The sequence below is a fragment of the Botryllus schlosseri genome, chromosome 16 (assembly GCF_051294905.1).
Source record: "Botryllus schlosseri isolate E-star chromosome 16, Bs_hap1, whole genome shotgun sequence".
In the NCBI taxonomy this organism is placed as follows: Eukaryota; Metazoa; Chordata; class Ascidiacea; order Stolidobranchia; family Styelidae; genus Botryllus; species Botryllus schlosseri.
The window spans coordinates 156722-293784 of NC_137251.1; the positions used below are offsets into that span (position 1 = coordinate 156722).

General features: G+C 40.5%; 3 protein-coding genes and 5 long non-coding RNA genes across 11 annotated transcripts; 4 read left to right on the forward strand and 4 right to left on the reverse strand.

Moving 5' to 3' along the window:
• Positions 1 to 2661: 2661 nt before the first annotated feature.
• LOC145458991 (uncharacterized) lies at positions 2662 to 6759 on the forward strand. The gene is made up of 3 exons (XR_013921249.1): positions 2662 to 2802; positions 2873 to 3051; positions 5908 to 6759. It is a non-coding gene; the product is annotated as an uncharacterized LOC145458991 (long non-coding RNA).
• LOC145458992 (uncharacterized) lies at positions 5426 to 6389 on the reverse strand. Its single transcript, XR_013921250.1, has 2 exons — positions 6250 to 6389; positions 5426 to 5874 (listed from the first exon to the last, which is right to left on the reverse strand). It is a non-coding gene; the product is annotated as an uncharacterized LOC145458992 (long non-coding RNA).
• Positions 6760 to 55377: 48618 nt separating the features above from the next.
• Positions 55378 to 58409, forward strand: LOC145458510 (uncharacterized). Its single transcript, XM_080336903.1, has 6 exons — positions 55378 to 56039; positions 56234 to 56365; positions 56426 to 56639; positions 56705 to 57092; positions 57152 to 57425; positions 57487 to 58409. Exons 4-6 carry the CDS (start codon positions 56887 to 56889, stop codon positions 57616 to 57618), a joined length of 612 nt encoding a protein of 203 aa, XP_080193029.1. The 5' UTR covers positions 55378 to 56039; positions 56234 to 56365; positions 56426 to 56639; positions 56705 to 56886; the 3' UTR covers positions 57619 to 58409.
• On the forward strand, positions 57651 to 58409 carry LOC145458512 (uncharacterized). Of its 3 annotated transcripts, XM_080336906.1 has the most exons (3): positions 57651 to 57867; positions 57926 to 58087; positions 58145 to 58409. In XM_080336906.1, exons 1-3 carry the CDS (start codon positions 57651 to 57653, stop codon positions 58192 to 58194), a joined length of 429 nt encoding a protein of 142 aa, XP_080193032.1. In that variant the 3' UTR covers positions 58195 to 58409. The 3 variants fall into 3 exon arrangements, with proteins under 3 accessions (XP_080193032.1, XP_080193030.1, XP_080193031.1); XM_080336904.1 differs by having other exon boundaries at positions 57926 to 58409; XM_080336905.1 differs by having other exon boundaries at positions 57962 to 58409.
• A 642-nt stretch (positions 58410 to 59051) lies between these two features.
• LOC145458503 (long-chain-fatty-acid--CoA ligase 1-like) lies at positions 59052 to 121214 on the reverse strand. 2 transcript variants are annotated; one of them, XM_080336885.1, is made up of 16 exons: positions 121104 to 121214; positions 119871 to 119993; positions 87833 to 87947; positions 87237 to 87304; positions 86944 to 87145; positions 86178 to 86377; positions 80313 to 80441; positions 75396 to 75499; positions 74074 to 74182; positions 69977 to 70104; positions 69455 to 69570; positions 68887 to 69050; positions 67105 to 67209; positions 65242 to 65358; positions 62054 to 62254; positions 59052 to 59484 (listed from the first exon to the last, which is right to left on the reverse strand). In XM_080336885.1, exons 1-16 carry the CDS (start codon positions 121152 to 121154, stop codon positions 59347 to 59349), a joined length of 2070 nt encoding a protein of 689 aa, XP_080193011.1. In that variant the 5' UTR covers positions 121155 to 121214; the 3' UTR covers positions 59052 to 59346. The 2 variants fall into 2 exon arrangements, with proteins under 2 accessions (XP_080193011.1, XP_080193012.1); XM_080336886.1 differs by lacking the exons at positions 119871 to 119993; positions 121104 to 121214 and adding an exon at positions 98608 to 98901.
• LOC145458516 (uncharacterized) lies at positions 63491 to 65243 on the reverse strand. Its single transcript, XR_013921154.1, has 2 exons — positions 65170 to 65243; positions 63491 to 65116 (listed from the first exon to the last, which is right to left on the reverse strand). It is a non-coding gene; the product is annotated as an uncharacterized LOC145458516 (long non-coding RNA).
• On the reverse strand, positions 90906 to 98431 carry LOC145458514 (uncharacterized). Its single transcript, XR_013921152.1, has 2 exons — positions 98305 to 98431; positions 90906 to 98013 (listed from the first exon to the last, which is right to left on the reverse strand). It is a non-coding gene; the product is annotated as an uncharacterized LOC145458514 (long non-coding RNA).
• On the forward strand, positions 99951 to 101344 carry LOC145458515 (uncharacterized). The gene is made up of 2 exons (XR_013921153.1): positions 99951 to 100485; positions 100952 to 101344. It is a non-coding gene; the product is annotated as an uncharacterized LOC145458515 (long non-coding RNA).
• Positions 121215 to 137063: the final 15849 nt, after the last annotated feature.

The following is a 137063-nucleotide window of genomic DNA, read 5'->3' on the forward strand; positions in this document are numbered from 1 at the left end:
AGTTTGATACGATCGGCTGAAGCTCTAGGACCATTTTCAAAACCGTCCGATCGCTTAAGCACGTTGAATTAGGGTATCAGACTGTTCATTCTGAATATGCTACTTTTTTAGGGTGTATAATAAATAAACTCGATTTCAATTGGAATTTTGCGACTCTTTAAGCGTCGCGTCGGAGAAATCTCACGTCTTTTAGAGTTTGATACGATCGGCTGAAGCTCTAGGACCATTTTCAAAACCGTCCGATCGCTTAAGCACGTTGAATTAGGGTATCAGACTGTTCATTCTGAATATGCTACTTTTTTAGGGTGTATAATAAATAAACTCGATTTCAATTGGAATTTTGCGCCTCTTTAAGCGTCGCGTCGGAGAAATCTCACGTCTTTGAAAGTTTGATACGATCGGCTGAAGCTCTAGGACCATTTTCAAAACCGTCCGATCGCTTAAGCACGTTGAATTAGGGTATCAGACTGTTCATTCTGAATATGCTACTTTTTTAGGGTGTATAATAAATAAACTCGATTTCAATTGGAATTTTGCGCCTCTTTAAGCGTCGCGTCGGAGAAATCTCACGTCTTTTAGAGTTTGATACGATCGGCTGAAGCTCTAGGACCATTTTCAAAACCGTCCGATCGCTTAAGCACGTTGAATTGGGGTATCGGACTGTTCATTCTGAATATGCTACTTTTTTAGGGTGTATAATAAATTTATAAATGAACTCGACTACAATTTGACTTTTGCGCCTCTTTAAGCGTCGCGTCGGAGAAATCTCACGTCTTTGAAAGTTTGATACGATCGGCTGAAGCTCTAGGACCATTTTCAAAACCGTCCGATCGCTTAAGCACGTTGAATTAGGGTATCAGACTGTTCATTCTGAATATGCTACTTTTTTAGGGTGTATAATAAATAAACTCGATTTCAATTGGAATTTTGCGCCTCTTTAAGCGTCGCGTCGGAGAAATCTCACGTCTTTTAGAGTTTGATACGATCGGCTGAAGCTCTAGGACCATTTTCAAAACCGTCCGCCCGCTTGAACACGTTGAAATAGGGTATCGGATTGTTCATTCTGAATATGCTACTTTTTTAGGGTGTATAATAAATAAACTCGATTTCAATTGGAATTTTGCGACTCTTTAAGCGTCGCGTCGGAGAAATCTCACGTCTTTTAGAGTTTGATACGATCGGCTGAAGCTCTAGGACCATTTTCAAAACCGTCCGATCGCTTAAGCACGTTGAATTAGGGTATCAGACTGTTCATTCTGAATATGCTACTTTTTTAGGGTGTATAATAAATAAACTCGATTTCAATTGGAATTTTGCGCCTCTTTAAGCGTCGCGTCGGAGAAATCTCACGTCTTTGAAAGTTTGATACGATCGGCTGAAGCTCTAGGACCATTTTCAAAACCGTCCGATCGCTTAAGCACGTTGAATTAGGGTATCAGACTGTTCATTCTGAATATGCTACTTTTTTAGGGTGTATAATAAATAAACTCGATTTCAATTGGAATTTTGCGCCTCTTTAAGCGTCGCGTCGGAGAAATCTCACGTCTTTTAGAGTTTGATACGATCGGCTGAAGCTCTAGGACCATTTTCAAAACCGTCCGATCGCTTAAGCACGTTGAATTGGGGTATCGGACTGTTCATTCTGAATATGCTACTTTTTTAGGGTGTATAATAAATTTATAAATGAACTCGACTACAATTTGACTTTTGCGCCTCTTTAAGCGTCGCGTCGGAGAAATCTCACGTCTTTGAAAGTTTGATACGATCGGCTGAAGCTCTAGGACCATTTTCAAAACCGTCCGATCGCTTAAGCACGTTGAATTAGGGTATCAGACTGTTCATTCTGAATATGCTACTTTTTTAGGGTGTATAATAAATAAACTCGATTTCAATTGGAATTTTGCGCCTCTTTAAGCGTCGCGTCGGAGAAATCTCACGTCTTTTAGAGTTTGATACGATCGGCTGAAGCTCTAGGACCATTTTCAAAACCGTCCGCCCGCTTGAACACGTTGAAATAGGGTATCGGATTGTTCATTCTGAATATGCTACTTTTTTAGGGTGTATAATAAATAAACTCGATTTCAATAGACACTTACGTGACCTTTGACACGAACCAATCAGGTTGCTGCAGGATGTAAACAAACATCAAGCCCGGGCAAGCTTACTATGAGCTCTTATGGAAAAGGGTTGAAAAATGAAGGTTTTTAGCAAAATTACATTGAATTGGGGATGGCTGGACCTGATGAATAGTAATAGCGCAGAGCTAGTATGTAGATGCAGCGTTTTAATCTAGAATGAACAATTTGAACATGAATGGTGGCAAGTACGCATCAGCATGGTGTGTCCAAATGCATGGAGTTTTGACAACTTTTAGGATTAAGCAACGATTGATGTATACTATACTATCGGATTGTGGTAATGCATACTTGACGATTTCATAGGCTCAGGGCACGAGTAAAATCTCCAAGCATAATATCTCCTGTTCAGAAATATATGTTAAATATAGCCGCTGCCACACAGTACAATTTTGGTATATATTGATTGAAAGCTATGGATATTCTATCGGATTTTCGGATTTGAGTGGGACAGTATTTTCTTCTAACACCGCGGAGAAAGCTACGAAGCTACGTACACGACTTAGGGATAAAGATTGAGGAGACAATCCACTCTTATTGTGGAAGCAATATTCTCGTGAACAGCCAATGTTATCGCAGAAAAAACTTGCAGAAAAGTGAGATACCACACCTGATGGAAATATCTCGGAAAATCTAATATTGATTCGTCTTGCACTTGTAAGACAGGGTAAGTAAGGAAAAAGGCATTTCTTCAGAGACTCATGCAATAGATATTGTAACCATGGTTTTATTTTCAGATTAGGTTCTGATATGCTCTCATGCATATGCAGTTATGCAAGGATCAAGACAATCCAACACCTGAAGCTACAAGGGCTGAAAGACATACATTGTGATTTGCGTCAGCATCAGTGAGCTCGATCGTGATTGCCAAGCCATCTCTTGACCGTACTCGCAACCCATCAACTCCTGCCTCTAGGTAGATTTTGGTGTGTCTGGTGTCTTCGATTTTATAACATTACACCAAACACAAATAATCCTACAACATCTGTACCTGGAGAACTGTTTATTCAACAAATTGGGCATCTACATGAGATTCAATGCACACCACACCACTGGAATATAGTATGTATAGACCAGTGTTGGGATGACTCGAGTCATGACTTGACTCGAGTCACCTTTTTCGCATGACTTGACTTGACTCGAGTCACTTTGCCAAAATGACTTGACTTGACTTGACTCGGCGTATCAGAAATGTGGATTGACTCGTGACTCGGAGCAAAATTCACGAGTCAATTTCAAGTCATCAAGTAGCCTAATCGGTGTCAATAAAAATCACTTTATCTTGGATATGTTCGGATTGTTCGCGAAACGCTTGTGTAACCCCTGTGACTGAGAGCGACCAATCATTCAATAAGCGTGCATTTCACCGAGCCTCGATTGTTCTTTCACAAATAGATTGACTGCAAACGAAGTGATCGAAGCTTAAAGCTTACGTTGTCGTAACTCTAGTGGTAAAGTAATAGAATAGCAAAATGTCTGTTTCTGTTCTCATCTTACCTTAACCAAACCGATTGTTTTATTGAAATTGAAGTCGAATATAGTTTATATAGTCCTCAACCATGGGCACAGGCTCGAATGGTATCATATCTATTTGTAAATGGGTAACGTATTGCATCTTATCAATTCGTTTCCCTATTCTCTATTTTGGCTGGTAACTATAAACTGAGGCTATGCAATTACGTAGTTTCACAGTTCTACGTATATGTGAGCGATAAAGCGCCTTCTTGCGTGTATATTTAACTCTATATTCGTTCATCGGTTCGAAATCAATGACCAATGACCACTCAAACTGTATTTCAGACAGCTAGCAAATTGCAGTGACGTAATCATTCCTCATACATACATCGAAAAGGCAACTTGACTTGAAATGTGACTTGACTCGTGACTTGACTTGACTCGACTTGACTCGAGTCACCTCCAAAAATCGAGTGACTTGACCTGACTCGAGTCACCTTTGAAAATCGATTGACTTGACTTGACTCGAGTCAAAATGTGCAATGACTCGAAGGTAGTGACTTGATCCCAACACTGGTATAGACATGCACTGTTGGCACACACTGACCATGGCACCATGCAATTAGGATCTGTAGCATGCTATTAGTCATTAAAATATTCACAATGGAACTGAATTTGCACAAATGCTGAATATGTTGCGTCATTCATTTCTAATCTTGAATTAGAGTAAGCAATTAGTCCATATTCGGTTAGTTGATAGACAATGCTGCATATTATGACACCGGACAAAATTTCACACTCCTTGATTCTTCCGATCAGTTGTTTAATATGAATATGATGTCTCGTCATCTTTCTTGTTGCGGAACAGTTTGGCCCCGACATTTGACGATGTGCCAAATCATGTGCAGGAATATAAAATCTAGATTTAATTTCTTGATTTCAGGCTCAATTGCGAATCCCTTTTCTGCCATGATAGCATCTCTTAGTGCACCATAGCTCCATGTGAATAGTTCTCGCCAGTGTTGGGATCAAGTCACTACCTTCGAGTCACAAGTCATTTCGAGTCATTGCACATTTTGACTCGAGTCAAGTCGAGCCACGAGTCAAGTCACACACACCAATGAACGAATACAGAGTTATACACACAAGAAGGCGCTGTGTCGCTCACGTATACGTAGAACTGCTAAACTACGTGATTGCATAGCCTCAGTTTATAGTTAACATCCAAAATAGAGTATAGAGAAATGAATTGATAAGATGCAATACATTACCCATTTACAAATTGATATGATACAATTCGAGCCTTCGTCAATGGTTAAGGACTATATAAACTAGCCTATATTCCAATCAATTTCAATAAAACAAGACATTTGGTTACGGTAAAAATGTAGAACAGAAATAGACATTTTGCTATTAAATTACTTTACTACGGTATACTAGTTTACGACAACGTAAGCTGTAAGATTCGTTTGCGATAAAAATATATTTGTGAGAGAACAATGAAGGCTCAGTAAAACGCTCGATCATTGAATGGTTGGTCACTCTCACGGGTTGGTTGGTCACTCTCACCAGCGTTTCGTGAACAGTCCGAACATACAGTGTGCAAGATACAGTGGTTTTTATTGACACCGATGACTTGAGGACTTGAAATTGACTCATGAATTTTGCTCCGAGTCACTAGTCAATCCACATTTCTGACATGCCAAGTCAAGTCATTTTAGCAAAGTGTCATGACTCGAGTCATACCAACACTGGTTCTCGCACAAAAGTTAGTACACCACAATCCATCAATCCTTTCAAAGTTGTATGTGATTTATAGACAAAGATATTGTGAGCACGGCGGGGTTTGTCTTCATCAGTTCAGTACAGTCAATAATCATTCTAGATTTGAGAATTCGCGAATGGATGCAAATGCTGCATTTTTAAGAACCACATCTCTACATAGCCAAATCGAAATTTAATGAAGCAGTTACATACGATTCACCTAATGGTTTAATACTATGCTTACTACAATAATAGGAATTTGACGTCAGTAGGATAAGTCGGGCAATTCAGAAAGAATTTAATGTAGTCCAGTATAAAATTTCATCAGCTTCTCCACATCTTTTGACACTATGGTGCTCTGAGAGCTGAACTTCACTAGCAATAATTGTCCGTCAATTTGTAATTTTCCTGGAAGAGTTTCCTGTTTTGTGCTTCTATACTTCTTCCAGAAATTTGATTTTCTTGCGTTTTATCCCTCTACTTCCTCTTTCTGCAGCGTCATAAAGGATATCCATCAAGCCTGCATAAAATATATAATATGTTTATTTTACAGAGCAACAACACTGCTGTACAGGCACCCATCAAGGCGTGCTCGTGCGACTCATGTCGACCCCTACCAATGTCATCAACTATCCATCTTATCATTGAATATATTGCTTTCAACAATTTCAATCCATTTTACACCATCAAGCAACAACACTGGAGCGGAATAATATGAGACACACACCAAGTCGATTGTGGCATCAACAACGAAAGCGGTGTGACTGCATATCAGTTTGGACTCATTGTTCTATCTACTAAATTATGTGACGATTCAATATTTTTGGTACAATAATACATACGTCATTTTATCAATAAAATGAGAATTCAGATGACTATAAGGAAGTCCACATGCCTTTATCCAGATTTTACATTCTTCCATGCATGTTATTGGCTCTGGGAAAGGTAGAAGCGCACACCAGGAACGTTCTGGGTAGCAATCTCCAAGTTTCACCCGTAGGTAGGCTATTAGCAGTTTAGCTGCTGTGTTTATCCGGCATTTATCCTGATGGATTCAATACATGAGCTAGAACAAAAAATGGCAATTTCAGCTGTGGTCGGATCATGTTGCCTAACACATATATTATAGTAACATGTTGATTATAGAATATGCAGACAAGTGTCCAGTGTAACCAGGGTTGTAACCAAGTCACAAGTCAATCACACGTTTATAGTTTTGACTCGAGTCATTTTCAATTCACCACCGAGTCAAGTCCAAGTCAGCGATCAGAGGGCCGAGTCCACCATGACTCGAGTCGAGTCCAAGTTATTGTGTCGACTGATCAGTTGCTAAATCTTGCTGAATCCACTTTTTATAACTCAGTTTGGTGATATCGAATGGTTCGCATTTATAATACTAATTTTCCTCATTTTTAGCAGTTTCTGGTCGCGTTTTCAAGTATCAGTACCAATAGACGAAATCCCAATAGTGTGGTTACTTTACTATTCTTCGAAATTACAATGAAATGTCGGTCTTGGCCGTCAGAGTCTCGAGTCATGCACAATGACTCGAGTCCAAGTCAAGTCAATACACAGATTGATTCGAGTCGAGTCATTTCCGTATTTTAAGAAAATGAGTCGAGTCATCATAAAATCGTGACTCGAGTCGAGTCATGACTCGAGTCATTACAACCCTGAGTGTAACAGTATAATTTGCTAGATAGTGATACAGACTGTTCCGTATATGATTCCCTAAATAGAACGCATATAACACCGAGCACACATAATGAATACCCCACCTATCCTGACTCAAGATTCCTCTAATACATGCTATTCGGTACGACAATCCTATAGTATTGTTTACGACTAATGATAACACCGCAACAGTTGTTTCATCCGAAAAGTTGTCAGAAATCCATTCATTTGGACATACCGTGCTGATGGTTGCTTGCCACCATTCAGGTTTATTCTAGGTTATAACACTGCAAATACGTACTAGCTCAACGTTATTACCATTCACCAAAGCCAGCTATCCCCAATTAAATGTCATTTTGCTAAAAACCTTCATTTTTCAACCCTTTTCCATAAGAGCTCATAGTAAGTTTGCCCGGGCTTGATGTTTGTTTACATCCTGCTGCAACCTGATTTGTTCGTGTCAAAGGTCACGTAAGTGTCTATTGGAATTTTGCGCCTCTTTAAGCGTCGCGTCGGAGAAATCTCACGTCTTTGAAAGTTTGATACGATTGGCTGAAGCTCTAGGACCATTTTCAAAACCGTCCGATCGCTTAAGCACGTTGAATTAGGGTATCAGACTGTTCATTCTGAATATGCTACTTTTTTAGGGTGTATAATAAATTTATAAATGAACTCGACTACAATTGGACTTTTGCGCCTCTTTAAGCGTCGCGTCGGAGAAATCTCACGTCTTTGAAAGTTTGATACGATCGGCTGAAGCTCTAGGACCATTTTCAAAACCGTCCGATCGCTTAAGCACGTTGAATTAGGGTATCAGACTGTTCATTCTGAATATGCTACTTTTTTAGGGTGTATAATAAATTTATAAATGAACTCGACTACAATTGGACTTTTGCGCCTCTTTAAGCGTCGCGTCGGAGAAATCTCACGTCTTTGAAAGTTTGATACGATCGGCTGAAGCTCTAGGATCATTTTCAAAACCGTCCGATCGCTTAAGCACGTTGAATTGGGGTATCGGACTGTTCATTCTGAATATGCTACTTTTTTAGGGTGTATAATAAATTTATAAATGAACTCGACTACAATTGGACTTTTGCGCCTCTTTAAGCGTCGCGTCGGAGAAATCTCACGTCTTTGAAAGTTTGATACGATCGGCTGAAGCTCTAGGACCATTTTCAAAACCGTCCGATCGCTTAAGCACGTTGAATTAGGGTATCAGACTGTTCATTCTGAATATGCTACTTTTTTAGGGTGTATAATAAATTTATAAATGAACTCGACTACAATTGGACTTTTGCGCCTCTTTAAGCGTCGCGTCGGAGAAATCTCACGTCTTTGAAAGTTTGATACGATCGGCTGAAGCTCTAGGACCATTTTCAAAACCGTCCGATCGCTTAAGCACGTTGAATTAGGGTATCAGACTGTTCATTCTGAATATGCTACTTTTTTAGGGTGTATAATAAATAAACTCGATTTCAATTGGAATTTTGCGCCTCTTTAAGCGTCGCGTCGGAGAAATCTCACGTCTTTGAAAGTTTGATACGATCGGCTGAAGCTCTAGGACCATTTTCAAAACCGTCCGATCGCTTAAGCACGTTGAATTAGGGTATCAGACTGTTCATTCTGAATATGCTACTTTTTAGGGTGTATAATAAATTTATAAATGAACTCGACTACAATTGGACTTTTGCGCCTCTTTAAGCGTCGCGTCGGAGAAATCTCACGTCTTTGAAAGTTTGATACGATCGGCTGAAGCTCTAGGACCATTTTCAAAACCGTCCGATCGCTTAAGCACGTTGAATTAGGGTATCAGACTGTTCATTCTGAATATGCTACTTTTTTAGGGTGTATAATAAATTTATAAATGAACTCGACTACAATTGGACTTTTGCGCCTCTTTAAGCGTCGCGTCGGAGAAATCTCACGTCTTTGAAAGTTTGATACGATCGGCTGAAGCTCTAGGATCATTTTCAAAACCGTCCGATCGCTTAAGCACGTTGAATTTGGGTATCGGACTGTTCATTCTGAATATGCTACTTTTTTAGGGTGTATAATAAATTTATAAATGAACTCGACTACAATTGGACTTTTGCGCCTCTTTAAGCGTCGCGTCGGAGAAATCTCACGTCTTTGAAAGTTTGATACGATCGGCTGAAGCTCTAGGACCATTTTCAAAACCGTCCGATCGCTTAAGCACGTTGAATTAGGGTATCAGACTGTTCATTCTGAATATGCTACTTTTTTAGGGTGTATAATAAATTTATAAATGAACTCGACTACAATTTGACTTTTGCGCCTCTTTAAGCGTCGCGTCGGAGAAATCTCACGTCTTTGAAAGTTTGATACGATCGGCTGAAGCTCTAGGACCATTTTCAAAACCGTCCGATCGCTTAAGCACGTTGAATTAGGGTATCAGACTGTTCATTCTGAATATGCTACTTTTTTAGGGTGTATAATAAATAAACTCGATTTCAATTGGAATTTTGCGCCTCTTTAAGCGTCGCGTCGGAGAAATCTCACGTCTTTTAGAGTTTGATACGATCGGCTGAAGCTCTAGGACCATTTTCAAAACCGTCCGCCCGCTTGAACACGTTGAAATAGGGTATCGGATTGTTCATTCTGAATATGCTACTTTTTTAGGGTGTATAATAAATAAACTCGATTTCAATTGGAATTTTGCGCCTCTTTAAGCGTCGCGTCGGAGAAATCTCACGTCTTTTAGAGTTTGATACGATCGGCTGAAGCTCTAGGACCATTTTCAAAACCGTCCGCCCGCTTGAACACGTTGAAATAGGGTATCGGATTGTTCATTCTGAATATGCTACTTTTTTAGGGTGTATAATAAATAAACTCGATTTCAATTGGAATTTTGCGCCTTTTTAAGCGTCGCGTCGGAGAAATCTCACGTCTTTTAGAGTTTGATACGATCGGCTGAAGCTCTAGGACCATTTTCAAAACCGTCCGATCGCTTAAGCACGTTGAATTGGGGTATCGGACTGTTCATTCTGAATATGCTACTTTTTTAGGGTGTATAATAAATTTATAAATGAACTCGACTACAATTGGACTTTTGCGCCTCTTTAAGCGTCGCGTCGGAGAAATCTCACGTCTTTGAAAGTTTGATACGATCGGCTGAAGCTCTAGGACCATTTTCAAAACCGTCCGATCGCTTAAGCACGTTGAATTAGGGTATCAGACTGTTCATTCTGAATATGCTACTTTTTTAGGGTGTATAATAAATAAACTCGATTTCAATTGGAATTTTGCGCCTCTTTAAGCGTCGCGTCGGAGAAATCTCACGTCTTTTAGAGTTTGATACGATCGGCTGAAGCTCTAGGACCATTTTCAAAACCGTCCGCCCGCTTGAACACATTGAAATAGGGTATCGGATTGTTCATTCTGAATATGCTACTTTTTTAGGGTGTATAATAAATAAACTCGATTTCAATTGGAATTTTGCGCCTCTTTAAGCGTCGCGTCGGAGAAATCTCACGTCTTTGAAAGTTTGATACGATCGGCTGAAGCTCTAGGACCATTTTCAAAACCGTCCGATCGCTTAAGCACGTTGAATTAGGGTATCAGACTGTTCATTCTGAATATGCTACTTTTTTAGGGTGTATAATAAATTTATAAATGAACTCGACTACAATTGGACTTTTGTGCCTCTTTAAGCGTCGCGTCGGAGAAATCTCACGTCTTTGAAAGTTTGATACGATCGGCTGAAGCTCTAGGACCATTTTCAAAACCGTCCGATCGCTTAAGCACGTTGAATTAGGGTATCAGACTGTTCATTCTGAATATGCTACTTTTTTAGGGTGTATAATAAATTTATAAATGAACTCGACTACAATTGGACTTTTGCGCCTCTTTAAGCGTCGCGTCGGAGAAATCTCACGTCTTTGAAAGTTTGATACGATCGGCTGAAGCTCTAGGATCATTTTCAAAACCGTCCGATCGCTTAAGCACGTTGAATTGGGGTATCGGACTGTTCATTCTGAATATGCTACTTTTTTAGGGTGTATAATAAATTTATAAATGAACTCGACTACAATTGGACTTTTGCGCCTCTTTAAGCGTCGCGTCGGAGAAATCTCACGTCTTTGAAAGTTTGATACGATCGGCTGAAGCTCTAGGACCATTTTCAAAACCGTCCGATCGCTTAAGCACGTTGAATTAGGGTATCAGACTGTTCATTCTGAATATGCTACTTTTTTAGGGTGTATAATAAATTTATAAATGAACTCGACTACAATTGGACTTTTGCGCCTCTTTAAGCGTCGCGTCGGAGAAATCTCACGTCTTTGAAAGTTTGATACGATCGGCTGAAGCTCTAGGACCATTTTCAAAACCGTCCGATCGCTTAAGCACGTTGAATTAGGGTATCAGACTGTTCATTCTGAATATGCTACTTTTTTAGGGTGTATAATGAATAAACTCGATTTCAATTGGAATTTTGCGCCTCTTTAAGCGTCGCGTCGGAGAAATCTCACGTCTTTTAGAGTTTGATACGATCGGCTGAAGCTCTAGGACCATTTTCAAAACCGTCCGCCCGCTTGAACACGTTGAAATAGGGTATCGGATTGTTCATTCTGAATATGCTACTTTTTTAGGGTGTATAATAAATAAACTCGATTTCAATTGGAATTTTGCGACTCTTTAAGCGTCGCGTCGGAGAAATCTCACGTCTTTGAAAGTTTGATACGATCGGCTGAAGCTCTAGGACCATTTTCAAAACCGTCCGATCGCTTAAGCACGTTGAATTAGGGTATCAGACTGTTCATTCTGAATATGCTACTTTTTTAGGGTGTATAATAAATTTATAAATGAACTCGACTACAATTGGACTTTTGTGCCTCTTTAAGCGTCGCGTCGGAGAAATCTCACGTCTTTGAAAGTTTGATACGATCGGCTGAAGCTCTAGGACCATTTTCAAAACCGTCCGATCGCTTAAGCACGTTGAATTAGGGTATCAGACTGTTCATTCTGAATATGCTACTTTTTTAGGGTGTATAATAAATTTATAAATGAACTCGACTACAATTGGACTTTTGCGCCTCTTTAAGCGTCGCGTCGGAGAAATCTCACGTCTTTGAAAGTTTGATACGATCGGCTGAAGCTCTAGGATCATTTTCAAAACCGTCCGATCGCTTAAGCACGTTGAATTGGGGTATCGGACTGTTCATTCTGAATATGCTACTTTTTTAGGGTGTATAATAAATTTATAAATGAACTCGACTACAATTGGACTTTTGCGCCTCTTTAAGCGTCGCGTCGGAGAAATCTCACGTCTTTGAAAGTTTGATACGATCGGCTGAAGCTCTAGGACCATTTTCAAAACCGTCCGATCGCTTAAGCACGTTGAATTAGGGTATCAGACTGTTCATTCTGAATATGCTACTTTTTTAGGGTGTATAATAAATTTATAAATGAACTCGACTACAATTTGACTTTTGCGCCTCTTTAAGCGTCGCGTCGGAGAAATCTCACGTCTTTGAAAGTTTGATACGATCGGCTAAAGCTCTAGGACCATTTTCAAAACCGTCCGATCGCTTAAGCACGTTGAATTAGGGTATCAGACTGTTCATTCTGAATATGCTACTTTTTTAGGGTGTATAATGAATAAACTCGATTTCAATTGGAATTTTGCGCCTCTTTAAGCGTCGCGTCGGAGAAATCTCACGTCTTTTAGAGTTTGATACGATCGGCTGAAGCTCTAGGACCATTTTCAAAACCGTCCGCCCGCTTGAACACGTTGAAATAGGGTATCGGATTGTTCATTCTGAATATGCTACTTTTTTAGGGTGTATAATAAATAAACTCGATTTCAATTGGAATTTTGCGACTCTTTAAGCGTCGCGTCGGAGAAATCTCACGTCTTTTAGAGTTTGATACGATCGGCTGAAGCTCTAGGACCATTTTCAAAACCGTCCGATCGCTTAAGCACGTTGAATTAGGGTATCAGACTGTTCATTCTGAATATGCTACTTTTTTAGGGTGTATAATAAATAAACTCGATTTCAATTGGAATTTTGCGCCTCTTTAAGCGTCGCGTCGGAGAAATCTCACGTCTTTGAAAGTTTGATACGATCGGCTGAAGCTCTAGGACCATTTTCAAAACCGTCCGATCGCTTAAGCACGTTGAATTAGGGTATCAGACTGTTCATTCTGAATATGCTACTTTTTTAGGGTGTATAATAAATAAACTCGATTTCAATTGGAATTTTGCGCCTCTTTAAGCGTCGCGTCGGAGAAATCTCACGTCTTTTAGAGTTTGATACGATCGGCTGAAGCTCTAGGACCATTTTCAAAACCGTCCGATCGCTTAAGCACGTTGAATTGGGGTATCGGACTGTTCATTCTGAATATGCTACTTTTTTAGGGTGTATAATAAATTTATAAATGAACTCGACTACAATTTGACTTTTGCGCCTCTTTAAGCGTCGCGTCGGAGAAATCTCACGTCTTTGAAAGTTTGATACGATCGGCTGAAGCTCTAGGACCATTTTCAAAACCGTCCGATCGCTTAAGCACGTTGAATTAGGGTATCAGACTGTTCATTCTGAATATGCTACTTTTTTAGGGTGTATAATAAATAAACTCGATTTCAATTGGAATTTTGCGCCTCTTTAAGCGTCGCGTCGGAGAAATCTCACGTCATTTAGAGTTTGATACGATCGGCTGAAGCTCTAGGACCATTTTCAAAACCGTCCGCCCGCTTGAACACGTTGAAATAGGGTATCGGATTGTTCATTCTGAATATGCTACTTTTTTAGGGTGTATAATAAATAAACTCGATTTCAATTGGAATTTTGCGCCTCTTTAAGCGTCGCGTTTGAGAAATCTCACGTCTTTGAAAGTTTGATACGATCGGCTGAAGCTCTAGGACCATTTTCAAAACCGTCCGATCGCTTAAGCACGTTGAATTAGGGTATCAGACTGTTCATTCTGAATATGCTACTTTTTTAGGGTGTATAATAAATTTATAAATGAACTCGACTACAATTGGACTTTTGCGCCTCTTTAAGCGTCGCGTCGGAGAAATCTCACGTCTTTGAAAGTTTGATACGATCGGCTGAAGCTCTAGGACCATTTTCAAAACCGTCCGATCGCTTAAGCACGTTGAATTAGGGTATCAGACTGTTCATTCTGAATATGCTACTTTTTTAGGGTGTATAATAAATTTATAAATGAACTCGACTACAATTGGACTTTTGCGCCTCTTTAAGCGTCGCGTCGGAGAAATCTCACGTCTTTGAAAGTTTGATACGATCGGCTGAAGCTCTAGGATCATTTTCAAAACCGTCCGATCGCTTAAGCACGTTGAATTGGGGTATCGGACTGTTCATTCTGAATATGCTACGTTTTTAGGGTGTATAATAAATTTATAAATGAACTCGACTACAATTGGACTTTTGCGCCTCTTTAAGCGTCGCGTCGGAGAAATCTCACGTCTTTGAAAGTTTGATACGATCGGCTGAAGCTCTAGGACCATTTTCAAAACCGTCCGATCGCTTAAGCACGTTGAATTAGGGTATCAGACTGTTCATTCTGAATATGCTACTTTTTTAGGGTGTATAATAAATTTATAAATGAACTCGACTACAATTGGACTTTTGCGCCTCTTTAAGCGTCGCGTCGGAGAAATCTCACGTCTTTGAAAGTTTGATACGATCGGCTGAAGCTCTAGGACCATTTTCAAAACCGTCCGATCGCTTAAGCACGTTGAATTAGGGTATCAGACTGTTCATTCTGAATATGCTACTTTTTTAGGGTGTATAATAAATAAACTCGATTTCAATTGGAATTTTGCGCCTCTTTAAGCGTCGCGTCGGAGAAATCTCACGTCTTTGAAAGTTTGATACGATCGGCTGAAGCTCTAGGACCATTTTCAAAACCGTCCGATCGCTTAAGCACGTTGAATTAGGGTATCAGACTGTTCATTCTGAATATGCTACTTTTTTAGGGTGTATAATAAATAAACTCGATTTCAATTGGAATTTTGCGCCTCTTTAAGCGTCGCGTCGGAGAAATCTCACGTCTTTTAGAGTTTGATACGATCGGCTGAAGCTCTAGGACCATTTTCAAAACCGTCCGATCGCTTAAGCACGTTGAATTGGGGTATCGGACTGTTCATTCTGAATATGCTACTTTTTTAGGGTGTATAATAAATTTATAAATGAACTCGACTACAATTTGACTTTTGCGCCTCTTTAAGCGTCGCGTCGGAGAAATCTCACGTCTTTGAAAGTTTGATACGATCGGCTGAAGCTCTAGGACCATTTTCAAAACCGTCCGATCGCTTAAGCACGTTGAATTAGGGTATCAGACTGTTCATTCTGAATATGCTACTTTTTTAGGGTGTATAATAAATAAACTCGATTTCAATTGGAATTTTGCGCCTCTTTAAGCGTCGCGTCGGAGAAATCTCACGTCTTTTAGAGTTTGATACGATCGGCTGAAGCTCTAGGACCATTTTCAAAACCGTCCGCCCGCTTGAACACGTTGAAATAGGGTATCGGATTGTTCATTCTGAATATGCTACTTTTTTAGGGTGTATAATAAATAAACTCGATTTCAATTGGAATTTTGCGCCTCTTTAAGCGTCGCGTCGGAGAAATCTCACGTCTTTGAAAGTTTGATACGATCGGCTGAAGCTCTAGGACCATTTTCAAAACCGTCCGATCGCTTAAGCACGTTGAATTAGGGTATCAGACTGTTCATTCTGAATATGCTACTTTTTTAGGGTGTATAATAAATTTATAAATGAACTCGACTACAATTGGACTTTTGCGCCTCTTTAAGCGTCGCGTCGGAGAAATCTCACGTCTTTGAAAGTTTGATACGATCGGCTGAAGCTCTAGGATCATTTTCAAAACCGTCCGATCGCTTAAGCACGTTGAATTGGGGTATCGGACTGTTCATTCTGAATATGCTACTTTTTTAGGGTGTATAATAAATTTATAAATGAACTCGACTACAATTGGACTTTTGCGCCTCTTTAAGCGTCGCGTCGGAGAAATCTCACGTCTTTGAAAGTTTGATACGATCGGCTGAAGCTCTAGGACCATTTTCAAAACCGTCCGATCGCTTAAGCACGTTGAATTAGGGTATCAGACTGTTCATTCTGAATATGCTACTTTTTTAGGGTGTATAATAAATAAACTCGATTTCAATTGGAATTTTGCGCCTCTTTAAGCGTCGCGTCGGAGAAATCTCACGTCTTTGAAAGTTTGATACGATCGGCTGAAGCTCTAGGACCATTTTCAAAACCGTCCGATCGCTTAAGCACGTTGAATTAGGGTATCAGACTGTTCATTCTGAATATGCTACTTTTTTAGGGTGTATAATAAATTTATAAATGAACTCGACTACAATTGGACTTTTGCGCCTCTTTAAGCGTCGCGTCGGAGAAATCTCACGTCTTTGAAAGTTTGATACGATCGGCTGAAGCTCTAGGACCATTTTCAAAACCGTCCGATCGCTTAAGCACGTTGAATTAGGGTATCAGACTGTTCATTCTGAATATGCTACTTTTTTAGGGTGTATAATAAATTTATAAATGAACTCGACTACAATTGGACTTTTGCGCCTCTTTAAGCGTCGCGTCGGAGAAATCTCACGTCTTTGAAAGTTTGATACGATCGGCTGAAGCTCTAGGATCATTTTCAAAACCGTCCGATCGCTTAAGCACGTTGAATTGGGGTATCGGACTGTTCATTCTGAATATGCTACTTTTTTAGGGTGTATAATAAATTTATAAATGAACTCGACTACAATTTGACTTTTGCGCCTCTTTAAGCGTCGCGTCGGAGAAATCTCACGTCTTTGAAAGTTTGATACGATCGGCTGAAGCTCTAGGACCATTTTCAAAACCGTCCGATCGCTTAAGCACGTTGAATTAGGGTATCAGACTGTTCATTCTGAATATGCTACTTTTTTAGGGTGTATAATAAATTTATAAATGAACTCGACTACAATTGGACTTTTGCGCCTCTTTAAGCGTCGCGTCGGAGAAATCTCACGTCTTTGAAAGTTTGATACGATCGGCTGAAGCTCTAGGACCATTTTCAAAACCGTCCGATCGCTTAAGCACGTTGAATTAGGGTATCAGACTGTTCATTCTGAATATGCTACTTTTTTAGGGTGTATAATAAATAAACTCGATTTCAATTGGAATTTTGCGCCTCTTTAAGCGTCGCGTCGGAGAAATCTCACGTCTTTGAAAGTTTGATACGATCGGCTGAAGCTCTAGGACCATTTTCAAAACCGTCCGATCGCTTAAGCACGTTGAATTAGGGTATCAGACTGTTCATTCTGAATATGCTACTTTTTTAGGGTGTATAATAAATTTATAAATGAACTCGACTACAATTGGACTTTTGCGCCTCTTTAAGCGTCGCGTCGGAGAAATCTCACGTCTTTGAAAGTTTGATACGATCGGCTGAAGCTCTAGGACCATTTTCAAAACCGTCCGATCGCTTAAGCACGTTGAATTAGGGTATCAGACTGTTCATTCTGAATATGCTACTTTTTTAGGGTGTATAATAAATTTATAAATGAACTCGACTACAATTGGACTTTTGCGCCTCTTTAAGCGTCGCGTCGGAGAAATCTCACGTCTTTGAAAGTTTGATACGATCGGCTGAAGCTCTAGGATCATTTTCAAAACCGTCCGATCGCTTAAGCACGTTGAATTGGGGTATCGGACTGTTCATTCTGAATATGCTACTTTTTTAGGGTGTATAATAAATTTATAAATGAACTCGACTACAATTGGACTTTTGCGCCTCTTTAAGCGTCGCGTCGGAGAAATCTCACGTCTTTGAAAGTTTGATACGATCGGCTGAAGCTCTAGGACCATTTTCAAAACCGTCCGATCGCTTAAGCACGTTGAATTAGGGTATCAGACTGTTCATTCTGAATATGCTACTTTTTTAGGGTGTATAATAAATTTATAAATGAACTCGACTACAATTTGACTTTTGCGCCTCTTTAAGCGTCGCGTCGGAGAAATCTCACGTCTTTGAAAGTTTGATACGATCGGCTGAAGCTCTAGGACCATTTTCAAAACCGTCCGATCGCTTAAGCACGTTGAATTAGGGTATCAGACTGTTCATTCTGAATATGCTACTTTTTTAGGGTGTATAATAAATAAACTCGATTTCAATTGGAATTTTGCGCCTCTTTAAGCGTCGCGTCGGAGAAATCTCACGTCTTTTAGAGTTTGATACGATCGGCTGAAGCTCTAGGACCATTTTCAAAACCGTCCGCCCGCTTGAACACGTTGAAATAGGGTATCGGATTGTTCATTCTGAATATGCTACTTTTTTAGGGTGTATAATAAATAAACTCGATTTCAATTGGAATTTTGCGACTCTTTAAGCGTCGCGTCGGAGAAATCTCACGTCTTTTAGAGTTTGATACGATCGGCTGAAGCTCTAGGACCATTTTCAAAACCGTCCGATCGCTTAAGCACGTTGAATTAGGGTATCAGACTGTTCATTCTGAATATGCTACTTTTTTATGGTGTATAATAAATAAACTCGATTTCAATTGGAATTTTGCGCCTCTTTAAGCGTCGCGTCGGAGAAATCTCACGTCTTTGAAAGTTTGATACGATCGGCTGAAGCTCTAGGACCATTTTCAAAACCGTCCGATCGCTTAAGCACGTTGAATTAGGGTATCAGACTGTTCATTCTGAATATGCTACTTTTTTAGGGTGTATAATAAATAAACTCGATTTCAATTGGAATTTTGCGCCTCTTTAAGCGTCGCGTCGGAGAAATCTCACGTCTTTTAGAGTTTGATACGATCGGCTGAAGCTCTAGGACCATTTTCAAAACCGTCCGATCGCTTAAGCACGTTGAATTGGGGTATCGGACTGTTCATTCTGAATATGCTACTTTTTTAGGGTGTATAATAAATTTATAAATGAACTCGACTACAATTTGACTTTTGCGCCTCTTTAAGCGTCGCGTCGGAGAAATCTCACGTCTTTGAAAGTTTGATACGATCGGCTGAAGCTCTAGGACCATTTTCAAAACCGTCCGATCGCTTAAGCACGTTGAATTAGGGTATCAGACTGTTCATTCTGAATATGCTACTTTTTTAGGGTGTATAATAAATAAACTCGATTTCAATTGGAATTTTGCGCCTCTTTAAGCGTCGCGTCGGAGAAATCTCACGTCTTTTAGAGTTTGATACGATCGGCTGAAGCTCTAGGACCATTTTCAAAACCGTCCGCCCGCTTGAACACGTTGAAATAGGGTATCGGATTGTTCATTCTGAATATGCTACTTTTTTAGGGTGTATAATAAATAAACTCGATTTCAATTGGAATTTTGCGCCTCTTTAAGCGTCGCGTCGGAGAAATCTCACGTCTTTTAGAGTTTGATACGATCGGCTGAAGCTCTAGGACCATTTTCAAAACCGTCCGATCGCTTAAGCACGTTGAATTGGGGTATCGGACTGTTCATTCTGAATATGCTACTTTTTTAGGGTGTATAATAAATTTATAAATGAACTCGACTACAATTTGACTTTTGCGCCTCTTTAAGCGTCGCGTCGGAGAAATCTCACGTCTTTGAAAGTTTGATACGATCGGCTGAAGCTCTAGGACCATTTTCAAAACCGTCCGATCGCTTAAGCACGTTGAATTAGGGTATCAGACTGTTCATTCTGAATATGCTACTTTTTTAGGGTGTATAATAAATAAACTCGATTTTAATTGGAATTTTGCGCCTCTTTAAGCGTCGCGTCGGAGAAATCTCACGTCTTTTAGAGTTTGATACGATCGGCTGAAGCTCTAGGACCATTTTCAAAACCGTCCGCCCGCTTGAACACGTTGAAATAGGGTATCGGATTGTTCATTCTGAATATGCTACTTTTTTAGGGTGTATAATAAATAAACTCGATTTCAATTGGAATTTTGCGCCTTTTTAAGCGTCGCGTCGGAGAAATCTCACGTCTTTGAAAGTTTGATACGATCGGCTGAAGCGCTAGGACCATTTTCAAAACCGTCCGATCGCTTAAGCACGTTGAATTAGGGTATCAGACTGTTCATTCTGAATATGCTACTTTTTTAGGGTGTATAATAAATTTATAAATGAACTCGACTACAATTGGACTTTTGCGCCTCTTTAAGCGTCGCGTCGGAGAAATCTCACGTCTTTGAAAGTTTGATACGATCGGCTGAAGCTCTAGGACCATTTTCAAAACCGTCCGATCGCTTAAGCACGTTGAATTAGGGTATCAGACTGTTCATTCTGAATATGCTACTTTTTTAGGGTGTATAATAAATTTATAAATGAACTCGACTACAATTGGACTTTTGCGCCTCTTTAAGCGTCGCGTCGGAGAAATCTCACGTCTTTGAAAGTTTGATACGATCGGCTGAAGCTCTAGGATCATTTTTAAAACCGTCTGATCGCTTAAGCACGTTGAATTGGGGTATCGGACTGTTCATTCTGAATATGCTACTTTTTTAGGGTGTATAATAAATAAACTCGATTTCAATTGGAATTTTGCGCCTCTTTAAGCGTCGCGTCGGAGAAATCTCACGTCTTTGAAAGTTTGATACGATCGGCTGAAGCTCTAGGACCATTTTCAAAACCGTCCGATCGCTTAAGCACGTTGAATTAGGGTATCAGACTGTTCATTCTGAATATGCTACTTTTTTAGGGTGTATAATAAATTTATAAATGAACTCGACTACAATTGGACTTTTGTGCCTCTTTAAGCGTCGCGTCGGAGAAATCTCACGTCTTTGAAAGTTTGATACGATCGGCTGAAGCTCTAGGACCATTTTCAAAACCGTCCGATCGCTTAAGCACGTTGAATTAGGGTATCAGACTGTTCATTCTGAATATGCTACTTTTTTAGGGTGTATAATAAATTTATAAATGAACTCGACTACAATTGGACTTTTGCGCCTCTTTAAGCGTCGCGTCGGAGAAATCTCACGTCTTTGAAAGTTTGATACGATCGGCTGAAGCTCTAGGATCATTTTCAAAACCGTCCGATCGCTTAAGCACGTTGAATTGGGGTATCGGACTGTTCATTCTGAATATGCTACTTTTTTAGGGTGTATAATAAATTTATAAATGAACTCGACTACAATTGGACTTTTGCGCCTCTTTAAGCGTCGCGTCGGAGAAATCTCACGTCTTTGAAAGTTTGATACGATCGGCTGAAGCTCTAGGACCATTTTCAAAACCGTCCGATCGCTTAAGCACGTTGAATTAGGGTATCAGACTGTTCATTCTGAATATGCTACTTTTTTAGGGTGTATAATAAATTTATAAATGAACTCGACTACAATTTGACTTTTGCGCCTCTTTAAGCGTCGCGTCGGAGAAATCTCACGTCTTTGAAAGTTTGATACGATCGGCTGAAGCTCTAGGACCATTTTCAAAACCGTCCGATCGCTTAAGCACGTTGAATTAGGGTATCAGACTGTTCATTCTGAATATGCTACTTTTTTAGGGTGTATAATAAATAAACTCGATTTCAATTGGAATTTTGCGCCTCTTTAAGCGTCGCGTCGGAGAAATCTCACGTCTTTTAGAGTTTGATACGATCGGCTGAAGCTCTAGGACAGTGGTTCCCAACCTTTTTGTCTTCATTCCCCACTTCAGATTTATTCCGAGCCGTCATTCCCCACCGGGTCCGTAACAGCACTTCGTGTACCCCTCTCCCCCCAAATAACGTTGGTCTTGGGCTCCCCATAGGGTGATAAACCCAACTTCTAGAGGGCAAAGCCCCTGGGCCTGTACGCTTTTTTCCCGCTACTTATCAGCTACATTGTCGCCTTATTTCGACTAAACGCGCGAAGCGCGAAAAATTTATACAATTAATGTTTGAATCGGTCAATATGATCGGGAAATGCATATATTTTGCTATCAATTTTTACCACCTCTCTGCTCACGTAATCATATTTACCGGTAGAGCTGAGTGAGTTGTGTTGGAAAAGGTAGGGCTCGTAAATAAGAATTAAATATTTTCGGGCATTTCGTGACATCCTACATCTGCTATGTCAAAAGATATGGAAATCACCAAAACTAAAAGGTACACGCGATTTCAAATTGTTATTGCTTTACTGGCAAATAAATTTTTCCTGCAGGATGGCAATTGTCCTCTGGGATTGAGATCGTCAGGACAGGAACATTCGGCGGCAGCCATTTAGCCACATGTGGACAATTAAACATATATGTATAATGTATATTGTAATATATCGAAGTTTTCGGTCACCAGAAGGGCATTCCTTCTCGGCCAAGGTCTTCTCGCCGCTGATCGTTCTGGCACACTTCTCTGTGTCGTATGTTACATCGCCTATAACTTTATAAGTCTTTGTGCGTCGTGGCGCAATAATGGCCGACGTCATTATGCTGGATGCGTTTGTGACGCCATCATTGGCCATCCATAGTTTAAAATGAGGTTTTGTGAGCAACACGCAATATAATTTTCGTTATATATACATTCCAGAGCAGTTAACTGGTAACGGTAATTGCGCATGTGTCTCCGTGAATATGTAGACTGTCCTGCATATAATTTTGAACAAATGCGTCAATTCCCCACCAGAAACCATTGAATTCCCCACTGGTGGGGAATTCCCCACCATTTGGGAACCACTGCTCTAGGACCATTTTCAAAACCGTCCGCCCGCTTGAACACGTTGAAATAGGGTATCGGATTGTTCATTCTGAATATGCTACTTTTTTAGGGTGTATAATAAATAAACTCGATTTCAATTGGAATTTTGCGACTCTTTAAGCGTATCGTCGGAGAAATCTCACGTCTTTTAGAGTTTGATACGATCGGCTGAAGCTCTAGGACCATTTTCAAAACCGTCCGATCGCTTAAGCACGTTGAATTAGGGTATCAGACTGTTCATTCTGAATATGCTACTTTTTTAGGGTGTATAATAAATAAACTCGATTTCAATTGGAATTTTGCGCCTCTTTAAGCGTCGCGTCGGAGAAATCTCACGTCTTTGAAAGTTTGATACGATCGGCTGAAGCTCTAGGACCATTTTCAAAACCGTCCGATCGCTTAAGCACGTTGAATTAGGGTATCAGACTGTTCATTCTGAATATGCTACTTTTTTAGGGTGTATAATAAATTTATAAATGAACTCGACTACAATTGGACTTTTGTGCCTCTTTAAGCGTCGCGTCGGAGAAATCTCACGTCTTTGAAAGTTTGATACGATCGGCTGAAGCTCTAGGACCATTTTCAAAACCGTCCGATCGCTTAAGCACGTTGAATTAGGGTATCAGACTGTTCATTCTGAATATGCTACTTTTTTAGGGTGTATAATAAATTTATAAATGAACTCGACTACAATTGGACTTTTGCGCCTCTTTAAGCGTCGCGTCGGAGAAATCTCACGTCTTTGAAAGTTTGATACGATCGGCTGAAGCTCTAGGATCATTTTCAAAACCGTCCGATCGCTTAAGCACGTTGAATTGGGGTATCGGACTGTTCATTCTGAATATGCTACTTTTTTAGGGTGTATAATAAATTTATAAATGAACTCGACTACAATTGGACTTTTGCGCCTCTTTAAGCGTCGCGTCGGAGAAATCTCACGTCTTTGAAAGTTTGATACGATCGGCTGAAGCTCTAGGACCATTTTCAAAACCGTCCGATCGCTTAAGCACGTTGAATTAGGGTATCAGACTGTTCATTCTGAATATGCTACTTTTTTAGGGTGTATAATAAATTTATAAATGAACTCGACTACAATTTGACTTTTGCGCCTCTTTAAGCGTCGCGTCGGAGAAATCTCACGTCTTTGAAAGTTTGATACGATCGGCTGAAGCTCTAGGACCATTTTCAAAACCGTCCGATCGCTTAAGCACGTTGAATTAGGGTATCAGACTGTTCATTCTGAATATGCTACTTTTTTAGGGTGTATAATAAATAAACTCGATTTCAATTGGAATTTTGCGCCTCTTTAAGCGTCGCGTCGGAGAAATCTCACGTCTTTTAGAGTTTGATACGATCGGCTGAAGCTCTAGGACCATTTTCAAAACCGTCCGCCCGCTTGAACACATTGAAATAGGGTATCGGATTGTTCATTCTGAATATGCTACTTTTTTAGGGTGTATAATAAATAAACTCGATTTCAATTGGAATTTTGCGACTCTTTAAGCGTCGCGTCGGAGAAATCTCACGTCTTTTAGAGTTTGATACGATCGGCTGAAGCTCTAGGACCATTTTCAAAACCGTCCGATCGCTTAAGCACGTTGAATTAGGGTATCAGACTGTTCATTCTGAATATGCTACTTTTTTAGGGTGTATAATAAATAAACTCGATTTCAATTGGAATTTTGCGCCTCTTTAAGCGTCGCGTCGGAGAAATCTCACGTCTTTGAAAGTTTGATACGATCGGCTGAAGCTCTAGGACCATTTTCAAAACCGTCCGATCGCTTAAGCACGTTGAATTAGGGTATCAGACTGTTCATTCTGAATATGCTACTTTTTTAGGGTGTATAATAAATAAACTCGATTTCAATTGGAATTTTGCGCCTCTTTAAGCGTCGCGTCGGAGAAATCTCACGTCTTTTAGAGTTTGATACGATCGGCTGAAGCTCTAGGACCATTTTCAAAACCGTCCGATCGCTTAAGCACGTTGAATTGGGGTATCGGACTGTTCATTCTGAATATGCTACTTTTTTAGGGTGTATAATAAATTTATAAATGAACTCGACTACAATTTGACTTTTGCGCCTCTTTAAGCGTCGCGTCGGAGAAATCTCACGTCTTTGAAAGTTTGATACGATCGGCTGAAGCTCTAGGACCATTTTCAAAACCGTCCGATCGCTTAAGCACGTTGAATTAGGGTATCAGACTGTTCATTCTGAATATGCTACTTTTTTAGGGTGTATAATAAATAAACTCGATTTCAATTGGAATTTTGCGCCTCTTTAAGCGTCGCGTCGGAGAAATCTCACGTCTTTTAGAGTTTGATACGATCGGCTGAAGCTCTAGGACCATTTTCAAAACCGTCCGCCCGCTTGAACACGTTGAAATAGGGTATCGGATTGTTCATTCTGAATATGCTACTTTTTTAGGGTGTATAATGAATAAATTCGATTTCAATTGGAATTTTGCGCCTCTTTAAGCGTCGCGTCGGAGAAATCTCACGTCTTTGAAAGTTTGATACGATCGGCTGAAGCTCTAGGACCATTTTCAAAACCGTCCGATCGCTTAAGCACGTTGAATTAGGGTATCAGACTGTTCATTCTGAATATGCTACTTTTTTAGGGTGTATAATAAATTTATAAATGAACTCGACTACAATTGGACTTTTGCGCCTCTTTAAGCGTCGCGTCGGAGAAATCTCACGTCTTTGAAAGTTTGATACGATCGGCTGAAGCTCTAGGACCATTTTCAAAACCGTCCGATCGCTTAAGCACGTTGAATTAGGGTATCAGACTGTTCATTCTGAATATGCTACTTTTTAGGGTGTATAATAAATTTATAAATGAACTCGACTACAATTGGACTTTTGCGCCTCTTTAAGCGTCGCGTCGGAGAAATCTCACGTCTTTGAAAGTTTGATACGATCGGCTGAAGCTCTAGGATCATTTTCAAAACCGTCCGATCGCTTAAGCACGTTGAATTGGGGTATCGGACTGTTCATTCTGAATATGCTACTTTTTTAGGGTGTATAATAAATTTATAAATGAACTCGACTACAATTGGACTTTTGCGCCTCTTTAAGCGTCGCGTCGGAGAAATCTCACGTCTTTGAAAGTTTGATACGATCGGCTGAAGCTCTAGGACCATTTTCAAAACCGTCCGATCGCTTAAGCACGTTGAATTAGGGTATCAGACTGTTCATTCTGAATATGCTACTTTTTTAGGGTGTATAATAAATTTATAAATGAACTCGACTACAATTGGACTTTTGCGCCTCTTTAAGCGTCGCGTCGGAGAAATCTCACGTCTTTGAAAGTTTGATACGATCGGCTGAAGCTCTAGGACCATTTTCAAAACCGTCCGATCGCTTAAGCACGTTGAATTAGGGTATCAGACTGTTCATTCTGAATATGCTACTTTTTTAGGGTGTGTAATAAATAAACTCGATTTCAATTGGAATTTTGCGCCTCTTTAAGCGTCGCGTCGGAGAAATCTCACGTCTTTGAAAGTTTGATACGATCGGCTGAAGCTCTAGGACCATTTTCAAAACCGTCCGATCGCTTAAGCACGTTGAATTAGGGTATCAGACTGTTCATTCTGAATATGCTACTTTTTTAGGGTGTATAATAAATAAACTCGATTTCAATTGGAATTTTGCGCCTCTTTAAGCGTCGCGTCGGAGAAATCTCACGTCTTTTAGAGTTTGATACGATCGGCTGAAGCTCTAGGACCATTTTCAAAACCGTCCGATCGCTTAAGCACGTTGAATTGGGGTATCGGACTGTTCATTCTGAATATGCTACTTTTTTAGGGTGTATAATAAATTTATAAATGAACTCGACTACAATTTGACTTTTGCGCCTCTTTAAGCGTCGCGTCGGAGAAATCTCACGTCTTTGAAAGTTTGATACGATCGGCTGAAGCTCTAGGACCATTTTCAAAACCGTCCGATCGCTTAAGCACGTTGAATTAGGGTATCAGACTGTTCATTCTGAATATGCTACTTTTTTAGGGTGTATAATAAATAAACTCGATTTCAATTGGAATTTTGCGCCTCTTTAAGCGTCGCGTCGGAGAAATCTCACGTCTTTTAGAGTTTGATACGATCGGCTGAAGCTCTAGGACCATTTTCAAAACCGTCCGCCCGCTTGAACACGTTGAAATAGGGTATCGGATTGTTCATTCTGAATATGCTACTTTTTTAGGGTGTATAATAAATAAACTCGATTTCAATTGGAATTTTGCGCCTCTTTAAGCGTCGCGTCGGAGAAATCTCACGTCTTTGAAAGTTTGATACGATCGGCTGAAGCTCTAGGACCATTTTCAAAACCGTCCGATCGCTTAAGCACGTTGAATTAGGGTATCAGACTGTTCATTCTGAATATGCTACTTTTTTAGGGTGTATAATAAATTTATAAATGAACTCGACTACAATTGGACTTTTGCGCCTCTTTAACCTTTTTGAAGTCTGCGGTTATATATCACCGCGTCCTTTCATCGCTCAACTGCAGCTGGACATATCTTCATTGTTATACGTCCTAGAGGCCTCATTTGGGTTTTTAGAGAAAGCTAGCAATCTTCTGATATATATGATACCTAATTCGAAGGTAGAAGGCATGACAATTTTCGAGTACCGACGATCTTACATGAGAAGTTCGGCCGAAAATACGCATGCCTAAAAAAGTGGTTATCACTCAAAATTTCCAGATATTTTCCGAGTGGGAAATATAGTCAGAAATTCTGCCAGAACATTATAAGTAGACTTGTACGGTATTCTGTGTGATTTTTCACCGTTTCAAACATCTAACCTTGTTGTGGGGTGTATTCTGAGGGGGTTTGTTACTTGCGGTCACGCTTCAGTGATTTTCATGAACATAGTCAAGTTAAAATACTGGTTCGTGGCCGAATATGAGTCCTAAACTGGTTAACTATGCCTGCAAATGGTTGGATACGACAGGACAAAGTATACCACGTTGTTTCATGCCATTAACTGGGAGGTAGGGATCCGATTCGGTATTGATCTTGAACTTGACCATTATGACCACTCACTGACCACGCCCATATGTAAATTTTTATATATTTTTGATTTTTTGATATCTGGCGATCCGCGCGGCTTACGGCCTTGGTTGACGGCTTGTTCGAAACCAGGCAACGGTGGCTACGCACTGATGCATCATTTTTAACTCTCTGACGCCATCCTGGGGGTCGGTATTGAAAAATGAAAGAAAGAAAGAGATTTTTCAGAAAAAAGTTCGTTTGTTTAGTCTTGTAAAAAACCCTAGACATGTCTTGGGGTGTCGATCGAAGGCGAAAACGGCAGAGGGATATAGTCCGCCCACTTTTAAACTGAAACAACCCATATTTGAGTCTTGCGGAGGTCACGGTATGAATTTGAAAAGTGATGGTCCGTTTCGCGAAAACTGACCCGATTTCAAAGGGGTTAAGCGTCGCGTCGGAGAAATCTCACGTCTTTGAAAGTTTGATACGATCGGCTGAAGCTCTAGGACCATTTTCAAAACCGTCCGATCGCTTAAGCACGTTGAATTAGGGTATCAGACTGTTCATTCTGAATATGCTACTTTTTTAGGGTGTATAATAAATTTATAAATGAACTCGACTACAATTGGACTTTTGCGCCTCTTTAAGCGTCGCGTCGGAGAAATCTCACGTCTTTGAAAGTTTGATACGATCGGCTGAAGCTCTAGGATCATTTTCAAAACCGTCCGATCGCTTAAGCACGTTGAATTGGGGTATCGGACTGTTCATTCTGAATATGCTACTTTTTTAGTGTGTATAATAAATTTATAAATGAACTCGACTACAATTGGACTTTTGCGCCTCTTTAAGCGTCGCGTCGGAGAAATCTCACGTCTTTGAAAGTTTGATACGATCGGCTGAAGCTCTAGGACCATTTTCAAAACCGTCCGATCGCTTAAGCACGTTGAATTAGGGTATCAGACTGTTCATTCTGAATATGCTACTTTTTTAGGGTGTATAATAAATTTATAAATGAACTCGACTACAATTGGACTTTTGCGCCTCTTTAAGCGTCGCGTCGGAGAAATCTCACGTCTTTGAAAGTTTGATACGATCGGCTGAAGCTCTAGGACCATTTTCAAAACCGTCCGATCGCTTAAGCACGTTGAATTAGGGTATCAGACTGTTCATTCTGAATATGCTACTTTTTTAGGGTGTATAATAAATAAACTCGATTTCAATTGGAATTTTGCGCCTCTTTAAGCGTCGCGTCGGAGAAATCTCACGTCTTTGAAAGTTTGATACGATCGGCTGAAGCTCTAGGACCATTTTCAAAACCGTCCGATCGCTTAAGCACGTTGAATTAGGGTATCAGACTGTTCATTCTGAATATGCTACTTTTTTAGGGTGTATAATAAATTTATAAATGAACTCGACTACAATTGGACTTTTGCGCCTCTTTAAGCGTCGCGTCGGAGAAATCTCACGTCTTTGAAAGTTTGATACGATCGGCTGAAGCTCTAGGACCATTTTCAAAACCGTCCGATCGCTTAAGCACGTTGAATTAGGGTATCAGACTGTTCATTCTGAATATGCTACTTTTTTAGGGTGTATAATAAATTTATAAATGAACTCGACTACAATTGGACTTTTGCGCCTCTTTAAGCGTCGCGTCGGAGAAATCTCACGTCTTTGAAAGTTTGATACGATCGGCTGAAGCTCTAGGATCATTTTCAAAACCGTCCGATCGCTTAAGCACGTTGAATTGGGGTATCGGACTGTTCATTCTGAATATGCTACTTTTTTAGGGTGTATAATAAATTTATAAATGAACTCGACTACAATTGGACTTTTGCGCCTCTTTAAGCGTCGCGTCGGAGAAATCTCACGTCTTTGAAAGTTTGATACGATCGGCTGAAGCTCTAGGACCATTTTCAAAACCGTCCGATCGCTTAAGCACGTTGAATTAGGGTATCAGACTGTTCATTCTGAATATGCTACTTTTTTAGGGTGTATAATAAATTTATAAATGAACTCGACTACAATTTGACTTTTGCGCCTCTTTAAGCGTCGCGTCGGAGAAATCTCACGTCTTTGAAAGTTTGATACGATCGGCTGAAGCTCTAGGACCATTTTCAAAACCGTCCGATCGCTTAAGCACGTTGAATTAGGGTATCAGACTGTTCATTCTGAATATGCTACTTTTTTAGGGTGTATAATAAATAAACTCGATTTCAATTGGAATTTTGCGCCTCTTTAAGCGTCGCGTCGGAGAAATCTCACGTCTTTTAGAGTTTGATACGATCGGCTGAAGCTCTAGGACCATTTTCAAAACCGTCCGCCCGCTTGAACACGTTGAAATAGGGTATCGGATTGTTCATTCTGAATGTGCTACTTTTTTAGGGTGTATAATAAATAAACTCGATTTCAATTGGAATTTTGCGACTCTTTAAGCGTCGCGTCGGAGAAATCTCACGTCTTTTAGAGTTTGATACGATCGGCTGAAGCTCTAGGACCATTTTCAAAACCGTCCGATCGCTTAAGCACGTTGAATTAGGGTATCAGACTGTTCATTCTGAATATGCTACTTTTTTAGGGTGTATAATAAATAAACTCGATTTCAATTGGAATTTTGCGCCTCTTTAAGCGTCGCGTCGGAGAAATCTCACGTCTTTGAAAGTTTGATACGATCGGCTGAAGCTCTAGGACCATTTTCAAAACCGTCCGATCGCTTAAGCACGTTGAATTAGGGTATCAGACTGTTCATTCTGAATATGCTACTTTTTTAGGGTGTATAATAAATAAACTCGATTTCAATTGGAATTTTGCGCCTCTTTAAGCGTCGCGTCGGAGAAATCTCACGTCTTTTAGAGTTTGATACGATCGGCTGAAGCTCTAGGACCATTTTCAAAACCGTCCGATCGCTTAAGCACGTTGAATTGGGGTATCGGACTGTTCATTCTGAATATGCTACTTTTTTAGGGTGTATAATAAATTTATAAATGAACTCGACTACAATTTGACTTTTGCGCCTCTTTAAGCGTCGCGTCGGAGAAATCTCACGTCTTTGAAAGTTTGATACGATCGGCTGAAGCTCTAGGACCATTTTCAAAACCGTCCGATCGCTTAAGCACGTTGAATTAGGGTATCAGACTGTTCATTCTGAATATGCTACTTTTTTAGGGTGTATAATAAATAAACTCGATTTCAATTGGAATTTTGCGCCTCTTTAAGCGTCGCGTCGGAGAAATCTCACGTCTTTTAGAGTTTGATACGATCGGCTGAAGCTCTAGGACCATTTTAAAAACCGTCCGCCCGCTTGAACACGTTGAAATAGGGTATCGGATTGTTCATTCTGAATATGCTACTTTTTTAGGGTGTATAATAAATAAACTCGATTTCAATTGGAATTTTGCGCCTCTTTAAGCGTCGCGTCGGAGAAATCTCACGTCTTTTAGAGTTTGATACGATCGGCTGAAGCTCTAGGACCATTTTCAAAACCGTCCGATCGCTTAAGCACGTTGAATTGGGGTATCGGACTGTTCATTCTGAATATGCTACTTTTTTAGGGTGTATAATAAATTTATAAATGAACTCGACTACAATTTGACTTTTGCGCCTCTTTAAGCGTCGCGTCGGAGAAATCTCACGTCTTTGAAAGTTTGATACGATCGGCTGAAGCTCTAGGACCATTTTCAAAACCGTCCGATCGCTTAAGCACGTTGAATTAGGGTATCAGACTGTTCATTCTGAATATGCTACTTTTTTAGGGTGTATAATAAATAAACTCGATTTCAATTGGAATTTTGCGCCTCTTTAAGCGTCGCGTCGGAGAAATCTCACGTCTTTTAGAGTTTGATACGATCGGCTGAAGCTCTAGGACCATTTTCAAAACCGTCCGCCCGCTTGAACACGTTGAAATAGGGTATCGGATTGTTCATTCTGAATATGCTACTTTTTTAGGGTGTATAATAAATAAACTCGATTTCAATTGGAATTTTGCGCCTCTTTAAGCGTCGCGTCGGAGAAATCTCACGTCTTTGAAAGTTTGATACGATCGGCTGAAGCTCTAGGACCATTTTCAAAACCGTCCGATCGCTTAAGCACGTTGAATTAGGGTATCAGACTGTTCATTCTGAATATGCTACTTTTTTAGGGTGTATAATAAATTTATAAATGAACTCGACTACAATTGGACTTTTGCGCCTCTTTAAGCGTCGCGTCGGAGAAATCTCACGTCTTTGAAAGTTTGATACGATCGGCTGAAGCTCTAGGACCATTTTCAAAACCGTCCGATCGCTTAAGCACGTTGAATTAGGGTATCAGACTGTTCATTCTGAATATGCTACTTTTTTAGGGTGTATAATAAATTTATAAATGAACTCGACTACAATTGGACTTTTGCGCCTCTTTAAGCGTCGCGTCGGAGAAATCTCACGTCTTTGAAAGTTTGATACGATCGGCTGAAGCTCTAGGATCATTTTCAAAACCGTCCGATCGCTTAAGCACGTTGAATTGGGGTATCGGACTGTTCATTCTGAATATGCTACTTTTTTAGGGTGTATAATAAATTTATAAATGAACTCGACTACAATTGGACTTTTGCGCCTCTTTAAGCGTCGCGTCGGAGAAATCTCACGTCTTTGAAAGTTTGATACGATCGGCTGAAGCTCTAGGACCATTTTCAAAACCGTCCGATCGCTTAAGCACGTTGAATTAGGGTATCAGACTGTTCATTCTGAATATGCTACTTTTTTAGGGTGTATAATAAATTTATAAATGAACTCGACTACAATTGGACTTTTGCGCCTCTTTAAGCGTCGCGTCGGAGAAATCTCACGTCTTTGAAAGTTTGATACGATCGGCTGAAGCTCTAGGACAGTGGTTCTAATACTTTTTAGACCGCGACCCAAATCTGACTTTTAGTGGTATCTCGCGACCCAAGCAACACACACCAAAATGAATGCATTTGGGTGCCGACCAATTACATCAATAACGAAGGGTTTGGCCAGCCAACGACGGTCAATTATCGCCACCGAACTTTTCGGTACCGCACTTTGCCCAGCCGTATGTTGGTCCAACGCCATACATTCATGTGTCCAAGCGCGGACGGGTTTTGGCCTCATTAACCGGCAACCGCTCGTTGTACAACTCTACACTAAAGCGTCCCAGGTCTCCGAAGGTGTTTTCCAGAGAAACCAATGTTGAAAAAATCTTATCATGAATTCAAACCAATTTGTTTAATACAAAGGTCGGCACATTTTCATTATCAAGTCATGCTGTACGTGGTGGCGACTTCTCGTGTCTCGCTTATTGGCCGTGGTACCAAACTCAGTGACCCCTGATATGCTCAAACCAACTACAGTAAATCGCGCGAAAAGCGAAGATATTTTTGTTGTTACAATGACCTCAAATAATATTACATACATATTAAAAGACCGCTCTGGTACCGTCGCGACCCAAAATTATACCCTTCGCGACCTATGTTTGGGTCGCGACCTATACTTTAAGAACCACTGCTCTAGGACCATTTTCAAAACCGTCCGATCGCTTAAGCACGTTGAATTAGGGTATCAGACTGTTCATTCTGAATATGCTACTTTTTTAGGGTGTATAATAAATAAACTCGATTTCAATTGGAATTTTGCGCCTCTTTAAGCGTCGCGTCGGAGAAATCTCACGTCTTTGAAAGTTTGATACGATCGGCTGAAGCTCTAGGACCATTTTCAAAACCGTCCGATCGCTTAAGCACGTTGAATTAGGGTATCAGACTGTTCATTCTGAATATGCTACTTTTTTAGGGTGTATAATAAATTTATAAATGAACTCGACTACAATTGGACTTTTGCGCCTCTTTAAGCGTCGCGTCGGAGAAATCTCACGTCTTTGAAAGTTTGATACGATCGGCTGAAGCTCTAGGACCATTTTCAAAACCGTCCGATCGCTTAAGCACGTTGAATTAGGGTATCAGACTGTTCATTCTGAATATGCTACTCTTTTAGGGTGTATAATAAATTTATAAATGAACTCGACTACAATTGGACTTTTGCGCCTCTTTAAGCGTCGCGTCGGAGAAATCTCACGTCTTTGAAAGTTTGATACGATCGGCTGAAGCTCTAGGATCATTTTCAAAACCGTCCGATCGCTTAAGCACGTTGAATTGGGGTATCGGACTGTTCATTCTGAATATGCTACTTTTTTAGGGTGTATAATAAATTTATAAATGAACTCGACTACAATTGGACTTTTGCGCCTCTTTAAGCGTCGCGTCGGAGAAATCTCACGTCTTTGAAAGTTTGATACGATCGGCTGAAGCTCTAGGACCATTTTCAAAACCGTCCGATCGCTTAAGCACGTTGAATTAGGGTATCAGACTGTTCATTCTGAATATGCTACTTTTTTAGGGTGTATAATAAATTTATAAATGAACTCGACTACAATTTGACTTTTGCGCCTCTTTAAGCGTCGCGTCGGAGAAATCTCACGTCTTTGAAAGTTTGATACGATCGGCTGAAGCTCTAGGACCATTTTCAAAACCGTCCGATCGCTTAAGCACGTTGAATTAGGGTATCAGACTGTTCATTCTGAATATGCTACTTTTTTAGGGTGTATAATAAATAAACTCGATTTCAATTGGAATTTTGCGCCTCTTTAAGCGTCGCGTCGGAGAAATCTCACGTCTTTTAGAGTTTGATACGATCGGCTGAAGCTCTAGGACCATTTTCAAAACCGTCCGCCCGCTTGAACACGTTGAAATAGGGTATCGGATTGTTCATTCTGAATATGCTACTTTTTTAGGGTGTATAATAAATAAACTCGATTTCAATTGGAATTTTGCGCCTCTTTAAGCGTCGCGTCGGAGAAATCTCACGTCTTTTAGAGTTTGATACGATCGGCTGAAGCTCTAGGACCATTTTCAAAACCGTCCGATCGCTTAAGCACGTTGAATTGGGGTATCGGACTGTTCATTCTGAATATGCTACTTTTTTAGGGTGTATAATAAATTTATAAATGAACTCGACTACAATTGGACTTTTGCGCCTCTTTAAGCGTCGCGTCGGAGAAATCTCACGTCTTTGAAAGTTTGATACGATCGGCTGAAGCTCTAGGACCATTTTCAAAACCGTCCGATCGCTTAAGCACGTTGAATTAGGGTATCAGACTGTTCATTTTGAATATGCTACTTTTTTAGGGTGTATAATAAATAAACTCGATTTCAATTGGAATTTTGCGCCTCTTTAAGCGTCGCGTCGGAGAAATCTCACGTCTTTTAGAGTTTGATACGATCGGCTGAAGCTCTAGGACCATTTTCAAAACCGTCCGCCCGCTTGAACACGTTGAAATAGGGTATCGGATTGTTCATTCTGAATATGCTACTTTTTTAGGGTGTATAATAAATAAACTCGATTTCAATTGGAATTTTGCGCCTCTTTAAGCGTCGCGTCGGAGAAATCTCACGTCTTTGAAAGTTTGATACGATCGGCTGAAGCTCTAGGACCATTTTCAAAACCGTCCGATCGCTTAAGCACGTTGAATTAGGGTATCAGACTGTTCATTCTGAATATGCTACTTTTTTAGGGTGTATAATAAATTTATAAATGAACTCGACTACAATTGGACTTTTGTGCCTCTTTAAGCGTCGCGTCGGAGAAATCTCACGTCTTTGAAAGTTTGATACGATCGGCTGAAGCTCTAGGACCATTTTCAAAACCGTCCGATCGCTTAAGCACGTTGAATTAGGGTATCAGACTGTTCATTCTGAATATGCTACTTTTTTAGGGTGTATAATAAATTTATAAATGAACTCGACTACAATTGGACTTTTGCGCCTCTTTAAGCGTCGCGTCGGAGAAATCTCACGTCTTTGAAAGTTTGATACGATCGGCTGAAGCTCTAGGATCATTTTCAAAACCGTCCGATCGCTTAAGCACGTTGAATTGGGGTATCGGACTGTTCATTCTGAATATGCTACTTTTTTAGGGTGTATAATAAATTTATAAATGAACTCGACTACAATTGGACTTTTGCGCCTCTTTAAGCGTCGCGTCGGAGAAATCTCACGTCTTTGAAAGTTTGATACGATCGGCTGAAGCTCTAGGACCATTTTCAAAACCGTCCGATCGCTTAAGCACGTTGAATTAGGGTATCAGACTGTTCATTCTGAATATGCTACTTTTTTAGGGTGTATAATAAATTTATAAATGAACTCGACTACAATTTGACTTTTGCGCCTCTTTAAGCGTCGCGTCGGAGAAATCTCACGTCTTTGAAAGTTTGATACGATCGGCTGAAGCTCTAGGACCATTTTCAAAACCGTCCGATCGCTTAAGCACGTTGAATTAGGGTATCAGACTGTTCATTCTGAATATGCTACTTTTTTAGGGTGTATAATAAATAAACTCGATTTCAATTGGAATTTTGCGCCTCTTTAAGCGTCGCGTCGGAGAAATCTCACGTCTTTTAGAGTTTGATACGATCGGCTGAAGCTCTAGGACCATTTTCAAAACCGTCCGCCCGCTTGAACACGTTGAAATAGGGTATCGGATTGTTCATTCTGAATATGCTACTTTTTTAGGGTGTATAATAAATAAACTCGATTTCAATTGGAATTTTGCGCCTCTTTAAGCGTCGCGTCGGAGAAATCTCACGTCTTTTAGAGTTTGATACGATCGGCTGAAGCTCTAGGACCATTTTCAAAACCGTCCGATCGCTTAAGCACGTTGAATTGGGGTATCGGACTGTTCATTCTGAATATGCTACTTTTTTAGGGTGTATAATAAATTTATAAATGAACTCGACTACAATTGGACTTTTGCGCCTCTTTAAGCGTCGCGTCGGAGAAATCTCACGTCTTTGAAAGTTTGATACGATCGGCTGAAGCTCTAGGACCATTTTCAAAACCGTCCGATCGCTTAAGCACGTTGAATTAGGGTATCAGACTGTTCATTTTGAATATGCTACTTTTTTAGGGTGTATAATAAATAAACTCGATTTCAATTGGAATTTTGCGCCTCTTTAAGCGTCGCGTCGGAGAAATCTCACGTCTTTTAGAGTTTGATACGATCGGCTGAAGCTCTAGGACCATTTTCAAAACCGTCCGCCCGCTTGAACACGTTGAAATAGGGTATCGGATTGTTCATTCTGAATATGCTACTTTTTTAGGGTGTATAATAAATAAACTCGATTTCAATTGGAATTTTGCGCCTCTTTAAGCGTCGCGTCGGAGAAATCTCACGTCTTTGAAAGTTTGATACGATCGGCTGAAGCTCTAGGACCATTTTCAAAACCGTCCGATCGCTTAAGCACGTTGAATTAGGGTATCAGACTGTTCATTCTGAATATGCTACTTTTTTAGGGTGTATAATAAATTTATAAATGAACTCGACTACAATTGGACTTTTGTGCCTCTTTAAGCGTCGCGTCGGAGAAATCTCACGTCTTTGAAAGTTTGATACGATCGGCTGAAGCTCTAGGACCATTTTCAAAACCGTCCGATCGCTTAAGCACGTTGAATTAGGGTATCAGACTGTTCATTCTGAATATGCTACTTTTTTAGGGTGTATAATAAATTTATAAATGAACTCGACTACAATTGGACTTTTGCGCCTCTTTAAGCGTCGCGTCGGAGAAATCTCACGTCTTTGAAAGTTTGATACGATCGGCTGAAGCTCTAGGATCATTTTCAAAACCGTCCGATCGCTTAAGCACGTTGAATTGGGGTATCGGACTGTTCATTCTGAATATGCTACTTTTTTAGGGTGTATAATAAATTTATAAATGAACTCGACTACAATTGGACTTTTGCGCCTCTTTAAGCGTCGCGTCGGAGAAATCTCACGTCTTTGAAAGTTTGATACGATCGGCTGAAGCTCTAGGACCATTTTCAAAACCGTCCGATCGCTTAAGCACGTTGAATTAGGGTATCAGACTGTTCATTCTGAATATGCTACTTTTTTAGGGTGTATAATAAATAAACTCGATTTCAATTGGAATTTTGCGCCTCTTTAAGCGTCGCGTCGGAGAAATCTCACGTCTTTGAAAGTTTGATACGATCGGCTGAAGCTCTAGGACCATTTTCAAAACCGTCCGATCGCTTAAGCACGTTGAATTAGGGTATCAGACTGTTCATTCTGAATATGCTACTTTTTTAGGGTGTATAATAAATAAACTCGATTTCAATTGGAATTTTGCGCCTCTTTAAGCGTCGCGTCGGAGAAATCTCACGTCTTTTAGAGTTTGATACGATCGGCTGAAGCTCTAGGACCATTTTCAAAACCGTCCGATCGCTTAAGCACGTTGAATTGGGGTATCGGACTGTTCATTCTGAATATGCTACTTTTTTAGGGTGTATAATAAATTTATAAATGAACTCGACTACAATTTGACTTTTGCGCCTCTTTAAGCGTCGCGTCGGAGAAATCTCACGTCTTTGAAAGTTTGATACGATCGGCTGAAGCTCTAGGACCATTTTCAAAACCGTCCGATCGCTTAAGCACGTTGAATTAGGGTATCAGACTGTTCATTCTGAATATGCTACTTTTTTAGGGTGTATAATAAATAAACTCGATTTCAATTGGAATTTTGCGCCTCTTTAAGCGTCGCGTCGGAGAAATCTCACGTCTTTGAAAGTTTGATACGATCGGCTGAAGCTCTAGGACCATTTTCAAAACCGTCCGATCGCTTAAGCACGTTGAATTAGGGTATCAGACTGTTCATTCTGAATATGCTACTTTTTTAGGGTGTATAATAAATAAACTCGATTTCAATTGGAATTTTGCGCCTCTTTAAGCGTCGCGTCGGAGAAATCTCACGTCTTTTAGAGTTTGATACGATCGGCTGAAGCTCTAGGACCATTTTCAAAACCGTCCGATCGCTTAAGCACGTTGAATTGGGGTATCGGACTGTTCATTCTGAATATGCTACTTTTTTAGGGTGTATAATAAATTTATAAATGAACTCGACTACAATTTGACTTTTGCGCCTCTTTAAGCGTCGCGTCGGAGAAATCTCACGTCTTTGAAAGTTTGATACGATCGGCTGAAGCTCTAGGACCATTTTCAAAACCGTCCGATCGCTTAAGCACGTTGAATTAGGGTATCAGACTGTTCATTCTGAATATGCTACTTTTTTAGGGTGTATAATAAATAAACTCGATTTCAATTGGAATTTTGCGCCTCTTTAAGCGTCGCGTCGGAGAAATCTCACGTCTTTTAGAGTTTGATACGATCGGCTGAAGCTCTAGGACCATTTTAAAAACCGTCCGCCCGCTTGAACACGTTGAAATAGGGTATCGGATTGTTCATTCTGAATATGCTACTTTTTTAGGGTGTATAATAAATAAACTCGATTTCAATTGGAATTTTGCGCCTCTTTAAGCGTCGCGTCGGAGAAATCTCACGTCTTTTAGAGTTTGATACGATCGGCTGAAGCTCTAGGACCATTTTCAAAACCGTCCGATCGCTTAAGCACGTTGAATTGGGGTATCGGACTGTTCATTCTGAATATGCTACTTTTTTAGGGTGTATAATAAATTTATAAATGAACTCGACTACAATTTGACTTTTGCGCCTCTTTAAGCGTCGCGTCGGAGAAATCTCACGTCTTTGAAAGTTTGATACGATCGGCTGAAGCTCTAGGACCATTTTCAAAACCGTCCGATCGCTTAAGCACGTTGAATTAGGGTATCAGACTGTTCATTCTGAATATGCTACTTTTTTAGGGTGTATAATAAATAAACTCGATTTCAATTGGAATTTTGCGCCTCTTTAAGCGTCGCGTCGGAGAAATCTCACGTCTTTTAGAGTTTGATACGATCGGCTGAAGCTCTAGGACCATTTTCAAAACCGTCCGCCCGCTTGAACACGTTGAAATAGGGTATCGGATTGTTCATTCTGAATATGCTACTTTTTTAGGGTGTATAATAAATAAACTCGATTTCAATTGGAATTTTGCGCCTCTTTAAGCGTCGCGTCGGAGAAATCTCACGTCTTTGAAAGTTTGATACGATCGGCTGAAGCTCTAGGACCATTTTCAAAACCGTCCGATCGCTTAAGCACGTTGAATTAGGGTATCAGACTGTTCATTCTGAATATGCTACTTTTTTAGGGTGTATAATAAATTTATAAATGAACTCGACTACAATTGGACTTTTGCGCCTCTTTAAGCGTCGCGTCGGAGAAATCTCACGTCTTTGAAAGTTTGATACGATCGGCTGAAGCTCTAGGACCATTTTCAAAACCGTCCGATCGCTTAAGCACGTTGAATTAGGGTATCAGACTGTTCATTCTGAATATGCTACTTTTTTAGGGTGTATAATAAATTTATAAATGAACTCGACTACAATTGGACTTTTGCGCCTCTTTAAGCGTCGCGTCGGAGAAATCTCACGTCTTTGAAAGTTTGATACGATCGGCTGAAGCTCTAGGATCATTTTCAAAACCGTCCGATCGCTTAAGCACGTTGAATTGGGGTATCGGACTGTTCATTCTGAATATGCTACTTTTTTAGGGTGTATAATAAATTTATAAATGAACTCGACTACAATTGGACTTTTGCGCCTCTTTAAGCGTCGCGTCGGAGAAATCTCACGTCTTTGAAAGTTTGATACGATCGGCTGAAGCTCTAGGACCATTTTCAAAACCGTCCGATCGCTTAAGCACGTTGAATTAGGGTATCAGACTGTTCATTCTGAATATGCTACTTTTTTAGGGTGTATAATAAATTTATAAATGAACTCGACTACAATTTGACTTTTGCGCCTCTTTAAGCGTCGCGTCGGAGAAATCTCACGTCTTTGAAAGTTTGATACGATCGGCTGAAGCTCTAGGACCATTTTCAAAACCGTCCGATCGCTTAAGCACGTTGAATTAGGGTATCAGACTGTTCATTCTGAATATGCTACTTTTTTAGGGTGTATAATAAATAAACTCGATTTCAATTGGAATTTTGCGCCTCTTTAAGCGTCGCGTCGGAGAAATCTCACGTCTTTTAGAGTTTGATACGATCGGCTGAAGCTCTAGGACCATTTTCAAAACCGTCCGCCCGCTTGAACACGTTGAAATAGGGTATCGGATTGTTCATTCTGAATATGCTACTTTTTTAGGGTGTATAATAAATAAACTCGATTTCAATTGGAATTTTGCGACTCTTTAAGCGTCGCGTCGGAGAAATCTCACGTCTTTTAGAGTTTGATACGATCGGCTGAAGCTCTAGGACCATTTTCAAAACCGTCCGATCGCTTAAGCACGTTGAATTAGGGTATCAGACTGTTCATTCTGAATATGCTACTTTTTTAGGGTGTATAATAAATAAACTCGATTTCAATTGGAATTTTGCGCCTCTTTAAGCGTCGCGTCGGAGAAATCTCACGTCTTTGAAAGTTTGATACGATCGGCTGAAGCTCTAGGACCATTTTCAAAACCGTCCGATCGCTTAAGCACGTTGAATTAGGGTATCAGACTGTTCATTCTGAATATGCTACTTTTTTAGGGTGTATAATAAATAAACTCGATTTCAATTGGAATTTTGCGCCTCTTTAAGCGTCGCGTCGGAGAAATCTCACGTCTTTTAGAGTTTGATACGATCGGCTGAAGCTCTAGGACCATTTTCAAAACCGTCCGATCGCTTAAGCACGTTGAATTGGGGTATCGGACTGTTCATTCTGAATATGCTACTTTTTTAGGGTGTATAATAAATTTATAAATGAACTCGACTACAATTTGACTTTTGCGCCTCTTTAAGCGTCGCGTCGGAGAAATCTCACGTCTTTGAAAGTTTGATACGATCGGCTGAAGCTCTAGGACCATTTTCAAAACCGTCCGATCGCTTAAGCACGTTGAATTAGGGTATCAGACTGTTCATTCTGAATATGCTACTTTTTTAGGGTGTATAATAAATAAACTCGATTTCAATTGGAATTTTGCGCCTCTTTAAGCGTCGCGTCGGAGAAATCTCACGTCTTTTAGAGTTTGATACGATCGGCTGAAGCTCTAGGACCATTTTCAAAACCGTCCGCCCGCTTGAACACGTTGAAATAGGGTATCGGATTGTTCATTCTGAATATGCTACTTTTTTAGGGTGTATAATAAATAAACTCGATTTCAATTGGAATTTTGCGCCTCTTTAAGCGTCGCGTCGGAGAAATCTCACGTCTTTGAAAGTTTGATACGATCGGCTGAAGCTCTAGGACCATTTTCAAAACCGTCCGATCGCTTAAGCACGTTGAATTAGGGTATCAGACTGTTCATTCTGAATATGCTACTTTTTTAGGGTGTATAATAAATTTATAAATGAACTCGACTACAATTGGACTTTTGCGCCTCTTTAAGCGTCGCGTCGGAGAAATCTCACGTCTTTGAAAGTTTGATACGATCGGCTGAAGCTCTAGGACCATTTTCAAAACCGTCCGATCGCTTAAGCACGTTGAATTAGGGTATCAGACTGTTCATTCTGAATATGCTACTTTTTTAGGGTGTATAATAAATTTATAAATGAACTCGACTACAATTGGACTTTTGCGCCTCTTTAAGCGTCGCGTCGGAGAAATCTCACGTCTTTGAAAGTTTGATACGATCGGCTGAAGCTCTAGGATCATTTTCAAAACCGTCCGATCGCTTAAGCACGTTGAATTGGGGTATCGGACTGTTCATTCTGAATATGCTACTTTTTTAGGGTGTATAATAAATTTATAAATGAACTCGACTACAATTGGACTTTTGCGCCTCTTTAAGCGTCGCGTCGGAGAAATCTCACGTCTTTGAAAGTTTGATACGATCGGCTGAAGCTCTAGGACCATTTTCAAAACCGTCCGATCGCTTAAGCACGTTGAATTAGGGTATCAGACTGTTCATTCTGAATATGCTACTTTTTTAGGGTGTATAATAAATAAACTCGATTTCAATTGGAATTTTGCGCCTCTTTAAGCGTCGCGTCGGAGAAATCTCACGTCTTTGAAAGTTTGATACGATCGGCTGAAGCTCTAGGACCATTTTCAAAACCGTCCGATCGCTTAAGCACGTTGAATTAGGGTATCAGACTGTTCATTCTGAATATGCTACTTTTTTAGGGTGTATAATAAATTTATAAATGAACTCGACTACAATTGGACTTTTGCGCCTCTTTAAGCGTCGCGTCGGAGAAATCTCACGTCTTTGAAAGTTTGATACGATCGGCTGAAGCTCTAGGACCATTTTCAAAACCGTCCGATCGCTTAAGCACGTTGAATTAGGGTATCAGACTGTTCATTCTGAATATGCTACTTTTTTAGGGTGTATAATAAATTTATAAATGAACTCGACTACAATTGGACTTTTGCGCCTCTTTAAGCGTCGCGTCGGAGAAATCTCACGTCTTTGAAAGTTTGATACGATCGGCTGAAGCTCTAGGATCATTTTCAAAACCGTCCGATCGCTTAAGCACGTTGAATTGGGGTATCGGACTGTTCATTCTGAATATGCTACTTTTTTAGGGTGTATAATAAATTTATAAATGAACTCGACTACAATTGGACTTTTGCGCCTCTTTAAGCGTCGCGTCGGAGAAATCTCACGTCTTTGAAAGTTTGATACGATCGGCTGAAGCTCTAGGACCATTTTCAAAACCGTCCGATCGCTTAAGCACGTTGAATTAGGGTATCAGACTGTTCATTCTGAATATGCTACTTTTTTAGGGTGTATAATAAATTTATAAATGAACTCGACTACAATTTGACTTTTGCGCCTCTTTAAGCGTCGCGTCGGAGAAATCTCACGTCTTTGAAAGTTTGATACGATCGGCTGAAGCTCTAGGACCATTTTCAAAACCGTCCGATCGCTTAAGCACGTTGAATTAGGGTATCAGACTGTTCATTCTGAATATGCTACTTTTTTAGGGTGTATAATAAATAAACTCGATTTCAATTGGAATTTTGCGCCTCTTTAAGCGTCGCGTCGGAGAAATCTCACGTCTTTTAGAGTTTGATACGATCGGCTGAAGCTCTAGGACCATTTTCAAAACCGTCCGCCCGCTTGAACACGTTGAAATAGGGTATCGGATTGTTCATTCTGAATATGCTACTTTTTTAGGGTGTATAATAAATAAACTCGATTTCAATTGGAATTTTGCGCCTCTTTAAGCGTCGCGTCGGAGAAATCTCACGTCTTTTAGAGTTTGATACGATCGGCTGAAGCTCTAGGACCATTTTCAAAACCGTCCGCCCGCTTGAACACGTTGAAATAGGGTATCGGATTGTTCATTCTGAATATGCTACTTTTTTAGGGTGTATAATAAATAAACTCGATTTCAATTGGAATTTTGCGCCTCTTTAAGCGTCGCGTCGGAGAAATCTCACGTCTTTTAGAGTTTGATACGATCGGCTGAAGCTCTAGGACCATTTTCAAAACCGTCCGATCGCTTAAGCACGTTGAATTAGGGTATCAGACTGTTCATCCTGAATATGCTACTTTTTTAGGGTGTATAATTAATAAACTCGATTTTAATTGGAATTTTGCGCCTCTTTAAGCGTCGCGTCGGAGAAATCTCACGTCTTTTAGAGTTTGATACGATCGGCTAAAGCTCTAGGACCATTTTCAAAACCGTCCGATCGCTTAAGCACGTTGAATTGGGGTATCGGACTGTTCATTCTGAATATGCTACTTTTTTAGGGTGTATAATAAATTTATAAATGAACTCGACTACAATTGGACTTTTGCGCCTCTTTAAGCGTCGCGTCGGAGAAATCTCACGTCTTTGAAAGTTTGATACGATCGGCTGAAGCTCTAGCACCATTTTCAAAACCGTCCGATCGCTTAAGCACGTTGAATTAGGGTATCAGACTGTTCATTCTGAATATGCTACTTTTTTAGGGTGTATAATAAATTAATAAATGAACTCGACTACAATCGGACTTTTGCGCCTCTTTCAGCGTCGCGTCGGAGAAATCTCATGTCTTTGAGAGTTTGATACGATCGGCTGAAGCTCTAGGACCATTTTCAAAACCGTCCGCCCGCTTGAACACGTTGAAATAGGGTATCGGATTGTTCATTCTGAATATGCTACTTTTTTAGGGTGTATAATAAATAAACTCGATTTCAATTGGAATTTTGCGCCTCTTTAAGCGTCGCGTCGGAGAAATCTCACGTCTTTTAGAGTTTGCTACGATCGGCTGAAGCTCTAGGGCCATTTTCAAAACCGTCCGCCCGCTTGAACACGTTGAAATAGGGTATCGGATTGTTCATTCTGAATATGCTACTTTTTTAGGGTGTATAATAAATAAACTCGATTTCAATTGGAATTTTGCGCCTCTTTAAGCGTCGCGTCGGAGAAATCTCACGTCTTTTAGAGTTTGATACGATCGGCTGAAGCTCTAGGACCATTTTCAAAACCGTCCCATCGCTTAAGCACGTTGAATTGGGGTATCGGACTGTTCATTCAGAATATGCTACTTTTTTAGGGTGTATAATAAATTTATAAATGAACTCGACTACAATTGGACTTTTGCGCCTCTTTAAGCGTCGCGTCGGAGAAATCTCACGTCTTTGAAAGTTTGATACGATCGGCTGAAGCTCTAGGACCATTTTCAAAACCGTCCGATCGCTTAAGCACGTTGAATTAGGGTATCAGACTGTTCATTCTGAATATGCTACTTTTTTAGGGTGTATAATAAATAAACTCGATTTCAATTGGAATTTTGCGCCTCTTTAAGCGTCGCGTCGGAGAAATCTCACGTCTTTTAGAGTTTGATACGATCGGCTGAAGCTCTAGGACCATTTTCAAAACCGTCCATTCGCTTAAGCACGTTGAATTGGGGTATCGGACTGTTCATTCTGAATATGCTACTTTTTTAGGGTGTATAATAAATTTATAAATGAACTCGACTACAATTGGACTTTTGCGCCTCTTTAAGCGTCGCGTCGGAGAAATCTCACGTCTTTTAGAGTTTGATACGATCGGCTGAAGCTCTAGGACCATTTTCAAAACCGTCCGATCGCTTAAGCACGTTGAATTGGGGTATCGGACTGTTCATTCTGAATATGCTACTTTTTTAGGGTGTATAATAAATTTATAAATGAACTCGACTACAATTGGACTTTTGCGCCTCTTTAAGCGTCGCGTCGGAGAAATCTCACGTCTTTGAAAGTTTGATACGATCGGCTGAAGCTCTAGGACCATTTTCAAAACCGTCCGATCGCTTAAGCACGTTGAATTAGGGTATCAGACTGTTCATTCTGAATATGCTACTTTTTTAGGGTGTATAATTAATAAACTCGATTTTAATTGGAATTTTGCGCCTCTTTAAGCGTCGCGTCGGAGAAATCTCACGTCTTTTAGAGTTTGATACGATCGGCTAAAGCTCTAGGACCATTTTCAAAACCGTCCGATCGCTTAAGCACGTTGAATTGGGGTATCGGACTGTTCATTCTGAATATGCTACTTTTTTAGGGTGTATAATAAATTTATAAATGAACTCGACTACAATTGGACTTTTGCGCCTCTTTAAGCGTCGCGTCGGAGAAATCTCACGTCTTTGAAAGTTTGATACGATCGGCTGAAGCTCTAGGACCATTTTCAAAACCGTCCGATCGCTTAAGCACGTTGAATTAGGGTATCAGACTGTTCATTCTGAATATGCTACTTTTTTAGGGTGTATAATAAATTAATAAATGAACTCGACTACAATCGGACTTTTGCGCCTCTTTCAGCGTCGCGTCGGAGAAATCTCATGTCTTTGAGAGTTTGATACGATCGGCTGAAGCTCTAGGACCATTTTCAAAGCCGTCCGCCCGCTTGAACACGTTGAAATAGGGTATCGGATTGTTCATTCTGAATATGCTACTTTTTTAGGGTGTATAATAAATAAACTCGATTTCAATTGGAATTTTGCGCCTCTTTAAGCGTCGCGTCGGAGAAATCTCACGTCTTTTAGAGTTTGCTACGATCGGCTGAAGCTCTAGGGCCATTTTCAAAACCGTCCGCCCGCTTGAACACGTTGAAATAGGGTATCGGATTGTTCATTCTGAATATGCTACTTTTTTAGGGTGTATAATAAATAAACTCGATTTCAATTGGAATTTTGCGCCTCTTTAAGCGTCGCGTCGGAGAAATCTCACGTCTTTTAGAGTTTGATACGATCGGCTGAAGCTCTAGGACCATTTTCAAAACCGTCCGATCGCTTAAGCACGTTGAATTAGGGTATCAGACTGTTCATTCTGAATATGCTACTTTTTTAGGGTGTATAATAAATAAACTCGATTTCAATTGGAATTTTGCGCCTCTTTAAGCGTCGCGTCGGAGAAATCTCACGTCTTTTAGAGTTTGATACGATCGGCTGAAGCTCTAGGACCATTTTCAAAACCGTCCGATCGCTTAAGCACGGTGAATTGGGGTATCGGACTGTTCATTCTGAATATGCTACTTTTTTAGGGTGTATAATAAATTTATAAATGAACTCGACTACAATTGGACTTTTGCGCCTCTTTAAGCGTCGCGTCGGAGAAATCTCACGTCTTTGAAAGTTTGATACGATCGGCTGAAGCTCTAGGACCATTTTCAAAACCGTCCGATCGCTTAAGCACGTTGAATTAGGGTATCAGACTGTTCATTCTGAATATGCTACTTTTTTAGGGTGTATAATAAATTAATAAATGAACTCGACTACAATCGGACTTTTGCGCCTCTTTCAGCGTCGCGTCGGAGAAATCTCATGTCTTTGAGAGTTTGATACGATCGGCTGAAGCTCTAGGACCATTTTCAAAACCGTCCGCCCGCTTGAACACGTTGAAATAGGGTATCGGATTGTTCATTCTGAATATGCTACTTTTTTAGGGTGTATAATAAATAAACTCGATTTCAATTGGAATTTTGCGCCTCTTTAAGCGTCGCGTCGGAGAAATCTCACGTCTTTTAGAGTTTGATACGATCGGCTGAAGCTCTAGGACCATTTTCAAAACCGTCCGATCGCTTAAGCACGTTGAATTGGGGTATCGGACTGTTCATTCTGAATATGCTACTTTTTTAGGGTGTATAATAAATTAATAAATGAACTCGACTACAATTGGACTTTTGCGCCTCTTTAAGCGTCGCGTCGGAGAAATCTCACGTCTTTGAAAGTTTGATACGATCGGCTGAAGCTCTAGGACCATTTTCAAAACCGTCCGATCGCTTAAGCACGTTGAATTAGGGTATCAGACTGTTCATTCTGAATATGCTACTTTTTTAGGGTGTATAATAAATAAACTCGATTTCAATTGGAATTTTGCGCCTCTTTAAGCGTCGCGTCGGAGAAATCTCACGTCTTTTAGAGTTTGATACGATCGGCTGAAGCTCTAGGACCATTTTCAAAACCGTCCGATCGCTTGAACACGTTGAAATAGGGTATCAGACTGTTCATTCTGAATATGCTACTTTTTTAGGGTGTATAATAAATAAACTCGATTTCAATTGGAATTTTGCGCCTCTTTAAGCGTCGCGTCGGAGAAATCTCACGTCTTTTAGAGTTTGATACGATCGGCTGAAGCTCTAGGACCATTTTCAAAACCGTCCGCCCGCTTGAACACGTTGAAATAGGGTATCGGATTGTTCATTCTGAATATGCTACTTTTTTAGGGTGTATAATAAATAAACTCGATTTCAATTGGAATTTTGCGCCTCTTTAAGCGTCGCGTCGGAGAAATCTCACGTCTTTTAGAGTTTGATACGATCGGCTGAAGCTCTAGGACCATTTTCAAAACCGTCCGCCCGCTTGAACACGTTGAAATAGGGTATCGGATTGTTCATTCTGAATATGCTACTTTTTTAGGGTGTATAATAAATTATCTCGATTTCAATTGGAATTTTGCGCCTCTTTAAGCGTCGCGTCGGAGAAATCTCACGTCTTTTAGAGTTTGATACGATCGGCTGAAGCTCTAGGACCATTTTCAAAACCGTCCGATCGCTTAAGCACGTTGAATTGGGGTATCGGACTGTTCATTCTGAATATGCTACTTTTTTAGGGTGTATAATAAATTTATAAATGAACTCGACTACAATTGGACTTTTGCGCCTCTTTAAGCGTCGCGTCGGAGAAATCTCACGTCTTTGAAAGTTTGATACGATCGGCTGAAGCTCTAGGACCATTTTCAAAACCGTCCGATCGCTTAAGCACGTTGAATTAGGGTATCAGACTGTTCATTCTGAATATGCTACTTTTTCAGGGTGTATAATAAATTAATAAATGAACTCGACTACAATCGGACTTTTGCGCCTCTTTCAGCGTCGCGTCGGAGAAATCTCATGTCTTTGAGAGTTTGATACGATCGGCTGAAGCTCTAGGACCATTTTCAAAACCGTCCGCCCGCTTGAACACGTTGAAATAGGGTATCGGATTGTTCATTCTGAATATGCTACTTTTTTAGGGTGTATAATAAATAAACTCGATTTCAATTGGAATTTTGCGCCTCTTTAAGCGTCGCGTCGGAGAAATCTCACGTCTTTTAGAGTTTGCTACGATCGGCTGAAGCTCTAGGGCCATTTTCAAAACCGTCCGCCCGCTTGAACACGTTGAAATAGGGTATCGGATTGTTCATTCTGAATATGCTACTTTTTTAGGGTGTATAATAAATAAACTCGATTTCAATTGGAATTTTGCGCCTCTTTAAGCGTCGCGTCGGAGAAATCTCACGTCTTTTAGAGTTTGATACGATCGGCTGAAGCTCTAGGACCATTTTCAAAACCGTCCCATCGCTTAAGCACGTTGAATTGGGGTATCGGACTGTTCATTCAGAATATGCTACTTTTTTAGGGTGTATAATAAATTTATAAATGAACTCGACTACAATTGGACTTTTGCGCCTCTTTAAGCGTCGCGTCGGAGAAATCTCACGTCTTTGAAAGTTTGATACGATCGGCTGAAGCTCTAGGACCATTTTCAAAACCGTCCGATCGCTTAAGCACGTTGAATTAGGGTATCAGACTGTTCATTCTGAATATGCTACTTTTTTAGGGTGTATAATAAATAAACTCGATTTCAATTGGAATTTTGCGCCTCTTTAAGCGTCGCGTCGGAGAAATCTCACGTCTTTTAGAGTTTGATACGATCGGCTGAAGCTCTAGGACCATTTTCAAAACCGTCCGATCGCTTAAGCACGTTGAATTGGGGTATCGGACTGTTCATTCTGAATATGCTACTTTTTTAGGGTGTATAATAAATTTATAAATGAACTCGACTACAATTGGACTTTTGCGCCTCTTTAAGCGTCGCGTCGGAGAAATCTCATGTCTTTGAGAGTTTGATACGATCGGCTGAAGCTCTAGGACCATTTTCAAAACCGTCCGCCCGCTTGAACACGTTGAAATAGGGTATCGGATTGTTCATTCTGAATATGCTACTTTTTTAGGGTGTATAATAAATAAACTCGATTTCAATTGGAATTTTGCGCCTCTTTAAGCGTCGCGTCGGAGAAATCTCACGTCTTTTAGAGTTTGATACGATCGGCTGAAGCTCTAGGACCATTTTCAAAACCGTCCGATCGCTTAAGCACGTTGAATTGGGGTATCGGACTGTTCATTCTGAATATGCTACTTTTTTAGGGTGTATAATAAATTAATAAATGAACTCGACTACAATTGGACTTTTGCGCCTCTTTAAGCGTCGCGTCGGAGAAATCTCACGTCTTTGAAAGTTTGATACGATCGGCTGAAGCTCTAGGACCATTTTCAAAACCGTCCGATCGCTTAAGCACGTTGAATTAGGGTATCAGACTGTTCATTCTGAATATGCTACTTTTTTAGGGTGTATAATAAATAAACTCGATTTCAATTGGAATTTTGCGCCTCTTTAAGCGTCGCGTCGGAGAAATCTCACGTCTTTTAGAGTTTGATACGATCGGCTGAAGCTCTAGGACCATTTTCAAAACCGTCCGATCGCTTGAACACGTTGAAATAGGGTATCAGACTGTTCATTCTGAATATGCTACTTTTTTAGGGTGTATTATAAATAAACTCGATTTCAATTGGAATTTTGCGCCTCTTTAAGCGTCGCGTCGGAGAAATCTCACGTCTTTTAGAGTTTGATACGATCGGCTGAAGCTCTAGGACCATTTTCAAAACCGTCCGCCCGCTTGAACACGTTGAAATAGGGTATCGGATTGTTCATTCTGAATATGCTACTTTTTTAGGGTGTATAATAAATAAACTCGATTTCAATTGGAATTTTGCGCCTCTTTAAGCGTCGCGTCGGAGAAATCTCACGTCTTTTAGAGTTTGATACGATCGGCTGAAGCTCTAGGACCATTTTCAAAACCGTCCGCCCGCTTGAACACGTTGAAATAGGGTATCGGATTGTTCATTCTGAATATGCTACTTTTTTAGGGTGTATAATAAATTATCTCGATTTCAATTGGAATTTTGCGCCTCTTTAAGCGTCGCGTCGGATAAATCCCACGTCTTTTAGAGTTTGATACGATCGGCTGAAGCTCTAGGACCATTTTCAAAACCGTCCGATCGCTTAAGCACGTTGAATTGGGGTATCGGACTGTTCATTCTGAATATGCTACTTTTTTAGGGTGTATAATAAATTTATAAATGAACTCGACTACAATTGGACTTTTGCGCCTCTTTAAGCGTCGCGTCGGAGAAATCTCACGTCTTTGAAAGTTTGATACGATCGGCTGAAGCTCTAGGACCATTTTCAAAACCGTCCGATCGCTTAAGGTCGATGAATTAGGGTGCAGGATAATTGATTCTGGTCAAGCTAGTTTTTCAGGGGGGTCAAATCTGTCTGGTTATCAATTGGACTTTTACTCTTCTACAACCAATGCTTGCAAGAATTGTTCTGTTGCTGCGTGTTACATACGACTCGCAAGATACCGGATGCCAAATTCAAGGCGGTCGGATGGTTTAAAGACGATGAATTAGTGTGTAGGATAATTGATTCTGGTCAAGCTAGTTTTCAGGGTGGTCAATGCTGGTCTGGCTATCAATTGGACTTTTACTCTTCTATAACCAATGCTTGCAAGAATTTTTCTGTTGCTACGTGTTTCATACGACTCGCGGGATACCTAATGCCAATTTCAAGACGGTCGGATCGCTTAAAGACGATGAATTAGGGTGTCGCGGATGATTGATTCAGATCAAGCTAGTTTACAGGGGGGTCAAATCTGGCCTAGATTTTAATTATACTTTTGCGCCTCTGGAGCAATTTACTATACAGCCTAGATCTGCGAGAATCATTTTGAGGAGTCTGATATCATTCAGCTATCAAAACCAGAAAGCAACTCAAAATGGGAGCTCTGCCTAAGCTAAATATATTGCCTGAAAGATGTAGCATATTCATAAAAGTATGCGTGGTATCTCTCACTCAGATCAAGAAACCACTCGATCGATGTCAATTTGCTCAGTTGGTGACGGGAGCTTATGCACTTTCCCATGCTTCTTGAGTTCCCTCACGGTGGGGAATATGCCACATATGCCACAACTGCTTCCACTTGACTCATCCATTCCTTCAAAGCACTGGGAAATTCCTCCTGGTCGATTGATTCCCAATCCTCCCACTATGATTATTCGGCCATAACTATCACGTTTAGTATAAGGTCATAAAGGAATCAAAACTTCTGTGCAAGCATAACATTCAGAATTTGATTTCCGTTGCGCTACTCAAATAATAATAGGCCTTTTGCAGGACTTCGATCAGGTGACTAGGTCGCATAGCAACCACAAATTGGTTAGCAAGCTACTTTCTCGCGCACCTGCTGCAGTGCTAAATATTGCATATTGTACTGTTGATTTCTGGTTGTAAACGTTTCGGAAATTTGTTGTAGAAGTCATCAGAGATTCACCTATGCTAGATGTCAATCATGTACAAAGCATTTAGAATGATATCGTCAGAATTACGCAGAAATCTATCGGTAACGTAGTCGTATTACGGTACTCAACTCTGATCATATGTACTTAAATTTATGCATTTGAAGTAAAGCGATTGGTTTATATTCTGGTAAGAGTATTTGTTAGTTCAAGCAGAACTATTTGTCTGTTGTGGAGCCTGATTTTGGATGGAAGATATGACTGAAGCATCCGGGACCCGCAAGGATCAGGATATACTGTCTGCTGGTTTGGGTGCTGGTGTGCTGCTATAAAACCGCTGAACACATCGGAAGTATCCTTTGGGAGAACCTGCCATCAAGACTAAGCAAAGCAGTGCACTTTATTGTTGCCTTATACAATGCCGATCTTATTAGCACTACTTCACAACTGCGATTGAAGTGGATTTGGCAAATCACACGCGATTTCGATAAATAGTTGATGTCACATATGTGCGCTATTTAGCGAACTAAGGGAAGTAACTATCAAATAACTCTTAGAGCAGCTCAAACGCAGTGACAAGATCGGTCATCCTATACCCAGAGGTGGTCAACGTGGTCATTGTTGGGAACCGAGTACAAGTAATGCCTCAATTTATACTCCAGTACAAGTAGCACTAATTACTTCCAGGACATGTTTAAAGTACTTCAAGTGGAAGTAGAAATGAATTTCTGAAAAGTAGTCAAGAAATTCGTTACATGAAGTAGATTTGGTTGAGGGTCCCTTAGTTTTAGAAATTAATGCCACGTGACAACTGTAAACATTTCATGTTGCATCTTCTTGATCAACGCAAAAGGGTGGTGACACCACAAATATGTGCAATTTTCAAAAATTAATTTAGTTACCGTGGTACTGGGGCTATTTTGCCAGTTGTCCAGGTTGGATTCCCGATACGTTTAGCGCAATATCTTTGGTGTGCCAAGACGGTTCTCGGCGTCACACCTGTGTGCAGTCAGTAGAATCTTTGGTGTGCACGAGACACCGATTCCATATTGGCCAGTTGTTATGACAACCTCACGCTTGAAGGGGATGCAATCATGCGCCAAAGCTACTTTCTAGTTGACAAAATCCCCAATCTGACAAAAAAGTACTACCTAAAAAGTGTCAAGTAGAAGTGGAAGTAGCCTAAACTCATAATGACGCTAGTACTCAGGTAAAATAGTACTTCGTTGCTGACCCCCTCTGTGTATTGGTTCAACCAACTCAGAAACATCCTCTAAAGACGACGAACATTGTTTCTTTTGCATTGACTCCGTAATATTCTGAACTTATGATATTCTTTGATTCATTGAATTTACAAATAAACGTGGAAAGAAGTGCAATTTATTAATTTTTGTGCATTCGATACCCAGAGCATAAGAAATAGTTGAAGAAAAATGCATGTTAACCTTATCAAGTTCAATAACTGCCGAGACTCTTATGCCTATGTATTTTCATCTACCTCCATAGCCACTTGTCTAGACAGATTCATAGCATCTACGGAAGAGCGCTTGTCTTGCTGTACACAAATGAAATATCATTTTCGAAGCAGACATCAACATCGGGAAAGAAGTTCACGACAGTTAGTCAGTGGCCAGATCATCTGCTGACATTTTCTGCTGGCATGAAACCACGCTGCCTTCTACTGCACCGAATTTTATGTGGTGATAATAATTGGCTCCAGGCTGAATTCTTGACGAGGGCATCATCAATTTCTTAGTTGCCTATGTTCGGCTCTCTTGGGATAATCCATCAGATCATTAATTCGTATACATGTGGTATAGCCATGTCTTGAAACTCAAGATATTTGCACTGTGCCAAAGAGTGAAGTAATCCAATCCAGGCAATCAATCAAGTAATCCAGGCCTCGGGACAGTTTGTTGCACCCTCAATTGGAGCTGATGATCATTTTTCTTAGGGTAGTGGCACTTGGCAGCATGACAGAATGATCAATAACTTGTAATATAGGTGTAGAGGTCTAAATATTTTGAATTGTTTAACTGAGAAGCCATACAATAGCATAGGATGTTTAATATAGTATGTAGCACATGGCATGAATTCCTAACACATCAACGTATTGAAACTGGCAGTCATTGTCTCTAGGCTTAAAAATAGCAGTATCCTATATATATTGCAATCGATATCAATCATCAAAATACTGCAATGATTACCAAGTACCACTACAATACAACTATAGTATAGTATACTTACTATTCACACCTAACTTAATGCTGCAATAAATATCACGCAGTCAATGTCCTGCAATGTCGAATTTTGTGTCATAAAATCATAGTTGACTACCAAATAACGGCTACAATGTCGATCATTTTGACGCAAGGAGTTTACATAGTTCATGAATCGAAGACATCAAACATATTTGAATCCTTGCGCATTTCCATGACACTTGCGTTTTATATAAAACGTGTACAGCCCGAAAACGATAATATACTGTATCCGAAATACGGCTACGTTAACGACGGATTTCTGCGTAATTCTGACGATATCATTCTATATGCTTTGTACAGGATTGGCATCTAGCATAGGTGAATCTCTGATGACTTCTACAACAAATTTTCGAAACGTTTAAAACCAGAAATCAACAGTACAATATGCGATATTTAGCACTGAAGCAGGTGCGCGAAAAAGCAGCTTGCTAACCAATTTGTGGTTGCTATGCGACCTAGTCACGTGATCGAAGTCCTGCAAAAGGCCTATTACAATAGAGGCTCGGTACAAGAAGATTGCTCACTGATTCTAGATAATATCACAGCAATAACCATAAATATCCATTTTAACAAGATAGCTACTGCATAATCACGCCAACAAAGCTTAGATTAAGAAAAACAAAGTGTGAAAACCCAGTATTTGACGTCTTGATATTTTCCGGTTGTAAAATTTTTGGTGAAACTTTCCGCGCGCTTTACTTAGTTAGTCTGTCGACGCTCGACGGGATTGGTTTTGGGTTGGAGTGAGCACTGAGCACGGTAGTGAGCTGCTGCTTTTTAAATGAATGTTACGAAGATAATACGACTGGAGTCTGTGGCTGTATAAAGTGCAAATTAGCAGTACAAGAAGGAATCGGACTATTGAACCAGACCAGGAAAGGGACGCTACAAATTTGGCGAACACGCCAGGACATACTGTACTGATTTGTGCTATTGGAATAACGGCGACGCTACGGTACCGAAAGGATGAAAAAAAAATGCAGAAGTAGAAAGACCAAGCGCGAATCTATTGAGAAGTATGAGGCCAACGATCAGGAAAGTGAAGAACAATATTCTGCCTTTGTCAGTACTGACTCTACTTAGGGCACTGGGTGAATTGAAGGAATATCTAAACAGAAAGATTGCACTACAGGAAAAAAGGCTGTTAAAAACGGAGGGTCGACTGAGTAATAGTATTGATGGTCTTGAACAAGGACTAGCCGAGATTATGACTTTTATTCGGACGGTAACCGGCGCTACACTGCCAGCTCAACCTGCCGCTGCGATTACTGAACGTGAGTCGGTTGAGCAAGAACAGGAAATCGTGACCTCGTCAGAGCCGGTTGTTGAAAAATTTCCGGAACCAGTCAGCCCATCATCTGGAAAGTCAGCCGTAAGTGATGCTATTTCTACTTCGAGAAATTTAGCCCAAGTCATGGAGCAACATTTGACCAATAATTCTTCACTTGGCGCTGATTCCAACGAGGGGTGGTTCGAGTGTCTGCTACATCCACGAGCCGAGCTATTTGACGAAACATCGTATCTCGGAGTCAACGATTTTTAATAATTTTTTATCATTTATTGTAGCGATCCTGTTACAATTCGACCCAGGAAAAGAATCAGACTCAACAGATGTCAAATCTGCCATATACAGACCGAAGGTCATAGAACGAGGCATCTTCGTAACGTTCATAAGTGGTCGGTCGACAGAATTAAAGAGTAAGATTGTCGTTGGCGTATTTATAACAACTAGAAGCAAATAAATATTACATGTCGCAGGTCTGCTCGCTACTTGCGCGAGCCCAGGCAAGACATCAAGCAATGTCGCCCACGGTCTTGGTGTGCTCTCTGTTCGAGATCAGTGGCCACGGCCTATATAGCAACCCACTGGAGGATTATCCATTCGGATAAAATATGTGACGGCTTTGGGGTAGGTTGCGACACCTACAAGAGAAATTTTAAAAAGTTGTCCTTCGAGTCCGACTTTTCAAGCGTGAGTAACTCTGACAGTAATGTGTCACTTTGGTTACCGAAACAATGCTGATTCGTTTATTACAGCTACTCTCCAGGTACGAGAGGCATCGCCAAGTGCAAGCGCTTGACGAAGCAAACACAAAAATGGTCGTCAGCAAACTGAAATCGGTTTTCAGGAAGTTTGTGACTGACGAGCCGGAACAATTAGTAACGTATATTTGTAACGCCGATGGAAGACTGTCCGCAAGCACGATTTTCAACACCCTATGACGTCGCTAAAGGGATTTCTGGAATTTGCGCGTCTGCAGCATCTGGCATTATTGGAAAAAGTGTCACCGGACAACCAACTGAGAGCGTTACAAATCATTGCCACGTACTCGAGAGCGACCAATATGAGGAGAAAGCGCCGGCATGAGAAACGTTTGTCTCTCAACATGAATATCATCAATAAAAATTGGCCGAATATCAAAAGGTTCGTAGTAAGATTAAAATATCGTACAGTTTTAAGTTTAATACGCGTGTTCTTTTTAGGATGGTCAAAAGCGAAACCTTCAAAAGAGACCTTCATCAACCGATAACAAACGAAAACGTGCGCGATTGCTTGGCCGCAACAATAATCCAGATTGGACTCGGAAGTGGCACGAGATTGTCATATTTCCGTAGACTGACTGGATATGAGCTTGGCCACTCGGTCCGTTCTGTTGACGATCTGTCGATGTTAGTCGTACAGGTGAACCACAACCAGTGCCCTTCGAATCAGGGTTTGTTAGTAATGGGTCAACAAGACTATGACCGATTCAAGCAGGTAGGTGTTACGAAGATATGAACGTGTAATGGAGCGGTCTCAAACCTCTTTTCGATTTCAGATTTGCAAGCAGACAAATCCAGACTTGGATTTGTCGCTAGAAAGGTCGCGTTGCGAAACTCGAACGGCAAGCCGTTCCGAAATTTATCGGTTTGTGTCGTCAAATATCTCGGTCGCCACGAAGTCTGCCTAACGTACCAGCATCTCCGTAAAATAGTCGTGACGATGGCGAGTTCGCTAGACGACATGGGACAATATCATGTCGCGATGTCATCGTCGCACAGTACCGAGGTGGCGAGTCAACACTATGACGGGATAGGAAGAACTAAGAGGGCGGCTGCCGGGGCGATTCTATGCAGAAAAATACTCGGGACGGCCATGTCCCGTACACAGGACGACCTATATTCGGATTTGGCCACGTCAAACGTTCCTCCGAATGAAGGTATGTAAAGTCCTATAAAACTATAACGTCATATATCTGACCGCAACTGTTGATTAAGGATCATTTGAATTACCGACCACAACCCCGACCACAGTTCAACCAGAGCCGCAAACGAAGGACGATACCACTTTTCACACCGACGATGATATGCGACCAAACGGAGCTACTTCGGAACCTCTAATCGCTACGGGCCGGGACACACAGATAGTCACAAATGAGGGTAATCTATTTGCTATTACCGTCCAAATTCCATGTCTAATCACATTCAAACGCGCAGATAATGACGTCGAGGAACTAGCGAATTCGATATGTAACCGTCAGAGGTAGCAAGACCACGTTGACGAACGAGCAGGTTGAGAAATTGATCAAAGACGATCGCCTGCATGCATTTTATTACGATCTTGGACCTCTTCTGAGCAAGATTATTCACGTATATAAATCCTAATGCTATTTAACTTTTCAGCAAATGCGTTCAAAAATAAGATTCATCAAGTCGTTTCTAATCACATATAAATCTGGATAAACGGAGTTTTGTTCTTTGACTCTTCATTTTGATCATCATTCATGGGGACGACACGCAAGTTACCGCGAAAACGGGTGTTTAGGCGGGTACGGTTTCGTTGAAATCGCAACTTTTATGTGTCGGAGACCCTGAACTAGGTTGGAACGTGTTGTAGAACTGACACACTAAGACCACAGCGAGATTCACGGCCTTAAACAGAGTGACGGCTTCGGAATTATCGATTGAAAACCCCAAAAAATTGTGAAAACAGGCGTGGCGCCTACAGATGTTCCCTCTAAGCTGCGCACGTGCGCAAATGCGCAGTGCTGAAACGGTCTCTGCGCACAAAAAATCCGAAGTGATGACTTCTAAAAAAAATCGTTGCGCACTGTTGTCCAATGGACCGTGCAGACTCGTGAAAAATTAGAGGGAAGCCGGAGCAGTGGTAATAATGCGGCTCCGGAGCTACTGTATGATAGAAGAAAGCTCCGGAGCCGGATCTCGAGCAATGCAAATTTACGGCTGCTCCAAAGCCCTGGGTGTAAGTGTTCAATAGTTCGGGAGAGGTAATATGAGCCACTGGTCAAATTGTACAACTTGAATTATCCAAGTATCTAAAAGTGACCTCGCCACCTGTGTACCTGAATTGCATCAACACTACATAAGCTGGAAACCTGCAACATTGTGACATATAACGCTAGTTTTAATTTCAAATTACAGGCTAGAAACAATATAGAGACAATCGCATTAGGCATGAATGCATCTTCCACCCCATCCTTAAAGACATACAAAAAGTCTGGATGTAGAAGAGAGAAAGGTAGTGATGCAAATGCAATAGTTGATGTCAGGAGCAAGACTTTGGCCAGAATACAAACTTAATTTACTCGATTGATACGAAGCAAACTTGAAACATAGATACATGCGTGTGCGCTTAGAAAAATAATTGCTATTACTTTCAAAATCTAATGCCATGGCTATCAATCCAGTCCTTGATACATTTGCGCAATGATATCTTTGTATCGCGCGTACAGTTGAGGTCGGCGTGACTTGAAGGTCGGCGTGAGCAGATCGTTTTCGACAGAGAACAGTTCTGAGGAAAGATACGCTTTCTTGGCCTGTAATAGAGGTGTGCGATATTTCAGATGAGATTAAGATTTGTGTGTAGTGACAGACGTGGATGGAGATATTGCCAGTTATCAACAGCAGAATGCTGCCGTTGGTTTTGTTTGAAAACTGAGGTGAGAAGATTCCGGAATTATTGATACGTCAAGAATATATTGATGGAGTTTCAGTTGTTCAACCCAAATCCATTTCCTGTTGCAACATGTGACAACAAACTGCCGATAGAATATCTGCTTGGCTACAGTTGACCGTAAACAACAGCTTGTTATCTGGCTCTTCAGACCTACAGCTTACATATATTGTGGTTGGTCGGATGGCAGGTGAAAAAGGTCCAGTACGCTATGTTGACCCATTCAGACGATGTTGTAAGTTAGGAACGATGTCGGGCCCGTGGATATGCTCAGCTATCACTACTGCGGATGTGGTTAGGGTTTCGGGTGCCGGAGATTAGAGTTGAGGGTATCGTATCGTAACCCTAACCTCAACGCAAATCTTACTGTACTCCCAACTAGGGCTGGGCAAAATCGAGTACCTGAGTGATTCGATTCTGAATCACGGATTATGCTTCGAGTCGAGTAATCGAGTATCACTCATTATGACGTCACAACAGAATGTAATATGTCAAAGTTAAAATATGTACCTTTTATGCACCCACAAAGAATATAATGCCTGTTATATCCATCATATTTAAGATACTTCGGTATTATTTCGACCATACTGGTTTCATTGCACTAGTTGACAATGTTGGGATGATCATGACTTCGGAAATGTGCAATTTCCAGTAACGTTCGTAGCTTTGTACTATATGTTTCGTATGCTACAATACGGTCAATCACTGTTTCAAGGCTTCAACAGTGAAAATTAGTTTCGAAACTATAATTTGTATTGATCAATTAACTTTCAATGGCGAGGAACGTATAATTTCAGTACTCGAAAAAATCCTATTTTACTACTCGACTCGAATCATTAAAATTAATACTCGATTCAGATTCGAGTACTCGAATCATTGTGCCCAGCCCTACTCCCAACCCTAATCTTAGGAAACCCTAAACCCGACTTTGATCCTAACCCACGTCCAACCATAATATCCCCCCTCCCATAACCTGAGATCTGTGCGCTGAATGGACACAGACATGCCTCAGACCTGATACCTGCGCTCTAAACGATGTGTGACCTTTATATGACCTCTATGTCTGCGTTTTTAGTGATATTTGCGATAGCTGAGTACGTTCACAGTAGCGACAGCTGTGATAGCTGCTGCAGCTGCAAGTATATCCATGGGGCCAACGCTGCAATTATGAGATTTAAATTAGATTACTGGTACCTGCATTTTGCTCTATCTAGTAGCTAGAGCAGTTGTTCTCAACCGGTGTGAAATTTACATCGCACGAGATTTCTTTGCAATTATGCGCAAAATAAGTCTAGTCTTTAGCAAACTGTCAGCAATCTAAACCGGGCTCGATGTGAAATTTGTACATTTGATAAATCAAAATCGCTGCCCGCAATCAATATCCCTCGTGAATTCGCTTTACCCGACATATCGCGTGCCTCAAGGGCTGAATTCAGTTTTGCACAATACCTTGATTGATCGCAGAGAGGAGCAGACATAACGGCGTCTGTTGTGTGTCAATGCCCTTTTGAAATCCTCATCGTCTTCCTAATCACTACCGAGAAACAAACTCCTTTATAAGTGATGTCCGCGTTTACAAGTTCGAATTACAAACATAGCCATCCACATTGCAATTCTTAGGTAGCGTGCAGTCATACCGTAAAAATGTAGGCTTGGAGCGCAATGTTATGCTACAGGCAACGAATTTGATAATTAGGAAGTAAAGTTGATCAACTTATTATAGGTAACAAATTTCCCGCCTCCCATATATTATTATCCCTATTTGTTGGAACTACATTTGAACTGCTGTTGGCTGCCAGTAGAGCTGTTGAGGTATTGCTATCCTCACGCGTGCTACACAGTCTGCGTGGAAATGCGTTTGGCATCGATGTTTGACAGTATAGGCTTCTACACCTCTGTATTCATTATTGGCGATCGTGCTTGGCCTCGTCGATATGACGGTTTAAATTGGCACTGCGGTAGTGGGCAGAATTTATTGTGAAACAAATCTTATGAAATAGAATCTAAACGCAGCCCAATGTTTAAACGAGATCGCAGCAGGCCACTTATGTGATAGCAGAGTTAATAGCTAAACATTCAAAACCTCACATGGAGGCGGAGAAGATTGTTCTTCTGGCTTGCACTAGAATAGTAAACAAAAGTTTTGGACCAAAGCTGCGGAAGAATTGTATTTGTTCCATGTCCGCAGATATAATAGATACCGTCATTTCTTCTTTGACGCAGAGCCTACCTGAATGCTCCGAAAAGATAAAAGTACTTGGTCAGAGAACACCTCTGTATGACTGTGGGTGCTAACTATTCTGGTGGTGTGCAGGTGCCGTAAGCCAAAAAAAGTTGACAACCAGTGTGCTGGTGTGCCGCGTGGTCAAAAAGGTTGAGAACCACAGAGTTAGAGTCTGGTTGAATCCGAGTTGACAGGCCACGTGACTCACCAGTTCAAAAGCAAACAGTCCGTTCTTTTGTCCAATGGCGTTCATGTCTTCTAAAATCAATTTGGCGGCAGTTTCATTGCCGCAGATTTCTTCCAAGCTACCGTTGACGCCTCTCGCTCGACACCATGGAACGATCGTCTCCGCATCAGGGACAACAACTGCTACGAGACTGGATTTCAGACTCTCGCCGTGAACAAAAACCTGAAAAATTTTTGCATGAGACTCAACCAATTCAATCGAATTTTAGTCGAATTTTGAAAAAAGTGTACAGCTATGTAATTCTGAACTAATTTGAAGAAAACTATAGCTACATTCCAAATTCCGGTATAATTTGGGAGAACCTGTATTGCTATAATTCTAATTCTAGTCTAATTTGCGAAATATATAGCTGTATTCTAATCATAGGCACGGACTTTTATTTTTTTACGAGGTGGCGAAGTTGTGACCTCATAATTGTTCCATAGCGATGTCGTGATCGTCGTACGAAATCGCACTTTACTTCCTGCCGCTGGTGTGTGTGCAGCGTTAAACCACTCGCGTAACATTTTAATATCGGCACTGCAGACTGCACTCATTAATATCAAACCATGCAGTCGAGTTATTAAATGGAATCTTGAAACAGTACGATCATTCGAAAGTGTAAATGCCGCCTGCGCTACCAGTCCATCCGACGGAATGCATCGAACAAAAATCAGAATTTACGTCACTGAGAATTTAGTATTCCATCAATGTTATTCATGCGCAACGCGCCGTGTGAGTAACGAAATATACTGGCCTGCCAAGTAACATACGACATCTCTCGACTATTTCAAACAGACAATAATGATGATTACAAACGCGAAATCGTGCAGCCAATCAGTAATTGTCTCTTGTGTTTTTTTGCTTCGCGTTGACCAACTCGCATAGCGGCAATTATTTGCAGATTAAAAGAGCGATTTGGATGGCATTGGTGCATTTCCCGATTTACGTTCGCGAAGCATTTCGGGAGTACATCGGTCAATTCGTAAATTCAATTTGCATGTCCACGGCCGCCAACACATACTAATTGCATTACGTGTTGACTGCCGCCCAAATTTCCTTCTACAGCTGCAGGTTGGCCACCCCTGGGCTAGAATTAATTCCACTTCCGGGCGCATGCCGCGATCTTATCAATAGAAATCCACTGTCTACCTAATGCCTAATAGTTTAATATTCAATATTGTTGTTCTCGATACGAGTACATATAGCAATCAAGTTTACCGGAATGTAGAAGGTTCCATGTTCAAGAGAATCGAATAAAATCAGAATTTGTGCCACCCAGAATCTTGTGATGCATCAATATTTGACAATGGCATGGCATGGTCTACTGCACGTTAATAATGAAAGGCACACTGAAAATTGACTTTGTGCGACAATTTCGGACTGCAAATGTATCAGGTAGATAACCAGAAATATGGATGATGGCAAATGAGAAAGCGTGTATTCTAATCAGTATCGCCACGAATGGGTTTTGAGTCTGACACCGTATTGAGTAGCTTTCATCGCGACAATTGTTTTCTCATTATATCGGTATTTAAGCTGTATTGCTGCATTTCCCGAATAATGTCACTGGCAAAGCCTTGTTAAAGAAACGAATCCGATCAGAAATGAATTCAAATTCGTAGGCACACACCAACACAGTGAACACACCCACCAATTTCGCGCTCCGATTACCAAGACTATCACGAAGCTAGGTAGCTCACGAATGGTTTTGTAAACAAAGATGGGCGCACATGATTTAGATTTCAGAAAAGCAGAACGTCTATTTGGGCGCCTTATCGGGAGAGGAGATCTAGGATGGTGCTTCCCAGCACACGCTAGGCGCGTAACCAGTCGAAAAATTAGGGGGAATTTAGATTTTGTTTTCAAGTTTACCAATATAGCATCAATTCAATCCGGGTCAAGTACATGTGTAAATGGCGATCATATAATCTCTTCGTATTGACGATTTTTGGCGTTATGATAAGCTTGCCAAAGGGTCGGAGAGTGCCGTCAATTAGCAAGTCCCTGATCTCTGGTGAACAATTAAATACGCGCGCTTATTACGCAGTCTCGGCGACAGTTTCCGTATAGCATAATGTCCGAACTTGATGGCACCGATTTCAAACCTTTGTCGTCTTTCAGAACTCAAGCCATGATACACATCTTCTGATCGTTACGTTCAAGTATTAGCGGGAATCAATTACGCACGTTAAAGTCTGTTTGCAGCGATTCGATGTTATTCGGTTTCGCGATGTCGCTTTTTGATCAATGACATACAACAATCACTAATTAGCGTAAACTCGACCGCCTGTCTCCAAACCAGCGAGAGTTAGGAGCCAAAGCATGCTATGCCCGAGACGCGATAGTTAGGCCAGCAATGATATCTTTCATACCAGGCCTATTGCAGATGCTATTGTGTAGGCCAGCGATGATATCGTGCACACTAGGCCGAAGCCGCCAATGCAGATGCGATTGCGCAGGCAAGCGATGATATAGTGTGAACTGGGCCTATTGCAGATGCGATTGTTTAAGCCTGCGAAACCAGGCTTGTTCGAGACGCGATAAATCAGGCTAACGACGATTGCCACGCGCACGGGAATGAATGACGACCATCTCAGCGGGAAATCATCACCGACTCTTTTCGCTAATTGACGACACGTTTTTCGCAAATCGGACGCGTGGAACACTGATAACACAATTATTGAATTGCAACTGAATATTAGTGTTAGAATGATCATTTCAAAATGACGGGGTTTCGAGTTTCAAATAGGGAAACCACCGTGGCTACGAGCCTGACACACACGCGTATCGAAATCGAAGACATCTCTAACAAGGTCGCATCGATTCGCCTGATCACTAATTACTGGTCACAAATCACTGGGCGTTCGAGCATTTTGTACGAGGTGGCCGCCACCTTGCAAATATGGTCACAAGGTGGCTGCGCCACCTCGGAACCTCGTAAGTCGGCGCCTATGATTCTAATATAATTGAGAAACAGCTATACCAGTAGCTATAATTCTAATCCTAATTTAAGTTGGAAAAAAACTACAGCTATACCAGTAGCTATAATTCTAATCCTAATTTAAGTTGGAAAAAAACTACAGCTATATTTTAACATTTGTAAGATAAATTGGTAAAAAAGTACATATATGCTAATTCTAGTCTCATTTTGACAAGACCTGACAGACCTGCGCAACAGGAGAGGACTGAACGTAGATTTGCTCAATCTTTTCCGGAGCAATGTATTCCCCTTGCGATAGTTTGAAGATGTGCTTGCTGCGATCAAAGATTTTCAACGAGCCATTCTGAAAGCACAAGAGCTGCCTCCTAGATATTGCAAACAGGCTCGTAGTGACTTGAGTCACAATTTTTTGTTGACTCGACTTGACTCGAGTCCATTTGAGTACGGACTTGGCTTGCGATTGAGTCACTGCGCTTGACTCGGCACAATTTTATATGACTGAAATCGGTCTCGTATATCAGGAGAGATAATTGAAAATAGCTCTGTGTTGTAATGACTCGAGTCATGACTCGACTCGAGTCTGACTCGAGTCACGATTTTCTGATGACTCGACTTGTCTCAAGTCATTTTCTCAAAATTCGGAAATGACTCGACTCTACTCGAGTCAATTTGTGTATTGACTCTTCTTGGACTCGAGTCGCTGCGCATGACTCGAACCAAGTCATATGACTCGAGACTCAGACAGCCAAGACCGACATTTCTTTGTAACTTCGAAGAATAGTAAAGTAACCACACTATCGGGATTTCATCTATTAGTACTGGTACTTGAAATGCGACCAAAAACTGCTTAAAGTGAGGAAAATTAGTATAATATAAATGCGAACCGTTCGACATCGGCAAACATTGTTATAAAAAGTGGGTTCAACAAGACTTCAACTCGAAACTGAGATGTCAACACAATGACTTTGACTCGGACTCGAGTCATAATACCATGACTCGGACTCGACCCTCTGCTCTCTGACTTGGACTCGGTGGTGAATTGAACATGACTCGAGTCATAACTACATAAGACTAATTCCATTATAATTTAACAGGGGCTGTAATGCATACCCTCAGAATTGTCCAATATTTACAAATGTTATTCTTTTTTGAATTCCAAGTTTATTAAAAAAAAAGAATTGAAAAATGTTCAGCGGTTCAAAAGATATTGCGATTTAAAATCCTCTCGTCACTAGGTGGCGCTACTTTCAAAAATCTTTGAAATCGATATTTTTCGCTCAAATGATGGTAGAGAACCAATTAACCAATTCTGGGGCCAAGGAATTCAATAAAACCAACTGTTTCGCCCTAAACTCAATGAAAAAAAAGTTACGGATGAAAAAAAAAATGGGGGGGACGGGTTTGAAAATGTCTGTAGGATACGGCCTACACAAAAAAAAATTCTTGTGAAATGTGCTTTTAAGGAGTATGGTTGATAAAAAGCTTGATTTTAAATTTCACATTTATTCCACCGTGAAATATGCATTACATAAAAATTTCATGGTCTCAACCCATATCCCTGCTCACCGTAAATACTATTATCACCAGTCATATATATCAATAAATTTATTCATTATGATTTCGAAATTTTTCGACTTGCCACATTTCAAGATCAATTGTAAATATTTCTTTTGTTACTTGCTTTTATTATTGTTGCAGGGGTGGTTCTGCACGGGTTCTACTTGAAAAATTTCGAAAGCCAAATCGAATAAATTTGTTCATATATATATATATCTATAGATGAATGTTGTCAATGTAGAAATTGTAGACAGAAAATTGCCCATATTTTCAACCTCTAATGGCCGATACCGATATTTCTTTTAAAGTGTGACACCTATCGACTCGATACGATCGGCGAACTGATAAGGAGATGTCTTCTAATCATGATTGAGAATATAATTGAGTGCCCGAATAAGAGAAGAGAAACATTTGACAATTGCATTAGAATTAGATTAGCGGCATTTTGCTCAAATCCGATAATTCTAGTTGTCTGCTAGCTGGTGTCTTACTAGCTTGCGGAAATGTCAGAAAGTAGAAATTTTTAACAAACCGGAAGCCATTGGCCGACATCTCCTGTATGGAGCCAACCATCTTCATCCAGCGCTGCCCTGGTTTTATCCTCGTCCCTGAAGTATCCCTTGAACAGCGATGGACCCTGAAGCATTCAGTCTGATGAAAACATGATATGGGAAAAAGAAAATGCACTTCTCACATAACGAACTTGATTAGACCAGGGGTCACCAATTTTTTTGCAACCAAGAGCTACTTCTTGGGTACTGATTCAAGTGGCGCGCTACCATTCACTCCCGCCGTTGACCCGGACCATACTGTATTTCCATTTTTATATTCATAGCACTGGGCAGGAATCACATTGTGGGAAGACTTCTAAGACAGTCTTGTAAAATCAAAACATCTTAACTCAACTTCAACTTGCTAGCCACAAACATTTTCAAGAAATTACTTCGCCCCATGTTGGTACAAATTATCCAACAAGAGTCAACTCAAATTTTAAAATAAATCATTTCACACTTTGGACGGACATCATGTTATCTGTTTCTATATCATTCCATGGGAAGCCTGGCATTACATGCTATCAACTTGTGTGCTGTACTCTGATATGCAACTGGACACTGCAACTGTGAGTGATTCTTCCAGATGTGCATCAGTGAGGCGTGTTCTGTGTATGTTTTTGATGAAGTGCATGTCAGAAAAGGCTGATTCACAACGATAAGTTGAACTAACCATGCTTGCAACCTTCAACTGCTGAGCATGCACCTCTGTACTTTTCCGTGTCAGCAAGGAAAGCAAAGGTTTGGCGCAGCCGGGTGGGCTATGGGGTGGAGCTCAATTTTCAGTGTTACAATTGCAATAGTCTCCAGCTGTTCAGCATACAGGCTCAATCCATTTCGTTAGACCGGACAGCAGCAAACAATTATAGAAAGTTACAAACATGGAAATAAGCTGTATTTAGAGCAAAAGAATCAAGCTGTGTCAAAAGATACAATACTTAATGGGCATACAGACATTGGGAATCTGCTGGTGCTTCACGGCTATATGCTACCTAATGGGGATGTTGTTTACACCTTTGGCATTGTCCAGGGCGTAGAGCTACCATCACCAATTTTGGCTCAATTCCAACCTATAGAGAAAAAAGTTTGGGAATGAATGTAAAATGAATATAAAAATTCTTAAATTTCTACTGGCTTACCCCATGATATTGTTGGGTTGCATGAAAATACGATGTACAACAAATTTGGCTGAATTCCAACCAGTGGAAGGAAGGAAGGAAGGAAGGACCTAGTTTATTTTTGTCCTTGATGCTTTTGCGGCATATACACCGACTCATATACATACACACGATCTGCGCATATACATATCATGAGTGCATGATGTGCATATGCCGCAGGACAAGGAAAGTGCAGATATAGCATTTTTATGGCTTTCTAAGTCTTGCACCACCACCCCATGCTATCCCAGTAATGCATGAGCGCCATGCAGGCAAGTCATAGATACCAGTGTTACCAATCAAGTCTTTGGTCTGACCCAGCCAGGGATCGAACCCACGACCTACCGATCGAGATGCCGGACGCTTTACCATTACGCTATCTCGTCGGTCAGCAAGTTATCAATGTTCAGAATTTTAGACTTAGAAAGAATAGTATTTACGGTGACAAATTCTTAATTCATTTTTATACATCTACGTCATCTACCCAACATAAATACTATGATTTGAAGTCCAACATTTTAGGGTAGCCAGCAAAATTTGAAGAAAAAGAATTATTTTCGTATACCCCACCTACCCTCACATGAAGATAGCTAAACTGGTTATTACCTTCAAACAAACCTCCCCTTTGTTTTCCGTAGCAAAGTAGTTTTTCTCGGGGACGTCAACAAGTTTCACAAAGCAACAGGGCAAAAGCGAACCAACATTGCCGCCAGAGTAGTCACCGGGCAGTGTGACACTAAGCCCCGCGCCGCACTCTGTCTGTCCATATCCTGGTAAAAACAATGACGACATCACTAGAATCAAACTGATTAAAACCCTTATCGTTATCGGTTCACAGATCGTATCAAGCCAATACCATACTTTGTCGGTCATGTTCGTGATGTCGCAACCAACATCTATGACTGCTAGCTAGACTGGTAATATTGATCATTTCTTATAGCTTGCAGTTGTCCAGATGCAGCCATTCTAGTTTAGTTCACGTCCAAGTATATAGCGATGGCTGTAAAGCAGCTGAAATAAATGCGCTCAAGTTTTGGAAATGCGCCTCCGAAGGCTAAATGCTGTATCAGTTGAATATCGGGTGAGAATATCGAGGTGGTCCGCTTTATGGGTTAGGTTCTACTTGGGCACTGCAACGATCATTTCTAGTTGTGATTTATCATGGAGTACAAACCTTCAGTGAGCGGTATTCCAAGAGCGCAACGCATGAAGCTGAGCACTGTCGGTGAAATGGGAGCGGCACCCGTCACGCATATTCGCACGCGGCCTCCAACCATGTTCTGAACTTTTCTGTGATATAGCAGATGGCGATAGCCGGGTTTGCTTTGGAAATGGTACAATTGAATGGTTTATTCACACGGAATGATGAACCAGAATATTTTCAGCTGAAATTTTTGAAATTTGAAATTGCGCTGGACTTGTACAAGCTACCAATCTAGTTAGTTGAAGTTGATCTAACTAGCCTACTGGAGTTTTCAATCGTTCTAATCCTAGATCTAGTGGGGCATTTAGGGAGGTTAGCACCCAGTTCTAGTTCTGGTTAGGTATTTCAGAAAAGAGTAGTTATAGTTCTAGTAGCGATTTTCGAAAAATTCATAGTTCTATTCCTAGTTGCAGAGTTTTGAAAAGTGCAAATTCTAGCTGTGCTTTTTGGAAATGCAGTAGTTTGCACAAGTCTGGCACGAATGAAACCTACTTGAACACAAGCTTATCCCAGATGGTATTTCTTGAGACAACACCCTTGTTGAGGAGAGCCAGTTTCTTCCTGAGGGCAAGGTCGAGCATGAACTTTTTAATCTTCGACTGACGGGCGCCAGCATTGATCTGAAAAAATGTTCAAAAGATTATTTATTTTTCAAATTCTAGTGGCTAGATGTGAAAATGATGAGGCTCGGTAAAAAAAAACGCTGCACACTAAATTTGGCTCAATTCCAACCTGCAGAATCGTAGCTACAAGAGCAGAAAGTTTATCAATTTTATTTCAAATTTTACCGGCTAACGCATGGGATTGTTTATAGCAGAGGTCTCAAACACGCGGCCCGCCAGAGCATTTTGTGTGGCCCGCGACGATATTTTATATTTTTAATAATTTGAAAATATTTTAGTGTCACATATATCATTTCAGGTTATAAAGTCAAAATCCCCTGTTAAATTGCCCCAAAAGCCTGAAACTATTCATCAAACTTCACTATCACATCAATTGCAAACGCCATACCATGCAGTGAAAGATTCACTATTTCGCCACATTTCCAATTCATGATGACCAGACCTGACCCTTAGACGATTCGTGACTGAAGTTTGTGAGTTGGACTTGGACGCGACCTTTCTTAGAATTACTCAGACTCGGGCTAACTCGATGGCAAAATGAAAATGACTCGAGTGGACTCGAAGTGACTCGGAATGCCGTGAATTTGTTAAAACCATGGACGCAACAAACTAATCGCGTATCAGGGGAATCGTAATAGATCAGAAGGTCGCAGCTTAGTATTGCGCTAACTAAGCAAGTAATTATGGCAACCATTGGCAATCTGTCAGTTACATCTTTGGTCGCTAAACCATGTTATTAAGGCCACTTACAGGTACCGAGTACCGTAGTGGTACGCTTCAACGATGTAACAACAATGGGCCGTTCGGCGTTCCGACATTTCAATCACTAGAACACATTCATTAATATATTTATATTATATTTATATTTGTTTCTGCTCCTATATTTGAAGATATTTGGCCATGAGATTAATAGCCTACTTATCAGAAGTACACCCGAATCCTGGATTGGAATTACAATGCTCAACCTAAAAATGTTTTGATATCAGATCAGTCTCTATTATCAATCTGTTAAATTCAAAATATTCATAGTAGCTGCAAAATTATAACCCAATAGCTTTTATGGTGGCATCGTACATTTGTCCGCCCATATGGTGTTTATATGTTATAATTAATATATATCAAGTACAAAAACAATTCTATTCAAATAGTTATAAATGTGATGATTCTTTTCTTGCCAGGCCTAAATTTATACAAGAGTAAATCACATTTTGACGATGTGTGTTTACTGATAGTCTGCTGGATCGGCTCACTTTCAATAGGACAATTCGTTCCCGCCAAATAAGGCCTTCTTGGAAAGACATAGAATACACCTATACATGCTGCGGCCCGCGGCGTCGTCAAAATTGGAAAACTGGCCCGAGAGCACATTTGAGTTTGAGACCTCTGGTTTATAGGTTGTCTATAAACTGATAATGGTTCGCCGATAATATCGATATCCCACTTTGAAAGAATTATCGGTCAGAACTCGGTAGTAGTGGGTCAGACAAGTATCATCTGAGACAGCACTGGGAGTTTTCAACTATTTCTTGTGTATTACAGGCAGAGTTGATCAAAGTAGTTATTCTTGGCGCTCAAGCACAAGTAGGCCAAACGTCCTACATTTCCACCAGGGTTTTAACCAAATCACAAGTCAATTCTACTTTTAAGCTATAGTTTCAGTCAAGTCATTTTTCATATTTTAGAAAATGACTCAAGTTGAGTCACCAAAAAAGCATGACTCCAGATATCCAGACTCCTGATTTCCACTCCAGTACAAGTTCCCCTAAAGAGTTTAAAACTGTCAAGTTGACGTGTAACAAGCCAAAAATCATGACTGTGGTAATTTTTATAAGGAGGCAAAACCTACTTCTGTACTCTTATCAAGTACAAGTACAGTATTTGGCTACCAACTACCTCTAATGACAGATGTCCAAATAAATGCTGCCAAGTTTTGGAAACGCGCCTTCCGTCTTCAATATCGGCTGTATATAAGCCTATCGAGCTTATCGGCAGGATTGTGATGACTCGAGTAGCCATTTTGGGGGAGATTCAACTTGACTCGAGTCATTGCGCTGACTTGGACCAATCTTATGACTCGACACTCAGATGGCCAAGACCAACATTTCATTGTAATTTCGAAGAATAGTAGTAGAAGTTACCACACTATGGGTATTTCGTCTATAAGTGCTGGTACTTGAAAATGCGACCAGATACTGTTAAAAGACGAGGAAAATTGGCATATGCAAAGCATTCAATATCAGCAAGCATAGTTTTGAAAAGTGGGTTCAACAAGACTTTCACTTGAAACTGAACAGTCAACAGTCAACACAATGACTGGGACTCGGACTCGAGTCATAAAACCATGGCTCGGACTCGACCCTCTGTCCGATGACTCGGACTTGACTCGGTGGCGAATTGAAAGTTGAGTCAAAACTATAAAAGTGAGATTGACTTGTGACTCGGAACATTGTGAATTGGTTACAACCCTGCTTATCGGTGTAGCGATAGACAGACATCAGTATCGGCTAAACATCCGATATTGCTCAGGCTCTACCAAAAACGATGCATATAAATTTTGCTCAATTCTAACCCTTGGAAGTCAAGTGATTGTAGTTGAACATTTTGAAAATCTGAAAAAAAATATGGTAGGAAATTCTTTCCTTACTAGGAATTTCTTCCCATACTTTTTACTTGTTGGGATCCATCTTTTGTTTCTAAGTCGAACTAACAATTTTATCAACTAGCTAGTAAAACAGGAAACAAGAAGTTATTTTTGAACAGTCTAGTCCAGAGGTCTCAAACACGCGGCCCGCCAGAGCATTTTGTGCGGCCCGCGACGACATTTTTGATTTTTATTAATTTGACAATATATAAGTGTCACATATATCTTTTCCGGTTATAAAGTGAAAATGCCCTCTTAAATTGCTCCGAAAGCCTCAAACTATTCATCAAACTTCACTATCACATTAATTGCAAACGCTACCATACAGTGGAAGATTCACTATTTCACAACATTTCCAATTCATGATGAGAGTGACAAATTGTGACCCTTAGACGGATCGTGACTGAAATTTGTGAGTTGGACTTAGACGCGACCTTTCCTAAATTACTCAGACTCGGGCTAACTCGATGGCAAAATGAAAATGACTCGAGTATACTTGGAGTAACACGGAATGCCGTGAATTTGTTAGAACCATGGACGCAACAAACTAATCGCGTATCAGGGGAATGATAGATCAGAAGGTCGCAGCTTGGTATATCGCCAACTAAGCAACTATAGGCAATCTGTTAGTTACATCTTTGGTCGCTAAACCATGTTATTAAGGCCACTTAAAGGTATCGAGTACCGTAGTGGGACGCTCAACGATGTAACAGCAATGGGCCGTTCGGCGTTCCGACATTTCAATCACTAGGACACATTCAATAATATATTTATATTGTATTTATATTTTTTCTGCTCCTATATTTGAAGATATATGGCTATGAGATTAATAGCCTTCTTATCAGAAGTATACCCGAATCATGGATTGGAATTACAATGCTCAACTATTCTTTTGATATCAGATCAGTCTCTATTATCAATCTGTTAAATTCAAAATATTCATATTAGCTGAAAAATAATACCCCGATAGATTTCATGATGGTATCATACATTTGTCCGTCATATGGTGTCTATGTCTTATACTTAATATATATCAAGTACAACAACAATTCTATTCAAATAGTTATAAATGTGATGATTCTATTCGTGCCAGTCCTAAATTGATGCAAGAGTAAATCACATTTTGACGATGTGTGTTCACTGTCAGTCTGTTGGATCGGCTCACTTTCAATAGGACCATTCATTCCCGCAAAATAAGACCTACTTGGAAATACATAGAATACCCCTATAAATGCTGCGGCCCGCGGCATTGTCAAAACTGGAAAATTGGCCCGCTAGCACATTTGAGTTTGAGACCTCTGGTCTAGTCAGTAGTCATCACGCACCTTGTCATAAAATTTATTCATCAAACGCGGTACAATCGGGAACAGAGTAGGACGCAACGTCTGCAGATCGTCAGTCAGAAGCTTGATGTCCCCTTGATAGAATCCAATGCTGGGAAGAAAATAAAGTCAGAGGCAGGTTCGCAACCAAGTCGCAAGCTTCCAAGACACAAGTGAATTCGACTAGTTGTGACACGAGTCAGGTAGAGTTGTTTTGAATTCACCACCGAGTCAAGATCCAAGTCCAATTTGTGTCCGAATCATAGGGTTACGTGTTAACTTTCAAGTAAGGTTTAACTCTCGAGTGATATCGAAAGCCTAGCATTCATAATACAGTTATTTTTATTACTCTTAACTCTCAAGTGGTTCTCAACCTTTTGGACAGGACCCATCAACCTTCAAAAAGCAAAATCCCCACAAAAGTTAATTATGGCAACTGCATGCATATGTTGATGTAATATGGGAAACTTGATCTAATGATGACCTTTAGATACTAGATATTAATATTTGGTATGTGGTTCTATTGACGTTTCTTTCCAGTTGAAGACCACTAATCTTGAGTGTGAAGGTTCGGTATCCTTGGAAAGAAATGACACTTTCCTGTTTGCTAGAATCTCTGTTAGGCTGCCGAGTGTCGCTTAATCACACTGTAGAATTCAACAATGTTAGTTCAAAAGACTAAGTTAGCTTCCATATAAAACTTGCACGAAACGAATTGTAAGCTACTTCTTGACTCAAGCACCAGTGTAACGCACGGCCAAAGTAGATGATAAACTCTTCTAATCACTTCGGAATATAATTGTATAGTATATTGATATGAGCCCAAACATTTTTGGCTGACACTCGTCAGGGCTAATCAGCGAAAATTAATAGAGGATTGGTGGGAACATTGTACAATGTACATCAGCAATCGTATACAATAGTTCTTTCCGATTCTCTACTAGTTGATGACGATTGCCCGTGACGAATGTCCACCGAAATATTCGGGTTCCTTTGTATATTGAAGTTACTGTTCTACATGATGCACTTCGAAATATATTTAACATTCAATGTTGATGAAACGCCCAACTTGTTACATTTTGGAATTGAGATCGAAAATCCCAACACATCCTGCAGGCTGGCAAGAAACTTCCACGGACCGACAGTTAAAACCACTGATATAGAATGTCTCGAGTCCGGGTACAAGTTGAGTCAGTTTACATTTTCAAGAAAAAGATCCGAGTCAAGTCGAGTCAAGGAAAAATTGCGACTCGGGTGACATGACTCGAGTCATTACAACACGGGTCAGCAGACGTCAAGGAATGATAGCACAGTCGAAATCTCACCTTGCACCCTGCATGAAACACAGGGTTTGAACGATCTTCTCAAAAGAGTGAGCCAGAGGCAGATAGGAATAATGGACGTCATCGACACGGACGTCTACGGCACCCTGAGAAAGTATCTCGACTTGTCAACCACGCAAATCAACAACATACATAACAATTAACAAAATGAAATACATCGTAGGATTCTCAAAATATACCTTTTTATTTCCCATATTTGCGGCTATAAACGAAAATTATTAGGTTGGTTGAAATACGTTGCACACCAAATTTGACCAGCAGTGAAACTATTGCAGTTTGAAAATTTTAAATTTATTATAAATAAATTTTAAAAAACATTCAAATATTACCGGCTAACCCATGAAACTGTTTAGTTGTCTACAAAAACTATGCAAATAAAATTGACTCAATTCCAGCTCGTAGAAGTAAAGTTATTCAAGTTTTTCATCAATAATTCTTAGATTACTCACAGTAAATACGATTTTTTTAAATCCACGATTTCCAACTGCAATAACTTCGCTTCAGCCACTGAAAATTGAGTCAAATTTGCTATGTATCGTTTCATTAAACTACCGTACTTGACAACTCCATGACAGTACAGACAGCAGAGTTGGATCAATTGTAATTTGTAATTGTAATTGAATGTAATTATAACATTTTTCAATGTAATTGTAATGTAATTGTAATTGAAGCATTTTTATTTTGTGTAATTGTAATTGTAATTGTAATTTGACAAAAATTTTGCTCAATTACAATTTCAATTACATTAAATTGCTATTGAGACCTGACAAGCACAACATAAAATAATTGACTTATAATGCATTCTCTTTAAATGTCGACAAGGAATTTGGTGGATCCATTCGCGGAAACCCTTGACTGCGCCCTTGCGGGCGAAGTTTTTTGTATTGTTACCGCTATGCTGGCCTTGGCTGCCATTGTATACAATTTTTAGATTACTAACCAACGGATGGATTCGCAACACGTGACTCACGATTGAATACGCCGAGAAGCGAAATGCTGAGCCGGCTAAAAGCAGCAGAATTGATAGTCCCATAGCTGGCGATCCAAGCGTCGAAATTTGATATGTATGGTCCTAATCGAAAGCTAGTGTCGCACTGATTCCGCAATAAAAGTATATTTCCAGGCAATGGTACCATCCCAAAATAGTCGTGAAAGTCTGGGAATAGGCATTGTTCTGAACAATCGCTGGGCGTAATTGGTAATTGTTGTGGTCATGCTGCTGCAGCGCTCTCACTTTTCAGAACAGTCGGCCTTAAACGGCTATTTTGGAGCAGTTACATTGCCCTGACGAGATTTTATTTTGTATTTTCGGAATTAGTACAGCAATAGCTTACGATAAAAACCAGATGCATCAAATTTGGACGCATGGATCGCCAGCTCTAGGACTACAAAGTTTGCTGCTTTTAGCCGGCTCTGCAGTACGTTTGTCGGTGCATTCATCCGTGACTCACATCTTGCGCATCTATCCGTGGGTTGGCAATCTACAATACGATTTCAGATCACGATGCTGCATCGTTACTTCGTCTGGCTAACTAACCAGACCACTGGATATTATATAACGTCTTATCTGACAGAGCACGGTTTTGTTTTTACTCCTCATCCTAATTCCTACGTCCCTCGATAAAAATAATATTATTTCTTTAATTATATACTATATACGCAAATCCAACACGTGCATATATTATAATACTTTTTCAACGACATACTGCACCCTATCCTTAATCCTAACCCATAGGAAATTAGGTAAATAACATTTTACATTTCCAATTACGTGAGCCATAATTACCGAGCATACAAAACACGCTTATATTACGTCACAATGACATCTTACATAGCATACTATGTACGCACATAAACGCATTTATTACTACACAATCTGAACTAGACTTGAATTGTTGTTAAATACGACGCTACGGTTGTCAAGGAGCACGGTTGAATTTATGATTATTCAATTACATGTTCAACAGCAGCAATTGTAATTGTAATTGTAATGTAATTGAAGCGTGCAAGGAGTAATTGTAATTGTAATTTGATATTTTTAGCATGGAGTAATTGTAATGTAATTGAAACATGCATGAAAGTAATTGTAATTGTAATTGAACTGAAATAATGTAATTGATCCAACTCTGACAGACAGTGCAATTTGTTATTTTTATAGGCCTAGTAAATTCAAAATAAATCCGCTCTGACAGCATCCCTCCTACTATTCGGTAGAAGATTCAAATTTGGTGTGTAGCGCTTTTTAGCCAACTTTTAGCTACCAGCAGTGAAAATTTGAAAACAAAAGTTATTTTTGAAGAACCCTAACACACAGTTATGCTAAGTATATAGCAGAGGCTGGCAACTTGTGCAGTAGGCGTGCCGGGTATGGGAAAATGGAGTGCTGGGCGGGCCGGATTCCTAAATCAATACATTAAACATGTATTCGTCCACCAATAAGATAAACTGTCTTCATTGTAAAATTCAAGTTTGAACCATGTATAGACCAAAACATTACATTCAATGAATTTATAGACATAATGTAGGCCTACTCCAATAGCTGATGAAGTCATTGAAACATCTGTGGTCGATAAAAGTAGTGATCAGGTTCTTTGATCTCTGGCTGCCGGTATAGTGCACACAACAGACAAAAAAACACAAGAATAATTACCACTATTATTTGTGTCCGAAAAAAAAAGAACTACTGTCATTACAATTGGACGCAGTCAGCAAGTAGTGGGGGTGGGGGATTGCAGCAGGTTGCGCTGCACTGTCTGCGGGGAGGGGGCAGCAGGCCGCTCAAAATCACGTCGATCATGTTGCCCGTCCCTGGTATAGAGGCTCGATACAACAGATTCACCAAATCCGAGCCAACCAACCCAGCTAATCACAGTCGCAACCCTCAAAAGCTCTTGATTACCCAATAAAAAATACAAATGTGGGAACAACATACACAGCGTCATGAAATAAATTACTAGAAATGAAGCGAATAAAATAAGGTCACGGCAATACAATTTACTGGCAGTGTGACAACAGAGAATCGAAACATTGTTTTTCAAACTTGCAAGAATAAAAATTAAGGATATCAGACTTGTACAAACGACTGGATTTTTAAAACTTGCAACTACAACTAATGAGTGAGCTAACCAGAGGTAGTCAGTAATGAAGTACTTCTACTTTTTGGAAGTTCTCAAGTAGTTTTCCTCTACTGGTACTTACTCAAGTAGATCTGGTTTTCTCTACTCCTACTTCGTAATATTTTGTGATCTACTTACTTATCCCTATTTTCAGTTTGTCAAGTAAAAGTAGTTTAATCCCCAATACGAAAGATAGCCTGAGGAATTTCGGGGCTGTTTTCAGGAGTACCAACATTTAATATTCATAACAGTCAAGTAAAGCCCAGAAATTTTCGGTCGCGCACAGTAGTTATGGAGTGACAAATATGTTTTCGCGAAAGTATCAGTGAATATAATTTAGGTACCGGATTGCTTGATTCCACTCACACCGCATTGGCGCCCATATCAAATATTTCATCACAGTAAATATGGCCCAGCATAACGTTTGAAACTATCATTTTGCAATCTAGCAATTACTTATCATATCGTAATCTAGCAGCCCGTGACGTGTCCTGCTAATCTGGAAAATCCGGCTTTTTTAACGTTACACCAGTTTTAGCAGATCATATTTGAAGCTTCATGGACAAAAGACATGAAATATATTTTCCGCTTTTTAGAAGTGGTATTTGTATTTCACTTCCAATTCCGAGTATCATACTTTGAGTTTGAATTACTTTCAGTTCTTTTGTCTGAGGAACCTACATGTTGAAGGATAAAAGCAAGTGTAGTAATGCCTCCATATTTTCCGAAAATAAAGCTACACTAAATATAAATTTTACGATCCACAATATTTTTTATTAAAGTATACTAATTGCGCAAAGTGTTGAAAACGTATCCAATGCAACTTTTCCGTATTGCTCTTCGCCTAAACTAGGGGCCTTATAATATGGGATAGGGTGCCATGCCATGATTTTCTCTAAAATGGGGTCTTCTAGTAAACAAAGGGTTAGTATCGCATTTTCATGTCAATACTATAGTTTGCATCCCATAATGCGAAAGAATGCTTATTCTGTCGAAAATTGATACTTCCTGGGATGCATCAATACGAATCAAGCTCTTTGCACCTTCGTCAAAGCTCAATTCGCAGCTTTTGACAGTCCATGCAAACAAATGAAGACTGTTTTCAAAACTACTTACTTACCTGATTAGATTTAAAGTCAGTCAATTCTACTTCTACTTCAAGTAGTTTTCGGTGGCTTATGGAAGAAGTACTTCTACTTGTACTTGAGTAGATTTTTTCGTCGCATCTTCTACTTCTACTTGAGTAGCTTTCTTGACTACTTTGACCACGTCTGGATCTAAAACAAAACTTTCTACTATCTGATGCTGCGAATTACTGAATTGCAAAGTAATGCCAAAAAATATGAGATATAGAATCAGAATTTCAAAAGAACATGGATTTCGAGTTTGAAATGCGAGGAGTTCGACCCCCAAAACCCAGCTCCTGGCAACAGCAATGTTAGTAATAATGACTCTGGTATCACGATTCACCCAAAACGACGACATGTGCGTCTAGTTCTTCCACGATTTTTTGGGAATGTGCAATTATGACTTGAACCCCCCCCCCCCCACACACACTTTTGAAAAACAGAAACTAGAAATACAACTAATCACTTTTCAAAATCAGAAACTACAACTAGAACTACGCACTCCTCAAAATCCGCTTCCAGAATAACATGCGAGTCACTTATCGAATCTGCAACTAGAACTACTGACAGAACTAACAGTTGATTGGCTGCCAACTAAACTACATTGGTAGTCTGTACAAGTTAGGTACATACACCGCTAACTAAATGATACGTACTTTGCTTCCAGCACAGTAGATCGCTGAAGCATTGGAAATGAGTGATCCGTGCGTCTGCATGACGCCTTTCGGGTTCCCGGTAGTTCCGCTCGTATAGCAGATGGTGTGCAGATCCTCTGGTTTCGGTGGCTGTCAAGTAAGGTAACACAGCTGCTATTGAGAATACGCTCAAGAAAAGGCTGTCCACAATTGAATAGCATGGTGATGATGAAATGAACCCGAATATTTTTAACTGACACTCCTCAGGGGTAATCGTCACCGACTAGTAGAGAATAGCGAGATTTATCTCAATATCAATCTATTCACAGGGACCCAACTCGCGTACCACCCCTTCAGAGCTCGCATCAAGATATGGGTTCATGTCTGAATTGGTCTACGGCAGCTTCTTCGAATTAGATCATAATTGGAATAGCTACACATAGCATATTTCCAAATAAGATTAAAACTAGAATTAAGGCACACAGTTGTTTCCAAATTAGATTAAGATTGAAATTGTAGGCACAGTTCTTTCCAAATTGGTTTACAATTAGAATTATAGCTACATAGTTCTTTCTAAATTAGATTACAATTAGAATTATAGGTACACAGTTCTTTCTAAATTAGATTACAATTAGGATTATAAGCACACAGTTCTTTCCAAATTAGATTACAATTAGAATTATGGGTACAAGGTTCTATCAAAGTTAGATTAAAATTAGAATTATAGGCACACAGTTCTTTCTAAATTAGATTATAATTAGAATTATGGGTACAAGGTTCTATCAAACTTAGATTAAAATTAAAATTATAGGCACACAGTTCTTTCTAAATTAGATTACAATTAGGATTATAAGCACACAGTTCTTTCCAAATTGGATTACAATTAGAATTATGGGTACAAGGTTCTATCAAAGTTAGATTAAAATTAGAATTATAGGCACACAGTTCTTTCTAAATTAGATTACAATTAGGATTATAAGGACACAGTTCTTTCCAAATTAGATTACAATTAGAATTATGGGTACAAGGTTCTTTCAAAGTTAGATTAAAATTAGAATTATAGGCACACAGTTCTTTCTAAATTAGATTACAATTAGGATTATAAGCACACAGTTCTTTCCAAATTAGATTACAATTAGAATTATGGGTACAAGGTTCTATCAAAGTTAGATTAAAATTAGAATTCTAGGCACACAGTTCTTTCTAAATTAGATTACAATTAGGATTATAAGCACACAGTTCTTTCCAAATTAGATTACAATTAGAATTATGGGTACAAGGTTCTATCAAAGTTAGATTAAAATTAGAATTCTAGGCACACAGTTCATTCTAAATTAGATTACAATTAGAATTATGGGTACAAGGTCATATCAAAGTCAGTTAAAATTAGAATTATAGGCACACAGTTCTTTCTAAATTAGATTACAATTAGAATTATGGGTACAAGGTCATATCAAAGTTAGTTAAAATTAGAATTATAGGCACACAGTTCTTTCCAAATTGCTTTACAATTAAGATTATAGCTACACAGTTCTTTCCAAATTAGATTACAATTAGGATTGTAAGCACACAGTTTCTTCCCAAATAGATTACAATTAGAATGATAGCTACACAATTCATTCCAAATTGAAATTACTGATTTTATAAGAACTTTACCATTGAATGAAATGACGAATTAGAAAGAAAAGGTAGCGTGAAGTTCAGTTCATATCGAATTAGAATCCATCCTCACAAGCATGACATTTGGTTGAATTGTAAATATATGCATACCATGCTTGGCTCTTTGACAACAGCTCTGCTATAACATTTTCAGGAGAACAATAAAATAGATTATAATCAAAATAAGAGCATAGAAACATTCGACGAATTAGATGATAATTAAATTATTGGCATTTAGCACTAATCAGTCTGACCAGACAACTAGAATTATATAGTTGTCCAAGTGAGGTTGCAGTGTTGTATTGCTCACCCACAGGCCCCACCTGTTTACCATATCTTTCCTAGCAAGTGTCTTGAAGTCGTATATTCACAAAATGCAGCGCCGCTTGGTGCTGCACAAAATTATAAAACAGATGGTTCATGGTGAGGCTTAATTTCGAAAGAAAACAAAATTGTCAAAACTCAAGACCCAACATCAGGACCAACTCCAACTCCACGTAACATGCTAAGCTGGCTTCTCCATGCTCAGAGGTAACAAAGAGCATGAAGAGTACGTGTGTTGATTAATTTGCCGTCAGAATTGTATAGTACAGTGCTTTTCAACCTTTCTGAGCTCCATTCGCACTTTTTTTGTAAAATAAATTTCATTCGCACAAACTGATCGAAAATTGATACCAAGTGTCTCATTAAAAAGGCAACTTTTTTCGCTCGTTTTGCTTTCAACTATTTCACTAAAACCCTTCTCGGCCAAACAATGATGTTGGGAATTTGTACAAGAACGTCTACTAGTGCTTGGATGCTGACCAGGTCTTATAATCTGTTCTGCACTCTCTTCCAAAATACAGCGAATTTTTCGCGAGTGAAAAATGCTTTCTGGCAGAAATAGTTTTTGGGAGCTTCCACAAAGGTCCCGCGAGGCTCCAGTTTGTCGGAAGGATGAAAAGCCCACATGTTTGTGTTGAGGCTTTTGCCTTATGTCTTTGGAACATAAGATGCAAAACGATCAAGACACATTAGAGCTCGCTACCTTATGATACGTTTTACTGTGCGTTTTACTCTTTAGCTCAATCTAACTTGAGAATTCATAACAGTTTATTAACGGTAAAGCTGCTTTTAGACTGCCACCAAAATCTGAGTTTTTGTGGCATCTCACGACCCGAGCCTCACCCATGAAAAGGAATTCATTTTTAATATTACTGTTGTAAGTTACGATGTTACGGGCATGTATGACATAGAGAACGCGTACACCACAATTCTACTCACGACAGCTCTACAAAACATGTATGACGCACGCGATTTCAAATTGTTAGCCAAAACTTTACGTCTTCATGTGCCCGACGCTGAAGGGATTAGCCTCGAAATGAATGAATCTCATAGGCCTGAACAAGATCGTTGCACACCCCTACACTAGTTCATCCCAATGGTCTCCGACCATGTTTTCCAGAAAAAACAGTCGGACAAATCTTATCATGAACTATGATGATAAAGTTATATTTTCTGCGTGTCTCGCTTATTGGCTACAGTACCCAACACAGTGACCTTGGATATGTAAAACCTATCGCAGGATTTTTTGCAATAAACATACATACATATTAACAGATAGCACCGTGTCGACCCAAAATTATACCCTTTGCGGTCCATACTTTAATAACCCGTGAAGTGGTAAAAATTTGCGTTACAGTAACTCGCAAATGTGAGTCTGTAATGATGGTATTTACTACTATCGTCGTGTCTCGCGCTTATCGAACAGTTATTACGAACATATGATGATTGCTTAGCGAAAGAGAGCGGAAAGTCAATTTGAAGTCATTTTTCCAGCCTGTCGCAGGCTCAGACGGGCTGATATATTGTATGTATGCCACTATAGAGTTTGTAGATATCTCTATACTGCCACTAAACCAGCTTCCAAACCAGGCTTTTGGTTACGTAGTAATTATAGTGCGGGAATATTAATTCACTACGGCTTGTGAGAGCAACGATTAGTGGTGTGTCGTATTAAGTTTTACAATTGCGTCGCAACTACAAAAGTTACACTGACCTTAAATTTCCAATAAGGTTTATTTGAATTATTCAGTCAGAAAAGTGAACAATTAACCACGATTTTCATTCGCACTTGATCCGGATTTTCATTCGCACTATTCGCACCACCTTCGTCATTCGCACTGCAATTTTTTTCATTCGCACAAGTGCGAACCGTCACACAGGTTGAAAAGCACTGGTATAGTATATTCATATTGAAATGAACCTAAATATTTTCGGCTGACACTCGTCAGGGGTAATCGTCAGCAACTAGTAGAGAATTGGAAAGAACATTGTATATCAACAATCGTATCACAAAATATGACGTCACCAGCATGAAAGAGATAGCGGTCAATGTACTATTTTTAGGTGGTACACGAGCTCCTTTTGTTGACAGAGTTTTGGTTGGTGTATTTTGATAAAAGTCGACTCCAAGGCACACAAATGGAATTGTGAACGGCCTCGCCCAACGATTCGAAATCGGTCGTCTCGATAATTATTCGCACAAATCGGATTATCTAACAGATGTTTGCCGATGGCAGAGTTAATGGCCATTTATCGGTCAGCATCAATCTTAAGCGGATGAGTTAAGGGTGAGCTTTTCACCGAGCGTGATGCACGTGTTCTGATGAAAGTGGGGACATGTTGGTTTATGCGTTCATGCAGACGTTTTGACGTTCTTCCCACGTAGCCACAATCACAGTTTGTTTTTCTGCGTTGAATTGCGTTAATTTCCTCTCTATGCCACGGCTGATGACGTGTTCACGTGCATAGAGCGTTGATGATATGTTGAATGTTCGGATAAAAAACGTCGAGACGACGGATTTCGAATCATTGGGCAGGGCCGTTCACAATTCCATTTCTGTGCCTTGGAGTCGACTTTTATCAACCAAAACTCAAAATTTTGAAATGGGTGTTATTTAGAGATTATTGAGGGTACTATAGGTATATATACTATTGAATAGTATATTCATGTTGAAATGAAACCCGAATATTTCCGGCTGACACTCGTCAGGGCACACAAGTGGAAGTAGAAGTGACTTGGGGTCGACTTTTATCAAAATACAACAACCGAAACTCTGTCAACAAAAGGAGTTCGTGCACCACCTAAAAATAGGACATTGAACACTCTCTCTTTCATGCTGGTGACGTCATATTTTGTGATACGATTGTTGATATACGATGTTCTTTCCGATTCTCTACTAGTTGCTGACGATTACCCCTGACGAGTGTCAGCCGAAAATATTCGGGTTCATTTCAATATGAATATACTATTCAATTGTATATTGAAGTTCTGTACCTCGAAGAAGCTAGTCAGAATTGTGCAAACAACCAATACAATAATTGACGCTACTAAATATGTCACTGCATTTTTTTCGTAGTCCTAGTTCCAGTTGCACATTTTAAAAATTGATCAGTTTCAGTTATAGTTGCACATTTTGAAAAGTGCCTAATTTTAGTTGCGCATTAAAAATATAGTAGTCATCAGACTCATCACTACTAACAGTGACGTAGCCACTAGCCGGGGGATTATAGTTGGGAGTCAGAAACCCCTCTCATTTCAGAATTGTGCTGATGTCAGTGTGGCAAACCGATCCGATGCGGAATCGGCTGGATTGAGTTTAGCTAGGCTAGGTATTTGTGTTTTAGTTCAGATATGGGAGGATCATTAGTTTTAGTTCTGGTTTTCTTAGCAGTGCTAGTTCTGGCTATGCATTAAAAAAAAACAATTTAGTTGCCGAATAACGAGAAAACATGTCGTTTAGCGCGAATCGTGATACCGATGTTCTGTTGTGTTATTTTCTTGCAGCCATTGCTAGCTCAAAGTCTTCCCTACTAATAGTGGGTTTTGGGGGTCTAAACCCCTTTGCTTTCGAACTTGCCCATGACAAAATAAAGAGGAATAGGCTGCTTTGAAATTAAATCTAGTCAGATATGTTTTAGTTAGTTGCGGATTTAAAAAAGTTCTGACACCTAGTTGCAAGTCTTGAAAAGCGAGTAGTTTAAGTTGGTAGTTGCACATTTGAAAATCCCTTGGTCTGTACAAGTCTGCCCCTAAGCCAAGGCCGCCCACTGTACAGAGAGCGAGAGAGGTGACATGAATGAAAAGAACACTAACAACATTTTTTACAACGCAAGGAGTAAACAAGTTAGAAAATCCGCCGTAGTTAATTTTTCCAAGGACCTCCAAAAATAATTCGGACGTACCACAAAATCTTTTCTGTGCGATTTGCCGAGTTCTTCAATTTCGGAAAACAATAGAAGAGCAGTGTTCCGCTCGGATGCTTTCTGTCTCACTGAATCAGAGGCTTCTTCGACTAGGATTATGGTCTTGACAAAGATGTCCGAACAGTCGAGAATTTTCAAAGCCTTCTCACATTTGTCAACAATTATATATTCCAACTCGCCTGTTAAACAAAATGACCAGTCGGTAAACCACCTATCAATTTATAATTAGAGCTGGCAAAACCAAGTGCCTCAGTGATTCGACTCTGAACCGGGTATTTGCCTTCAGGTGTTCGAGTTTCACTCAATGGAACGTCTAAAGCGTATGAAAGAATTGAGCAAAGTTAAAATATGTACCTTTTATGCGACAACAAAGAATATGATGCCAGTTCGAAATCACATTATAGATAGTTTGGTATTTTTCGACCAAGCCTATTTCATTGCCATGGGTTGATCACGACCTGACAGATATGCCATTCCCACTAACACGCGTAGCTTTGTAATTCATGTTTCATATGCTGCAATATGACCCATCAAGGTTTCCACAGTGGAAAACAGAATCGAAACTTTCATTTTCGTTGATAAATGCACTTTTAGTGGCAACAAGCGTATCATTTTAGTACTCGAAAAATAATCTCCCATAACTCGACTCAAATTATTAGAACACCCGGATCAGATTCGAGTGCTCAAATCATTGCGTCCAGCTGGTGCTATATTTACAATGGCATCAAAAAAGCGATTTACTAACATTGTTCGACGATCCACTTTATGGCTTGCGGGCCAAGCGTGTCGTATAACGGCACAACCACCATGGAGTAACCGTTACAAGCTTTCTCGGCCACAGTCCACTCTACTCTATTTTGAGAGTAGATTCCAATTCGCTGATCTGGATTCGCTTTCGCTCCTTTTTCAAGTAGACCTGACCCAAAGTTTTGAGCTCGATCTAGAACCTGTAACGGAAACGAGGGAGGGGGTCTTTTATCTTGGTATATGCCCCATAAAAAAAAAATCTCCAATGAGTAAAGACTTATCTCCTCATACCTCTTGATATGTGAGCCACTTGTAAGGCTGGCCGGGTCCAGGACGGTAGCCAAGGCAGTTTCCGTTATCTAGAGGAATATATCATTTCATCCAGGGTTGTTACCAAGTCACAAGGTTCCTAGTCCCGAGTCAACATTATACAAGACTATAGTCTTGACTAAGTTCAAGTCATTTTCAATTAACAACCAAGTCAAGTCAAAGTCGGGAGCAAATGGTCGAGTCCGAATCATAGTGCTGAGACTCGATTTTCATTCCCAGTCAAAGTGTTCATTGTTCATTATCCAGTTGAAATCAGGCCCAACTCACTTTTTTTGAAGCTCTCGGGCGATATCGAAGGCCTCGCATTCATAATATGCTCATTTTTCACACTCTAAACACGCTTAATAAATAAAAGACAGTTTCTGAACCTATTTTTCAAGTATCGGACCTAATATACGATACTTGAATAAGCCATATACAACATGTCGAGGCATGTACAATCACTATAGTACAAGTCAAGTCATTCTCCTTTCTTATGAAAATTACTCGAGTCAACGCGATGAAACATTGTGGCTCGAATCGTGACAGCCCTAGTTGAAACGTGCACTTCAACTCACTTGACGATTCAAGTCCTTTAAGGAAGGCTTCATGCTGTGTCCGTGCGTCTTCGTACAAGAATTCCATCAGTTTCCCATCTTTGACCAGTGGCGAACACCTGATTCCCTGTTCCTCCTGCCATCACAGAGAATGTTTTTATGAGATGACTAACGCACACCAAATCATGTAATTAAATTAGTTTGACATTGCTTGCAAGCGCAAGCGACATTAACATTCATTCATTGAACGGATTGAAAATCTTTACCCCAACCCAATGGGGTCATGCGTCTTAGCTAGGTTTAGCGCCAAATAGTTTTAAAAAATTTGTGTCCAGTTGGGTTGCTAAAAAATAACTTTTCCCTCGGATTCCAGAGATTCACTGATTAAATTGTTTGGTCAATTTCAACCGGTGAACGCACAAGAGTTTGAAAATTTTAAATTTATTAAAAATAATTTTAACAAATTGTTCAAATTCTACTATCAACTTCATGAAATCGTTAAGTTGTTTAAAATAACTATGCTTACCAATTTTCTTTCACTTCCAATCAGTAAGGAAAGGACGTAGTTTATTTTTGTCCTTGATGTTTTTGCGGCATATACACCGACTCATCAGACACATACACACGATCTGTGCATATGCATACCATGAGCGCATGTGTATATGCCGCTGGGAGAGGAAGGTGCAGATATAGCCTTTTTACGGCTTTCTAAGTCATGCACCACCCCTCCATGCTATCCCAGTAATGCATGAGCGCCAAGCAGGGAAGTCATGGATACCAGTGTTACCAATCAGGTCTTTGGTCTGACCCGGCCAGGGATCGAACCCACGACCTACCGATCAAGAAGCCGGACGCTTAACAATTACGCTATATTGTCGGTAACAATTAGTAGGGTAAGTTTTTGTTGCACTAAAATGCGAGAAAGTTGCACTTAATTTTCACAATAGTTGCAGTAAAAAGTTGCATTTATAATTTTTGTAGAATTATTAGCGTATGAGATACTCGAAAGGTTCCGTAGTATAACCTAGTTTCTGTGGAGCTGTCAAATTCGTTACTTTGCCCTTTAACGGCATTTTCCCGGCACACAGCAAGAAAATTATGTAATGCGTGAATAATTTTCGCCAACAAGGCAGCATAGCAACGACCCCTCCCCCTAAAACAAGTCGAATAACACATCCCAAACATGATGGTATAATCTACAGCTGCAGCACTAAAGGCTTATGGGATTTAAAAGATAGAATTAATAAAGTGATCCATTTACATATTGTTCGGGCACGGTCGTGCTTGGCAGGGGTAGTTGAACTTCTTGCTTGCAAACCATTGTGTCATAGATAACAGTGACATGCAGTTAACCCATCATATAGCTCTTTGGGTTGCCGGTGAACTCGGCCCAAACTCGCACTTGGTGAACTCGGCCCTTGCTGAATTCGGCCATTGGTAAACTCGGCCCTCGGAAAATTTTGTAATAAAGTGTATTAAAAGCTATTATGAATTATTAAACTAATAATAGTATTATCAAGTGATTCGTCAATCTTGTATGAAGGTCAGGGCATATGCAGATCACGCAGTCACGGGGTGATTAGATCACGTGATCACGTGATCACGGGTAGCGCAAGCGCGGGAGATAACGCGACGTTCGCATATCGACCACGCATGGTCGGCTCAGTGTTGATTTGACTTGGTCACTTGCAGAGATGCCACTCCTGGGTTTTTCCACCCAGATCTGGGTTTTTTGAGCATCACCTGGGTTTCTGGGTTTTTATCCTTGAAATCTGGGTTTTTTCCAGTTCGCCAGGTCAGTTTTACGCTCGAAAATTAAATGTTAGATTATGGTCGCAATATCGTAAAATGCACGCCCTTCAGTTCGCCATTGTCGATGGATTTTGCTGTTATTATAAAGACAGAGTGTTGAGAATCTATTTCACTACTAAAATGAGAGTCTTCGGCTTGATGCGATGGAGCTTCATTGAATGGTAACTTCCAAATCGCAGAAAGTCATCTTCATATAGGACGATTGCCATAACGAACTCGGCACTTGGTGAACGTGGTGAACAATTCGGCATGTATCGATGAATATCATGTAACTGTATGGTATGCACACGCACATGAACAGACCAGGTGATGATCCGACTAATATAATCGTATTGTTATCTGAGTATATTTATAGTTCCAACAGGGACACTCAGAGAGAGAGAGAGAGAGAGAGAGTTAGTTAGTTAGTTAGTTAGTTAGTTAGTTAGTTAGTTAGTTAGTTAGTTAGTTAGTTAGTTAGTTAGTTAGTTAGTTAGTTAGTTAGTTAGTTAGTTAGTTAGTTAGTTAGTTAGTTAGTTAGTTAGTTAGTTAGTTAGTTAGTTAGTTAGTTGGACACCCCTAGCAAGTTAATCAGAGGCATTGGTTATCAGCACATTCGAACCCTAAACCTAAGTCCCTTACCCTAACCCCGAATTTCATGATTTGACAGTTATTTATTTCCACTATGCATTGGTCTGTGATCATTCCAAATAAAAGTGATTGTCGTAAGATTAATCAATCGAAAGCTACTTTCAATCTATTCAGCTCGCTGAAAATAATGGAAATCATCCTTAGAAATAGGGAATGTATGGCATTGCATTGAACTTGCGCAGCGCGATGATATAATTAGTACCGGACTACCGGTACACTATCATCAACTATTCACGCTGCGCCCCAATTGTATCATTGCGAGGAAAACATCGTGTTTTTGTGCGATTCGCAGTGTTAACCAAGCAAAATGTGTATTATGAACGGTTATAAATTCAATATCAAAGGCTTCAATGACTGTATGAGTGTATTGGACGGCTATCAGGCTCCACTTTCACAGCTATCTCGTGTATTTTGCGTAAAATATAGGATCTGGGTTTTTCTGGGTTTATTTCGCCTCCATATCTGGGTTTTTCCGAAATATCCCAGTGGCATCTCTGGTCACTTGGCGAGTGACGGACGTACTACTTTTGAGAAGATGGATCTCTATGTTTTATGTAATAACTAAGTTTTAAAGGATCACCAGTAAATGTTTTCATCGAACACGAACAAAAATTTATAAAAGTCAAGTGTTTTTTTTGTGCCTTTGGAGATATTAGGGTTAGGGTGGGGGTATTAGGGTTGGGGAAAGGGGGATATTAGGGTTGGGTGAAATGAAGATTGGAGGTGGGTTAGGGTGTAATTAGGGTTGGGAGTTAGGGGAATATTAGGGAAAGGGTCAAAGTTGGGGTAAGGCCGAATTCACCAAGTGCCGGGCTCACTGGTAATCCATATTACAATACCTCAGGATATGGCAATCACTAGCGTACAAATTAATATAAACTCGGCGGACGATCGCGTGCCGCTGAGCCAGGGATATCTAGATATCCCTGCGCTGAGCGCAGTTCATTCTCGCTAATTGAGGTCCTGACAGTACTTAGGAAAATACGTCTCTACATTAAGATCGTCGGAAATTTATGCCGCCCAATGTACCTGGTCAACCCAAATGCGTACTGCGTGGTATGAGAAAATTACCGTACGACATTTTATGGCCCAACAAGCAGTTTCTGACGAACTGATACTAGCCTGCGTCTCAAGACGTATTTTTGACACGTCGACCATTAAAGAACATTGGAGATAGAATGGGCATTTCATGATGACGGGGTTTTGGGGTTTGAAACGGGACGGGCTAAGCCATTGTTGGCAGTAACGACTCTGAGCCAGCAATGGCTGCAAGAACATCACACAACAGTACACCGGTATTATGATCCACGCCAGAAGTCACGTGTTTTCTGATTGTTCGGCAAATAGCTTTATTTGCAAATACATAACTAGGACCAGAACTAGAAGTAGTCACTTTTCAAAATCCGCAACTAGAACCATAGGACTGCTCAAAAAAACAGTAGTTACTTCACCGTCAAGTAACTAGATTGGTAGTTTGCACAAGTCTGGTCTGAAAATCGGAATATATCTTGATAATCCCATTATAATTATCCCATTGAATAAATACCATATATTGTCTTGAAGCGTTATCCAGGAAAAGAAAACCCGAATGGACATGTGTTGTGATTTATGTGTGTCGTGTGAAATGTTGGTAGGAAGGAATACGTGTAAGATATATCGTGTACGACGTCGCATTTCTGCGATGTATAATATGTGTGTGATGCATGTATATTATTAATCAACAATGCATTTTGGAAACGATTCTTATATCGTTGTTCGTTGGTACCGTACGGTTGACTCAATAAAATCTCAAGTCGTGGAGACAGAATACAAAAGAAAGCTGTCCTTGAGATCTGGATATATGTGTGTACAAGACAGGCTCTGTGCGTCAGCTAACAAACCGTTCACTACCGTGGACGCTGGTACGTCGAAAGGAAGATTTTCGCAGCGAATACTAAATGTAACCTTCCGGAGTAATATTACTCAAGTATAACAAAGACCTTCGCGCTGCGTCACAGTCAGAACACCGTGATCCAACCTACCTCTCCAAATTAAGTCTCCAGCCAGCACTCCATGATATTCCTTCATTTCAGATATATGAATTTAGGCTAATTCTTAGCTAATGTACAACTGCAATGCGCGCCTCCACTTTATTATTATACTCGTGGATTCCTTTCAATACAGCACGGCTGCTTCGGCATTGTGAATCGTACCGCGTTTTTAAATGCTTCAGATATCAGACCCCACGACGGTCAATTTGGAATACGTGAGTACGCGACTACTCAGTACTCATACGTAACTTGGCCCTCGATATTTCTGTATATTGTCCATAGCAGGGAATAACAATAGGGTTACAATACTTTTGGAATCTGAAAAGTGGACACTTTTTTAAAATTTTCAGACGTAGGCCTACAATACCGGAGTAACATCCGGACAATTAGTAAATTTATTGCGAGTTTGTAGTTGGTTGACTAAAAAAAGGTCAACTTTTTGGCTCAACTCCCGAAAGACCCGCCACGTCGTTACTTCAGTGATAATTTCCTTAACATACATTTAACAAAATTTATCAAAAAGAGGACATTTGGACGTCCTCCAGGGACACTTTCAAAAATGTCAAAGAAGAGGAGAAATCCTCCAAAAAAGGTACCTATGGTGGGGTTACCATATTTCAGAAACCCCAATTCCGGACAAACTTTAGCGTCCACTAGTTGATTTCAAAATGAGTTATGACGTCACAATAGCAAAGCATTGCTCAAAGACCAGAGGTGCTGATAACGATCCGGTTCAGGAGAGTCTGCGTGTTGTGTAACCGGGACCGAAAGCACATGTTTACAGCCTCCTCCCGCCCAAATATACAATGATTTTGAGCCCACACTATAGGGTAATCGATGCAACTTCTGGGGCGGTGCTTGCTGTATGAATCTGGATTATATATGCATCTGGTCGTTAAATTATTTGAATGAATTCTGCCAATAACACTGGTCGTTCCATAGATTATTATATAGCTACTACTCTCCGCCCACATGATAAGAGTTAGCGTTAGAGCTGGTGAAGGATGATGAGTTCGAAAATACAGGGAGCGTAATTGCACATGGTTATGTCATGTTCATGTCCTACCCATAAGATTGTTTATCAGCCTTATGCCGGTGCGCACCACGGAGCTTTATAAACACCCAACATCCAGTGGTTTCAAACCTTTTATGGTCGCGACTCCATCTCCAATTTGAAAACGCAATCTAGATTATTGTGAGCTCAAAAAAACAATATCGACTCTTTGCTCTCGAACACTGCTAAATCGTATTTGCAATGTTGTCTTCGTACTAAATTAATTTGTAAATGGTCCATGATGCTGTGTTCTGTCGAGGCAGACGACTTACGTTGATTATTACGAATAGGAAATTGTTGTGTGTTTGCCCGCGATGTTTTGTGGCATAGGGTTAGGGCCCACATTTATTGCCGCAACAGAGGCCCCACATTTATTGCCGCAACAGAGGGCCCTAACCCTAGCACATCAGGCACTCCTGATATACCACACATACACACGATATGTACAATGTACATATGCATACCATGAGTGCCTGACGTGCTGTGCATATGTCGCTGGATAAGGAAGGAGAAATAGCCTAATGTGGTCAGATGCTCGGCTTTGAATACTGTTATATCGATCCTTCCGTCTATACCAGGGGTCACCAACACGCGGCTCGCGATCAGACTTGAGATTTTGGAACAACGAACGATGAAGCATTTTGAGATGCTGAAATTTATTTCAGTTTTAAAATATTGTTTCAAAATAAGCTATTCTCTTGTGCCCACTGTGAGAAGTAAATTTAAAAGATGCAAAAACAGAAAATGCCACAACAGCAACGCAACAACGACCTCTCTCTCCACGAGTCACACGGGCTCCGAGTCCCAATATCAACGATCATCAAACAACACCATTCGAACTAATTAACAAGCAATCAATCAGTCGCACGCGCTATGATAAGCGTTCGAGGTAACAGTCAGTACACAAAATTTACAAAGGCACATTCCCCGTGATGAATATCACTCTTCATCATCACCATCATCATCTTCTTTCCCTCCTCCTCCGAAGTCTCGTAAGCGCACTGGCCTTCGTCGGGTACGCGTACATCTTCTAAGACCGGACTGGACCTCTTCCCCGACGTGTTCTCGAGTCACACCACTTTCTTGTGCGATCTCTTCGTTGCGCCGCGCTCTATCAGCTTCACCTTCACCACGATCCTCTGGCGAGTGATCGGCAGTTATCCACGTCAACGGTACTCTGGTGAATCGCGGAATACCGAACTTGGCGGATGACTAACACTTCTCGCATCACCGAGGTGCCTCGGGATGTCATCAACCTCCACTTTATGATCTGAAAGTATGTTAGTAATCTTACCAATGTTCCACTTTGTCGTGCATCGGCTGTTCGCCAGCTTCACCCAGACATGGTCTTCAACGGACAAGTCGTGCACCTTGGGCTCGGTTCGGCTTACGGACGTCTCTTCTGACTATTCCAGAAGGGGTTGCGGCATGTATTTGAGAATATCTTCTCAGCCGGCACCAACTTCGTGCTACTCAGCGGAGACAAATTATACCAAAAACACACTTTTGTATACTCACTCCCGTTCTTGCATTCATGGTCTTGATCGTTCTGTGGTGTCGCTCATTTGATATCGACTACAATCAGACGACACGCCCACCTGCATGTATGCGTCGCGAAAGTCCACTAGTGCGCAGTTTGCCGGCATTTGCCTCCATTTCCTCAATTTCTCTTGGCAAACGTCCGCGTCTGCCCCACTGCATTCGACAAGCTCGTTGACTTCTCGGAAATCCAAAACTGGTCGAACCTTGTTTTTATTCTTTCTTGAACGACCCCCATTAGAGGAATTACGCCAGCGGATTTTGATCGAGCCTCCACCAACCAGACGTTGTCAATCCATCGTTCTACTTCTGACCGGAACTTCTCAAAAACCGCAGCGTCTGCGATTCTGTACACTCCGACTCGATTATTCAGCACTGGTGTGCTCTTCCACTCCCACTCGACAATCCACATATTTCCGTTGAAACTGACCGCATAGTTTCTTTTCTCAGCGGACAGATCGCTAGCAACGGCACTTTCAACGGGTCTTCTCGCTGATGGGCTCTTCTCGCTCGCTACAAAGTCGCACGACGCAGTCGCACATATACTTGGACGTCCATGATCCAGTACGAATTTGAAATGCTTCACAACGTCTGTGCCCACGACGAAATCAAGACCAGGAATCAGCGATTTTACCACTACACACCGAACATCGAGAAGTTTTCCATCTATTTCGATCGGAATTATTGCTTCACCTTCAATTCTCATTCTCGCACCATCAGCCGACAACACCACCCCGCAGGATCTGAAAATTCTCCGACCTTTCACTAAACTCAGGTTTACCAAGGATTGAGTACACCCCGTATCAAAAAGTGCCATAATACTTCGACCGCACGCTATAATGGACATCCTAGAAATCAATGCGCCATTTCATCTGATGGCACGTTGCTGGCGCACACAGCTCTCCACCCTCGTTTATCTGTCGTAGGCCAACCTTTTGGCATTATCGAGCAATGTGGCCGCTTTCTTTGCAACGAAAACATACAATTGATTTGCAGAATATTCTTCAACGAGGTCGAGCACACAGAAAACACTGCACTCTTCTTTCTTCACCATAAGAATTGGCAACGGCGCTCATCTCGGCACTATCCTATCCATGATCGGCAACGAGGGCACGCGCTATCGACAGCACCTTCGTCAATTTGAACTGCTCCACCTTTGGTATCGCCCTTATCTGAGCAGACACACGTTTTGGCAACCCCACAGCAAAATATAATTTTAACAACGCATCACAGGCGAAGGCACGCAACATAGCCTCTTCGATGCGATTTTCGTCCTTCTTCTAAGTCTCCGGTAACTGGTCGTACACGGCAACTGCGTCACCGTCGAGATACATCGGGATTACTACAGCCAAATTCTCAAGTTTTAGCAAAGCTTTTGCCAGTTTCGCCTGCTTTATCCATATAAGCCAATGATGATGTTGCGATATCACCCGCTCGATCATACAGCGTCAACACATCCGTCACCTTGAAACTGGCCATTCTTGCTGATGGGCCGCGATAGCTTGTGAGAAGTATATTTAAAAGATGCAAAAACAGAGAATGCTACAACTGCAACGCAACAACGGCAAAACGACCTCTCTCTCCACGGGTCACACGAGCTCCAAGTCCCAATATTCACGACCATCAAACAACACCATTCGAACTAAGTAACGAGCAATCAATCAGTCGCAGGCGCTGGCGCTATGATCAGCGTCCGAGGTACACAAAATCTACAAAGGCACACCCACCAACATCCCTATATTACTCTTTAAATGCAATGGCTTCGGCGATCGCAACAGTATGCCATCAGACACACCCACTAACATCACTATATTCCTCTTTCAATGTAATGGCTTCGGCGATCGCAATAGTATGCCATCTAGGGTGAATCAGATAATATGAATGGGCACATTTCCTTGACATGCAATGACCAAGACACTGCCAAGACCGAGACATTACATAACAGATTAGGGCTTCCACAATATCAAATCTTACGAGAGGATAGTCTTTCAGCTAGTACCGTGTCTCGGTAAGCCCAATATCGATTCCGAGGTCACTGAAAAGCGTTAAAGATCATGATATCCTTCACTTTATTTCTTTATTAAGTTATTACTTCATTTGCGGTAACTATGCCCGTCGTCCATGAACAGCATTGTACTAATGAAAGCTTTGAAAACGTGGCTGTTAGAAATTGTTTGGCTATTTCAGGGGTCAGCAAACCCCGGCTATAGCAATGATTTTTCATGACACGCCAAATGATTTCACGCAAACGACATATGGAGGTCATGTTTTTGCGTAAAGTCAAACAGAAGGTTTCAAAATGTACAAAGCCCCGAGTATTTTAGGGCAGATTTTACCTATCCTGAAAATATTTTCCGCGCTTCGCACAATTTATTGAAGTCTGATGTCTTGATTATAATGTGGGAGCCCGCAATATATATAAAATGTGAATGAAAATATGATCAGGCACTGAACCACCTAGAATTCGCCCTCCAAGTCTGAATTATCGGCATTGTCCGAACAATCGAAGAGCCGCAATGGGTCATTGTTATGGTCATTGTTTGTGGTCATCCGATCGTTCTGAACAATGCAGATTTTAGGTGTTGAGGGTGATTTTTCATCCAAGTACGGAGTCTGACCATATTTTGATTGATATTTTCGAAATCAGTGCGACAGTAGCTTTCGATCAAGACCAGATTCAGTAAATTCTAAGCTCGGGAAGATAACTTTTGGACTGCCAGAAATCCTACAGTAGCTGCCGTAAAATAAGTCTGAGTAAAGCTTCAACGAAGCTGCAAAATCGGTCGTTGCCATTCCATGTTTACATTCTATAATCACATCAACCATAATGTGACGGTAAACAGACTTGAATGATGCAGGGGTGGGCTCATTTTCAATCATGATCAGACCGTATTTCGTAACACTTATTGACCTGGCACTTATTGGGCGTGGTACCAGGAACAGTAGACTTGGAACACAACCAAATCAACCACAGAATATCGATGATTGCGTGACTGAAAATAAATTGAATAGTATATTCATATTGAAAGAAACCCGAATATTTTCGGCTGACAGACTGACATTGAAAATAAATTATGGAAATATTATGTACAAACACAGGCGATTGGTCGGGTGCGGTAGCGAACAAAATCTATTCCCTTCGCGACGAATACTCCAAGAATCACTGGCGTAACGGATGTCGTCACTGTTTCTTGCTGTACAATGTGTACATTTATTGTGGCTTCCATGTGCCATCAACCAAAGAGGAGATAAGAGATGAAGCGGTCAAGCACGAGTGATGCGGTCATGCACAGTTGGGTAAGGCATGACGTCATACCTTGCTACTTTACAGGGAAGCATCATCATAATACATACAATAACCCACGTAACAGTCACCAGGTGCTGCAAAACGGTTGACGTGAAATGTTATGAAATTGAATGTTTTGCACGCAAGCCGATAAAAATTTGACATTTTGGCACGCGGTACACAAAAGGTTGCCGGCCCTGGCTTATTTTGTCTCCACATTATATTCCTGCGGCCCACGGATTGTACGAAATTCGAAAAGTGGCCCGCGACCCGTTTAGAGTTGGCTGCCCCTGGTCTATACCATGCATATCCTATCCATGTATCACATCTTGCAGTATTGCATTTTTATCATGTCCGTTATGCTTTGCAAATAAAGATGCTCTCTATGATAGGCAGCGGTCCATTACAAGTCCGCTTTTCGCGATGAAACATTTCCGTTACTCACGTCGTAGAGAACGCTCTGTGCCTGTAAACATTCTGCCGGGTCCTTGTCCAGAACAAAGTCACTCCATCTGTAATCCGACGTCGGCTCCATGATATAAGCAACTAAATCTAGTTTCTATCGGCTTTTAACAACAATATATCCGTAAATCGCGTGTTCAGGCCCCGACCTCACGCTTATCTGCGTCACAATGTCTACGAATAACCCTACAGAGGCGGCGTCTCCCGTCACGATGCCACAACTACCAATCAAAGACAAGAATTTGATCGCATCTTTTGCAGCCTGATTCAAGCTTCAATTTGAAGCTCATTCCATATAGGCTACTCAAACACAATATTATACTTATTTCGTATGCTATATTATCTTGTGCAAGAGCAACAGATGACCTTAACGCGTATTTTGCATTTGCTTCTTCTGAAATATGAACTGTTTTTTCAGCTGTTCCTTTCTAGCACTGATCTATTGAATTCACACTTTCATTCATACTGGACAAAGTCGACCAAATTCCAACCACACCTTAAGCTGGCTAAACGAATGATGAATTATGATCAGCAATACGTGACGGCACGGTTGGTCAGCCATGAGCTTGATGACTTGTAACTTGCAACCCCAAACTTACAACGAATCAAAATTGGGCGTAAACAAAAGGTAGTGTGGCACTGATTCCGAAATATATATATAATCTGATCAGGGCACTGCAACTGCCATCAAAGTTGAAAATGGTCAATATTCCAAACAATACAATGACAACAACGACCTATTGGGGTGCTTCTATTGTCCGCAACAATGCCCAATTCTCATTGTATCTGGTCGCCCAACTGTGCAGTCACGTGTTACTCATCTGTGATCTTACAAAGTGTGATTATAGATAACTAACCTCCGTAGGTTAGTTATCTATAGTGTGACACAGACTCGATATTATCAGTGAACAGACATTATCTGCCAGGCTCTAATCTTGGCCATTATAATTATGAACCGGTAATCTTGTTCTTATCTAATCTAGTTTATGAAATGTTTCTTCGCTCTAATTCTAATCGAGTTTGTCAATTATTTCTACGCTCTAGATTGCTAATTTCACGTTTTCCTGAAAATGTTACGTAGAACTGTATCGTGCGAAACAAGCCAATCTTGCTGTTCAAACATTTGTGATTCTTATGCTTACAAGAGTGAACTGAACTTCATCTAATATTAATGCATTTGAAAATTCAGTAATTGTAATTTAATTTGGAAAATTTTTTGGAGCTATAGGTCTAATGCTGATTCTAATCTAATTTTGGAAGATCTGTATACTGTAGCTATAATTTTAATTATATTAGCAAATTTGGAATAAAACTGCTTGTGCTTAACTACCATTCTAATCCAATCTCATTTGGAAAAGCTGAAAACGTTCTAGTTGTAAGCCTTGAACACAACGCGAATGCAAATGGCAGTTACGCAAGTAGCTTTATGCGCTCAAAAACCAACATTGATCATGTGACATCTCGAATCAATCAGCTATGTTTAAACCGACTTCGTGCAACAGATTGCAGTTCACATCCGGTATGACGTTATCGTGTTGCAAACCATTATGAAAATTAGTTATGATTGAGTTGACGAATGACGTGTCAATTTGATCTAAGACCACTTGAACATTTTATAATACAAATATGACAAAGAAAGGACTGAAGTCGAAAACAAAGAAAATGTTGTAAAGGACAATGTCGTTTTATAGTTGCAGTTAAATGAACCCCTAGTCCATGTAGCCCTGGTGTTGAAGATACTACGATTCTTTGGCTCTTCTTCGACATACCCGGGAGATCAAATATATCAAAATTTATAAACGGAAAAATAAATTCGTTTTTCGTGCTGGGTACGGAATATTAAGGTTGGAAGGGGGTTAGGGTTATGGTAGGCTTACCATACGTCCTCTTTTAAGAGGATTTGTCCTCTTTTTTGACTTTTTTGAAAGTGTCCTCGGAGGACGCCCTTTTGTCCTCTTTTTTGAGATTTTGTCCTCTTTTTTGAAAATTTAGGTCAGATTTAGAGGAAATTGCGAGTGATATGCCGCAAATTAGCGCAGAAGTGAAGCTCAGGCGGGTATTTCGGAGGGAAAAGTGGTGATTTCAGCTCTGAGCGAAAAGAAGACCTTTTTTTTTTTTAGTCATCCACCTAGCAATGTGGAGTGAAAAACGTGTTTTTGATCTCTGAGCGGAAGTGATGACCTTTTTTTTTTTTAGTCATCCACCTAGCAATGTGGAGTGAAAAACGTGTTTTTGATCTTTGATCTTTGATTCTACTCCGGTTTTGTATCTTGCAAATTTCTGAAAAAGTGTCCTCTTTTGGCATTTTCAAAATATGGTAAGCCTAGGTTATGGTATCCTGATATTATGGTTGTGGCTGAGAGATATTAGGCTTAGGGGATGACAGATAGGCCTTTGTGTGAATGACGTATATTAGGGTTAGGGGTGATAAAATCGCCGAATTAGCGTCCGAAACCCGCGATCTCAATATATTTTATCCCTCAACCCTAACATCTCCCGCTCACAACCCTAATATCCCTCCCCAGCAACCCTAATATCTCCCACTCACAACCCTAATATCTCCCGCTCACAACCCTAATATCCCTCCCCAACAACCCTAATATCTCCCGCTCACAACCCTAATATCCCTCCCCAGCAACCCTAATATCCCTCCCCAGCAACCCTAATATCTCCCACTCACAACCCTAATATCCCTCCCCAACAACCCTAATATCTCCCACTCACTACCCTAATATTCCTCCCCAAAAACCCTAATATCCCTCTCAACAACCCTAATATCTCCAACCCAAAACCAATGTTCCCTCTAAGCCGCGCACGTGCGCAAATGTGCAGTGCTGAGACGGTCTCTGCGCACAGAAAATCTAAGTTGCGCACAAAAAATCTGAAGTGATGACTTTTTTGTAGTCGCTGCGCACTGTTCTCTAAGGGACCGCGCAAGCGCGCAGATTCGTGAAAGATCAGAGGAAAAATTGTCGGGGGCAAATAGTGTTATCGCTGAAGTCTGAAACCGTATGGGTCGTAAAGGTAAATATTGCGCTCTGTGAAGAAATGATAATTTGCAATGACGTGCGCCTCACGAAAGAAGTTTTTCTTTTAGTATATGGTCTCCTACGCGTGAGCGATACTGATATCATTTCAATAGCGCAATCTTTTCTGGGAGAATGGCGAAATAACAGGGTTTAACAAAGTTATCAATAACAATGGGCTAGCTCGAAGTTAATCATCGAGATACTAGCGAATAGTATTCTATGGGTGGCATAAACATTGCACAAGGTTTGCTGTACAATTGCATGCCGTGAATTTTCGAAGTCATCACTTACATATGGCAAATCTGATCAAGCATGGTGACATAGGATAATATGCAGAATATGCAAGTAGAAGCACCAATATTGTTGAAAAATCCATTCCCTTGCAAACGTTGATCGGGAAATGCTTCAACTGCACACCGTAGGGCGTTGAATTACATCGGCTTATCAGCAGCCCAAATTTTGATTTTATTCGATTCGTTTGAACGGGAAGCTTCCGTCGATAAGGTCATACGCTAATATTGTTCTTGCTTCAGTCAGACTTGAATATTCGCATCACAGTGTTGGGATGAATCGAGTCAACTTTTTCGTACGACTTGACTTGACTCGAGTCACTTTGCAAAAATGACTTGATTTGACTTTCGGATTGAATCGTGACTCGGAGCAAAATCTTTGAGTCAATTTCAAGTCATCAATAAGTAAACGGTGTCGACAAAATCCCTGTATCATGTGTATATTCGGATTATTAGCAATACGCCGGTGACACTTGTGAGAGCAACCAGTCATTCACATATTGTACGTTTCACTGGTCCTCCATTGTTACATCACAAATATATTGGCCGCAAACGAAATGATCACTGCTGACGTTGCCGTAGGAGTATAAGCATAAGCATAAGTCAGGGGTCGGCAACCTTTTGCTAGTCGCGGGCCAAATTCCGAGTGCACAACTTTTAACGCTCACGTCGGTTTAGTACCCTACATTGCTGCAATCTCAATCATACAAATCACAAAAAGGGTAAAACACATATATTTACACTTCAACAACGCAGCATAAATGTGACACTTGGCGCAGCATGCTTTATGAAAGAATTTCAACTTCTAATGGCAAGTCAGATGAAGCAACAATCAGACCACATTCTAAATGGGCGTTAGAATACGTCATCTTAGCTTGCTCTTTGTGAATTCCATTGTTTTAAACTATTTTTCACATGCGTACGTGCTATCAAAAGTCGATGCCATTTCTGTTGCATTGTTGGTCAAGCTGGGATAATGACCCATTTCAAGAACGTACTCTTTGTCAAAGTCATGCAGCGATATGCTCTTTGTATGAAATTTGTCTTTCAATTCAACTGCATCGCATTTCAAAAGGGCCTATTTGAAATTTTCAGGCAACGGTATTGGCGCTCACATTAAACCGAGTACTGAGTAGTCAGAATTTATTTTGTACAGAACGAATGTCGGAAAAGCGGGTGGAAATTCAGTAATTAAATTTCGTATCATAGTTACAAAGGTATAGAGCTGGTACTAGAGGTTTACTCTCCGCCAGTATAGGAAAGTGAACATAATCTTCTTTTTACTGTTGACATTCCCAGAGTCGCAGTTTTGTTTCGAATGCGCCTCGACATCTCATGTATTCAGTTATTTCCTCCTGACGTTGCAAATTCAATTTGTTAAATGTGACGTTAAATGTACTACGAAAGCAAGATTAGATACCCATTTTCGACGACAAGATTATGAGCCGGCGATGTTTGTATTTTCAAGGAAAGTTGCTATTTCGTTTCTCAGTTCATACACTCGTGCAAGGATAGCGGCTCGACTAAATGTGCGAACATGGCAGATATACAGGACATCGCCATATTGATTCTCTGCTTCTAGTAATATATGGGGTAGGCTAACTGTCGGTGATCCAAGTTTGTGAGACAAAATCAGCTTTCCCCACTGTGTCCAAAACACTATTCAGGTTTGTTGTCTTGGCGTACAATGTCTTCTGGAGAATTAAACTGCAGATGACTAACCTACGGGGGCTGGTTATCTCAAATGAAACGGAAAGTTTGAGATTTTGTCATGGCGTCAGAGATGTTCCAAGCGTTTTTGAAGCAGGGGAACTGCACCTTCAATGTCGCACCCTATCAGAGTGGCAACCCCTTAAAAAGTACGGTATACCTATGGTTGCGCGATACACACGCTTTATAAGCACTGGTCTAGTCTACTCTACATACATTCTCCATTTCCTACTTTTAGTACGAGATAGGCTAATAATCAACAGCATTCGCATCAGTTTTATGGCGCGTAACAATAGAACAATACGACGTAGGATACTTACATCGTAGCAACGCCGCATTCTTACCAAGCAGTGCCGCAGTGCTGCACTGCAGATTGGAACTCATTACGAAACGGCGGGCCGTATTCTTGTGGTAACTAATTATTTCGTCGCGGGCCGGACGATTTCGCTTGGCGGGCCGGATCCGGCCCGCGGGCCGTAGGTTGCCGACCCTTGGCCTAAGTAGATTAATTTAATAGCAACGTATCTATGTTTCTTAGACGGCTGTGCTTACATTGCGCAGTGCTCACCTTTACCAACCATCTTGTATGATTTAAATAGAATGAATATAGTTCATAAATTTATATTCTCATGTATGTATAGCTGGGTAGTGTATCATATCTATTGGTTTGAACTTCTCGAGGCTTCGTATTCGAATTACTATTTTGGCTGATAATAACATTAATAGCAGACTGTGGCATGTAACTATACAGTTACTCACGTATTTTATTAGTAATTCTACGTGTGCGTGTGCGGTACAATGCAATTTTCCATGTATATTTATTAGGGTTGTCCAAAATTTGAAAAATTTCGAAAATGCTGCGTTGTAATGTCTTATTCTATAGATTATTGATTAAAAACATCAACAAGCCTGAAAGAAGCTCTCAGGAACGTCGTTAAGATTTCTTACAAAGCGTTTGAAAGTAGCCGTCTGCATGTGGGCGGGGGATCGATGAAGTGGGCGGGCAATCACGAACCTAGAATTTTGATTGGTTGGAACCTGTAATAATAAGCTACTGATTGGCTGAAATACTGATTTTGTGATCATTGCTGGTCACGATTTCGTTCTACTCTGTTGTGTTGGTTTGCAGCCATTTCTGTTCGTGGCATTGGCGATATGGTAAATTGACGTTGTTAATGCTGCCATCGACAACAGCATAACGATCCAGTAATATATTTTCTACCTGAACACTGTGTATAACAGTTTTGTTACTTCTTGCACAGGAGCTTGGCCAATTAAGATAAGAATGAACTAGATGCATGCATCGTGCTACCTTCGAGCCTTCTAAAACATACCAGTTGACAACGACTGTAACTCATAAATTGCAAACCAGTAGTCAATTTCTCCTTATGGCTTGTTATGGTAAGTCGACGTCTCTCTCTAAAACGAACGCATATTACACTTTTTATTCAAGATTTAACAAAGGCAAAAATGCTATTTACAAAAGGCATCATTAAAAAGTATATCGCAGGGTCAGTGTTGCAGATCACTGGCCTTTGATAAGAGTAGACTTCCTGCTGTCTCCAAAAATCTTCCTATGCTGTTCCACAGCTTGAAGCAAACTGTCTCTTTGCTGTTCATTGTCAGTCAAGATTGCAGCATAGTCTGTGCTTAGCTTGACACCTCTTTCTGCGGCATCATTAACGACTTTGACAGAACTAACGTAGCAATTCATTTTATTGAATGAATCTGAAAAGTGCCAATCATCAACCGGTTGACGCAGCCAATCCCCAGAGCATTCAAAAACTTCAAATATGTACCACGACTGGGGCCCAATAAGGTCAGACAACGTACTGTCCTTGTTGATCTGTATAGTTGCATTCAATGAGGGTGGGCCCCTTCTGAAACTGGAAGTTCGCTCTACTTGCAGGAGCGCCTTTGCCATATTTTCCCGGGTTTCCTTGCTTTCCGTCGGTGAAAACAAGGCGTATACAGCGGTTTCCTCAACAATATACCAGTCGTGCTTCAAAAGCTTTCGTGAAGCAGCTGTGGAAACTTGCTCATCATATTCCTTATAACTCAACATGTGCTGAACGAATCTCAAGTCATTACCAGCTGCATCACGACCAATGCTTGAATCCACCCACGCAGGGATATAAAAGAGAACCAAAAATAAATTGAAGCGGCGCAGCAGTTCAACTTCTTCAGATTTGTAATCTAATTGGTCGGCCCACATGAACATCTTTTGAGCATACAGAATTGTACCCATCCATCTCGCATGGTGTGCTGCACCAGGTTTGTGATGACGTATATCTTCATCTGCACCGAGAAGAGCAAGAGCATTAGTCACACATTGCTTGTAGTCATCCCGTGTGAAAAAATCTTTTCTGTTCAACAGTAGCTTGAACTTATCAACTATCATTGCAGCTCGTTCAGCAAAACATAGAGGAATAGTCAGAGTCTTGAATTGCTGTTCCCTGTCAAGACTGCTCCAGTTCCTTTTGAGGTGGGCAAACCATGCATTCTCTGGTCCAGTTGTGGCCTTTCCAAATAAAGATTTCCAAACGTCTTTCACTACCAGCTCATACACATGGTGCCGACATGCATGGTAGAACACCTTCCTTCCTAGAAGGTCTTCAAGAATCTTTGCCGCACCCTTCTTCCAGCCGCTGTTGCTTGCTGTAGTGTCAAAAACCAAAGCTGTTACAGCATCTTTTATATTCCAACTTTCAATTATGTTGAAAGTGGTTTCTGCTTGCGTCTGACCTGCAGCATTTTGCATCTTTTGAATGCCAAGTAGTTTTCCTTCTGAGTATTGAGGATGACAAGATAGGACAATTGACAGAGCCTCATACCGATTTCCTAATCTATCCTCTGTGAGCTTTCCATCCCAATGAATAGCAACATGTTGAGGTTTATTTTCTGCAAATTTTTCTGAAATATCCTTGGAAATTTCAAGACGATTTGTTTCCCTGGCTCTCTTTGTCGAAGATCTTGACAGAGAGAACATTGCTATGTCACCGCCACAAGCCGTAATAAATGCTCCGATCAGCATTGTTGCCTTGTTGTCTGTTATTTGCAATCGATCCAGAGCTTGGGACACATGGGTATTATTCATAATATTTTTAGGTGCCATCAGCTTAATGGCTGTCGAGGTGCCAAGACCAACATCAGCATCATAATCAGAACTTGAACTCAAACTATCACCCTCTTTTGAAGATGAAGAAGATGCTAAAACAACATAGTCATTAGTCATCACTTGAGTCATGTTGAATGTTTTTAACAGTTCTATCCGCCATGGTTGCTGTTTTCTTTTCGATGTCTTTAGCGAGAATCTTGTCTCTTCCCAACATTATGCATTTGCGAGATTGCTGTTGATCTTCATAGAATGCAATGTCTTCGAGCTTTCTATCATGTGATAGATAAATGTCATTTTGTATTATTGCTATCGCATCTGTACTTCCAATATCCCACAACTTGTCCAAATCTTCCGTGAATTTTTTCCTCTTACCCTTGGGATCACTTTCCCGTTTCATGGTCGCCTTCAGAAAAATATATTTTTTGTTCAGTTTTTCAAGTAATTTCACCGCATTTCCTTTAAGTATTGTGGCAATTCTCGCCATTTGCCACACTGTCATGACATCATGAACCACCACATTACATAGCTCACGAGTAGGGGTTGACTGAGGGCAATGGTCTTTCAGATGCAGAAAGTAACTCATTACTTCTCGCAAGGTTGGTAATCTCGAGCCACAGATGTAATCGCAAGCATATCCGACCAAGTAATGCTCAGATCGAGATCTTGTTCTTCTCTGTGGCAAGTGCACAGTCTTCCGCCGTTTTGCCTCTGCCATGACAGTAATATTTTTGCCTTCTATCATAAATTACAGCTACGCCTAAAACATTTAAGTAACAAGTGTTACATTACGACTATTAACTCACCAACCCACAATGCCCTTGTACATAACCACAACCACTACTAACAAAATCGACCTCATCAGAACAGAAAATGCTGCTGCAACTAAAACATTGAGCAAGGAACAAGTGTTGCATTACAACTATTGATGCATCAACCCACAATGCGCTTTACAAATTCCCGTCTCTACTAACAGACTCGACCTCCGCAAAACAGAAACTACTGCTACAACTGATACATTCGAAGAACCACTGTTACATTACTACTATTGACTCATCAAACCACAACACGCTTTTACAGTATTACAGCCGTCACCAACAGACTCAGCAGCAGCAAAACCTACTCCTTCTGTCAAACACGGTGAAGCACCCAAATCAGAGCTGACAGCCGCCGTCATCATTGAAGCATAACCGATTACCCAATCAAGAATCGTGGTTTCGTCATTGCCCGCCTAGTTGCAATTTCGCCGTCGGTGGCCCGCCCACTCTTTGGCAGCTACTTTCAAACGCTTTGTAAGAAATCTTAACGACGTTCCTGAGAGCTTCTTTCAGGCTTGTTGATGTTTTTAATCAATAATCTATAGAATAAGACATTACAACGCAGCATTTTCGAAATTTTTCAAATTTTGGACAACCCTAATATTTATCTTTATATTTGTTATTTGATTCAAGATAAATGGCTAATTAATCTGTCTTTCACACAGCTGGCAAAATGTTATGACGTTGAATAGTCACTCTTACTTCGAAAATTTAATTTGACTTGAATTGTGACTTGACTCGTGACTTGACTCGAGTCATCTCTAAAAATCGAGTGACTTGACTCGAGTCACCTCAAAAAATCGAGTGACTAGACTTGACTCGAGTCACCTTCGAAAATCGATTGACTTGACTTGACTCGAGTCAAAATCTGCAATGACTCGACATGACTCGTGACTCGTGACTCGTGACACATAACTGTTTGTCTTGATAGTAATGAGTGCATTGCCGGTATAAAGACGTCACATCAGTGTTTTATTGCGGTAGGTCTACATCGATCGCCTGTAAAGTATTGATTTGAAATGCGTTCTCGTGCGTGTATGTCTACTAGTAATCTATATGTCACCACATGCACGGATTTTTGTGACGTCACAGATGGTCGCACAAAATTACGAATCGCCGTCTTTGCGGTTACAAGCGTCCATTTGTGTCACTACAAGTGTTTAGCTAGCTGCTTGCCTGTGTGGTCAACGTTGAGTGAATACTTGCTAATTCTGCTTCTCACTGTTTATAATGATGGCAAAACGAATGGTTAGTTTCTCATGCTAATCCCCTCACCAAGTCAGATTAACGAAGAAGAGCAATCCGTTTCACATGGAATGGTTGTCGGAGCATGTGAAAACGGAAGACAAAGCTAGGTAAGCCCGAAGACGTTCAACTATTATTTAGGGGTCCTACCTACACACCTGACTCGATCAGCTCAACCGGTTAATCTGAGTACGTGAGCAGAGGGAGCATAAAAATTGATAGCAATAAGCCGACTCAATTGTGAATTATATAATTTTTTCGCGCTCGGCGCGATCAGACGCCACACCTGCCCAACGGATACCGTATATAGATGCTAAGCAGCGGCGAAAAACGCATAGACAGAGGGGGGTTCGATTTAACACCCTATGGGAGCCTATTTTCGCACTGTTGTCCAAGGGCCTGCGCAGTGAGTTGGCGTGTTTGCGCAGACTGGTGAAAAATTAGAGGGAACATTGCCCACAACCCTAATTTTAGGATAACCCTAACCAAAACCCTAATGTCCAACACCCATAACTCCAATCCCAACACGAAAAAGAATTTATTTCTCCGTTTATAAATTTTGATCTCGGGGGTATATCGAAGAAGTGCCGATTCTTTTACAAAAGCAAAGCTATGAATTGGAAGGTATGCATGCAGAATGCGGATGTTCCCTCTACACCAGGGGTCACCAACACGCGACCTGATTTCAGGAAAGTTCTCCTGTGCCCACTACCGCTATTCCTCACTATCTGATACGGATTCCGCGCAAGAAATTGCTGATTTGAATGGGTATATTGCCTTGACGCGCAATGTCACACCACAGCCAAGGCCGAGACACCTTAAAAACGATTTCTGCTGTCCAAAAAATCATGGGTTACGATGAGACAGTTTTCCAGCAAGCTCCGTGTCTAGCTAACCCAATTATAGATTATTTAGTCCAGGAGTGGTAGGAGGAAAATTATGTCGGCGTCAATACTTAATTCAACGATGTCGGCGGCCGTCAAAATGCAAATTGAATTTACGAATAGATTCCCTAATCAATGAGACGCTTTAATTCATTCATGAAATTTTCTTCGCGTTACGCGCGGTTCAATGCGAGTTGATCTCGATTTTAATATAGTATTGTCTTTTGTAATCTTAGTAAATGATGCGCTCCATAACGAAAAACCAATTTGTAATATCGTGTTCCCCTTATCACGAAGAAAATTTGTTTTTTGGTAGGCCCACGTTTGAGCGAATCCAATATATTTCCAGTATACCGACAATCCTGATGGGTGGTCAAGAAATAAAAGCATGCAGCAAAGGGGACTAATAACAATTGACCCACCCAAAGATGCAGCAGAGCAATAATGACTTCCCTAAATTTTCGAAAACACCGCGACTTGCGCGTCTACAGAACGTATCACTGTAGCTGTTCATTACATGGCTACTCCCGATTTCGGTGCACATAGTAAGCCGATGAGAGTAAATAGATTAGCCCGGAGTGTACCGGCAATGGATATGGACAGTTTAACGTGGGTATTTTTCCTCCAGTTAGTTCATTACGATTAAGCACTGGAAATGCGACCGTCAATAGCAAAACGGTCGGCTGACGTCATAATGCGTCAGAATTGACAAATGAGCCGACTCGCAAGCGTTCAAAATATCACCTGTCACTTGTATATGGTGACAAAATTACGATAGTATCAAGCAGGCGCGCAGCCAGCCGGTCGCTTGCTGAATTGCTTGGATTGATTTCAAATTTACCAAGGTAGCATCAGTTTATTATGGTCAAGTACATCCACCAATGCCGATTATAGATCGATTGTATCAGCATCCTTGTGTAACGGAGTCACACGTAATACTCGACTATGCCCCCCTTGGGGGAAATTTTGAAATTTTTAGGGGGAATCTGGCTTAAATTTTTTTTGTGGAATCTGGCTTTGGCATTGTATCGGAAGATACACTGGGTTCACGAGGTTTTTAGATTTTTATGGTATAGAACTGTTAAATGGAAATTAGTTCTTTACAATTGTAGGCTATGTTTCTTTGGCGGATTTTAAGCTAGGTGTATGTTTAGATGCCTTCCGTAGATATTACACCCCCTGATAAAGTGAGGCTGACGAGACGATTTCGTTGAGCCCGCGACAGCCTCTCGACCAAATTGCTACTAAGCAGGGAAAAGTCTAGCCGAATTCAGCACAATGCCGCTAGTGAAATTGTTCAACTTTTTAAGCCAACATATGAGCTAACGTGAAAAACATACCAAATTCATCGATTCAACTCAAGTCCATAGCAAGCGGCTTTATTTTTCGTCAGCGGCTACCCGACCGGTAAAAAAAGGTCAAAATTAACGGTACTTTACCAAAGTGTAGTTCGGTCCACATCAGAGTTGGATCAATTGTAATTTGTAACTGTAATTGAATGTAATTAATTACATATTTCAATGTAATTGTAATTGAAGCATTTTTATTTTGTGTAATTGTAATTGTAATTTGACAAAAATTTTGCTCAATTACAATTTCAATTACATTAAATTGCTATTGAGACCTGACAAGCACAACATAAAATAATTGACTTATAATGCATTCTCTTTAAATGTCGACAAGGAATTTGGTGGATCCATGCGCGGAAGCCCTTGACTGCGCGTTTTTTTTTTTATTACCACTATGCTGGCCTCGGCTGCCATTGTATATAATTTTTAGATTACTAACCAACGGATGGATTTGCAACACGTGACTCACGATTGAATACGCCGAGAAGCAAACTGCTGAGCCGGCTAAAAGCAGCAGAATTGATAGTCCCATAGCTGGCGATCCAAGCGTCGAAATTTGATATGTATGGTCCTAATCGAAAGCTAGTGTCGCACTGATTCCGCAATAAAAGTATATTTCCAGGCAATGGTACCATCCCAAAATAGTCGTGAAAGTCTGGGGATCGGCATTGTTCTGAACAATCGCTGGGCGTAATTGGTAATTGTTGTGGTCATGCTGCTGCAGCGCTCTCACTTTTCAGAACAGGCGGCCTTAAACGGCTATTTCGGAGCAGTTACATTGCCCTGACGATATTTTATTTTGTATTTTCGGAATTTGTACATCAATAGCTTACGATAAAGACCAGATGCATCAAATTTGGACACATGGATCGCCAGCTCTAGGACTACAAAGGTTGCTACTTTTAGCCGGCTCTGCAGTACGTTTGTCGGTGCATTCATCCGTGACTCACATCTTGCGCATCTATCCGTGGGTTGGCAATCTACAATACGATTTTAGATCACGATGCTGCATCGTTACTTCGTCTGGCTAACTAACCAGACCACTGGATATTATATAACGTCTTATCTGACAAAGCACGGTTTTGTTTTTACTCCTCATCTTAATTCCTACGTCCCTCGATAAAAATAATATTATTTCTTTAATTATATACTATATACGCAAATCCAACACGTGCATATATTATAATACTTTTTCAACGACATAATGCACCCTATTCTCAATCCTAACCCATAGGAAATTAGGTAAATAACATATTACATTTCCAATTACGTGAGCCATAATTACCGAGCATACAAAACACGCTTATATTACGCCACAATGACATCTTACATAGCATACTATGTACGCACATAAACGCATTTATTACTACACAATCTGAACTAGACTTGAATTGTTGTTAAATACGATGCTACGGTTGTCAAGGAGCACGGTTGAATTTATGATTATTCAATTACATGTTCAACAGCAGCAATTGTAATTGTAATTGTAATGTAATTGAAGTATGCAAGGTGTAATTGTAATTGTAATTTGATATTTTTAGCATGGAGTAATTGTAATTGTAATTGTAAAGTAATTGAAACATGCATGAAAGTAATTGTAATTGTAATTGTAATTGAACTGAAATAATGTAATTGATCCAACTCTGGTCCACATTAGATATAGTTCGGACATATCTGAATATGTTTGGCCATTAATCCCTCAGTCAGCAAATGGTTGTGCGTTAAAAAGCACCTTTTTTAGCCACAGGCAACTTTTTCATAGGGGGGGAATTTTAGCTCAAATATCGGCCAAGGAGGGCACGAGATGAAAAAGGTTGGGAACCACTGGACTATGCAGTCAATTAGCGAGCTCGCAATCTCCTGCAACATATTCGCTAACACGCGCGCCGACAATCAGGAAATTTCAATTACTCGGGTCGAGAACAAACGAATACGCATCTGTGGCGTTGGCTAATAAACTAGAATTACAGGAACTATTCTCACAAATGGAAAGTCTGTGCATGCTGGACTCGATATTCATTAGTCACTATGATTTCAGGGGAGTCGGAAGTTTCGATATCACGTGCCTGCAAGACAATTTTCTGATGTTCTGTTTTAGTATTAGCGTTAATCAAAATCAATTACGCCGCTGTCTGTTCACGATCAGTATGTATTCAAATCAATTCCGTCAGTGTTTAATGTCTGAGCCAGTCTGATATCACAATCTCAGAAAACGCGATAGTTCCGGCCGTAACTCAAACCCTTGACACACATCTTCTGATGGTTATGTTCAACAGTTCAAGTATTAGCGGGGATCAAGTACGCATGTACGCAAGCGTCGCAAGTGCTTGCGAACATTCGATGTCATTCGGACCTGATTAGTAACACTGGTATCCATGGCTTCCCTGCTTGGCGCTCATGCATTACTGGGGTAGCATGGAGGGGTGGTGCATGACTTACAAAGCCGTAAAGGCTATATCTGCACTTCCTTGTCCAGCGGCATATGCACATCATGCACTCATGGTATGCATATGCGCAGATCGTGTGTATGTGTATCATGGGTCGGTGTATATGCTGCAAAAAACATCAAGGACAAAAATAAACTACGTCCTTTCCTTCCTTTCGCGATGCCAATCTTTAATCACAATCGAGAGCCAAAGCATTCTAGGCACGAGACGCGATCGTTAGGCTAGTGATGATATATTTTGTAACAGGCCTATTGCACACATAATTGTGTAGGCCAACGATGGTATCGTGTGAAGGCTAGCGATGGCACAGTGCGCACTGCGCCTATTCCAGATGCAATTCTTCAAGCCATCGGAACGAGGCTTGTTGGAGGCGCGATAAATCAGGCCAGCGACGATTGCAGAGCGCGGCAATCAATGACTTCGGAATCATCTCAGAGCGAGATCGAGTTGCGTTACAGCGTCCACAAACTAGTCTCGCTAATTGTAAACACGCTTCTCGTTAATTGGCGTGGCCGCGCACAACACTGATAAAATAAGACTTACGGAATTGCAACTGAATATTATCGTCAGAATGGTCATTTCAAAAGGATGGGGTTTTGCTACGCGCGTGAATGTATTGCTGCTGATTTGCTTACCCTCAAGTGTTCAGCAGCAGTACGAAATACATTGCTTAATTCTAAATCGATCAATTCACCAGCCAGCCTAGCCGAATTCTGGGTATGCCGCATACCTAAAATAACTCCTAGGTATGCGCGGCATACCTAGCATACCTGAGTTCAGCGCATGTGGTTAAACGGCGCTGCCTATTTTTATCTCGATATTGAAATCATGCGGCCCGGGGCCTCTACAAATTTTTTAAAATGGCCCACGACCCATTTTGAGTTGGCTACCCCTGCTCTACACCATTGGTGACCCAACCTGGTGCCCACGAACCGCTTGGCAAAGGGCAACCAAGTCCTAACAGTGGGAGGCGCAACTGCTGCTAAAATCTCTTGAGCTCTTCCCCTGCCGCGAAGATGTAGCGGGGTTGATCGTCAGCCTATCTTGCCTTTATATATAATCACCCACTTTTTCTAGTATCTTTATTGTAGTAGTAGGTCAATTGTTTATTGAGTTTTATGCCAATGGTGTATTCAAATTTTGTCCTTTCGCTCCTTCTTTCTTCAAAAACAGCAACTATTTAGCACAGTGTGGTAGTTGGTAGAATATTATTAGGCCTACAATAATCAATAGTATGTTAATTGAGTTTCAGGTAAAATTTAGGCAGAGGTCGCAAGAATCTGTTGTCTAGAGGAGTCTGCGACAACAAAAAGGTTGCAAACCACTACCCTACACCCACTAATAACTTGAAAAATATCAGTACCAGTACGCAGTTGTGATACAACAAGCCGTGTCGAATATTCAACATCGGTAATTAGGTACACTAGATCAGTGCTCTTCAACCTTTTTCGACGTGGTACACCCTTTTAACGTTTGCTCAAAACTCGTACACCCCTGTTCATTAGGGGTCTTCAAAAATGACTTTTTCTCAAATCGTACTGGCTACTTGATAAAATTGTTAGGTTACCTAACTTAAGCCTACAAACCAGATTTGTTTCAATTCCAACCAGTAGCCGCATTGCTACGGGAGAAGAAAGTTTCGATTTATTATATAAAAATAACGAAAAATTTCAAATTTTTCTGTTCACCCCATGAGAGTACTAGGTTGTCTAGAAAAACGATATTCTTCAAATTTGCTTCAATTCCAACCAGTAGAAGCGGAGTTATTGCAGTCAAAAAATTTGGATTTGAATAAAATAGTATTTGGTCACAGAGTCTATTCGCAGCCAGTTAGGCCGCCCGCCACGCAAATTCGAATTTATTTCGTGTCAGCCCAAAAACAGCATGACATTACGAACGATAATCAACCTAAATGTAACAGTATTGGGGAGAGAGTAGGTAAAGCTACTGCTGCAGAAGCGGTAATTCAGATCAGCGATGATAGCAGGCGCACCAGCCTACTGCGTATCAGGCCTGCCCCACACCACACAGAGTCGATAGTGGCACATGGGCTGCAAGAGATGTCAGTAACCTCAGATCGTATGCCGCTATACACAGTCTATTGTCGCTAATTTGCATCACTAATAACAAAATACTAAATTGCAAATGTATGGCGAAATAATGGAGATAAAATCGGCATTTTAAAACAAAAGGGTTTCGATTTCAACATGGAAGCTGTTTCGACCCGGGCTGGCTACGTCACTTCATTTATGTGCATTGCGGTATTTATTAACGTCGGGTAGGAAGTACCGATTCAAGAAGTCTGAGCTATCGCGGCGGTTCCCCCAAAAATCACTTAAAGACAAATGACTATCACTAGCTGAACACATGTTTGTTAACTGCATACTTTCCAACACCAAACGGAACCATTGGTATATTGCCGATGGCTGAATGAATAGGAGAAATATTTGCCTATGACATCACAATGAAGCGGTGTACAGTATAATGGGTCGGCCACACAATACCGATATTCGCTAGCGACTTTGTTTCTTTCTTTGCTCCACTCCTTCGCTAGCGAGCGCTAGCCAGGTCGCTAGCGAGGTCGCCAGTGAAGTGGCTACCGATGCGTTTCACTCGCGAGCTCGCTAGTGAATCTTGTTGTGGCAGTATTACGTCACAGCTGAGACAAAAATATTGTGAAATATGGATCAGTTGCTGGGAGACCTCCGCCGTGTACGGACCTAGTCTGTTAGGCGATACGTTGTGGCATATAGACCTGTATGGCATTTGAAATATTAAAAACGAATCTTATGATATTCAAATAGGTGCAAATGTTTGATCTTCGTGGTCACTTCATTCAACAAGCAGCTGTTGTGCCCTACAAAGCTCTCCTCAACTGACCAACACCAAGCCAATCGCAGATAAATAAATCCCTATGATACCGCATTTGGCTGCTGAAATATGTGTTCACTGTCCATTTGTTGAATGCCACTGCCAATGAAAGTATTGCCTCTACAAATAGCTGTCAGTAATGCCTTGTAATGTTTTTGCAATGTGCATATGGCATTTTATTGTTGTTTTCAACTTCTACCATATCATCCGTGTCCGCTAACGTATCTTGTACGGCAGAATACCTTTTCGAGTGACGCCCAATGTTGAGGATTTTTAGTTTCTCGCCCTGAGAAAGATGTGCTGATGTACTCAGGTAACCTTTTCCCACCCCACGATGACGTAACACTCGTCTTGATGGAAAAGTGAGATTGTCGCGAGTGGCATCGCTAGTGACTATTGTACGTGTGGCCTACCCTTTACACTCGAGATAACATCGTACCATATTGCTCATTAACCTGTGTGTCAACCTGTAGTGACCCATAAACCTGCCTTTGTGATAGCTAGCCATCGGCTCATTGTAATTTGGATCTGGTACACCCCTGTACACCCCATCCGAGTGGTACACCCTTTGCAAATTCTGGTACACGCTAGGGTGTACGACAACCCCGGTTGAAGAGCACTGCACTAGATCCTTTGCTCAATTGCTAGCTCAGAGTCATCATTACTAACAGTAGCGTAGCCAGAGGAAAGGTTTTAGGGTCAAAACCCCTTCCATTTCAAACATGTACTTATGCTCACATGAAAAGCCGATCCAATAAAATAAAGATGAACGAGTTTCTCTGGAATGAAATCCAGTTGGTTGTGTTTTAGTTAGTTGCAGATTTTTAGGGTTTGTTAGTTCTAGTTCTAGATTAGGAACATATCTCAAAGCCTACAGGCGAAGGATGTCAAACTAGTCATCGTTCGTACCCACATTCAAGGACAAGTACAATTGTCCAAGTACAATTTGTTGAGTAAAAAAGTTTTGCCTAAAAAACTCAAAAATAGACGTAATCTGAAATCATGAGCGCTTGAGTGCAGGTACGCAAAAACCTATTTCCAGTACTCTGAATAAGTGCAGCATTACTGATCATGATCAGTTGATCAGTAGGGTTGTTCAAAATTTGGAAAATGTTTGGAATTCTGCGTGTCCATCGCTTATTCTGTAGATTATTGTTAAAAAACAATAATGGGCTTGAAAGAAGCTCGCAGGAAAGCCGGTAATATTTGTCTAAATGCGTTTGAAAGTAGCCGTCGGCGAGTGGGCGGGGAATCGATGAAGTGGGCGGGCAAAGAGAAGCCATTAATCCTGATTGGTTGAAGCCGGTAATAATAAGCTAATGATTGGCTGAAAGACCGACTTTCTGAATACTGCTGGTAACGATTTTTGCGTGCTGTTGTGCAGTCGTTTCTGTTGGTGGCATTACAGACATGATATATTGCCTTTGTTAATGTTGTCATCAAGAGTCCATAGTACAACATTGCAACCGCCTAAGTTAATATCTACCTGCAGAATGTGTATAAGTGCTATGTATTGCACAGGTGCTCTCGCTAGTTGAGATACGAATAAACTAGATGCATGCATCTTGCTACCTTCAACCTTTACAAAAGTTACTGACAGTGAGTGAAACTCATAAATTTACCACCAGGAGTCAACATCTCAGTAGTACTTGTTATGACTAGTCGACGTCTCACCCATAAACGAACACATATTACACTTTTTATTCACAATTGAATGAAGGCGAAAAGCACTATTTACAAAAGACATTAAAAAAGTACGTTGCAGATCAGTGTTGCATTGTCAGGCACAAGTTGCAGATTACAGGCTTTTGATTAGAGTTGACTTCCTGCTGTCTCCAACTGTCTTCCTATGCTGTTCCACAGCTTGAAGCAGACTGTCTCTTTGTTGTTCATTGTCAGTCAAGATTGCAGCGTTGGATGTGCTTAGCTTTACACCTCGTTCTGCGGCATCATTAACGACTTTGACAGAACTGATGTTGGAGCTCATTCTGGTGTAGGAATCTGATAAGTGCCAAACATCAACCGGTTGAGCTAGCCACGCCCCAGAGCATTCATAAACATCAAATATGTACCACGACTGTGGCCCAATAAAATCAGACAAAGTAGTGTCCTTGTTGATGTGTAAAGTTGCATTCAACGGGGGCGGGCCTCTCCTGAAACTTGAAGTTCGCTCTACCTGCAGGAGCGTCTTTGCCATATTTTCTCGGGTTTCATTGCTTTCACTCGGCGAAAACAAGGCATATACAGCGGTTTCCTCCACGATATACCAGTCATGCTTTAAAAGCTTTTGTGAAGCAGCTTTGGAAACTTGTTCATCATGTTCCTTGTAACTCAACATGTCCTGGATGAATCTCAAGTCATTATCGGCTGCATCACGACCGATGCTGGAAGCAACGCAGGCAGGGATATAAAAGAGAACTAAAAATAAATTGAAGCAATGCAGCAGTTCCACTTCTTCAGATTTGTAATGTAACTGATCAGCCCACATGAACATCTTCTGAGCATACAGAATTGTGCCCATCCACCTTGCATGGTGTGTTGCACCAGGTTTGTGATGATGTATATCTCCATCTGCACCGAGAATGAGCAAGTGCATTAGTCAGTCATTGTTTGTAGTCATCCCGTGTGAGGAAATCTCTTTCAGATGCAAGTAACTCATTACTTCTCGTATAGTAGGTAATCCCGAGCCACAGATGTAATCGCAAGTATATCCGATCAAGTACTGCTCAGATTTGGATCTTGTTCTTCGCTGCGGCATCTGTGCAATCTTTCGCCGCTTTGCCTCTGCCATGACTGCACTATTGTTGCTCCAAATCATAAACTACTGCTATCGACTCTGAAGCATTCAAAGAACACGTGTTGCAGTACTACTAATGACTCATCAACCCACAACGCGCTTGTACAGAACCACAACCGCTACTAACAGACTCTACCTCAGCTAAACAGACCTTCAATTTAGTAAAGCCAAGCTCCCGAATCCGAGTCAGCTGTTGCAGTAATCAGTGAGGCTTAGCCGATTACCCAATCAAGAACCGTGGTTTCGTGATTGCCCGCCTCTGCTGTCGGTTGCCCGCCCACTCTTCAACAACGACTTTCAAACGCATTTAGACAAATGTTAGCGGCTTTCCTGCGAGCTTCTTTCAAGCCCATTATTGTTTTTTAACAATAATCTACAGAATAAGCGATGGACACGCATAATTCCAAACATTTTCCAAATTTTGAACAACCCTATATGATCACCTTGGGCTACAGATGTCCAGATGCAGCTTTTCTGGTTTAATTCAAGCATAGCATTGGCTTCAAGCATTTCAAATAGATGCTGTCAATTTTTGAAAATACGCCCTAAACTAGATTGCGATAATTTTGTGAATACCGGCTGCATACATCAGGGTTATTGATTTGGGTGCTCGTTCTGTTAACTCGGTATCGGCTCAAAAATCCGATATCGGTCGGCTCTAGTTACAAGTTCCGACAAAAAAGTGACTCACATCACACACAATCGACTGTTGCTTGATGTCAACAGCTGACAAATCTGGGTATGTGTCCTCCTGCATCATCCACATTGCAGCCCCAACTGCCAAAGCACCAGCACCCATCCACGACAGAGGAACCTGGGCGATATATACAAAATATATGTTACACCGTAAGTCATCTTTTAAACTTGACAAAGTTCGAAGAAGTTACAGAATGATATAACCATATTTTTAAAATAGCAATACCATACTATGATGAAATTTATGGATTTGGTATCAGTATACCAAACAAGATAATACAAAATATTGTAAGACAAGTGATAAGTATGATTTATTACACCAGTACCACAAAGGATGATACTGATTAGTGTTATGACCTGCAATCTCAGATGAACTTCATATAGTATAGGTTGCTTTGTTTGGAAAAAATTCATGTTAAGTTACAGGCAGTAACTGGGTGCAGTACTATATTCAGTGTGAGCAAAGATCTCTAGAACTATGTCAGTTGACTAGTTCACTAGTCATAGAAAACAATAAAACAAACTCCAATACAATTACCGTCCATGTATTGCCAGTTGCAGAGGTGAATTTGTGATGTATACACTGTACAGTGTACACAGTGTACAGTACACCAGGCTCGAACCAGATGGTTTGAGAGCCGAAGTACGGGATGGTTGTTATAACAACCTGGATTTGATCCCGAGCGCAATTCAAGACATTTTCAATATTGAAGACCAACAGGACTTCGAACTCTTACCCCTTGTTTTTACTGCCGTCCTAAGGTATAAAATATAGGGGGGCGCCAGACCCAGAAAATTTTCCGAAAAGAGGCGCTGCAGGAAAAACGACACAATTGAATTTAACAGATTCATATTGAAATAAACCAGAATATTTTCGGCTGACACTCGTCAGGTGTAATCGTCAGCAGCTAGTGAAGAATTGGAAAGAACGTTGTATATAAACAATCATATCACCAAATAATATGATGTCACTGGGCGTGAAATTTTCTTTGCAACTTGGCAGAGCTTCAAGAAGTTACAGACAGAATGATATAAATAGATTTAGAAAATAGCAATACAGTACTATGATAGAATTTCTAAATTTGCTACTTGTATTCGAAATATCAATTAATACCCCTCTAACATGCTAGAAGCCTAAACATGTTAACAAGGAAATAAATAAACTTTTTCCTAGTAGGCGTCCTAGTATCATCTTGAATATCATTGTAACCAAGCCGATTCCACTCACATAATCGAATTCTTGCCATCCTTCAGGAAGGTACTTTGTCAGAGCAGACATACTTTGCTGCACATCTATTCAATAGGCCAAGTGCTAAGATAGTTGCAAAATTTCATTAACAAATTTCATTACAGCATCCTCACGTACTAAGACTTCAAGCATTCAGAAATGCAGCCAATCACACAAAATACAATAGAAATATTAGGTTGATTGATATGTGTTCAATGAAAATCGAATCACACATAATACGATTGAAGGTGTATAATGCGTTGAATGTTGATTGTATTCTTTTCTTTGAGGAGCTCTCAAGTTGAAAGGAATACAGTAGTACCGTATATTGGATATTATTTATTAACAAAAAAAAAGCTTGTCTTCATCACATAGGGCCTACACCTAACAATATTCAAAAATGAAAAGAGCTGAATTTGTTTTTGACGAAGCAATAAATTGTCAGTCTGCTACAAGGTACTATCGTGTCACATTGGAATAGAAATCGCAATAAATTAGGCAGGGTTATAATGACTCGAGTCACAATTTTTCGTTGAGACCGACAACCTACCGACAAGATAGCGTAATGGTTTAAAAGCGTCCGGCTTCTTGATAGGTAGGTCGTGGGTTCGATTCCCGGCCGGGTCTGTCCAAAGACCTGATTTGTAACACTGGTATCCATGGCTTCCCTGCTTGGCGCTCATGCATTACTGGGATAGCATGGAGGGGTGGTGCATGACTAAGAAAGCCGTAAAGGCTATATCTGCACTTCCTTGTCCAGCGGCATATGCACATCATGCGCTCATGATATGCATATGCGTAGATCGTGTGTATGTGTATCATGAGTCGGCAGGGTTGTAATGACTCGAGTCATGACTCGACTCGAGTCAGACTCGAGTCACGATTTTCGGATGACTCGACTCGACTTGAGTCATTTTCTCAAAATACGGAAATGACTCGACTCGACTCGAGTCAATCTGTGTATTGACTTGACTTGGACTCGAGTCATTGCGCATGACTCGAAGCAAGTCATTGACTCGAGATTCAGACGGCGAAGGCCGACATTTCATTGTAATTTCGAAGCCAACACACTATTGGGATTTCGTTTGTTGGTACTGGTGCTTGAAAATGCGACCAGAAACTGCTAAAAGTGAGGAAAATTGATATATTATAAATGCGAACCATTCAATATCACCAAACACAGTTAAAAAGTGGGTTTAGGAAGACTTTAACTGGAAACTGAGCAGTCAACACAATAACTTGGACTCGGACTCGAGTCATAATACCATGACTCGGACTCGATCCTCTGTTCGCTGACTTGGACTCGGACTTGACTCGGTGGGAATTGAAAATGACTCGACTTGACTCGAGTCAAAAATATAAAAGTGAGATTGACTTGTGACTCGGAGCCTTGTGACTTGGTTACAACCCTGTGAGTCGGTGTATATGCCGCAAAAACATCAAGGACAAAAATAAACTACGTCCTTCCTGTCCTTCCTTGAGTCAACTCGAGACAATAAATGTATTGACTCAACTTGTACTCAATTCATTGCGCATGACTCGAACAAGTCACATGATTCGAGACATTCTATGTGACTCGATTCAATTCTTGCGTATCAGGACCGATATCTGAAGAACAGGTGATGCACAAACCAGGGTTGGATCAATTACAATATTTTAATTCAATTACAATTACTTCCTTGCATGTTTTAATTACATTACAATTACTCAATGCTAAAAATTTCAAGTTACAATTACAATTACTGGTAAATATGTAAATAATTACAATTATAATTACAATTACTTTTAAACAGGTAATTGATTCAGTAAAGAGGTGTTCTTTGACAACCGTAGCGACATAATTAGCAACAATCTCAAGCTATTCATGTTTCATTCCTGATATGTAGAATCACCTTTCATTAATAAAACTCGAACGTATTCAAACTATTCCTAATCATACAACATACTGAAAACTACCAGCACAGAAAAATGTTTCAAGCGACTGTTAAGAACCAAAGGTATGAGCGACTAACAGGGAATAGGCTAAGGACAGTCAATGAAATGTAGAGCTGAATCAGGATAATGAAATGTAATTGGTAAGGCGTCAGCGATAAGGATGACACCGATAAGGTGAGTAAAATTAAAATAAATGCAAAAGGAAAGAACCTCCTGATAACTAAGAATTACAATATTTTGGTTCGCATTTACATTTTCACTTGCTCGGGGAAACCTTTAGATTGCATTCGATGAACATTAGGTTACTTTGGCCAAGATTGGGATAACATCTCTATAAATGCGTGATCAAGTTTGATGAAGCCATGGTTGGAAAGTTGAATTTTTTTGCTATTGATGCAACAAGCCTCGGTACTGGTCAGAGATTTAAAAAAAAACTTTTGACCATGGTGTAGAAAATGGTTCAGCACAGGTTTCAGAAGAGTTTATTTGCTGTTCATCCATTTTTAAAATATTATGATTTAGTTTAGCCCACTGGTTCTCTAACTTTTTTAGACACGCCCCACCTTTATGACAGTGAATATTTCGTGCCCCCTTATCGTCATAGCACACAATGAAACCATAAAGTTAGCAATCCTTACATATAGTTTGATGGTAACGTTATGGCTGTTGATGAGAGAATTATCCAATACGAAATTCAGCCTATACACCGAGCAATAACCATAAAACGGAGGTGAATCGGACCAAGCGCAGGAAAGATTTCAGTTCACTGGAGCGTCGCGCCCCGTTCAGATGTTTTCATGTTGCCCAAGTTTGAGAACCACTGGTTTAGCATATATTGTACTTCACAAAGTTTTCTGTTGCTACTGAAGTATCGGAAACAGTTTAGCGTGACTGAATTATTTAGTTATAACGCAGCACGCATAGAACACCGATGTAAATAGGCTAATTATTTCATGTGGTGACTGTTTACTATGGCCTTAAAGCCCCTCGTCGTCATTCTGGTTCGTACCGGATTTACACTGGTGCAACGAATAAATGATAGAATAAATTATTATTTATGTTGTGATTGTCAGGTTTCCATGAAAATGTAATTGAGATTGTAATTGAGCAAAATTTTGATCAAATTACAATTACACAAAATAGAAATGCTTCAATTACAATTACACAAAAAATGTAATTAATTACATTCAGCTCAATTACAAATTACAATTGATCCAACTCTGGTACAAACCCTACTTTATCTGTTTGAATAAACATGCTAAGAGTGAGACAAATGCGTACATTATGAATGTGAGGCCTTCGATACCACCGTCCAGAAGTTACAGAAAAGTGAGATGGGCCCGTCTTGATCACAATTAATGAACAGTGAACTCAGTGACCTGGACTCGTGCTTGATTCTGTGATTAATTGATAATGTCTCGACTTGACGCGAGTCAAGATTATAAAAATATGCAACTTGGAGCCTTTTGATTTGATTACAACCCTGCAAAATACTAAATGGTTCATTTCATGATGAAGGTTGCGGAATTTTAATTCCTCAACCAACATTTAATCAACCAGACTCACCATACCGTAGTGTCTGAAATTGACATGTCACAGCTAAAGGTAGAAAATTTTCGAATTCAACAATTTTTGATTTGATATCACATCATTTGATTTGAGCAATGCACTCCTAGTAGCACTCCTGTCAAAGGCCTAGTAGCCTATTATAGGCAGTAGACTGGTGGTCGGTCCGACTACACTTTGCGCATATTGACTACAGTACCATTATAATCTAAGCAAACTTCAAATGAATATGCGATGCGTACGCTTTTACAAGTACATAGATTACTAACTAACCAACTACGTAGGTAAAATCGATAGATAACTATAACCTACTTACCACTGTAGGTTATAGTTATGTATATTTCAATATTTGAACAGCTTATTTATTCTACAATCTATAAATCTATATTGTCTAGGTCGGCAGGGGTCAAACGTCACTGCTGTCCTCTGTAGAAAACTTTTATGAAATGAATAGTATATTTTCAATCAATCATAATTTTATTAGGATTTTTAACAAATCAATACACCACAAGATTGCTAATACTCAGCAGGGCTAAACGTGAGCAACTAGCAGGAAAGACTCCAAGTCAATCAATCAGGCCAATGATATATATATCATTGATCAGGCTTATTAATATTTTCATCGTTTCAAAACATCACAAGACTGCGATACAATGAATGATAGGAAGGTGTCAAAACACCTTGGAGTAGCCTTTAAGATAAGACACCCACCTTAGCCTAGGCGAAGTAAATAAGAGTCATGCACACTGAATGAAAAGTAATGCAGAGTATATAATACGCCAGCGACAAAATGAGGAGGCATGTGCCGGAGGGCGAGGTTGATGTTAAGTCGTGGTCGCTTCGACATCGACATCAGTCTTTTCATTGTATCGCATTTTTTGTGGTGTATTGAACTGATAAATTGCTAATAAACCAATGATGACTGATGATGATGAGGATGAAAGACCAACCAGTGATGAGGATCGGACGAATTCGAATATGATTCGGACCGGATTTTGCACAATTTTAAAACAGTCAGATTATAGAGTATTACAAAGGCTATGATTGAACTCATAAAAATTACTAATAAACCGAACCGAAAATGTTTATAATGCTCAGTGGTTGGTATCCTAGCCGCAGTGAGCCGTGCAATTCTGCCGTATTTACAGCTAAAGCTACACTCGGTAGCACTCGGTGCAAGTGGAAATACCACTGTGATTCTATTAGAATTTTTGGCAAAAATCGGTGATTGTGTGAATCATGAAAATATACTCGGGTGTCATTACATTTTGTGCTTTGGAAATTACATCGGCATATTCAGGAACCTCTTGCCATACTGTTTCTTGGTGATGTATTCAATGACAAATGCACGTAAACGACCGTTTTCGGGTGTATTTCCAGGTATTATGACGAAAAAACAATTTTAAGAAGACGAAGAGATACCTACTACACAGCCGTTTGACTGAATATTTTGCAGTTGAATCGTAAGAAATGTGTCGGTGATAACGCTCAACAGACCATGTCTATCGACAATCCTTGGGTATAAATATATTTCGAAGAGTGCGGGAATGATTTGGCACCGGCGGCTGCTACGAAGAATCATCATTTTCTCGAATATATGATCACGACGAATAGTAGAACACTTTTTTAAAAGATTTAGGATCCGAACTCTACATACATCTCATTAGAATCGAATTGAAATCGGACATTTTCGAAATTTCGGTAATCCGGACACAATTAGGGTAATCCGGACACCATTAGATAAAATCCATTTCAAAAAGAATTGGGCTCCGGACTCTACATATATCTCATTAGAATCGAATTGAAATCGGACATTTTCGAAATTTCGGTAATCCGGACACAATTAGGGCCCCAGTTCGACCCTTGGGACCTCGACTTGAATAATGATTTTGGTCTCGATAGAAGCGGCCAGACTAGTAGAATCCATTTCAAAACGAATTAGGCTTCGGACTCTACATATATGTCACTAGAATCGAATTGAAATTTGACATTTTCGAAATTTCGGTAATCCGGACACAATTAGGGCCCCAGTTCGACCCTTGGGACCTCGACTTGAATAATGATTTTGGTCTCGATAGAAGCGGCCAGACTAGTAGAATCCATTTCAAAAAGAATTACGCTCCGGACTCTACATATATCTCATTAGAATCGAATTGAAATTTGACATTTTCGAAATTTCGGTAATCCGGACACAATTAGCGCCCCAGTTCGACCCTTGGGACCTCGACTTGAATAATGATTTTGGTCTCGATAGAAGCGGCCAGACTGATAAAATCCATTTCAAAAAGAATTGGGCTCCGGACTCTACATATATCTCATTAGAATCGAATTGAAATCGGACATTTTCGAAATTTCGGTAATCCGGACACAATTAGGGCCCCAGTTCGACCCTTGGGACCTCGACTTGAATAATGATTTTGGTCTCGATAGAAGCGGCCAGACTGATAAAATCCATTTCAAAAAGAATTGGGCTCCGGACTCTACATATATCTCATTAGAATCGAATTGAAATTTGACATTTTCGAAATTTCGGTAATCCGGACACAATTAGGGCCCCAGTTCGACCCTTGGGACCTCGACTTGAATAATGATTTTGGTCTCGATAGAAGCGGCCAGACTAGTAGAATCCATTTCAAAACGAATTAGGCTTCGGACTCTACATATATCTCATTAGAATCGAATTGAAATTTGACATTTTCGAAATTTCGGTAATCCGGACACAATTAGGGCCCCAGTTCGACCCTTGGGACCTCGACTTGAATAATGATTTTGGTCTCGATAGAAGCGGCCAGACGAGTAAAATCCATTTCAAAAAGAATTACGCTCCGGACTCTACATATATCTCATTAGAATCGAATTGAAATATGACATTTTCGAAATTTCGGTAATCCGGACACAATTAGGGCCCCAGTTCGACCCTTGGGACCTCGACTTGAATAATGATTTTGGTCTCGATAGAAGCGGCCAGACTAGTAGAATCCATTTCAAAACGAATTAGGCTTCGGACTCTACATATATCTCATTAGAATCGAATTGAAATTGGGTATTTTCGAAATTTGGGTACCAGAATTATGCAAATAGGGCCCCGCTTGACCCGGGACTTCTGTTCATCCAGCACTCTGTTGACGAGCAGCTGATATTGTACAGCTAACTTTTGTACAGCAGTAATCTGTTGTAATGTTAGGGTTACAATACCTCCTTTAAAGAGGAGACTATTTTGAAGGTGTACCCGGAGGACGCCCAAATGTCCTTTTTTCAGATTTTGTCCTATTTATTGGCGAATTATGGTTGAATATAGGGTGAAATTCGCATGAGGTACAGTAAATCGGCACCGGAGTAACGTTCCGGAAGACATTCCGGGAGCTGAGCTGGAAAATCGACATTTCTATCTTTTTCTGGTCTCTGCTGGCGGCTTGGGTTTCTTGAGTTCGTCTACCTCTTCAACTGGGCTCGTGAAGGCGCTGAGGAGCCCATACAGACACATAGAAACACGGCAGAGCCGAGGCTACAAACAGGAATCATTGGTGACGGGACTGTGATCCTTAGCACACTGTGCCTCTCGCTTACCCTGTATTGTGTTGTATTGTGATATATATTTGTATTAATTAAATTTGGGGTTCCGTATAGATCTCCAAATTGGCGTATTCCGTGGGTTCTGCGGCTTGGTAAGGGTTACGAGCCACAGTTTCGCGCTTTCACCATTCAGGCCTACTTTTAATTCAGACAATACATCTTATGATCGATTCAAGGTTTGGTGTCAGACAAAATCCATCAGCGGCATGTGGATGGCACGACGACGTAACTATGATATTTAAAATCATCAAATTATTAGGAATATTGCCACTGTTGTTAAAACTTGAAGGTTTCAGCACAAGTTTAACTCATGCCAATGTACCGGAAATGCGATGATATTCTTATGGAGCAGGGACTGGCATCTTCGCCAGTCGGTGGGCCGGATATAGGAAAGTTAAGTACTTGACAAGCCGGATTGCTGAATGGATACATGATTCGCGCATCTCTACAAGGAATAAATCGTATTTAATGAATGTATTTTATCGACAGCACTGTCACTTCAAAGTCATTTCTCGCCGATAATGACAATGGGTATGAGTTTGAATATGAATTTGCATCTCTACAAGGAATAAATCGTATTTAATGAATGTATTTTATCGACAGCACTGTCACTTCAAAGTCATTTCTCGCCGATAATGACAATGGGTATGAGTTTGAATATGGGTTTGAGAATAGCATTGTCATACAGGCGCCGCCATGTCTGCTTCTCTCAGATCAACTAACTCACAGTGCAATCCTAAGATTTCAAACCGTTTTATAAGTCCGGTACCCAAAATTTACCAAGATATCAATTCATTAGGGTTGAGTACATCATAAATGCCGATAATGCAAGTCTTCTTGCTTCGACGAACTTACGCGTAAGCTCCACTCTCGCACGCTGCGCAGTGCGCACACCTATATAATTACATACGCAATTACGCATGTCACTAAAATTTTACATTCAAGCAAGTGGTGGGGAATCTCGGCTGACTGGGGTCGCGGGCCACATTATCATGTAAGACGGGAAACTGTCCGCGGGCCGGACAGAATCTCGTAGTAGGCTACATCCAGCCCGCGGGCAGTATGTTACCCGTCCCTTTTATGAGCGGTCCTAGATAACAATCTGCTGACTATCTCATTTTTCTCGCGCAAGCTGTAGAGTAGACTTACATGGCACCTCACCACCGTGGACTAAACCTCACCAAAACACTGAAAACAGACTCTGTACAACTATTACCAGTAATTAGTTTCGCATCATGGCTAGTTTAAGCAATAATGACATCCGAAATATCAATAATATAGGTGCTAGAAAAAGAAATACACTTATGATATTTAAGTATTTGAAAGTATGGAATATGTACCAAGTATGGTATGGAACAATGTTGGTATGGTATGGAAAATTGCAAGTATGGTATGGAGAGAGTAAGGCAAGTATGGTGTACGGAAAATTCTCGTTCCATACCATACCATACCATGCCCTGGTTTTATATTGAAAAAATGAAAATATGAGGTGTCTCAAAACACTTTGTTTAAAACGCGTATTAAACGATTCTTTTCAAAGGTTGGGTGTCATAATTGTGTAAATTGAGAAAAAGATGCAGTGAGAGTCAGACCACTTACTCTAGCTAGATATAGTCGATCAGTCTAATCGGCACCCGGTTCAGAATCACTGTGACGCAGGCGATGGCCGATAGCGCATTAGATAACCAATTCATGTATTGCTTCACTGCGCTACTGGATTTTCCCATTTATTGGCGTTTAGGGGGTTGTAGTGCCCCTATCTTATTAGTATTTAGACTTTCGTAATCGGTATGACAATAAAATTCGATTGGTACCAACTATTAAGGATTTGTACCAACAATAAACTTGCTACTCAACGAGTGAGCCTACTCCTTGTTGCAAGTCGCCGTCTCGGCTAATTTATTGCGGTTGCATCTACCACCATTTCAACCAATTACGTCAATAACATTGAACACCTGAAGACACTTGCTGGCTGAAGAAAATCGGTGTACGTACACACACGCATCTGGATTCTGTGAATTTACTGGCAAGAGGTACATGCCCAGGCCATGTCGTATCAGATTTGTTCATATTAACCGATTGGCGCCGGCTGCAATTTTCGAAAAATTTTACTTCAATTTTCAAAGTCGAAAAACTGTACCTTAATGGGATTGGAACACATCAAACAAGGTATCAATCGATTCAGAACTTCAACGCGCATCCGATTGCGCCACACAAATCATTTCGAGCACTGTGTCTGGCCACTTATATCAAGAGTAAGCCGAGAATTCGTTGATGAGAAACGTATTACATTTACTGTACTCTTTATAAACCTTAACATGGATATCTGGTGACATAGGCTTCTTGTAAATCATATCGGCGAGGAAATCATGATTATGGAGATGGCTCAGTCGATCTAATACGCCCTAATATCGCCATTATCCAATAGATACAATATTGACGGTTTGCACAATAAACACGCGCCAGGCCGCAGAGTGAATGAGTCATCGGCGAGTGAGCGAGTGACGCGCGTGTATTTATTAGGTAGAGTAGCCTTCCTGGGCATTTACAAAGCTTATAGAGCACGTAAATGGGTCACTTTAGTATTGATAAACGGAGATTGTCGAGACCTAACCATAAGGACAAACCACAAACGCATATCTTACTACTACGTAAGGTTTATGACGTTAGTAGGTAGCACTTCATATAGAGTATAGACATGATACACACGTTTGCGGGGAATACACAGCGTGTAGAATTGGTCTTGTTGCGATATATACATCACTATTAGTTGTTAGTCTGATGTGGATATAATCTTATGGGCATGTACTCTCCACAGAAACAATCTAAGAATGTCTACTACCGATAAAATTCAGGATATAACACACTATGTTACAGATATTCGTCCCTGCGTTTGACACTAGTATGGTAGTCTGCAGGAATTCTCTTCCGATTTTTAGAAGCGGCCTTGGGGTGACATAGGCATAACTAATGTTGTTTATTTTGGCCTTGAAGGTGGAGATTGGCTAGTTCTATTGAAAGAGACAATCCGTAAATGCCTTTCATTACTACAACGAACGATATATATCGTTATACGACAGCTCTTTGTATATCCAGATGAACACTTTTGCGTAGGTATATGCGCTGAGTAACATTGTATTTATTCCGAATTATACTTGACTATTAGCCATTATTTAGAATCGTATAGGCAGCAACTATTCACAGACACAATCTATGAAGGTATATCACTATTAGAACTCGATACATATCCCGTTTTGTGACCAGTATTCATCCATCTGCTTGAAGCTGGTACGGTAGGCTGCGAGAATTCTCTTCCCGGTTTTCAAATGCAACCTTGAGCGATGCAGACATAACTAGTATAGTTGTTTTAGCAAGAAAATCAGAAGCTGACAAGCATTATTCATAGAAACAAACTACAACAACTGGCTATGACGAATAAAACCAAATATACGACCGGGTATATGATGGGTATCGGGAACGCGCGTTTCCGCGAAATGATGCGGTCGGCGGATATCTTTGTCACGCGGATTTATAGATTTATAACACCTTATATGTAACTAATATCAGATACGAAGATATGTGTGAACTTGTATGGACACTAGCTTTTCACAGAAAGAAACAACTATGCTCTAAGACGGCTAGAACAAAACATACAGTACGTTATCTGAGAGTGGTCAATGACGCGCGTGTTGCCGAGACAGTGTATTTTGCAACATATTTATCTACGGTATTTGATATCCGATTTCGACGTCTTAGATATAATATATATCAAATAATATGGTATCAATGAACTTGCACAAACAATATCTATCCGCAGACATGAACAGCAGCGACCTAGCACGATTAGAACGGGATATATAGTGGTTCTAATACAGTACGCTTCCCTCTAACGGCAATGGGTAAAAATACCCACGCCGGCGGGAGACGGTTAGATCGCGACATATTGCAGGTGCAAAATGTTCGTTATTGGTCATTCATGAATGTCAGTACATAAATACTAATGAAACTTGTTTTGAAAGGGTCCTGTCACTAGAAAATGGATGATGGGAACCACTGGATTTGGATGTCATTTACATCTAGTTATCAAGAATGCAAAGTTTTACGGAATCATAGCATCAACAGCACCCTAAGACTGGATTAAACAGTATAGCTACTATACAGAAAGAAATGCGTCTCGAGATCTTTGATTAGAATCAACTTGAGAATGACATTAAACCTGGTACTGACAATTCGATCGACGCCGTGAACTATCTGAATTTTACGCCACAATTGCTTGTCAAAGGGAAGAGAGAGCGGCGAGATCAAAGTAATTAATTACCCGCGTCGTTGTTGAAACACTCTGCGCCGAAATGGCGGTGCTGATTGGTTCGACCGCATATGATGAATACGCCAAGTTGCGAGGAGGGAATATGTTTCGCCAAGAATTAGACTGGAGTAATTAGGGGAATACATCCGTAAAGAGTTATGTTTCGGAACCTACATAAAATTGATTTGGCAGATAGCTACGGTAGGCCATGACTTTAGGTGATGGGTGATGGGTCGTTCAGCAATTTTATTCTTTTATGTTACAAATTAGGCGGGCTAGCCAGACCTGAACATACTAATAAGCTTTTAGTTAACTGATGGTCAATTAACTAATGGTTTTTCGAGTAGCTCTAGGTTCTAGTTGCTGATTTTGAACATTGAGTAGTTGTAGTTCTAGTCCTAGTTGCGCTACTTGACAATCCAGTAGTTTGTAGAAGTCCGGAGCTATCATTCCTGCCAACTCGCTGACTTCATTGCTGGAGGACAAAAAATTAAGCCCTGAGAATCGTAGAAGGAACTATACGGTAAGTCATTTATATCCTAATCAGCATCGTCGCAAATTCTGTAGTCTTAGATATTTTGAGTCCATGCAATTATGGAATTTTGTCGTGTTATCTATAAATCATTGTTTTCAAATGCAATGTTACGATAATTTCAAATGATAAAATCGAGTGAAATTTGGTGAGCAAGGTTTTCTACTGTACAAGTACATTGTGCAATGTAGATGTATAGTGCGGCTGGTCTTATAAACCATCCGGTCAAGCAAACGCTAATCTACGACTGCGTGCGTCTCGAGTCGAAACGATGTATTATGTGACGTTCTAGCACAGTGGTTCCCAACGTGGGCGATATCGCCCCCCAGGGGGCGATTTGGCGGTCCAGGGGGGCGAAAATAACGTAGGGGGCGATAGGGGGGCGAAAACGGACGAAAGGGGCGATAGGGGGCGAAAACAACGAAGGGGGCGATAGGGGGGCGATGGCGCGGTAAAAAGGCTATATTGGAGTCGGGACCGTAACTACCGCACCCTAAACCCCCCAATTGGTTCATGTTCAAGTTCAAATAAATTAATTACGGAACTGTAAGTCTTCACAATATTTTCCCTTTTCACTGTGTTATAGGTTACGTTATAATTAGACGACAGAGACAGAAAGTTATACATTTTTTAAAATATCACATCAATAAACGTTTTAATTGTTTCAGAAACGATGCTAAAAGACCGCATCTGCTAATCCAATCGAGCTCTGAGGATGACGATATAGCCACGGAAGAAGGCAAAAAATCTATGGGAAAGCGCCGCAAAATGCCGGAAATTTCTTCAACAATTACCTATCAGAGAGTTCCGATTTTCACTACATTTAAAGCACCGATCCCGGAAATGTTATCGGAAGAACAAAGCGAAGATATTTTTAAACACATTAGGAACATTTGCGTAAGCTCGCTAACCAAATCAAATCAGGAGCAGCAACACCTTCGTCGTCACGGGCTTTTTATGCTATCAAAGAATCATGACAGGTTGAGAAAGCATGGCTATACAAATGATCTTTGGGAATACAATGACGTAGATTCGGCGTGTAAGTACGTCAAGTCGAAACTTTGCTTGCTGAGGACGTTTGCGAATAAATCAAACGCATCCGGCCGAATACTTCCGAGACCAGGGGAATTAACAATCGAGGTAATCAACCCTGGCGTCATTGGAGAAAACTGTGATGTAATGAAATTTTTGAAACCAGATTTCAAAGTCCATTCATATTTTAGACTTGTAATTTTGATTGAAATTATAATCAAACTAACCATGGTAAAAAAAATCTCAACTACAAAGACGCTGAAGATCTTCTAGGATGTTATTCAACGATGGTAATAAGTTGAATAATAGAAGAGCTACAATTTTGAATAAGCTTTCCCGTATTCGTTATGTTGTTGTTGTTGTTGTTGTTGTTATCTTGTACATTCTTACAGTTCGAAAAATATGATAAAATCGGAATTGCTAGAATGTTGTTTTATTGTTCCGGCTGTATCATTAGTGGAGGCTATGTACACTGGATAAGAGGACAGAGCAGAGCCATAAATCACGCGCTCTAAACCGAAGGGTCGAACTGGGGCCCTAATTGTGTCCGGATTACGGAAATTTCGAAAATGTCCGATTTCAATTCGATTCTAATGAGATATATGTAGAGTCCGGAGCCCAATTCTTTTTGAAATGGATTTTATCAGTCTGGCCGCTTCTATCGAGACCAAAATCATTATTCAAGTCGAGGTCCCAAGGGTCGAACTGGGGCCCTAATTTTGTCCGGATTACCGAAATTTCGAAAATGTCAAATTTCAATTCGATTCTAATGAGATATATGTAGAGTCCGGAGCGTAATTCTTTTTGAAATGGATTCTACTAGTCTGGCCGCTTCTATCGAGACCAAAATCATTATTCAAGTCGAGGTCCCAAGGGTCGAACTGGGGCCCTAATTGTGTCCGGATTACGGAAATTTCGAAAATGTCCGATTTCAATTCGATTCTAATGAGATATATGTAGAGTCCAAAGCCTAATTCGTTTTGAAATGGATTCTACTAGTCTGGCCGCTTCTATCGAGACCAAAATCATTATTCAAGTCGAGGTCCCAAGGGTCGAACTGGGGCCCTAATTGTGTCCGGATTACCGAAATTTCGAAAACGTCAAATTTCAATTCGATTCTAATGAGATATATGTAGAGTCCGGAGCGTAATTCTTTTTGAAATGGATTTTACTAGTCTGGCCGCTTCTATCGAGACCAAAATCATTATTCAAGTCGAGGTCCCAAGGGTCGAACTGGGGCCCTAATTGTGTCCGGATTACCAAAATTTCGAAAATGTCAAATTTCAATTCGATTCTAATGAGATATATGTAGAGTCCGAAGCCTAATTCGTTTTGAAATGGATTTTACTAGTCTGGCCGCTTCTATCGAGACCAAAATCATTATTCAAGTCGAGGTCCCAAGGGTCGAACTGGGGCCCTAATTGTGTCCGGATTACCGAAATTTTGAAAATGTCAAATTTCAATTCGATTCTAATGAGATATATGTAGAGTCCGAAGCCTAATTCGTTTTGAAATGGATTCTACTAGTCTGGCCGCTTCTATCGAGACCAAAATCATTATTCAAGTCGAGGTCCCAAGGGTCGAACTGGGGCCCTAATTGTGTCCGGATTACCGAAATTTCGAAAATGTCAAATTTCAATTCGATTCTAATGAGATATATGTAGAGTCCGAAGCCTAATTCGTTTTGAAATGGATTTTACTAGTCTGGCCGCTTCTATCGAGACCAAAATCATTATTCAAGTCGAGGTCCCAAGGGTCGAACTGGGGCCCTAATTGTGTCCGGCTTACCGAAATTTTGAAAATGTCAAACTTCAATTCGATTCTAATGAGATATATGTAGAGTCCGAAGCCTAATTCGTTTTGAAATGGATTCTACTAGTCTGGCCGCTTCTATCGAGACCAAAATCATTATTCAAGTCGAGGTCCCAAGGGTCGAACTGGGGCCCTAATTGTGTCCGGATTACCGAAATTTCGAAAATGTCAAATTTCAATTCGATTCTAATGAGATATATGTAGAGTCCGAAGCCTAATTCGTTTTGAAATGGATTCTACTAGTCTGGCCGCTTCTATCGAGACCAAAATCATTATTCAAGTCGAGGTCCCAAGGGTCGAACTGGGGCCCTAATTGTGTCCGGATTACCGAAATTTCGAAAATGTCAAATTTCAATTCGATTCTAATGAGATATATGTAGAGTCCGGAGCGTAATTCTTTTTGAAATGGATTCTACTAGTCTGGCCGCTTCTATCGAGACCAAAATCATTATTCAAGTCGAGGTCCCAAGGGTCGAACTGGGGCCCTAATTGTGTCCGGATTACCGAAATTTCGAAAATGTCAAATTTCAATTCGATTCTAATGAGATATATGTAGAGTCCGGAGCGTAATTCTTTTTGAAATGGATTCTACTAGTCTGGCCGCTTCTATCGAGACCAAAATCATTATTCAAGTCGAGGTCCCAAGGGTCGAACTGGGGCCCTAATTGTGTCCGGATTACCGAAATTTCGAAAATGTCCGAAAAAAGTGTTCTACTATTCGTCGTGATCATATATTCGAGAAAATGATGATTCTTCGTAGCAGCCGCCGGTGTCAAATCATTCCCGCACTCTTCGAAATATATTTATACCCAAGGATTGTCGATAGACATGGTCTGTTGAGCGTTATCACCGACACATTTCTTACGATTCAACTGCAAAATATTCAGTCAAACGGCTGTGTAGTAGGTATCTCTTCGTCTTCTTAAAATTGTTTTTTCGTCATAATACCTGGAAATACACCCGAAAACGGTCGTTTACGTGCATTTGTCATTGAATACATCACCAAGAAACAGTATGGCAAGAGGTTCCTGAATATGCCGATGTAATTTCCAAAGCACAAAATGTAACGACACCCGAGTATATTTTCATGATTCACACAATCACCGATTTTCGTCAAAAATTCTAATAGAATCACAGTGGTGTGGAAATCGACGTCTATACAATTGCCATTGGTCGTTTTCTTCGGACGGGATAGCAATTCTGG

Bases quoted from the DNA above. Each gene is read 5' to 3' on its own strand.
- LOC145458510 (XM_080336903.1), top strand. From the start codon at position 56,887: ATGACGTCGCTAAAGGGATTTCTGGAATTTGCGCGTCTGCAGCATCTG. The intron at 57,093-57,151 runs GTTCGTAGTAAG...TGTTCTTTTTAG, and splicing joins AATTGGCCGAATATCAAAAG to GATGGTCAAAAGCGAAACCT. The intron at 57,426-57,486 runs GTAGGTGTTACG...TTTCGATTTCAG, and splicing joins ACTATGACCGATTCAAGCAG to ATTTGCAAGCAGACAAATCC.
- LOC145458512 (XM_080336904.1), top strand. From the start codon at position 57,651: ATGGCGAGTTCGCTAGACGACATGGGACAATATCATGTCGCGATGTCA. The intron at 57,868-57,925 runs GTATGTAAAGTC...CTGTTGATTAAG, and splicing joins AAACGTTCCTCCGAATGAAG to GATCATTTGAATTACCGACC.
- LOC145458503 (XM_080336885.1), bottom strand. From the start codon at position 121,154: ATGTCTGCTCTGACAAAGTACCTTCCTGAAGGATGGCAAGAATTCGAT. The intron at 87,146-87,236 runs GTATGAGGAGAT...TTTCCGTTACAG, and splicing joins AGTGGCTCACATATCAAGAG to GTTCTAGATCGAGCTCAAAA. The intron at 80,442-86,177 runs GTACGTCCGAAT...CTTACTTGACAG, and splicing joins CGCACAGAAAAGATTTTGTG to CCACCGAAACCAGAGGATCT.